General features: G+C 45.1%; 3 protein-coding genes and 1 pseudogene across 10 annotated transcripts in view; 2 read left to right on the top strand and 2 right to left on the bottom strand.

Annotated features, from left to right (window-relative positions):
* FAM89A (family with sequence similarity 89 member A) overlaps positions 1-11,831 on the top strand; it is a 20,231-nt gene extending 8,400 nt beyond the window's left edge. Inside the window, exon 2 of the mRNA XM_030335220.1 lies at positions 10,607-11,831. Within this exon, the coding sequence (XP_030191080.1) occupies positions 10,607-10,870 (264 nt within the window). The 3' untranslated portion in view covers positions 10,871-11,831. The remainder of the gene's footprint in view (positions 1-10,606) is intronic.
* Positions 11,832-22,736: 10,905 nt separating this feature from the next.
* Positions 22,737-40,884, bottom strand: ARV1 (ARV1 homolog, fatty acid homeostasis modulator). Of its 2 annotated transcripts, XM_030334052.1 has the most exons (5): positions 40,629-40,883; positions 32,388-32,507; positions 29,555-29,708; positions 26,708-26,932; positions 22,737-25,682 (listed from the first exon to the last, which is right to left on the bottom strand). In XM_030334052.1, exons 1-5 carry the CDS (start codon positions 40,836-40,838, stop codon positions 25,540-25,542), a joined length of 852 nt encoding a protein of 283 aa, XP_030189912.1. In that variant the 5' UTR covers positions 40,839-40,883; the 3' UTR covers positions 22,737-25,539. The 2 variants fall into 2 exon arrangements, with proteins under 2 accessions (XP_030189912.1, XP_030189913.1); XM_030334053.1 differs by lacking the exon at positions 32,388-32,507 and having other exon boundaries at positions 40,629-40,884.
* A 151-nt stretch (positions 40,885-41,035) lies between these two features.
* Positions 41,036-120,559, top strand: TTC13 (tetratricopeptide repeat domain 13). Of its 7 annotated transcripts, none has more exons than XM_030334047.1 (23): positions 41,036-41,383; positions 59,673-59,767; positions 63,545-63,620; positions 67,882-67,952; positions 77,245-77,310; positions 78,823-78,915; positions 81,548-81,664; positions 82,725-82,835; positions 88,037-88,119; positions 90,217-90,358; positions 90,691-90,865; positions 93,099-93,255; positions 97,603-97,733; positions 98,507-98,639; positions 99,475-99,567; positions 100,877-100,960; positions 102,028-102,112; positions 111,905-112,011; positions 113,924-114,059; positions 115,244-115,323; positions 117,991-118,069; positions 118,219-118,298; positions 119,754-120,559. In XM_030334047.1, exons 1-23 carry the CDS (start codon positions 41,113-41,115, stop codon positions 119,866-119,868), a joined length of 2,580 nt encoding a protein of 859 aa, XP_030189907.1. In that variant the 5' UTR covers positions 41,036-41,112; the 3' UTR covers positions 119,869-120,559. The 7 variants fall into 7 exon arrangements, with proteins under 7 accessions (XP_030189907.1, XP_032451190.1, XP_030189906.1 ...); XM_030334046.1 differs by having other exon boundaries at positions 41,037-41,383; positions 111,902-112,011; XM_030334051.1 differs by lacking the exon at positions 41,036-41,383 and adding an exon at positions 60,788-60,876 and having other exon boundaries at positions 59,683-59,767; positions 111,902-112,011.
* Positions 72,330-72,469, bottom strand: LOC115527849 (annotated as a pseudogene).
* Positions 120,560-143,292: the final 22,733 nt, after the last annotated feature.

Raw genomic sequence — 143,292 nt, 5'->3', positions numbered from 1 at the left:
CCTTCTGTTCATCTCATTCATTGCCCACGGGCTCCAGATGTTTCCAGGTGATTAGTAGGCAGGGCTCATAGAGGTTGTTCTTTTCTTTCCTGTTGCTCGTTCCCTCATAGACCCTTAACCCAGAGATGTACGTCCTCCTCCAGGAGCTTTGGAGACAGAAAAACCCTTAGGCCTCCTTATGGTTCTACTGAAATTCATTCAGGCATGTGGCCTTTTCTGTTTCTGAGTGCTTTCTGCTCACTTCCCTGATTGGCTCTAAGAGCCATGCACTGGCCTGATTTTATACAGTCTCGTCTGCAAGGATTCTGGCAGGAAGCACTGCCCTTGACCTGAGAAGGAGGGGTGGGGAGGGAGAGCCTCCGTCCTCTGACCAGTGCTCTCCAGGGGAGAGGCAGCCTCTGGGGGACCCCAGGCCTGTCGCAGCCTAGAGAGGCTGGACTGAGGATTACCGAAATACATTTGAAAGAGGATATTTGCTATGTTCTTAGGTTGTTGACTGCACTTAGAATTAGAGATAAAATAGCCAAGGTCATTGCAGTTAAAGAGAAATGGCAAGGTGTTTAACAACTCTCATAACCACAGATAGGCAAAGTAAAACAATAAGGTGTCATGTTTTATCTAAAAGACCAGCAGAGGGACACCTGGGTGGCTCAGTTGGTTGAGCGTCCAACTCTTGATTTCGTTTCAGGTCGTGATCCCAAGGTCATGGGATCGAGCCCCATGTTACCATGTTAGGTTATGCGCTGAGAGTGGAGCCTGCTTAAGAGTCTCTGTCTCCCTCTGCGCCTCTAACCTGCTTGTGCTCTGTCTCAAAAAAAAAAAAAAAAAAAAGACTAGCAGAGATTGAAAAAAATGATTATAGTAATGGTGAGGATTTGGAGATATAAACACCATAAAAACCGAATCTCTTTTGCTTTTTATGTCAGTTGTCTGAAAAACTCTGTCTACTGACATGAGGCTTTCTATATATTGTCCAAGAACTTGGTTTTGGTTTTAGCTTCAGATTTGCTCCCCGAACTGCATCTACGCTTGCAGAGGGGGAGTTCCAGTTAATTGGATATCATTCAAGAAAATGACAACACAGACCAACCTTCAGATGCATGTTGAGTTCCAGCATGTTTTCAGGGGCCCTTGGATCATGTTTTTTCCTCCAGTCCCACCTGATTTCAACATCAGTTGTGTCCATGTTTCACTCATTATCTTGGGCAGTGGCCTTTTTTTAGGCTTTGGATACAAACCCTTGAGGAATTGTCTCCTGTTTGCAGGCCCAGGACTGGGGAGGGATTGGAAGGAAAGCGTCCTTTTCCTTTCTCAACCCCTTCTGCAATTTCATTTTTATAAATTTTTCTTACAGTAATAGTCACACAGTGGGTAATGGTACTTGTACTCAGATATGTCTTGCAGTGATACAGAATAGTGATCGAAACTCACTGAAAAGCGTGTGATAACTATATGAACCTAGATGTTCACAGTACGAAAAAGTAAGTTGCACAGACATGTGTATACGTGATATCTAGCTAAACAGCTTGCATAAACATGGTGTCTTGAGGGATACATACTAAACTGCTAAAAGTGGGTATCTTTAAAACAGTTCTTTTTTTTTTTTTAATTTTTTAACATTTTATTTATTTTTTGAGAGACATAGAGACAAAGCACGAGCAGAGGAGGAGCAGGGAGAGAGAGGGAGACACAGAATCTGAAGCAGGCCCCAGGCTCTGAGCCATCAGCACAGAGCCCGATGCGGGGCTTGAACTCACGAACTGTGAGATCCTGACCTGAGCTGAAGTCAGATGCTTAGCTGAATGAGCCACCCAGGCGCCCCCTAAAACTGCTCTTAAAGTGTGGGCTGGGGGACGTTCAGGGGCCCCTAGATCCTTTTCAGTGTCCATAATTATGTGGTTGTCATATTGATAAGTGAGTGGTTTTAAAATATTACCTAAGGAGGGGGCACTTGGGTGGCTTAGTCGGTTAAGTATTGACTCCATCCCAGCAGAGGTCTTGGTCTCAGGGTCATGAGTTTAAGGCCCGGGCTGGGTGTGGAGCCTACTTAAAAAAAAAAAAAAAAAAAAAAAGAAAAAATTACCTAGGGAAATGTATCAACATTTGGAAGGTCTGCATAATTCAGTGAGTCAATTTTTCACAGTTTTCATAGCACTAATGCTTGCTGTTACAAAATCACACCTGGTTAAAAGATCCATTCAAAGTGCAAGACTGATGGTTTTAATGTAACAGCATAAAAAGTCCATTGGCATAGTTTCAAATTCCACACTGCAGCCAACTGAAGGGTAGTGTCCAAGAAGAAAACCCACTGTTTTCTAAAAGGCTATTACATATCTGTGTGAGGCCAGATTTTCTTCATTTACTTCAACCAAAGCAACGTGTCACAAAGGATCAAATGCAGAAGGAGATAAGCCCGGCATTAAAAAGATGTACAAAGTAGTGGCGTTCATAAAAACGTTATGTTGGGGCGCCTGGGGGGCTCAGTCGGTTGAGCGTCCGACTTTGGCTCAGGTCATGCCCTCACAGTCTGTGCGTTCGAGCCCCGCATCTGGCTCTGTGCTGACAGCTCGAAGCCTGGAGCCTGCTTCGGATTCTGTGTCTCCCACTCTGTCCCTCCCCCACTCATGCTCTGTCTCTCTCTCTCTCTCTGTCAAAAATAAATAAGCATTAAAAAAAAGTTATGTTAACATGTAATGGGTATATTATTTATGTTTAAATGGATCAATATGAAAACTCAGTCTCAATTTCTAATAAGGTAAATGTTGACAGGTATAATACACATAAATGACAGCTCTTAGGGGCCCTCAATAGTTAGAGGTCCCAAGACCAAAACATTTGGAGACAGCTGCTTTAGAACATGGGATGAGGGAATCATGGTTCACATAATTATGAACCATTGACGTTTTAATATGACTAGAACGTTTTATTTTTATAATGGGGAAAAAGTAAAAGAATGTGCAAAGCCATCACTTCATTGGTTCGAGGGAAGCCAGCGTGGCCTGGAAGAGGTTGCAGAATGGGCTCCGTCGGTGTGGACGCCTTTAGCTGTGAGCAGTAAACACACTGAAACCACCTTACGTGGTAGAGAGGGCGTATGGGCGAGTGGAGAGCTGCAGGAACTGTGGGTGTGGCTTAATCTGGGGGTGCAGCCACGCAGCCTGGTCTGTTTTCTGTCTCTGAATCACCCTGACTCTTCAGAGTGTAGTCCTCAGCCCGGTGAGCCTAGGGCACGCACAGGAGACGAAAGAGACCAAGTAACCCAAGTGCTTTTCCACCCAGGAGAGGACAGTGCCACGTAGGGGCCACATGATGGACTGGAAGCTTGCTTAGTGAGCACAGAATTACGGGCCTCCGGGGAGTTTAGAAGTCCTTCAGGGGCCGGGCGCCTGGGGGGCTCAGTCGGTTAAGCGTCCGACTTCAGCCAGGTCACGATCTCGCGGTCCGTGAGTTCGAGCCCCGCGTCGGGCTTGTGTGCCGACAGCTCGGAGCCTGGAGCCTGCTTCCTATTCTGTCTCTGTGCCCCTCCCCTATTTGCTCTCTGTCTCTCAAATATAAAAGATAAAACAAAAAAAGCCCTTCAGGGGGATCTCAGTCCAGCCTGAGCTGCCAAGTTAATAGCCCCTTCCCCTACTGGATCAACACCAAAGAAGTCTTTCTCTTGGGTTTTCCTTTGCAAAAGAGTATGCAGGTCAGCGTCCTTCGGTCACCGCGTCCTTTTTTCAAAAACCAGGTTACGATCCATCAGGTCACTGCATTCCAGCCACGCAGATACCCGCTGGACGCCTGGATCAGACTTGGGGGCATTTCCCAGGTCTTCTGTAAAATAAATTCGTTCACAAGCCATCCGTGTGTGCTTAGTCATCCATTCCGTTTTTGAAAGGTAACTTTGAAAATGGTCTCATTTAAGTTAATACACATTCATAGTAGAAAATCCAGAAAGTTCAGAAAAGCCAAATACAAGTCACCTGTGACGTTAGCAGCTTGCTCCCTATCCCAGCTGACACGGCGACACCTCTTTGCCCAGCTTTGGTCAGCTGTGCGGGCAGTACAGGCTGGTGGTCAAAGCGCCGACCTTGGAGTCCTAAACACGGGTGCCGCTCCCTGCCCTCCTACCGTATGCCCTCAGTCAAGAGCCTTCATCTTTCCGGGCCCCAATTTCCTCATCGTAACAGAATCGGCACCTACCACACAGAACAAGGAGGAGATTATGTATTTGTGCACCACCGAGATTTTCTTCTCTCCGGTCAATCCCTAGAAGGGAACAGTTAGCTGGTTAAAAGTTGTGTGCTATTTTAAGGCTTTTGTTGCCGTTACCAGTCGGACCGCCGCGCAGGTTTCACAGGCATGCAGCCCTGTGTGGTGTTGCCTACATGATATGCTTTTTTTGTTGTTACTAGTGTTTTTTTTTAACGTTTATTATTTTTGAGAGAGCGTGAGAGCACGTGCAAGCGAGGCAGGGACAGGGAGAAAGGGAGACAGAGAATCGTGGCAGGCTCCGGGCTCTTTGTCAGCACCTACCCGACGCTGGGCTCGAACCCACGAACCGTGAGAGCATGAGCCAAAGCCGGACGCTTACCTGAGCCGCCCAGGTGCCCGTTATTCCTAGGTTTTAAAATTGAGAGCATCGTGCTCGTTGAGAAAAAAATTAAGCAATGCAGAAGGCTATAAATTCCCAGTCCCACTTTCTAGAGGTAAGTTCTGCTAACAGACCTTTTCTCTTCCGGTCAGAAGCTTGCACGTGTGTGCTTATGCATATAAAGTGAATTCCTACCGTGTACTGTTTGGTAACCTGAGCTTTTGCGCTCAGCAGCACACGTGGGTCACTGTTGTGGGTCACTGTTGTACCCAGCTGCTCACCCTTTGAAATGACTGCCTAGTTTTTATTGTATGACTTTACCCTACTTTTTAAAACCAAGTCCCTACCACTTTATGTTTCGGTGTGAATTTTCATCCAACAAACCTTTTTTTGCATCTGTCCCCGTATTTCACACCACCCCCTTCCCCGCCTATATTATAGCTCATGGTTCTTTAGTTTCACTTGGAATCTGTGCAACCCTGCCCATCTGTGAAACCCTGCCCATCTTAGGTTGAGGAATGCGGTGGGGAGATAATGGTCTGGTGTGGCAGTGGGGGGGGGGGTCATTTCAGAGCCGGTCCCAGTATGATTTACTGAACTAACCCATCCCCCGACGTTGACCTGCTTCTCCCCAGCCCCACGCACAGAGCCTGCTGCGGCTATGGAGCAAACACAAATAAAACCGATTCTTTTTGTCTCTGTTGTGTTTCCTACTTATTGCTGGATTTGGGAAGAAGTTGCTTTTGTTTATGTACTGGTGAGTCACCCCAGCTTGTAGTTTCTTAAAACTATTTTTCTTAACTACCACTTATTTCTAAAAAAAAAAATACCCTAAAGTTTTTTGTGATGCTTTGTTTTCAGTCATCAAAAGCTTCCTTTTAAAAAGTTCCTTTCATCTTCCAAGACTTGTATCCGAATGGTCACGTACCTGCTGGAATTGTGTGAAAGTTGGGAACAACACTCTGACCCGCGACACCTTCCGAAGGTAGAAACTTAGCACCCCGAAACCCGGCTGGGAACCAGTACCCTGTCCGATGTGACGTGTATTCATGTGGCCAGTCTGTTGGGCGTCTTTGAGACCATTTCGAGGGTGATTCAGGATTGTTGGGCCCCATTGTTGGAGATGTGGGTTGCTGAGCCACCTGTGCGTTGCAGCAGGGGTGGGGGGTGGTGGGGAGCTCTGTGCAGGGGAAAAGAGAAGAACATGACCAGGAAGTTAAGCAGGAAGCCCAGACAGAGAGAGGAAGGAATGGCATTAGCAGTTTAAAGCAATGGAAGCTAGCTGATTGTTCTTAATTGTCTTGAAGGTCTAGAATAAGGGCTACAGATTACACGGTCTTAGAATATTCTGTAGTTTTCTTCAATTATCTGAAGTTTTGCAATCTGCTTTCACAAAAGAGCTGTATTTTCTGAATCCAGCCATGAATTAGATCAACTGGCCTTCAGGGACATGTGGGAGCAGATCACTAAGGTGACAGGCTTCCCCTGCTTGTAGTATGGGGACAGTGGTTGGGGGGGTTAGTGGGCTTCCTGAGGGCTTGCCCCCACCCCAGTCCTTTTTTCTGGAAGGATGGGTTCTTGTTCGTGGGTGATTTAATCACGTTCTGAAACCACTCTGCAGTTGAATTCTCTTGCATGGTCCCTCTCTCCCCTTCCATATTCTCAGACACCCATCCCTTCCCTTCCCCCTTCAAGGTTGAGAGTTTGATTTCTGGAGCTGTCCTGAGTCTCTCTCCCTGATGCAGACAGTAGCTGGGTCACTGCATGTGGGCTTGTCCTACATTAGAAGAAAGCAGACCCATGTGCTTACTGGCAACACAAGGCAGGCAGAGAAGGTGGGGGGAACTGGGGAACACCGGTGCCTCAGCCAAGGTCCGAAGAGCGGAGGAGAAGCTGGCGTTGGGCCGGGCAAGCAAAGAGGCTTTAACACAGTGGGGACAGGTCCGGGACAGTCTGGGGAAGAAGGGACCTCCGGCCAACCGTTGCATGAGGTGCAGGTCGGAGAGCGCAGATTCAGACCAGATTATAGAACGCTGCCTAGGGATTTTCAGTTTGCCTCTAGAAAACGTAAGTTAAAGTGTTGAATCAGCCACCGCCGAGGGAGAGGCGCCCGGCCGGGAAACTGACTTGCTCGTGTAGCTACTTCCCTCCTGCCCGCCGAGTTCATTTGGAGGATGGCTGGTAACTCAGAGGAGTTTGGTCTAGTGCCTGCAGAAGGCACTGAGAAACCGGGGTGTGTATAGGCATGTGCGTGCACGTGTGTGTGCTTAAATCCCTGTTAACTTAGTCTAAGCACTTGGCGTCTGTTCAGCAGGGTAATAGGTGTGTGCAGGACGGAGCTGTATTCCTAGGCGGGTCCGACCTCCGTTTCTAGGCCAGCGTTCCACCCGATGACAGGGCAACTTGGTGCGTCATTCCAGCTGCTGCCGCCCAGAAAGGTCCAGGACATGATCCTGACTCGGGGCCTGGAAGACCTTGGACAGGGCACCTGAAGAGAAAAGCCTGGGACCACAGGTCTTTGAGTTGTGCGGAGTCAGAGGAAGTTAGAGCCTCAGAAACCCGGTTAGCGGTTGTTAGGGCTGTAGAGCCCCGTGTTCCCCTGCGCCCCCCTGGGCCCACGCCCACCCTGCCCGGAAGATGAAGGCCAGGCCTGGTCCAGTACTGCTCCTTCTGGTTTTTCCTCATTCATTTCCAGGGTGGGAAACAGTTTTGGGATTGCCCAGCCCTACTGGTATTAGAGTGACTCGGTAGAAATCGCTTCAGGATTCCAGATGAATCTTCTCTGACTTTTTTTTTTTTTTTTTTTTTTATAATTCCGGGCTAGTTAACATCCAGGGTTGTATTAGTTTATGACTTTTTTAAAAACGTTGGTTTAGGGGCGCCTGGGTGGCTCAGTCGGTTAAGCGTCCGACTTCAGCTCAGGTCACGATCTCACGGTCCGTGAGTTCGAGCCCCGCGTCGGGCTCTGGGCTGATGGCTCAGAGCCTGGAGCCTGCTTCCGATTCTGTGTCTCCCTCTCTCTCTGCCCCTCCCCCATTCATGCTCTGTCTCTCTCTGTCTCAAAAATAAAAAATAAACGCTAAAAAAAATTAAAAAAAAAATGTTGGTTTATTTTTGAGAGAGACGGAGTGTGAGCGGGGGAGGGGCAGAGAGAGAGAGAGAGACAGAATCCAAAGCAGGCTGCGGGCTCCAGGCTGCCAGCTGTCGGCACAGAGCCCGACGGGCTTGAACCCACAAACCATGAGATCGTGACCTGAGCTGAAGTCAGATGCCCAACTGACTGAGCCACCCAGGCGCCCCTAGTTTATGACTTTTTAAGCAAATACTACTAAGACTCTAAGAGGGTGTGGCTTTCTTTATTAGAGTTTCCATTCCTTGTATTAAATCCTAGCGCGGACAGTAGGTATGTGTGAACTTGCCAAGTCAGAGTCTTGCAGTTCGGTTACTGTGTTCAGACCCGGACACTATGGAGGAGCCCTGGGGAAAAAAGGAGCGAGTCCCTGGGGAAGGGACTAGTTGGTTAACGGACCAGGACATCATTGCGAATAGTTGAAAGACCCGAAGCTACTGGCTGGAGAAAACAAATCGTTTTTTCCAGGTGGCAGACCGAAAATTACCTTCAAGTATTTAAAAGGTGGTTAAGAGAAATGAGATTTGTGTGCGTTGCATGATGGTCACACCTAGCATCGGGGGACCTAGAACCTAAAGGCTGGGAGATTTTGACTTGGCATGCTGAAGAATTATGGCTGTTGGAAAATGAATGAGCTGGCCTGGAAGGTCCTCCTTTGGAGGGTTTGAAGTCAGACATTTGAGGTCCTTTCCTGTTCGAGAGTCTGCAGTGAGCACCCTGGTCCTCAAGAAGCAGGTTTGCTGGCTAGTTTCCAGCTGGCTTGTGACTGCCCTGGCAGGTGACCATCTTCCACCAAAGATGGTCACGTGGTTGCTGCTCTGTCTGCGGGATTGAGTTGGGGCAGGAGGAATATGGCTCCACACGGGCTGCCTGGTACATCCTGTTCCTGCCGTTCCTTTCCAAGATGGCATTCTGCAGGCTGGCAGAGTGGAAAGAATCACGAACAGTAACAACAGTAGCAGCTGTCACCCTTCCCGGAAGTTGAACAGGATGTCCCTGGGCTCACAGCTAGGGAGTGGCAGAGCCAGCATTTGAACCCAAGCAGGCAGGCTCCAGAACCCGCGCTCTGCTCCCTGCTCTTCTGCCTGGCTGGCCTGAAAGTCAGTGCTCACAGGAGAATAAGTACAAGGGGCCCAGGGAAGACAGATACTTGTGTCAAGAACACTGGCTTCGGCGCCAGAACTGGACGTCCAGATCGTCTGGGTAATTTTCCAAACACAAAGGTCGGGAGCCCGCTTTTCCTCGTGACGACATGTGCACAAGCTAATCAGGAACAAGAGTGTTGGTGTCCGACTCTAGGATGTGGCCCTGTGGCCTGGGCGTCTTTTGGCTTACCCACGACTTACCTAGTCAGGGTGGGCTTCTGACAGTGGATGCCATCCAGCCAACTCTGCCCTCTCAGACCCTCTCTCCTGAAGTCTTCCCTGAACGTCTTGGCAAAATATGCTAAGTCAAGGTGCCTTGGTCCCATTTCTGTGGTCTACTCAGCTAGAGCAGGGAGACAGCCAGTGTTTCCTCGGCAGTTTAGCGTGGTTGAAGGGTGTGAAGAAAAATCTGGGACTTAACACCCAGTCTTAGTCATGAGATGAATGCTGCTTTCTGGACCCCCGCTTCCCTTGTGTGAAAGTCGGACCGTCTTATATGGCGGGTCTCGTCGCCGGGTAATTAGGCTGTAGACCTTGTCTTTCTCGGTTTTCTGCGTGCACATTCCCATGCCTCTTCGGTGCTTTAGCCCTTGCTGCACAGGAGACATTTGATGACTGTTTACTAAAATGGATGGGTAGCTCATTGGACCCCTCCCAGTAGCCCCATAAGAGAAATGATTATTCCCTTTTGTCATCAGCCAAGGCCTAGAGCTGATGCATGGCTTGCAAAAGGGCCAAGAAGCAGGAGGCAGGTCTCCTAGCATCTATGTAGAGTTTCTCCCCTTACGACTCGCAGGGAGGTCTACAGCTCAGCAGCTCTGTCACCAGCGGCCCCACACCCGCCGGACCCGAGGCCGCACAGTTAACAATCACCGCAGGTGATTCTCGTGCAGTGGCATCGGATGCACTGGGCTGGGCTGCATTTCCAACTGGATTAACCCTTCTGTCTTTGGAACTGATGGAAACACTCCATTTCCCAGGCTGACTTGTGCTCTTTCCCTTGGGACAAGGCTGTGGGAAGAAGGGAACTTGAAGGTGAACAAATAGGTGACTTTCAAGTTACTTGATAAGCCACCAGTGGTGAAAGTGGTTCCCAGGAGAATCTGTGGAGGCCCCCAGGTCTCACTAGACTTACTCAGTCGCCTGCTCTGGGGAGTGATCCTTACAACCATCTTTGGGTAAGACTGACCTTGTCCGAAGAGAGGGAGTCGGAACACTTCTCTTGGGGGCCCGGAGGCTGAGCCGGTCAGAGGGTGGGTGCTCCAGGGCGCAGTGTGTGACACTGACAGGCCAACCGCTGTCACTGGCAAGGGGACTCTTGTCCCAGAGAGTTGAGAATGATTTTGGTGTCAGGGAGGGCACACGCGGGTCCCCTCTGAGTCTGATCATGAGGAAAGGACACACTTGTATCTTGGCGTCCAAAGGGAAACCAGTTGGGGCCACCAGAAGGCGTAGCACTGTTCCTTCCCAGGGCACGCCCGGGTGCCAGGGTGAATTCCACAGGCTGGGGCCCGCCGCCCCGACGGTGCGATCCTGCCCTGACACACTGAGTAACGTCTGAGGTGTGGGCATCCCACAATTAAGGTTTTCTCCAAATTGGAAAATCCAAAGCATCCGAGTGATGCCCTGCGTCGTCCACGGTACGGAAAGAATGTGCTGGCACGAGCAGATTGCTGGCTGAGCGTTCGACTAAAATTAAACTCCAGTGCTGACTTCTTGTTTTTCCCTCCCCCCCCACCCCCCGCTCCCCTCAAGGTTGGCCTCCGCCAGCTGGACATGTCCTTGCTCTGCCAACTCTACAGCCTGTACGAGTCCATTCAGGAATATAAGGGAGCGTGCCAGGCAGCCTCCAGCCCGGACTGCACCTACGGCCTGGAGAACGGCTTCTTCGAGGAGGAGGAGGACTATTTCCAGGAGCAGAACGCCCTCCACGATGGGAGGGAGCGGGGCCCTCCACGGGACCTGCCGCTGCCCGTCTCCCCGCTCTCCAGCAGCGACTGGATTCTCGAATCCATCTAGAAAGGGTTCTCCGCCGAGAGGCCACTGGTGCTACCGGACCACCAGCATTTGCCTCTCCTCTTGAAGAAAGCTCCTCTCCTCCATCGTGGGCGGTCGTCGGGCGCCAGCGGCCGGTGCTGTCAGTTTAATCTGGAGGACACACGTGGCGGGGTGTTCTGGTGGCCGGAGTTTGTGCCTGGGCGATCCAGAGGTGCCCAGCCACATCCTCGGCTCCGTGGTACTCAGGCGCGCCTGCCGAGGAAGGATCTTCCTCCATCCTTTCCCCCGGGGGACACCTTTAGGGGCGTTTTGCGCAAGGCGACTTTTACTGGTTCGTTACTTCCTTAAGGGTGGTGGGCGATTTGCACCCTCTGTGTTGTAGGAACTGCGTCCAGTTTGCAACGCAGGGAAACTAGCATTTCGCGGCTCCCCTGCCCCTATGCATTCGGCAGCCTTTCTCGTCTCTGTCTTGTGAGCGTTTAAGGCCCCGGGTTGGGCTTTATTTCTCTGTAAGCCGCACTGCTAGCTGCCCAGGTGACTCAGTGGAAGCTTTTTACCAAAAAAGTAAACATTTCAGGTCCTCCCCATCGACTGCATTCTCTTCACCTGTCGAAACAACTCCTATCGTTCCTTGTCTATTCTATGGAGGAGGGAGGGAGCTAATACGGAGATGTGTGAACGTGGGAAGCTGGGGCAAGCTCGTGTTTTGTGTCATTCACTGAAAGGTGGTGGCAACCGTTTTTGTTCTGAAAGATTCTGAACGTGAGCTAGTATATTAGCGATCCTGCCTCTTCCACTCAAAAACAACGATCACCTTAAGCCTTAATATATTTATTAAAATCCTTCATGAACACTTTACACTTTGTAGGTTAAAAACGAGGATAAAATGCTAGACTCTCTGACTGGGGTTGTGTGTTCTTTTGGTCTGAATGCCGAATCGTCTGTTTCCAGAACTTGAATGCATTGAATCCAGTAAACTACTGAAAGCGAATTACAGTTTGTTTTCTTGCCATTGAGAATTTGAAAGACGCTCCGTTCCTCTGTTGATTTATTCTTGGACCACGCAGTTGGGTCTCAGCGCTGCTCTGTCTCTGACCACGTCAGATCCCCCGCCCTCTTCTTTCTTTTGAGGTGATAATTGCTCATTAGCGTCTCTTTCGGGTTAGAGAGAGGAGGTAAAACTAATCCCCAGGAACCAGCAGTCGATAGCCTGCTGTGTACGGGATCGGACCGTGTGTTGGGATCTGGGGTGAGGCATGCATGCAGAGAAGGAAGAGCATTCCTGCTGATCTCCTGTGTTGAAAGTAGTAGTTAAATGAGAGATGGCAGGGGCGCCTGGGTGGCTCAGTCGGTTAAGCGTCCGATCTCACGGTCCGTGAGTTCGAGTCCCGTGTCGGGCTCTGTGCTGACAGCTCAGAGCCTAGAGCCTGTTTCAGATTCTGTGTCTCCCTCTCTTTGACCCTCCCCCGTTCATGCTCTGTCTCTCTCTGTCTCAAAAATAAATAAACGTTAAAAAAAAAAATTTTTTTTTTAAATGAGAGATGGCAAACTGCCTCCAGTATGTGGCGCAATCGTTCAGGGGGGACAAGAGAATTAAAAGTGGCAGGACTGGTGCAGTCTGGTCATCTACCGGAATCTTTGAGGTGGGGCCCCTACTTAACAAGGCGTCGAACCTCAGGTTCAGCTGTCCTCAACCCTGACCACGTTAAGATCACGTGGGGGGCTTTCAGAAGAATATTGATTCTGGCTCAAGAACCCCTATCTCCATTCTGATTTAATTAGTCAGGAGTGAGGCCTGGGTCTCTGCACACTTCTAGAAGTCCCCCAAGTGATTCTAACGCAGATCCAGTTGCCATCTAGTGTTCACAATGGCCCGGGAAGCAGCATCTTCTTGGAGCCCCGGGCAATGGCCAGGAGCCTCTGTCCTCTCAGGATGGGCACCCACAGCCAGGGAGTGAAGCTTGCAGGGCTGGCTCAGGCGAGGGGGAGCCCCCCAGTTTAGAACGCACAGCTTCTGGGTGCCTGGGTGGCTCAGTCGGTTAAGCATCCGACTTAAGCTCAGGTCATGGTCTCACGGTTCGTGGGTTTGAGTCCTGCATCAGGCTCTGTGCTGACAGAGCCTGGAGCCTGCTTCGGATTCTGTGTCTCCCTCTTTCTCTGCCCCTCCCCTGCTCTCTCTCTCTCTCTCTTTCAAAAATAAATAAATGTTAAAAAAAAAAATTGAGAATGCACAGCTTCCCTGGGTCTGCTGCCTCTGGACTCTTCTGGAACTGCAACCACAGATATACGGTGCCTTTGAGTTTGGGGGCCCTCATGTCAGTATTGGGGGATCGGCTACCAAAGCTAGAAGTGGAGTGAATCTAGGTAAGCAAGGGGCCTCTCCCTTACTGTGGGGAAGGGCTGACACGTTCCTCACCCCGATGGGGACGTGGCAAATATACATAAACCACTGCAGGCCTTAGTCCATTTGAAATGTATATAAATTGCCCCAAACTTTCTCTTACTCCAAATATAGTGTAAATATACCTTGGCAAGGAATATTAAAATTTCCCAAACTATAAAATGTTTTCTCATACACTCACCTTACAAAGGTCCTGCAAATGATTAGAAAATAAATTCTGCTGGGGTGGGGGGGGAGGCTCCTGGGTGGCTCAGTAGGTTAAGTGTCAAACTCTTGATTTCGGCTCAGGTCATGATCTCTCGGTTCGTGGGATCGAGACCCGCATTGGGCCCTGTGCTGACAGCACGGAGCCTGCTTGGGATTCTCTCTCTCTCTCTCTCTCTCTCTCTCTCTCTCTCCTCTCTGCTCCTCCCCCACTTGCACACTCTTGCGTGCACTCTCTCTCTCTCTCACTCTCAAAATAAATAAGTAATTAAATTCAGCCGCTGCCCTTTATTGCTCCCTGGCATAAGTCATCACCTCTATGTTTGGAGTGGGACTATTTTGCTACTCCAACAGAGTGGCCCATGGAGGGCTTGGTAGGCAGTAAAACAGTCCAATTTTTGCGGAAGAAGCTGTAATCTGTAAGGCAATGTACAGAGCAGATAGAGAAAGGCACCTTTCGCTTCCTAGGGCACATGTGCAGTGAACCCAGAGTTGTTGATAATTCAAGCCTTGCCATTCACAAATGATGCAGTTCCTCTCATGTCCCTAGTGGCTTTCAGAGTCAATTAACCAGCCTGATTCCTTGCTTTCGTTTTTCTGTAACCTAGGTTGATGTCATTCATTCGGCTGACATGTACTTAGTCCTATTTTGGGTCGCGCTGAGGCAGGCACTGAGAGAACAATGCAGAACCTGGAGGGTCTCTGGCAGATTCCCCCTTCTACAAACACCTAGTGTGTGCGGGTAAATACCACGATCAGGGAAGTACGAGGGGCCCCTGCGGCCCAGAAGGTCGTGGCTAAGGGAGCTGGAGTTCTCAAATGAGGTTTGGGCTCCATTTACGCTTAAGACCCAAGCAGGTGTTGGAAGAATGTGCTGTAGCCCCTCGATCTTAAATCACAGCGCGTTATTTCACGATTTACCGTGCAGTGCTCTCTCCTGGATCTTGCTCTGACTTCTCCGTGCACACGCCTAATTTCTTTCAGAGCCCGTGATTATAGACATAGGTATGGCCAAGCGCACGGGTGACGGAAAGGCTCCAGCAACCAACATCAGGCCAGGTATCCATTTGATTTCATCCTTCTGTCCAAAGAAACCTTACTGATTGTAAAAGCCCAAACATGTCTGGTCTACTTGTCTTCGGGGCAGGTTGTACTTTGAGTTCGGAGAGATGCATCTGAGCCGATTCTACACGGAGGTGGTAGGGCTTCTGTTGCAAAGATGACACCTGCAGGCTCCACGTGAGGGACAGCTGACACCTGGGTCACAGTTCCATGGGTGAAAATGTGATGGGAGCTGGTGGGCCTCACGACCACCCAGGGAGGACAGGCTCTGGAAGTGGACCTGGTGCCTTTGTTCTAACCAACTGTGAGAGTGCATTACATTTCCACCTCATTTCTCTGGCTTCCAGACAACTGAGGACAGGTCCCTAGATACCCAGATCCCTGTCTGGTTCTGACTCCCTGAAGAACGTGCACAAACCGAGTACCTACAGAGGGTTGAGCAAAACCTTTATTAGATACACTAACGGGGCGATGTTAGCAAAACGAAAAGCGTGAAGCAAGTCAGTAAGGAGGAGTTATGGCCCTAGGGAGCCGATGCCAGAGAGAGGAGAGAGCACAGGGGCACATGTCAGCCTCAGGGACAAGCCCGGAGACCCCCACCCCCCACCCCCCACCTCCCTGCTTCTTGTTCGGTCTCCAAGATGGAGAAGCTCCAATGAAAGTCCCACAGGAACACAGAGACCGTTGTTATTGGGAAGGCGGGTTTTGGTGGGAGGAGCACTTGTGTTAGAAATAGACGTGGTCAAAGCCACAGTCACCTCGTGGCAGAGAGCACGCCCCAGTTTCCTTCAGAGGGAGCAGCCTAGGAGAAGGGAAGTGAGGACTTAGTCGGGCTCTGTCCCAGGACTTAGGGAAGAGAGCACCTTCCCCTTCGTTCCCTTTCTTCCTCCTGTCCTCAGGATGATGTGACGCCAGGGTGAGGCTCTGGGAGAAAGGGTGAGAGGGGAGACCATTATGACGGCCTCTAGGGGCACCTGGGTGGCTCAGTCAGTTAAGCATCTGACTCTTTTTTTTTTTTTTTTTTTTCAACGTTTATTTTTGGGACAGAGAGAGACAGAGCATGAACGGGGGAGGGGCAGAGAGAGAGGGAGACACAGAATCGGAAACAGGCTCCAGGCTCTGAGCCATCAGCCCAGAGCCCGACGCGGGGCTCGAACTCCCGGACCGCGAGATCGTGACCTGGCTGAAGTCGGACGCTTAACCGACTGCGCCACCCAGGCGCCCCAAGCATCTGACTCTTAATTTCAGCTCAGGTCACGATCTCACGGTTCGTGAGTTCGAGCCCCGTGCTGGGCTCTGCACTGATGACGAGCGCAGAGCCTGCTTGGGCAAAAAAAAAAAAAAAAAAAAAAAAAGATGGCCTCTAAAAAATATTGTGTTAGAAACAAGAAGAAAGCACCTTTGAAACCCCTAAGTCTAGCACAAGGGTGGGAAAACAGCCCGGATTTGAGGTTGAAGGGCAAGCTGGTGACCGTGCCCGCCCATTTCTCCCGTGTGTCCCTCTGCAGAGAACCCAGGGATCTAGATGGAGATGAATTTGGGGATTGAGGACGGCGCTCAGTCACCAGACTCCACTTGCAGTGTGTGCCCAGCATGTCAAGGCCGGCAACACGCCCTCCGGGGCACGGGTCCTCTCTGTGGCTGATCCCTACTTGCCCTGCCGGCAGAAATACCAGGGAAGACAGGTTCAGCTCCGTCCCCCTGGGGTCATACGCCACCGTCACCGTGTGTGACTGATTGCTTTCAACAAGCTTCTGTCGGACACACCCTGATGACTGCCTCCCTGAGGAATAAACCTACAGAGGCCCAGCCACTCCTACCAATGCATTTCCGCTGTGCCAGGACCTCAAGCTGGAAGGTGCCTGGCATAAAACCTGGAAGTTGAGTTTACCTCGCCCCACCGTAGAAGAAAGGATGGAAACACACCCCATTGGGCAGGAGACAAACTGGGACCCATATGTGCTAGGTCATATACTTCTTTGTCTTAAATGGATTGATACGATGTATATACCACCTTGGGTCTTGATAAAAATTCACACAATACAATAAAATGCCATTAAAAAAAATTTTTTTAACGTTTATTCATTTTGGAGAGACAGAGTGGGAGTGGGGGAGGGGCAGAGAGAGAGGGAGACCGAATCCGGAGCAGTCAGCACAGAGCTGTCAGCACAGAGTCTGACATGGGGATTTGAACTCACGAACCGTGAGATCACGACCTGAGCCGAAGCCGGATGTTTAACCAACTGAGCCACCCAGGCGCTCCCAAATGCCATTTTTTAAAAAAAAAGTGGGTTTAGAAATCGGCACAGAGCTGGGGCACCTCGGTGGCTCAGTCCGTTAAGTGTGCGACTCTTGGTTTTGGCTCAGGTCATGATCTCATGGTTTGTGAAATTGAGCCCTGCCTGACAGCTCGGAGCCTACTTGGGATTCATTGTCTCTCTCTCTCTTTCTCAAAATGAATAAGCATAAAAAAAAAAAAAAAAAAAAAAAGACGGGCGCCTGGGTGGCTCAGTGGGTTAAGCGTCCGACTTCGGCTCAGGGCACGATCTCAGTTCATGAGTTCTAGCCCCGCATCGGGCTCTGTGCTGACAGTTCAGAGCCTGGAGCCTGCTCCTGTTTCTGTGCGTCTCTCTCTCTGCCCCTCCCCTGTTCATGCTCTGTCTCTCTCTGTTTCTCAAAAATAAATAAATGTTAAAAAAAGAAATCAGCACAAAGGGAATACAAGGGCAGGACAGAGAAGAGGAAGCCAGCTGTAAAATCAGCACAAGAATCACCTGTGAGGAATGCCAGTTGTCCTATTTGCTAGCAGAACACAAACGGGGCAGATACGGGGTGAAAATGCTCAGCTCTCGGGCAAGTGTTTACCTTGGTGTTTCCCTGCCGAGTGTGTCTAAGCAAGCCGACTTCTGGAAAATGTGGGGACGAGTCAGGAGAGCATTCTTTAAATGTTTGCAAGGGAATCGCGAGAGTCACCCGGATCCACTCCCAACCGCTGTAGGGATCTCCCCCGTGACCCACATCTAGTCTCGGAGCTTCTGCTGCAACAGCTCCCAAAAGAGGAAGCTGTGCAGTAAGGTGACTGTCAGTTCCTTGTAGGGCCCCGACGTCTGCTTTCCCTTTGATGAAGTTACAGATAAAGGGTTAGGCTTCACGGGAGAATCGTATTCAAGCATGGGAGGGCGAGGGTATTTGTATGTGTGTGGGGGTGACGTGGGGATGCTAAGGGGAGGGGGCTGCTATTAGCCAGGCAGTTTTGTGGCAGGCTGAAAACTGTCCCCCCGAAAACATCTGGCCTAAAGACAGAATCTCTGGAACTTGTGAATGTTACTGTGTTTGGAAAAGGCCTTTATAAAAGACGTGATTAAGGATCTTGAGGTCACCGGAGTATCCTGGATTATCCAGGTGGGTCCTAAATGCCATCACAAGTGGCCTTGTAAGAGAAAGGCAGAGGGAGACCTGACACAAGGGAGGAGCAGGCGATGTGGGGCTGGAAGGGACATGGGAGAGACTTGGCCACAGCCTTGGAACCGCAGCAGCCACCCAGAGCTGGGAGAGGCAAGGGTGCATTCCCCCCTGTAGCCTCTAGGGGGAGCAGGGCCCTACCGACACCTGTGAACCTGAGGCCGGACTTTGTTCTTTCTGCCTCTTGATTTGTGAGCGGATAAATGTGTCGTCTTTAAAAAAAAAAAAAAAAAAAATTAACGTTTATTTTTGAGAGAGAGAGGGAGAATGCAATGGGAGCGGGGGCGTGGGGCAGAGAGAGAGAGGGAGACACAGAATCCGGAGCAGGCTCCAGGCTCTGAGCGGTCAGCACAGAGCCCGACGCGGGGTTCGAACTCACGCACTGTGAGATCATGTCCTGAGCCGAAGTCGGGCTTTAACCGACTGAGCCACCCGGGCGCCCCTAAATATGTTGTCTTAAGCCCCCAAGCTTGTGGTAATTTGTTGCAGTGACCACAGAAAACTAACACATTTCGGGGTACTGTTCGGTTCTTCCCCGCCTTTTCTATTTATGTGTGTCACCCGGGGACATCATCACTCAATCTGCTGGCTGAACACGACGTGCCAACTCCTCCAATGCATTCAGATACGTTTCCTGATGGGCTCTTGGAGTCATTTTAGTCCACAGACGTCTTCTAGGGTTAATATAAGGATAAAAGGACTTATTGATTATAAAGCCCTTAAAATAGTGCCTGGCTCCAGGTAAATATATACAGTGCTCAGCTCAGAGCGTATATAAATATTTGTCAAGTCGGAATAAATAAATAGGATCCTGTTTGGGGTCCTGGGGTTCTTGCTTTTGTAGTGCTTTTCCTCTGTTGATTCTTCGGGAGCCAGAGAGCATTTTAAATTTAGTCTTGGGTTCATAACATTTCCCTTCAGAACGTGTGCCCAATGTTATAAGGAAAGGTTACGGCTAGATGTGTTACATACCAGAAAGAGACAATCCAACTTTTAAGGCTCACAGCTGTCCCACGGAGAAAAGTCTACGGTAAAATGCTCCTCTCTGTCTACAGTGTCTTCCCTTGGAGACTAATATCTGAATCCAGTCCTAGGGGCTCCTGGGTGGCTCGGTCAGTTAAGCGTCTGACTCTTCATCTCGGCTCAGGTCATGATCTCACCGTTTGTGAGTTGGAGCCCTGTGTTGGGCTCTGCACTGACAGTGAGGAGCCTGCTTGCGATTCCGTCTCTCCTTCTTTCTCTGCCCCTCCCCCCACTTGTTCTTTCTCTCTCTCTTTCAAAATAAATAAATATATAAACATTAAAAAACATCGATTCCTAGTCTATTTTTTTTTTTTAACTCTCTTGTTCTCGATTCCTAATTGTATTTGAAGAACAGAAAGTTACCCTTTTCTCAACAAGGGAAGATGGGTCAACCCGGGATGCACCATCAGTCGGGGGTGGAGACCAGCACAGCCCCAGGGCCCTAGTTATGCTAGCAGAGGCCAAGGGTTTAGTCCCAACTCTGTCAGTTATCTGCTTGTGACCTTGAGCAAATCCCTTTACCATCTAAGCTTCAGTTTCTTCATAGAAGACTGTGATTCAAAAAAATATCTGTAGGGGCGCCTGGGTGGCTCAGTCAGTCAGGTGTCTGACTTCGGACAGGTCACTATCTCGCGGTTCCTGGGTTCGAGTCCTGTGTCAGGCTCTGTGCTGACAGCTCAGGGCCTGGAGCTTGCTTCAGATTCTGTGTCTCCCTCTCTCTCTCTGCCTCTCCCCCCATCAAAAAATAAACATTAGAAAACATTTTTATTTTTTATTTTTTTTTTTAAATTTTTTTTTCAACGTTTTTATTTATTTTTGGGACAGAGAGAGACAGAGTATGAATTGGGGAGGGGCAGAGAGAGAGGGAGACACAGAATCGGAAACAGGCTCCAGGCTCCGAGCCATCTGCCCAGAGCCTGACGCGGGGCTCGAACTCACGGACCGCGAGATCGTGACCTGGCTGAAGTCGGACGCTTAACCGACTGTGCCACCCAGGCGCCCCTAGAAAACATTTTTAAAAATATCTAACTTTTCTGATCGATGCCTCTTTGTCTTACAAATATCTAAAAAAATGCCTTCTGTGACTCTTGTATTTGTGACAGTATTTTTGTCCCAACTTAGTTCAAAGGGCTCCATTCACTTTGCTGAAGTCTTTTGACAAGACCACTGTCTATTTTCCATGTGCCTGATTAGTCTATATTGTGCTCTCATAAATTGGGCGCTTTCCTCTGGTTCTGGGTGATGTGAAACACTCCACGGCCAGCGCTGGGGTCTGTCAGAGTAGCCACCGTGTGACCATAACCCATCAGACTGTGAGTAGGGGGCAGGTTTTCTTTGGTGGCTTGAATACATATACTTTGCAGTGAAAGTGGGGCTATCTGAAAGGGATTTGATTTTTATAGCTTCCAGTGGATTTGCATATAAATACCTTTTGCTGTCGTTGTGAGACCACATCTCCATCTTGCAGGGAAGGGGTGTCTTAGAAATCACAGGCGCCTTTCTAAAGCTCCAAGTACCACCACTACCTTGTAACTTCCCAGTGTAACTAACTGAGCGATTCTGCCATCTCAGGACTCCTCATAGAAACAAACCTGAAAAGAAGTCAGGGAAAAATGTCACAACTGTAAAACGTAGGTGGTGGATATATGGGTTTTCGCTGCAGAATCCTTGTAGCTTTTTTGTATCGTTGAACTTTTTCATTAAAACATGTTGAAAAATACGTAGGGCTGCTGACAGGCGAGAAAGATGAACTCCGTGGGGGTGGGGGAGAACTCATCACTAGTTCAAGTGCACCTGCTGGGCACCTGTGGGTGGCCTCTCTGCGGTGTTCCTGGAGTCTTACCCTTTCTCGGCTCGGCCCAAGGAGGATGTAATAACCAATATGTTGGATGGACTCCGAGTGCAGATTTGGGTCAGATGGGTCTCCTCTGTAGTCTTTTTTTGTTTGTTTGTTTTTCAACGTTTATTTATTTTTGGGACAGAGAGAGACAGAGCATGAACGGGGGAGGGGCAGAGAGAGAGGGAGACACAGAATCGGAAACAGGCTCCAGGCTCTGAGCCATCAGCCCAGAGCCTGACGCGGGGCTCGAACTCACGGACTGCGAGATCGTGACCTGGCTGAAGTCGGACGCTTAACCGACTGCGCCACCCAGGCGCCTCCTCTGTAGTCTTCTACCATACCTTGCACAGCCTTTAGCTGACTCCGGCTCACCAACACCAAGGAAAGGGTTTAAAAAAAAAAAAAAAAAAAAAAAAAAAAAAATATATATATATATATATATATATATATTTTAAGTTTATTTATTTATTTTGAGAGAGAGAGCAAGCGGGGTAGGGGTCCGCACTGTCAGCACAAAACCCAATGCAGGGCTCGAACCCAGGAACCGTGAGATCGTGACCTGAGCCGAAATGAAAAGTCAGATGCTCAACCGACTGAGTCACCCAGGCGCCCCTCAGGGAAAGGGTTTCGAATAGTTGTTTTCATAAAAATAAATACCTTTGTGGTGCTCAAGAAAGATTGGGGGTGTATCGAGTGTGGATTAAAAGATCATGATGTGTTCGTCTTCACTGACGAGCTGACAGGTCAAAGGTTCGAAAAGCTGTGACCAGCATATTACATGGTCATTTTTTTTCTACAGGCTTCATCCTATGGCTATGATGCGAGGTCATTCCAGTTGGTTTTACTTTTTACCTTGGCATCTTCTTTTTAGCGTTCTGTGTTGGTTTCATCATCCTCAGGATAAATTACAATTCCCGAGGCCCTCTGACCTTATGTAGCTTCCTGGGCTCATTTTTAAAACCCCCAGCACCCACGCTCCACCCAGTTGTGTGGGCTCTTCGGTTCCCTGCACACGTTACACTCTCTGCCCTCCAGGGCTTGGCATGCATGGTTATTTTCCCTCCAGGGACACTGGAAAGTTCCTTTCCTTTCCCCCTCCTCTCAGAGGACCTTCTCGACTTCTAAGGCCGGAACAGGTGTTCCTGCTCTGCATTTCCCTAGATCCCCTTTACAGCACTTAACCATGCTCCACTGCAAATACCTTCTCAGGTTTCCAAATCTATCACTACTTCTGTAAACTTTAAGAGGGCTACTCAGCCCGGCATCTGTACTGTCTGATGCACATAGTAGGAGCTCCGTAATATGTCACATGAATAAGTGAATGATGCATAAAAGGATAAATGAAACAGGGAGAGAGAAAGGGGGGGAGTGCTATCTTATCTAAAGGTAAGATTATCTTGCTTTTATCTAATATCAGCTTTGTGGAGATAGAATCCACCCCTGTAAAGTGTAGAGCTCAGTGGTTTTAGTTATTTAGTTTTGGATCAGCCATTAAGAAAAAAAATTTTTTAATGTTTATTCTTATTTTGAGAGAGAGAGAGAGAAACAAGGGGAGGGGGAGACAGAGAGAGAATCCCAAGTCGGCCCTGCACTGTCAGAGTGGATCCCGACCCGGGGCTCAAAATCACAAACTGTGAGATCGTGACCTGAGCTGAAATCAAGAGTCGGATGCTTAACCTGCTGAGCCACCCAGACGCCCCTGGGTCAGCCATTTTTAAACAGTAGCTTAGTCACAGGGGAAAATACTGAATTCATGAAAAATTCACAAAAGCTGTTTATTTTGACTTTATTAAGAGAAAAATATTTCTGTTGTTGTAAGAACACAATACTAAATACATTATTTATAGCCAGTAACTTACCATTTAAATTAAAAAGATATAAACATGTCAAAGGAATGAAACATAGATCTTTTATTACGTGTGGATCATGGATTCACGTTCCTCCTCCATTTCCAGAGCTTCCCCGAAGTGGTCTACAAAGTAGGACTCTCCCCTTGTCCTATCCCTCATTCCCCAGGCAGCACCCCGGGCTCTGAGCTTGCCTGGGTCTGTGCCTATATGTGGTTCGGTTGTTTCTTATGGGGGCTATGTGGTAGTTTTGGGGGTTTCCGATGCCATAACCATAGCTTTCTTTTTCAGGAAGTGTATCCAAATCTTTGCGTCATTTTGCTCAACAGAAATGAGGAGCTTGGTTTGTATTTTATGTCTTCTCTGTTGCAAGGGCAGTTGGTTGTGCCACAGATAATAAAGAACACAACTGTGGGCAGTAAAAGAAGTATGTAGGGTGACACATTCTGCTCAAAATCAACTCAACAAATTCTTCTTGGGGCAGGCCCTGTACTTTGGGAAACATGCTATTTCCTCATGTGTAAACCACCCGGTCTCTCCCAGAACCAACCTTTTACCCAGGCTGGGCGAGTCATGCATAAACGCTCGGAATCGGAACAGAAGACGTGGACAATATAAAACATGAGGTAACGTAATAGGAGGACAACGGTTTTCAAACGGTTGTGAGGCAGGCGACTTTGTTTTCCTGACTGGAAATTACAGTGGATCGCGTGACAAGTGGAAGCACCTGGGGAAGTAGGACCAGAACAGTCTCCGGAAATCCTGGATACGACCGCTGTGGTGCTGGGCTGGGCCTTGGGGGGTGGGGGGGTCAACGGGAGTGAGCCCACAGACTCGAGTTTTTGGAAAGCCTTCCTTCCACAGAGAAGCCAAGATGACTGACTCTATCTGGTTGGGCAGAGACGAGGCCACTCCAGGCCCCGGGGAGAGCAGAAGACATATGGGGAAGTGCGGAGGCTGTAATAGAAGATGGGGGTAGGAACACGTCTGCGGAGAACGAACTGGGTCCGGAACACTGAGGACCACGCTTATGCTAAGAGAACACACAAAGTCGTTCCTCAGGAAGAGACAAGAACCTCCAGGGTCAGCAGTAAGAGACGATGACAGACATGGAGGGACGCCACCACGGTGCGTGGCGCCGGTCTGGGTTGAGGGCCCGGGAGGAGGCTGTTGTAACCTTTCAGGCAGGAGACAAGAGCTGACCCGGGGTCTGAGTGAAAAGGGACGTTTCCAGAGAAAAGCTCCGGGCAAGGATTCTGTTTGGGTGGGTGCAGGGCGGTGAGATGGAGTTCAGCTTCAGAGGTAAAGGCGGGGCCGTACTGGCACCGCCTGGGAGGCAATGGACGGGGCAGAGAGAGCGGGCAGAGGGGCAAGCTGGAGGTGCCGGGTCTGGGAGGCCTACGTCCTGGGAGCTGAACGTGAACGGCAAGAGAGAGGAGAGAAGCTGAGGTCAGAGTCCCGGGGCTGGGAAGCCGGTGAACAAAAGACCGACGGAACGGGCGGCCGGTCTCAGAAGGAGGCGCTCTGGGTGAGCTTGCAGAGCAGAGCTAAGGGAGGAGTCTGACAAAGACCTGGCAACTGGCTTCCCTCTGATTTTTAGGAGGGCAGAGTCAGGAGACTATGGGAGAAAGTATGTCCTACAAAGAGGAAAGGCGGTGAAGAAGCAGGCTTGACCAGTTGTTCTAGAACAGACAGCTGTGCGGGTACAGTTTGCAGAGGGGAAGGAGCCAGGGCACGGGAGAGGACAATGAAAAGAGCTGTGTCTGAAGACCTGGAAAGGAAGAGCATTGGCTGAGCGTTGAGGGGAGACTGAGGCCACAGGAGGGAGGATGGCCTTTCCGCAGTGGAGAAGGTTCGGACCTGGGGTGCTCTCCTGCCACTTTTGTGCTTCCCTCGCCGCCTGCACCCCCACCCCCAAACCGGCCTCTGGGTCTGCTCCAGGCCCCCGCGGCCAGCACAGGCTGCAGGGAGGGCCAGGCTGTGGGCCGGGAGCCTGACTGTGACCTGGGGCGGGGGGCGGGGGGAGGGGAAGGACGCTTCCAGGGAGCAAACAGCCGAGAGAGGAAGACGAGCACGGGTCCAGGACCAGAGGGAGGGAAGGAGGGAAGAAGGCAGGCGACCAAACGAGTTTTGAGCTGAAGAAGGAACAAAGCTCCAGCAATAGTGTAACCGGCTCGACGCTCAGCAACGGGAGGGCAGACTCGGGAGGCAGGAGCGTGGGGGAGGTTCACTGGAGGTGACCACGAAGGCAGAGGGGCATCACGGAGGTCCAGCTGAGGCTCCGTGCACGCGCAGCGCTGGCCTCGTGGGGAAGACGGCCGCGGAGTCACCCCCACGGCTCGAATGAGGCGCGGCCGGCAGAAGGGCAAGGAGCTGATGGGTTCGGGGACTAATGGGGATGGATCGGCAGCTGCCTACATTTGCAGGTGGGTAAAAAGCGAAGCAAGGCCGGTCAGAAGTGGAGGTCGAGGGAAGGTGAAGAGGCAGCCCACAGCAGGGCCCGTGGAAGGGAGGACGAGGGACTGGGGCGGGGTGGGGGGGACAGCGGCCAATGGGGCAGATTTCGGAGTCAGGTCCCGCTACAAGCGACATGGCGTGCCGGTGTCAGAGAGGCGGAGAATAGGGCCCCAGGAAGCAGCAAAGCACGGATGTGGATGTCCTTGACCTAAAGTGAAGGACCCAGAGAGATGTGCACTGAAGTCCTCGGCCGGGGGGGGGCGGCTGAGGTGACCCAGAGGCAGTCAGGGGCTGGGTCACGTAAGGGCATCTACGGATTCTGCGATGGCATTGGTCTCATTTGAGGAGGACGCCCGTCTGAGTGTGTGAATGCTAAGAGGCTTTTGTACCCTCTTCAAAAGTCTTGAGATTTATAGATGGTGCAATCACTTCCCACGTCCCATTCCATCCTCTGGAAGAGGTAGACCATGGTGCTTTCCACCAGTAAGCCACTCAGGATGGCCAGAAAGGAGAGCTTTCGGCTGATATTCAGGGTCACTGGAAAAGAACAGACAACTAGTAAGTCCTTAAGAGTTTAAGTGATGTCAGCATGTAAAGTACGTGGCATTCTGAATGGAACTCTTTTGTAAAGCTGTTTTTGAGAAAAATCTCTATTTGTTCTTATTAACTGGTGCTGTTATCCCCTCCCACTTTTTTAAAATCTACGGACCTCTGGAGAGAAACAAAGCATGTGCCGATAACAAACACACGAAGTTTCTCCTCCTGAAATCAAGACACAGATTTCCATGAATACTGAGGGAGAAAATTAAGAACAGATTTTAAGGTTATAAAGAGATCGACAATGGGGCGCCTGGGTGGCTCAGTCAGTTGAGCGACCGACTTCAGCTCAGGTCATGATCTCGCGGTCCGTGAGTTCGAGCCCTGAATTGGGCTCTGTGTTGACAGCTCAGAGCCTGGAGCCAGTTTCGGATTCTGTGTCTCCCTCTCTCTCTGACCCTCCCCCGTTCATGCTCTGTCTCTCTCTGTCTCAAAAATAAATAAATGTTAAAAAAAAAAAAAGAGATCGACAAAACAAAACAAAAACAAACAAACCCGGAGACTCTCTGTTTAACAGTCAGCATTACGATAAAAGGTACCAGGTAGCAGCCTCATTTAAAATAACCCTTCTCACAATGGATGGGGAAAATGAAGACCCCCCAAGGCTGCTCATCCCTTCTTTGGTGTGGTAGGAGCTGTGCTTCCTGGCTTGACGACTGCCCCGCCACGTACATTTGGACAAGTCATCCGCAAAGCGGAGGTTAATAACGGCTGCCCTACTAACCCCACGGCACTGAGATGTTGCACATGAAGGCATTTTGAGAACTAAAAAATACCACGTGGTTAACATGAACAAATACCGACTACGCGCTCTGAATAAGGCATTAGAGGAGTGCCAGGCCCTGTTATTATTCTATGAAGAATTCCAGAGTTTAACAGGTTTGCCAAGAGCGTGTCGGAGGCGCAAGGCTTTAAGCTTGTGTGTGGGCTGAACTCGGAGGAGACAGGATAAAACATAAACATACCTCTGATTGCCTGAAAATTGGATGTAAGGACAAATACTTTGATGAGTCTGAGGCACAGGGATGTGTAGTCGTGCTCCCAAATGACGGCTGGAATCAGCAAGAGTTTTCCGTAGCTCGACAACAATAATGCTTTCAGCAGCAAAATGAAGTCGGGTTTTTTTTTCGCTGTCGTCGGTCGTTCTATCCACAGGAAAGTAAAGATGCCAGTAAAAAAGGCAGCTTGTTCTAAGGAGGGAACGGAGGACAAACACATGAATGTCCCGATCTGAACCATATCTCTCTAAAACCAAATAAGCCACAATTCCAAAATACAACTTACCGGCTGACTTCATTAGAATTGCTTTATCGAGATCAAATTTTCTTTTTCCTCCCTCCTTCTTTTTTTTTTTTTTTTTTTTTTTTTTTTTTTTTTTTTAAATAAGCCCCTGCCTTTTGTGTCAAATCCTGCTGGTATGATTTCAGAAACATAGTTCAACAGTTCTTTTGTGGAGTATTTCATCACCCACCGAAGCAAAAGTCAGTCCGTTAGGATTGTGATCATCAGCTCTCTGAAGTTCTTTCTAGGAAGTAAGACTCTGTTTGGGTATTTTCAGTGTTCGAGGCCTCCACAGAAAGAATACAGGAATATGGAGGGTTTTTTTTAAGCCCGAAAGACGGGACCCAGCCTAAGAATTGCATATGAAGATGTTTTTCTTTGCTCATTCTTCCACTATTTATTGACTACCTAGTATCTACAAGATTTTGAATACTGTTATCTAAATTTAAAACTTCCTTAATTCATGTTAACAAGCTTTCTGAGTGCAATTCCTTATCCTTCCAGAAAGTATTCACAGACAGAGTCCAGTACAGGAGAAGCCACAGTTCCACTGGGTCCACAGAACAGAGCACGGGCTGTTCTATTCCCATTAACTAGGATTTTAACATTTCTTTCAACTGTGGTATTATTTTTATTCAGACTCTTAGTCCTCTGATTACCCAGCTGCATACGTCTTGAGTGATCTGTCCCTAATTCTATTTTTTCCCATAAGCTATGTTATGTAGGTTTCTGCAGACTCTGGTTTTTCTGGAACACATGTGTCATCTTATAGGAGAGACAACTGTATCCTTCCTAAAATGTTTTATAACCAAACAGAGTCAAACTAAAGAGGTTCCAAACATAGGTGATTAGAATCAAAAATAATTTTGGCCGGTTGACCTCCATGACCGGGACACCAAGGGCTTGTCAACTGCAAAGACCTGCTCAAATAGGCTGATCTTATAGGCTCAGATTTGGACCAAAAAAGTAATAAAAGCAACAAAGAATTCCTTAACAACAAGAACGATCTAATAGTGGGTTGTCTCCTGTCGCTGGAGATACTCAAACAAAGCTAGACCATTTTGCAGAGCTGAGGGAAGGATTTCTAGCACTGGAGACAAGGGCGGACCGGATAACCTCCACATCTTTCTAACTCAGAACCTGAGAGATTTATGTGTTTGCACCAGCCCTTGGGCTCTGCACAGTCTTTCTCAGGGCAGATACTATGAGGCTTTCATGGATCAGCCGGGTTCAGGAAGACCTCACCTGCCTACAGAGGGCTGCACGGAGAAAACACCAGATGGGGAGCCCGGGGAGCCACCTGTCTCAGCGCCGACACTAACCTGCGGTGGGATTTTGGGGAAATCATTGCCTTCCTGCTTCTATGTCTCCACGGGAGAACCTAACCTATCTACCAAAGAGGATGGTTGTGAACATTAAGTTGATAAAATCGTAAAAGCAGTGTTTAAATTATAAAATGCTATATTTATGTAGGGCATTTTTTAATAACCTATTTTAGGGGGTCAGAACCTAATAGTGGATTAAAAAAGTAACAGTAGAAAAAACTTCTGAGTGTCAAAATATCCACTGTAGAGTAGGTGCTACAGCAATTCTGAACTATTTGAAAATAAGCCTGGTTTATTTTTTATGTTAAAAATTACGGACACACAGGAGCTTATCCTCAGAAATTTTAAGAGGTTTTGCTTTAAAGCTTAAAATTACATTAGGTTCTAGTTCCTGGCGTAGGCAACGTTCTCAAGGATGTTTTTAATATTATTATATACGTTTGCGAATTCTTAAAATGTAGATTTTAAAACCTCAGAAACGGATGAGAGGACCAAGGAAGTGAGAGCAAACAGAGAAGAAAATGGGACAAAAGAGGACACACAGTCCAGGAATATGACACTGCAGTGCACTGGAGACTCAATATTGCTAAAACAATATTTCATTATAATCAAAGAGTTTTAGAAGCAGAGCATGGAAGCCTGTAAGTAAGAAAACAGTGGCAGAAATTAATTCAACACAATTCTGACCTCAGTCACAAACTCAAATTCTGGAGAAAAGCAGTTCCTTGAACTTAAGGAACTTGGGACAGGAGTCACTTTTCCTGAATGCAGTCAGAGAAAGAACAAGTTTTCCCTATTAAACAGGTTGCATGAGTTCAATGCAATTAGCACAACACATTGGATAAGGTCTGGCAATTATCAGTCTGTTTTAATAAAGATGAGACCTGGGGAGTCTTTCAACTGGACAGTCAGAAATTAAATTTAAGAGTTTTATCGACGATGGTATGCCTCAACATATTTTACGAAACTCTCTAATCTGATAAACCTAACCATTTCCGTAACAGATGTGTGGTAACAAATAAAAAAGCAAGCAAGCACATAATTTAGACAAACTCATCTAGCAGCTTAGCAGTAGAGCTGAACGTTTAAGTCTCAAGTCCTATGTTAACCCCCTCCTCTTACCAATGATTAAGCCCACCCACTTCACTTGTCATCAGAATAGTGGGGACTAGATGGCTGAGAACAGAAAGCGTGGCTTCTTCGTACCTAGAGAAGCAATTGCGAACATTCTATAGAAATCCCACTCCTTGGCATATCTGATGAAGTCGTCGGGATCGGTGTTCTGGTTTGAATCTTGAAGCTGCCACCATCTCAGGTACGCTTCGCAAAGCAAACAAAATATGCAGAGTTTCCCGTGCATCTGGTAGTCAAAAAGACAATGCCATTTACTGGGTACAGAAACACCTAATTACATGTAATATCGGGTAGGCGCAGACGTAGCTAAGTACTTGTGGTTTTGAAGAACCTCCCATCCCACAGCTTTTCAAATTCAGGACTGCCCGGTTAAGTGTGTAATTGTGTTGCCTGTAAACCCAATGGCTCTTCATCAGCAATGACCATCAGAATCACACGGGGAGATTTTTCAGATTGCAAACGTCGAGGCCCTAGTCCTGACTCAGAATCTTGGGAAGTAAATCCTACACATGCAATTTTGAAACAGTCCTGGGGGCAAGGTGGGATTCTGATGTATGCCCTTCGCTAAGAAATACCGCTCTAAAGAGCAGTCCACCCTTCACACTCTATTTTCAGCATCGGTCCTATACACAGAATCAAGCACAGAATTCACGTGACTCGTGGATAGGCAGAAGCAGCAATGAGAACACATTTTAACCTGAAGATTCCATCATACCACATAGGAAACTACTATTCTGAACATAAATTTTTATTTTATTTATTTTTAAGTTTTAAGTTTTTTTTAAATGTTTACTTTCATTTATTTTATTTTTTAATTTATTATTTAATTTGCATCCAAGTTAGTTACCATATAGTGCAACAACTGATTTCAGGAGTAGATTCCTTAATGCCCCTTACCCATGTAGACCATCCCCCCTCCCAGAACCCCTCCAGCAACCCTCTGTTTGTTCTCTGTATTTAAGAGTCTTTATGTTTTGTCCCCTTCCCTGTTTTTATATTACTTTTGCTTCCCTTTCCTTATGTTCACCTGTTTTGTCTCTTAAATTCCTCATGTGAGTGAAATCATATGATAGTTGTCTTTTTCTGACTAATTTTGCTTAGCATCATACCCTCCAGTTCCATCCACGTAGTTGCAAATGGCAAGATTTCATTCTTTTTGGTTGCCGAGTAATAATCCATTGTATATATGTACCACATCTTCTTTATCCATTCCTCCATCGATGGACATTTGGGCTCTTTCCATTCTTTGGCTACTGTTGATAGTGCTTCTATAAACACTGGGGTGCATGTGCCCTTTCGAAACAGCACACCTGTATCCCTTGGGTAAGTACCTAGTCGTGCAATTGCTGGGTCATAGGGTATTTCTATTTTTAATTTTTCGAGGAACCTCCATACTGCTTTCCAGAATGGCTGCACCAGTTTGCATTCCCATCAGCAGTACAAAAGAGATCCTCTTTCTCCCCGTCCTCGCCCACATCTGTTCTGAACATAAATTTTTAAAAAATGGCCCTATGCTGGATGAGTGTCAATTAATATATGGAAAAAACAGTAATTAAAAGGTAGAAATTTTTAAAGCTGCAAGTTCTAAAGAGTCTGAAATTTTGGCAAAAATAAAAATTATCAGGTAACATGAATCGGCTTTTTACAACATGTTTCTCCTGGGGTGCCTGGGTGGCTCAGTCGGTTAAGCGTCCAACTCTTGGTTTCAGCTCAGGTCATGATCTCACGGTTTGTGAGTTTGAGCCTTGCCTCAGGTTTCTGTGCTGACAGTGTGGAGCCTGCTTGGGATTCTCTGTCCCTCTCTCTCTCTCTCTCTGCCCCTCACTCTCTCAAAATAAATAAACTTTAAAAAATAAAATAAAACCCATTACCCACTGGACTTTCTATATCAATATAAAGTGGGGAAAAGAAAGTGTGTGCAAACGCAATGCAGTCCCAGGATAGGTATCAGTGTGGGCTTCTGAGGTTCTTCTAGTTGGCACAGTGGTTCTCCTGGCTGTACTTCAGAATCACCTGGGGGTTTTACGAAATACTGATGCCTGAACTCATCCCCAAAGATTCTGATGTAACTGATTCTGGGCGAGGCCTCGGCTTGGAAGGATGAACTGCTATCCACCCTCTCTCTCCCAGGTGATTCTATTGTGTACCAAAGTTTGGGAATCAATGCTCTAGCAATTTAAAAACTGCCCTGGTTATGTTTTTTTTTTTTTTTCAATATATGAAATTTATTGTCAAATTGGTTTCTGCCCTGGTTATTTAACGTGGGGGAGGGGAAGGAATTCCCTCAACAGGATATAAAATGTAATACATTGTATTAAAATATTTCTCTTTTAATGGTCGCTTACTTCCTCTAGCTATATTTCTCTCCTTACCTGGATATATTTAATTTTATTCTGGTAGAAATAACTGGTATCTATTTCAACGTTTATTTATTTTTGGGACAGAGAGAGACAGAGCATGAACAGGGGAGGGGCAGAGAGAGAGGGAGACACAGAATCGGAAACAGGCTCCAGGCTCTGAGCCATCAGCCCAGAGCCTGACGCGAGGCTCGAACTCCCGGACCGCGAGATCGTGACCTGGCTGAAGTCGGACGCTTAACCGACTGCGCCACCCAGGCGCCCCTGGTATCTATTTCAAAAGGAAACCCACTAAAAGGCAATACAGATTATAGTTTTTCAACTTCCTCCCAGTGAGCGTATTCTTAAATATTCACTAAACATTGTGTGCCTTGTTTATCAATGCCTGCTATTTCTAGTAACTTCCAGACACTGTTGAGATAAAAGACCCATGCTTAATAGACTTTCTTTTTAAAATAATGTTCTTTAATTCCGTTCAAATTATTCTTTAAAAATGCAAGAGCATTATCAAGTAAAATTAGAAAATTAAAAAAATTAGCACAACTTACGTTTATTTTAGTATTGAAAAGAATATGTCTGTAGGCCTGGGCTTTGCATAAAATAGCATTAATCAAGATGATAACAGGATCATACTCGATATATTTGTCTACAGGTTTCTGGCAGGATTTCTGAAATAATGCAAGATAATATTAGAACAAGCAAACTCATACATTCTGAAATCTTAAAGGATTCTGAACTAGCAGAGTCTATTTTGGACTTGTATAGCAATAAGGACATGTCAGCATTTATTTATTTATTTTTTTTAATTTTTTTTTTTTTTTCAACGTTTATTTATTTTTGGGACAGAGAGAGACAGAGCATGAACGGGGGAGGGGCAGAGAGAGAGAGGGAGACACAGAATCGGAAACAGGCTCCAGGCTCTGAGCCGTCAGCCCAGAGCCCGACGCGGGGCTCGAACTCACGGACCGCGAGATCGTGACCTGGCTGAAGTCGGACGCCCAACCGACTGCGCCACCCAGGCGCCCCTGTCAGCATTTATTTAAATTAACTTCTCTTCAGATACAAAATGTTCACATAAGCTCTGGTTTCAGAAATGACTAAATGCAATCTTCTAGGCTAGAAATATTAATCTTTTTTAAAAAATATTTTCTTAATGTTTTTATTTATTTTTGAGACAGAGAGAGACAGAGCATGAGCAGGGGAGGGGCAGAGAGAGAGGGAGACACAGAATCCGAAGCAGGCTCCAGGCTCGGAGCTGTCAGCACAGAGCCCGACGTGGGGCTGGAACTCACTGTGAGATCATGACCTGAGCTGAAGTCGGATGCCTAACTGACTGAGCCAGCCAGGCACCCCAGAAATATTAATATTTTAATCTCATATGTAAGGAAGCTAAAAAAAATTTTGATTTTTTTAGAAAATATTTTCTTAGTGTTTATTCATTTCTGAGAGATTGAGAGAGAGCGCGAGCGAATGAGCAGGTGAGGGGCAGAGAGAGAGGGAGACACAGAATCTGAAGCAGGCTCCAGGCTCTGAGCTGTCCGCACCAAGCCCGACGTGGGGCTCGACTTCATGAAATAGCGAGATCATGACCTGAGCTAAAATCGGACACTTAACCAACTGAGCCACCCAGGCGCCCCAGAAATATTTGATTTAAAGACTGGATTAGGCAGAAAAGTATCCCAGAAAATGCTTTCACTTTGTAGGACTTGTTATAAAATAAAGAAATACATTTATAATGTACTTCCATTGATAAACTGTTGCCTATTGGCTAGATGGCCACCAACTCTGCGGTTCTTGAAACATGACCTGGAGAAAGGGGTTCAGAAAAGCACGCGGAGCTTCTGAGAGCTAAAAGCAAATCAAGAATGTGGTAGATACTGAGAAGCTCTTCCCCCCCCCCCCCAATTAACATTGAGAATATGGGAGGAAAATGCTCCTTCTCTGTGATGAACAATGGTGAAGACGCTGGAAAATGCTGAGCTATACATAAGCAAATGGGGTGCAGCTTGGTTCCAGGTTACCGGAAGCAAGACACCTGGGCTCTCAGTAATTCCTACTACATTAACTTTTTTGGACACCCGTGATTACAATGTTATCAAAGTCCAACACCGGCAGAACACATAACACCGGTGTACAAGAACGAGCTCATCAGAGGGGTGCTTGGGTGGCTCAGTCTGTTAAGCATCAGGTCATGATTTCACGGTCCTTGAGTTTGAGCCCTACATGGGGCTCTCTGCTGTCAGCAGAGCCCGCTTTGGATCTTCTGTCCCCCCTCTCTCTGCCCCTTCCGCATGTATGCTCTCTCTCTCAAAAATAAATAAACATTAAAAAAATTTTTTTTAATAAAAAATATTTTAAAAAAGAGAACAAGCTCATTAGAAATGTGACATTTCAAAGAGTTTTAGTTACAAAGTTGAGTTAAGGCAACTGTTCTAATGGCTACAATTCAAACATAAAACATTTTGAAATTCTGAGAAGATAAAATAAAAATGGAAGTGATGGATATGCAAACATACTGGGATGGCCTTTTAATTACATCAAAGTGCTAGGGGAAAAAACGAAGGGCATTGAAAGATATCAACCCCGCATTCCAAAGGTAAAGAAAAACCACTTCCGACTGAAAGAGTTTCTCCACTTCATTCGTGTCATTTACAAGAAACGCGTATGTTTTTAAGTCATCAAGTGGACCAATGAAGAGAGACGTGCTATTACCTCATTTAAATACACCTAATCACACCGAGGCATAAGATGTTAACGATTTCACAGTTTTTCAGCTGGGCAAAGAGTAAGCCAGTGTCTAGACAGAAGCCGCGGAATCAGACATCCTATATTCATGACGAAGAGCTGTTTTCTAGACACCCTCCCTCTGCTGCCTATGGGCAAAACACCTCTCTACAAACAACACTGGAGATCCTACTGCATCGTAAAATGGAACCACTGGCTGGTCAAGGGTCTTTGTCCGTTACAAGTTCCTTCAAGGGCACCTGGGTGGCTCAGTGAGTTAAGTGACTGCCTCTTGGTTTCAGCTTAGGCCATGACCTCACGGTTTGTGGGTTCGAGTCCCATGTCAGGCTCTGTGCTGACAGCACGGAGCCTGCTTGGGATTCTCTCTCCCTCTGCCCCTCTCCCTCTCCTGCTTGTTCTCTCTCTCTCCCAAGAATAAACAAATAAAACTTAAAAAAAAAGTTTCCTAAAACCCGTACGTATGGAGGCGGCAGTGCAAGTCGAGCTGAGCCAGGATTTGGACAATTTTTGGGAGGAAGTGGCAGAAGACAGCAGCCCAGTTTTCCCTTTTACAATCACTCGGCTGACAGATGTGTCTGTCGCGGCCACAGCGTTCATTGCAACAGCTCTCCTAACCATTTCTATGGACCAGGCACTTCCAGGATGCTAGATACTCCCCTTGAGATGTCAGTCTCTATCTTCAAGGACCTTACAGTTTAGAAGAGGACGCATAAGCACGCTACTGCAAGCGCTACAATGGAAGGGACACAGGGTGACATGAATCCCGTAGGAGGGGCGGCTCCTGGTGTCACATGCCCTGTGATGTGCTACACCCACCTTCCCTTCCTAGCATTCTGAGTATTTTACAAGCACTGAAAGTTCATTAGAGCCCGCTGGTTCCCTCCCTATCAGGTTAAGCCTAATTTGTCCTTGTTCTGCCTCTGCTACTTGCTTCTCCCACGAGGGCTCCCTCCACCTTGAATGCAGGAGGAAACCCACACAGGCACAAAACAAACACACAGTAAAACACCCTAGTGGCAGGCGGCTACGTTTAGATTACGTTTTCTTACTCTGGCAAAATCGTTCTGCTCCCTTTACTACTGACTGGACGAGTATCGAGAAAGAGAAAGTTGTCCTCTGAGAAATCCGTAAGCACAAGGGACTGTGCACATCCCGGAAACGCAGATATTTCCGCCACCTCTATGTTACCATGGATACGAATTACTTTCTGCTGCTATGTTCTTCAGTGCCCTGAGAAATCACCTCTCCTTCAGCATATAAACTGGCCAATATTTTATGAACGTTCTTGCTGCTTCTTCCTCCCCATCATCTCTAGGGCCGTCCCCTTCCCCACTCATTCTCAAACCTGTTCCATTTTAGCTCCACAATCAGCAAAACATGTATCTTAAAACTGGAGGCCCCTAGACTGGAAGCTCCTCAGGGTTAGGATACCCTCTCATCCATCTCTGCATCCGGCATGTAAGGGTGGAGGCTCCATACTGTTCGCACTGAACAGAACTCAAACTTGTGAGGATCTCAATGGAGTCTTGTCTTGTTACCATCATGAACCTATCAAGTATCTGAGCACACAAAACAATCTGGGCACTATAGGATGTCAAAAGCACTGTATCTTTAAGCCTACTTACAAGAAACCGTGAAAAGCTGAAGGAGAGGGAGTGGCTAAAAGCAAGTGACATGCTTCCATTAGACGGAGAAAAATTCGGGAGACACAGGGGCAAGCTGCGGGGGACGGCACTGGAGACATAAGAGCAAAGGCTGAGTATATTGCTGGTAGCTAAGGGACCGAAGCATGCATGAGTTACCAGCTTATAGCAACTGTGGCTATTTTTCCAGAACAAATAGCCTGATGTGTAAAAACTGTTTACTTTTTACTCTCACGACTTGGAGGGCCTTTAAAAAATTATTTTGCAATTTAATTTTCAGAGTCCAGCATCAACGAAGTGATTTTTCCTAAATAATGCTACTATACAGGGGCGCCTGGGTGGCTCAGTCGGTTAAGTGTCCGACTTCGGCTCAGGTCATGATCTCACGGTTTGTGGGTTCGAGCCCCGTGTTGGGCTCTGGGCTGATGGCTCGGATCCTGGAGCCTGTTTCGGAGTCTGTGTCTCCCTCCCTCTCCCCCTCCCCTGTTCACACTCTGTCTCTGTCTCTCTTGAAAATAAATAAACATTAAAAAAAAAATTAAAAAAAAATGCTACTATGCATCTTACTATGCATTATCATGATAAAGGAGATTACCCACTCTTATCTCATCAGGAAATGGCTGTGTACAATAATGTACTATACCACCATTCATTACCCCAAATATAATTCTAAAATCTGTCTCCTAGGTGAGAGAGGGCAATGTTGGGGGAACGGGTGGGGAGCCAGACGAGGGTGTAGCGGCTGACCTAAACAGCTATCCAAAATTATTTTCCATAAAATTACTTTCCATAAATAAGGTATAGAGAAGCCAGCATCTGATGATTAGGAAAAGGATTTTGTTAGTTTAATGCCAAGAATTTTAAAAAATAAAGATTAATTTATATTATATATAATAATTTATGTTATATATATATTACATTATTAAAGATTACTAACTTTAGTTAGGTGGTTATGTGGTTGTCATCTTTAAGACAGATGACTTAATTGTGCCAGTCCAAAAATTATTAAGTTTAGATCCCATATAACTTATTATTCTCTCCCTTGTACTAGGATGGCCAAGGATATCACCATCTAAAAACATAGAAATGGCTCGTTCATTCAACAAATATTTATTGCATACTTACTATGTGTCAGGCACTGTTCTGGATGATCTAGCTACATTAATGAATACATTATATGTAATCTCGTGTGTAGCTTGTATTTCAGCGGGAAGAGACAAGCAATAAATAACAAATAAGTCAGTTTTATAGAATATTCAAAGATGATAGGTGCTATGGGAAAGATAATGCAGGGAGAGGTGATAAGGCATATCAGACCTGGCAGGGGGAACCACAATTTGTAATAGGGTGGTCAGAATAGACCTCTCTGAGAGGCCAATAAAAATACTTGAAGGAGGTGAGGGAATTAGCCATGTCAGATCCTGACAGAAGAGTGTTCCAGGCACAGTGCAAAGGCCCTGAGGAAGGAACTTGCCTGGTTTAAGGACTATCTGGAGGCAGGGGTGCCTGCCTCCAGTTGGTTGAGCATCCAACTCTTGATTTTGGCCCAGGTCATGATCTCATGGTCGTGGGATTGAGCCATGTGTTGAGTTCCATGCTGACAGCACGGCACCTGCTTGGGATCCTCTCTTTCTCCCTCTCAAAAAAAACACCAAAAACCAAAACAACAACAATAACAAAACTATCAGGAGGCAATGAAATTGCAGTAGAATAATGGAAGAGTAGCAAGAGACTACATGAGCCTTATAAACCAGTGCAAGGATTCTGACCTTAATTCTGAGTGAGATGGAAAATCACTGGGAAGTTTGAGAAAACTTCAATTTTATTTTATTTTTTATTTATTTATTTTTTAAGTAGGCACCATGCCCAACATGCAGCTTGAACTCACAATCTGGAGATGAGGAGTCTCATGCTCTACTGCCTGAGCCGGCCAGTTGCTCCTCTACCTTACATTAAAAAAAAATTTTTATATGTTTTAATTTATTCTCGCAAGAAAGAGAGACACAATGTGAGCGGGGGAGGGGCAGAGAGAGAGGCAGACACAGAATCCAAAGCAGCCTCCAGGCTCCGAGCTGTCGGCACAGAGTCCGACGCGGGGCTCGAACTCGTGAACCATGAGATCATGACCTGAGCCCAACTCAGATGCTTAATCGACTGAGCCACCCAGGCGCCCTGTCTAACTTACATTTGAAGAGGAACACTTTGGCTGCCGTGTGAAGAGGCTCAAGACGTTCAAGGGTGCTACAGGTTAAGAATTATGACAATAATCCCGGTGAGACATGATGGCAGCATGGACCAGCGCTGTAGCAGTAGAGGTGGTGAAAAAGCAGTGGATTCTGAACACGATCTGAAGGCAGAATTAACAGGACCTGCCGAGCACCCGAATAAGGAAATAAATGCGGGAGAAAGGAATCAAGGATGACTCCAAACTTTTTTGGTCTTAGGAACTAACACGGAAGAGCCGCCATTAACTGTGAACGTTTGAGATAACTAGAAATATCCAACTGGAGAAATCAAGTCGTTAGTTGGACATTTGTGTTCTGGAATTCAAGGAAGAGGTTCAGGCTAGAGGTTCAAACTTGGGAACTGTCCAAGTGTAGATGGTCTTTAAAGCCATGAGCCAGAATGAGCTCTTCAAAGGAGAGTGTGTAGACAGAGAAGAGGCCCAAGAACTGAGCCTCACGGTTAAGAGGTGAGGCAGGTGACACAGAACCAGAAAGGAGATTGAGAGGAAACAGCCAACAAGGTAAGAAAACTGGAAGAGCCTGGTGTCCTGGCAAGTGCACGCAGCGTGTCCAGGGGAAAGTAATAAGGTCAAATGTTGCTGACAGTTCACTGAGAATAGATTATTGGATTTAGCAAAGTAGAGGTCTGTGATCTTAAGAACAGTTTCTAGTGAGATGCTGGGTGGGAAGAGAGTGTGTCTGAAGAAGATTCAAGAGAAACTAGGAAAGGAAATCGAGATAGCAATTAAAAATATCTCTTAAAGGACTTTTGCTGTCAAAGGGAAGGGGGAAAAAGAGCAGGAGCCCAAACAAAGGAGGAAGTGGGGTCAAGTTGTGTGTGTGTGTGTGTGTGTGTGTGTGTGTGTGTTTAAATTAAGGAAAGACTGTACATGTATCGGTGGGAATGATCCAGTGGAGAGCAGAAGATTATTGTCACAGGGATGTCCCTAATGGAAGACGACAGGGACATCTAGTGCACATGTGCACATTGGTTTTGGACAGGTATACTGAACAGTTCATCCATCCTAACAGCAGGGAAGACAGAGCATATGAATAAAGGGTGCTAGGAATGGATTTATGTGGTCGCAAAGCTTGGGGAAGGTCTCCTCTTTTCTTTTCTTTTTTCTTTTCTTTTTTTTTTTTTTTTTAGCAAAGAGGGCAGCATATGTGGGGAAACTTGAGGAGCGAAAAGGTTTGTGGGAATGGTGCATGGATTAGTGAAATGCAATGTGATGGTCAGATGGTTCATGGGCTACGTGAGGTTGGTGGTCATGAATTTAGGTGTTTTTTTCCTCAGTGAAATACAGCTGCAAGGGTGAGGAGGAGACAGATCAGACAATATGCTGGACTCAACCAGGGTTGCAATTTTGCCAAGTGAGGGAAAGCACTTGAGACAGGAACAGTGATCATGTCGGCTGACAACAGATTAAATAGGTACACATTCCTACTTTGTCTGCTCCCTGTGTATTAACACCAGGCCATGTTTTCCGAATGAGGATTATTACTAGCAAATCATCAGATCAGAAATGGGACAAAAACCTACTGACTGCCTACTATGCGGCTGGTTCTTTGCTAATACCGCGAAAAGAACCTCCAATTTTGTGACTTTTTAAACATAAAAAGCCCTGTTAACTCGTCATTTTTGGTTTTTGTGTCACCAACGTCCACCTTAGTGCGTTGCACACAACACAAACTATACATTCGATCATCGCAAAGGATGAACCCGACATAAAGTGTTCTAGGAAAATTTAATACAGGTTATGGAGTGTATGGATGATAACATTTACCCGTGCAAGGGTGAACAGCTAAAATTTAAAGAGTTTGGGCGTGAACTCAAATGTCAACATAATCCGATTTTTAAATTTCTCTGCACAACGCCTACATCCATCTCCATTCGAGAATCTGTCCGCCGCGTTAGGTCTCACCAGCAAACACGACGGGTATGAGAAAACCACTGCAGGGTAGTGAGTTCTTTAACACTATGGATAACCGCAAAGGCTCGACTGACTCCGGACAGGAATGTCAAGTATTAAACTGAAGACTGTATTACAGGACCCTGAAACTCGTTGATTTTTCTGCCCTAAAACGCTGACATACATATCCCACTGCCTCTCATGGTCCCCAAATCCCGCCACGCCATTTTCTTCCCCAGGACACCCCACGCCTGGCAACTCACGCAGATGGTTATCTTCAGCACTCCGTGGTTATAGTCTCGGTACAACTCCTTGGCCTCTTGGTTGCATTCGATGCACCTGTACTGGCAGGAGGCCGAGGCAGCAGTGGGAGTGGGAGTAGCTGCAACCCCATCGGTGTTCCCCTTGCCCGCGACCACCCCTTCTGCGTTGCCCTTGCCTGGCCGTAGCCCATACCGCCCACCGGTGCCCATTTCCACGCAACTGCAGCCGAGAACTTCCGATTCAGTGGCGGGGAAAGACGTCAGACATCAGACCGGAAAGCCTGTCCCGTGCGGTGCTTGCTGGGATTCGTAGTCTCAGCCTCGGAAAGGGGACTCGCGGTTGGCCGAGCTGGGACTACAACTCCCAGCAGGCAACGCCACACCCCTTCCCTCCCCCTTGCCACGGCCCACCTGCCCGCCGCGGGTTAAGGCTGGGAGGCCGCAGCGTGCGGCGAGGGCCGCCGCACATGCGCCTTGAGGAAAGATGGCACCTGCCGGCTGCTGCTGCTGCTGCTACTGCTGCTGGGGCGGCGCTGTGGCCGCCGCGGACGCCGCCCGGCGCGTCCTGGTGCTGCTGTTGCTGGGGGTCCTGTCCGTCGGGCCGCGCCCGGGTGCGCTGGCCACTGAGCACTACTCGCCGCTGTCCCTGCTCAAGCAGGAGCTGCAGCATCGGCAGCAGCAGGAGGCCCAGGCAGGCGGCGGCTGCAGCCCGCAGTCCGGGGACTGGGGAGACCAGTACTCGGTCGAGTGCGGCGGTGAGTGGGCGGCGGGCGGGCGTCCGGGTCGCCCGGGGCCGCGGGGACGGCGGGGCCGTGGGGACGGCGGGCTCCCGGGGGCCGATGTGCGGGCGGCCCGGGCCTCGCCGCCGCCGGCCGCGGTGCGGCGTGTGCTCCTGGGGGAGCCGGCTCGGCGAGGTGTCATCCTGGGGCCGCTTCCCGCCGCTCGCACCCACGCCGCTGCGCGCCCTTCTCTGGTGGCTGCCGTGGGGAGGGTGGTGAATAGAGAAAAGAGCTGACAGCATGTTCCTGGGGACCAGGGCGGTCTCTTCGGAGTTGCAGCAATTGTCGAAAGGGTGGAGGAGGAGATGGCAAGTGGCCTGGGGCAGCCCCGGTTCCCGCTCTGTGCCCCACGGTTGCCGGGGGAGCGAGGGAGGGGAAAACGGAAGGACGGAGGAGGACCGGGCCCAGTGGGGGGCCCGCGCCCCGAGTGGGGGTCGTCTGGCCCTTCTTAGGCCTGGAAATCAGGTTCTCTGACCTGGATTTGATGTCTTGTATTAAACATTATCTCTCCAAATTCGATCCCTGGAAGAAAGAAGGGAAGACAAGAGTAAGCCTATTTTATCTGCTCGATGACATCTTGCTTCCAGTTATTTGAGATTGACCTGTGACCTGTCCGGTATCTCCCAGTAAGAGGGCCCCGCAGGCCATTAGCCTGTGTAAGTCAGAGCCGGGCGTTTTGGAACTAGGCCATCTCATTGATTAAGTTGGGCGCTTTTGCCCTCAATTTAGTAAGTCGTGGCAGATGCCTTAGGGGCAAATACATGCTTGTGGTTTTTTGTTTTGACATTTCCATCGGATCTTTTCACCCTTCAGTCCCCTCCCCTTCCTTTCCTTTTCCTCTTCCCCCTAATTCCCTCAAGGCTTGCTTTTGAAAGCTCTAGGTCTACCTAATTCACTAGAAGCTGGCTGGTTGCTTTTACAGCCTGGACAGCTGTGTTCTTGAACATTGTGTAACTGGGAAGACAATAAGCATTTTTTAGTTGAGAGATGTCAAGATTAGCACACTCTGATTTCCTTTTAGCACAATCTGACTCCCTTGAGGAAGTCTCACTCATTGACTTTGTTTTGTAGTGGGCCTTGGCTAGTAACAGCGTAAAAAACTCGGCGGGCATTGTATAGTGGGAAAAGAATGGCTTTTTACCTCTGTAGCTTCCTGTGACTCTGAACAAGTTAATTGCTTGTCTTGGCAAGCGAAATTGCCGCCTCTGTAAATTGAAGACACTGTTACCTAATTACCGGGTTTCATTTTCTTCACAAGAGTGCTGCGGGGAAAGTGAGAAATAGCCAACATAATATGGAGTGCTTGCCGTATGCCAGGTGCTGTCGTAAGAGTAGGTTGGTTAGCCTATTTTCTTAAGTCTTTTGGAACACCCGTCACTACCTCATTGAATGGTAGCTCCTTTTCCTCAGATGAGGAAACCGCGACACGGTGCAATCATCACTTTCCTGCGGGCCCACCGCTGTAAAGGGACGAGGCCAGGTGGTGAGGCTCCAGACAAAGCTTTGTCTTAGACACTAAGTCGTTATAGGTAGGAGAACACATCTGTAGTGAGTGCTAGCATATAGGACGTGTTATGTAAATCTTCATTTCCCCTTCCCTTGTATGGTCATGTGATGCTCACTGGCTCAAGGAGACACAGATTCTAGGCAGTAGAAGTTAGAAATTGATTTATATTATGAAATTGATTGATAGTATTGATCTAGGTGGCTCATTTCACCCCATGGCTTATGCCAGTCTTTGGAGTCCTTATTTGGGCCAACTCTGACCTGTATTATGCTTTTCCCCTAGGTAATATAAGTTTTCATGAACCGGGCGTTCGGAGGAGTTTTCCTGTCCATTCTACCATTCCCTCATATGTGGAAATCATTATCCAGAGTTCTTTGCGTCAAAGGATGAACGCAATCTTAATGAGGCTTTAAGCATAATTTGTCAAATGTTTCAGTTTTTCATTTATCTCCCCCCATGTAGTTTCTTAGTTCTTGGTTTCTTAGTTTGGCATTCCACATGTGCTGTTGGAAATGTGTGGCATGAGTCTTTGAGCCAGCCTCCCCTGGGGTGACGTGAATGTCCCGCAGTTGCTGACAGGCGCCGAAGTCACTTGGCTGCTGCTGCTGTTCCCAGTTAATAATTCCCAAAGGCAACTGCTTATGCTACTTGGCACTCCAGCTGTGGGATGTGACAGGAGCCATCTCTGTCATGGTAGAGACTCCCCAAATGTCTCTCATTTCTCCCTCTTCATTTTGGACGAGTAGGTAGAAGCTGGACCCTGTGAGACTTCCCCATTCCCTCACTGTCCTAAGAAGAACAGATGTGGGAACAAATTCAGGATTTACAACTAATATCATAGCCCAGAGGTTCTGAATCCAGAACCCCTTCCGATCAACAGAAGGGTCTAGATAAGTGCCAGGATCCAGAACGAATCAGTTCTTTTTTTTTTTTTTTTTTTAATATTTTTTTTTTTTCAACGTTTATTTTTATTTTTGGGACAGAGAGAGACAGAGCATGAACGGGGGAGGGGCAGAGAGAGAGGGAGACACAGAATCGGAAACAGGCTCCAGGCTCCGAGCCATCAGCCCAGAGCCTGACGCGGGGCTCGAACTCACGGACCGCGAGATCGTGACCTGGCTGAAGTCGGACGCTTAACCGACTGCGCCACCCAGGCGCCCCTGGAACGAATCAGTTCTTAAGAGCCTCACCATCCATTCATCATGTCGTCATCACTTGCTGGCCTTTCCAGCCACGAGCCTGTCCGTGTCAAGCCAGTCCGTATGCAGAGGACAGACACAGAAGCACCGCCACTTTTCAGAAGCCTTCCCACAGCTTTCGGATTCAAATGGCTGAATTGACACCTGCTTGGGTCTAAATCTGCACACCTTCCAGTGGGCTGTATGGGTATTCTCATAAGACCGAACCCCCAGTGATTACAGGGCCAAAGACAATATGTGTCTTCCTATGGTGGGAGCCCATAGGTCTGAACAGCGCACTGGCAATGGCTGATTGTGCTGTGTGGACCACCATCAAACGGAATCCAGTGCCCTGGGATCAGCCTCGAGCTCAGTGGGCTGAATCCCATCGAGGTCCAGCTGCACAGATAAGCATGGATGACTGGGGCACCAGCGGTGTCATCCTGACTTTGCTGTTCCCAGGCCCCCTTCAACTTTCTCCCCGGCACGTTTTTGTATTTTATTTGAAAAACATGTATAGCCACAAACGTCAGGTCATCTGTTTTCCTGTGGGAAAAATAATCTTTTTTAAAAAAGTGAACGCTGTAATGTACATATTTTTCAAATAAAAATCAATTTCCCGGGGCACCTGGGTGGCTCAGTCGGTTAAGCATCTGACTTTGGCTCATGTCATGATCTCATGGTTCATGAGTTTGAGCCCCGAGTCGAACTTAGCACTGACCGTGCAGAGCCTGCTTCAGATTCTGTCTCTGTCTCTGTCTCTGTCCCTTACCCCCCCACCCCACAGTATCTCTCTCTCTTTCTCTCAAAAATAAATAAACATTAAAAAAGAATCATTTTTCTTCCTTGCTACCTTTGCCCTGTTTGTAGTTTGGAATTGCAGGAAGAAATAAGGAACAGAAGGTTTTCCCCCAATTTTTCCCCCTGGTTTTATGTGTATACGCCCTGTGTGTTATTTAATCCTCGACACTGCAGCAGGTACTGTTTTTATCCCCATTTTACCTAAGGTGAAACTGAGGCAAAGAGAAGTTGGGGAAGGTCGCACAGAGGAGTGCAGAGCCAGGGTTTGAACCTGGCCTCCCGACCTTTTGTGCATTATTTCCTTAGTAATATCTGCTGATCTGTATACTTTCTTATTACTGATCAAGTCCCACTGTCTTCACGTTTGTTGAAAGTTACATTCTTAAGTAACTTCTAGAATTTTTTTGTTTACGTACATGGAAGGATGCTTCACTGCACCGAATATTTTGGACAGTAGAGCTAGGATGGCTCTGTTCTTTTGCGGGAAAGCTGTGTACCTCCCACTTGCTCAGTGTTCTGGATCCTTGGGGATACAGTAGCAGTGGCCGGCTTCCCCCAAGTGGAGACTGTGCCAGTGCAGGAGGAGACCAGTGTTCAGTAGGCCCGCTGCTAAGTGCCCTGAAGAAGGAAGAGGGCTTTGCTGCCTTGAGGGGGGCCAGGGAAGGCCTCTGATAAGGTGGCATCGACAGGGACCAGAGCAGAGCGAGCTTGGGAGAGGTCTTACCCCTTAACTTGGCACCGTAATGTTACAGATCAGGCAAGTTAAGGGCTAGATAAGCTGTAACCTGTCCCTTAAGAATTCGTCTGTGTCCCCTCTGCTCTTCCTGGGAAAGCCACCTTGCATCTTTCTTCAAAGGCGGCGTTCGTCCCGTATGAAATACATCTTCGTGTGTCCTTTATGGACCAGGATGTATTGTAATAGTTCGAACCTGTGCACCTCTAGTCACTGTTTTTTTTTAAATTTTTTTTTTTAACGTTTATTTATTTTTGAGACAGAGACAGCATGAACAGGGGAGGGTCAGAGAGAGAGGGAGACACAGAATCTGAAACAAGCTCCAGGCTCTGAGCCATCAGCACAGAGCCTGACGCGGGGCTTGAACTCACGAACCGCGAGATCATGACCTGAGCCGAAGTCGGACGCTTAACCGACTGAGCCACCCAGGCGCCCCTCTAGTCACTGTTTTGAAAACACTTTAATTTTCCTTCTTTGAAAATGTAGTATTTATAACAACAGTGATTTCGGATTTTTTTTTTTTTTTTTCCTTTTTCCTGCCTTCTTGAGACTTTTGTCTGCTCCTAAGTTAGGCAGTCCTTGTATCTGATGTCTTTCTGGAACCTTTGAAATGGCCACCTTCATCTAGCCACAGCATTAGTTCTATCTACGCTTAATGTCTCAATGAAGTTTGACGGTTAATTTACAACCTGAAGTAATTTTCCTTAGTTTATTGAGATTAATAATCCAAGATTTGAGTTTATTTCCCCACGGTTCTGTGTGAAGCAAAGGGAATTAGTGTCTGATTCGGGAGTTGTTAACTGTCACAAAAATAAGGAAGTAACTACGAACCTGATTGTGTTTTTGACAGTAAGACCTAAAGATTGTCTATATCTTTCTAACTAAAGGAGGCAGTTATTTAAAATACATGAAATCAGTCTTCTTGCTCACAGCACTTAAATCATTGCTATGCCTTAACGGTGGCAGGGAATCAGTAGAGGGAAACTTTTATAATGAGCGCTATTTCCTTTTTTTGTTCTGGCTATGAGGAAGTTAAGAACCACATTTTAAGCCCAGTCATGGTAACTGTGGTAACCCTTACTGTTAGTAGATTTGCTCGATCCCTTTTTTACCCTTGGCCCTGATTCTCTGTGCGTGTTATCACATACAGTTTTGTGGCAAATCTCTTCTAGTCTTTTTTTTTAAGGTCTACAGAAGTAAATTTGCCAGTATAAGATAACTCGCTTATTTTGAGTCACAGAGACGGAGGCATAGAGTGAGAAAGAGATTTCTGTATCGTCTCCCCCGGCCCTGGCCACTGGGGCATCGCCTGGAGACTGCTTGCCTCTTTTGCATCTTTCAGAAAGTCTTCTGGTTTAAGAGTTGCTTTTTATAGCATGAACCCTATGAGGATCATAGCTGTGCTATTTGCAGACCTGTGAAGCTTTCTCAAATAGATCTATTGTTCTTAAAAATTACATTTACCTTTTGAACGGTCTGTACCCCAGTAGACCAGTGTTCTGCTTTGGGCCATGAGGGGTCGTCGCTCTCTGGATGAGGGCAAAGGATAATGGGGCCTGGGTTTTAGAACCTACCCTGCATGAAACACGCCTGCAGGAGTGGCAGAGCACTTTGGGTGTACGGACTTTTCAAGAAGTTCTACAGCGCGTAGACACGGCCTAGCGTCACTGCACTCCCTAAACACTGGGCCGATGACCGGCCTCTGAAGCTTCCCCTTTTCACAATATGGTGTTTCAAAGAGGCCATTTTATCTTTTTGTTCGGGCCTGTTATCTTGCAGATAGAATAAAGACAAAATTCATTGAAGTAGCAGAATTTGAATACTTCTCACTTCGGGGTTAATGCTTTCTGACATTTTCATTCTCTTATCTTTTTTATTTTTACCTTTTATCGAAACATGACGTCTATGTAGAAAAACGGATCATAGCTGTTTTCACAAACTGAACCATCTGCGTAACCGGAGGGGGTCCCCAGTACACAACTGATATCTGTGTTTAAGCTTCGCTAATGAAGTCCCCTCCCCCCGTTCCCCCAGTTTGGTTTGGAGATGATTTGGTATGGCTTTATGTCTGATTCAGGAACCAGCACGGTGAGATTTGCTCTGACTCGGGTGCCGGCGTCCTTTACGTAGACACTCAGAAATCCTGGGTCAGACGGTCCGCCTCTTCGACGCGAAAGGCCAGTTGAGTTCGCTTGCAGTGGAGTGTTCAAAGTGACCCTGTTCCCTTTTCACTAATGGTTTCACAGCATTGCTTTCCCAGTGGAGTTGATGGTATTTGACATCACGTATAGGTTCATGGACAGAGTCTTCAGCTCTTAAAAGTATGTGCCACCTTGAGCACCTGATGCGTGTGTAATCCATGTTACGACCCCAGGCTAAGTGAATAGCCTTTGTGGCTACAGCGCCTCCCCCCCCCCCCCCCCCGGTTCTGCCCTTGGGTCTGTGCTACATGATTTACTTCCTTCCCTCTTTTTCCATTTTGTGCAGCTGACCAGCTCCTTTTTTTTTTTTTTTAAAGGTTTTATACATTCTTTACACCTGTTAATACTTTTGTTAGGGTTAATACAGCTTTGATCAGATTATGGTCATGCTTTGTTATAAAACTTCGAAAGATGGCTTTTGCAGATCTTTGTTCTGGTGGATTAATTATACGTTGGCTTTATAATCTCGTTCCCAGTGGGCAGCCTCTATTTGCAAGTTGTTTTATGATAACTTACACATCTTAGGTACTGATGAATGCGATTTTGTTAGAATAAAAGAAGCATATGAATTCCGAGGAGAACTCTTCCTATTACTTTTCCTGTTATCACATTCTAAAGGAAATTTACCATTTGGGACCATCAACCAAGGTGATGTGCAACGTCCTCAACAGTGGTTGTCTTACAAATGCAGAAATTGATCAAAGCAACAGACAGTATAACTGATGCTGTGTATCAGCCCCTTGGCCTTCGGGTCACGCATCCAGCCACAGTAATTATTTCTGCTCTTCCCAGGTCACCCTACACCTAGGACTAGAATTGCCAGTAAGTATCTGGCGTCTGACTCCCACGTTCCAGCCCATCGGTGGGAAAGGCCCCATCATCCTGGTTTCCGGGTGAACTTGGCCCACTGTTCTAACTAGGGCACGGTGGTCAAGTGGTAAGTGCAGCCCAGCAGCTGTTGAATCCCTTATAAAACGTCTTCCTTCAGGGATTGGCTCTGAGCGTGCTGCTTGCAAACTTTCAGGCCCTTTCACCTGCCGACATGACTGTGTGACAAACACGTGGTACTTCCAATGCCCCCACCGCCCCCCAGTCTCCTCTCCTCCCTAGGAGGTAATTTGATTGAGGAAGATGCAATCAGCAGAGAACTTCCGTGCTTCCCACCATCACAGCTGCAGCGTGCCTGCAGCCCTAGGATAGCTTCTGCCTTTGGTCCTGGCGCTGTGCGGAGCTGTGGGAGCCTCTGCGGAGTGGGGCACGCTCCCTGTGCGGGAGCGCTCATTCCCTCTTGTCTTCCGTCAGCATACAGATGGCTGTGAGAGCTCCCATCTGGGAAATACAAGAAACCAAGACAGGACTACCTGCCCCTCCATCCACCTCTTGTCTCTCTCTCTCTCCGCTTCCTTTACAGCAGAATTCCTCAGAGGAGATGCTTCTGTGCACTGTCTCCCCATCTCCCATCCTTTGCCGAAGCTACTGCAGTTGGCCCCTCGTGTCTTTACCGAAACCGCTCTTCTTAAAATCAGTGGTCTGTGGGGTTTGGGAGGACAGGAAGGAAGCCTGAGGGCATTGCTAGGACCCAGCAGGGGCAGAATGAGTGGTGACAAGCGGACCGTGCACCTCTGTTGATGTGGTGTCCCGGAGCACAGATGCGGGCGATTTCTTCGTCTTGTGACTTAAACACATGCGTTAACACTGACCTCGTTTCCCCACGTGTGTGATCCGCCTAAGGTGTGTCCTCCCTGCCTCAGAGGAGGGAGGACCAGTGGACAGAGTGTTGCGAGGGGATTTCGAAAGCTGTCAAGTTCTGCGAAGACCAAAATAATCTTAAGAAGGAAGAAGAAATTAACAGAAAAAAATGGCAATTTCCGAGATATGTATATAGCGGACCCTTAGGGGGTTAGGGGCACCAACCAATTCCCCCCTGCCTCCCACACCATCAAAAGTCCATGTGCCACTTCCGACTCCCCCAAAACTTAACTGCTAATAGCCTACTGTTGACCGGAAGCCTTACTAATAACAAGCAGTCGAGGAACACATATTTTGTATATGTATTACATTCTGTATTCTTAGGCTAAAATAAGCTAGAGAAGAGGAACCGTGGTTACGAAAATCATGAAGAGAAAATACGTTTACAGCAATATCTATGTTTATTTTAAAAAACCTGCATGTAAGTGGACCCACGCAGTTCAAACCCGTGTGGTTCAAGGGCCGGCCCTACCAACCTGTGACAACCATTTCCTGTGAACTGTGGGCATCACGTCTATTCCTCGTAATAGGCCTGTGAGGGTATGTGGGGGTAGTCATTCCTGTTCTATAAATGAGGAAACTGAGGCTAAGAGAGAGAGAAGGACTTGCGCCAAGTCAACCACTTAGGCATCTGAGCCGGGTCAGTCCGGCTCCACAGCCCACACTGAACGACTCTCCGACTTTGCCTCCACAGTAATTACTCTTTCTCTGACTTCAGATTGAATCAAATTTCACTATCAGAGCTGGTTCGTCGAAAGTACTGGTGAAGTTTAGACAGTTACCTCGCAAGGCTGGTCAAGAAAAATGAGAAGAAACAAATACTTGACTTCAGGAATAAGGGAGTATAATGAAGAATGAAAATCATTATAATAACTCTGCGTGTAGTTTTATGGCAAGGCTGCAGAACAATTCAAAAAAACTAATTCTGTTTTTCTTTCCATGTTTTAGAGAGAGGGTACGTATGCGAGCAGGGGAGAGGGGCAGAGGGAGAAAGAGAGAATCTTAAGTCAGCTCTGTACTCAGCACGGAGTCCGATGTGGGGCTCGATCCCACGATCCTGGCTGGGATCATGACCTGAGTGAAAATCGAGTTAGGCGCTCAGCCGACCGAGCCACCCAGGCGGCCCTCAAAGAAATGACTCTAGACAGTTCTTTAGAAAAAGGTCATTGATTTCCCCTCCTTTGAAATATCTCGTCCCCACCAGGGTCAGCTCTTTTCTTATTACATTTAAGCTTCTTGAGCTGGCAGAGATCCTACCTACACCCCCTGTTTACTCATCCATCTTAAGTTAATGGCCATCACATTCATATCTGTAGCTCTTGCCTTTCTCTGGAATTGGCCCTTGACTGCCCCCTAGAACCACTTTTCCTCTCAAACTTGCCATTTCAGTTAATGGTACTTCCCCTCTTGTTGCTACACAAAATGGAAAGCCATGCCTTTGTCCTCTTCCCATGCCTACTTTTCCTCAAAGCCCTGGCTTTTTTTTTTTTTTTTTTTTTAACCTCATATATCTCTTGGAGTCTGACCCTCCCTTTTCAACCTGGTGGCCTCTATGTTTGCACTTTTCCCCTGTTTTAGCTGGCCATGGCCTCCTTGCTAGTCTTCCGGCCCTTCTCTCTCTCTCCTCACACAACCTTCCGTGATCTTTCTTCTGCTGGAACCTTCCGTGGCTTCTTGGTATTGAAGAAAGACAGGAATAAATGAACTGGATACTAAGCTTGAGCAACAAGAAAACGATTGGGAAATTGGAAGCTTGTCTAGAACAAAGCCCGAATAAATGAATTAGGAACAGAGCAACAATAGTATTGATAAATCGATCCAAGAGTTGTTTTTTTCTTTTTTTTTAAAAAAAGAAGAAAATAGATAAACCTGATAAGGCTAACACATAAATAGGTGAGCAAATGCAAACGTACATTAGGAATGAGGGGCTGTGTGGACAGTGGTAGAGGCCATTAGAATGAAGAGACAAATGTGAAGAAATTCCTGCTAATAAGGTTAAAAATATGAAGCAATAAATAAATGTCCAGGAAGATGATCTGGAAGAAAAAGATGAGATTCTGTAATGTGTTTTGAGAATATTTCTTAAGTAATTAATTTTTTAAAATGTTTATTTTTGAGAGAGAGAGAGAACGTGGGGGAGGGGTAGAGAGAGAGGGTGACACAGAATCCGAAGCAGGCTGCAAGCCTTGAGCTGTCAGCACAGAGCCTGATGCGGGGCTTGGACTCACCAACTATGAGATAATGACCTGAACTGAAGTCAGACACTTAATTAACTGAGCCACCCAGGCGCCCCATGTAGTAATTATCTTTAAATTTTACTTGCATTATCTGAGCAAGGAGGAAAACAGAGGCTTTTCCTAGTTGTATGAAAACCTATTCCATCTAAACATAGATTGTTGGGTTGTTATTGTTAGACAATTCAAGCCGTATCGAACAAAACAGTTTTAGATCAAAGATAAAATTTAACCTGTTCCCAGAGAAGTCTAGGTACAACTGTAATAAGCTGTTTTTCTCTTACAGACCTTCTCAAATCAGCGAAAAACATTGATGACAGAACTTAATATAGTGGCAAGTATGGGTAGAAAACTATAGCACAGTTATAAAAATCCTAAGTAAAATATTAATAAGTTGAAACCAGAAATTAAAGTAATGATGTGCCTTGACCAATTAGAATTTATCTTAGAAGTGCAAAGGTGGGTCAACTTAAAAAAAAAAAATTGAATTAATCACCTAGTAAGTCATGGAGAAAAATCATATGATTACCTTAAAGAAATTCCAAAAGCACTTGATAAAGTTCAGCCAGCTTTCCTGATTTAAAAATTTTTGGTAAAATAAAGAGTAGGAAGGGACACCTGGGTGGCTCAGTCGGTTAAACTCATGATTTCACGTTTTGTGAGTTCAAGCTCCGCATCAGGCTCTGTGCTGACAGCTCAGAGCCTGGAGCCTGTTTCAGATTCTGTGACTCCCTCTCTCTCTGCCCCTCCCCTGCTCATGCTCTCTCTCTCTCTCTCTCTCTCTCTCAATCTCTGAAAAGTAAACATTAAAAAAAAATTTTTTTTAAAGAATTGCTAAAACTAGATTAACGAGCAGAGGAGTACTTTACAAAATTTAATCTATTCAAGTGTTTTATTGGCCTATGTGAAATTTTACAATTTTTCTATAGAATTTATACATTCAAATTTGTTGTGATTGAAAAGGAAATTGGTGGATGGTCATTGATTACGTGTTTGTTGCACATCTACCTTGTTCTATTCACTGCTCAGTGGTCCACAAAACCAGAAATGACCCCTGTCCTTGTATACGAATACTACAGTTCTGGGAGGGAAACCAACAGTAAGCGAAATCACACAGAAATGTGAAATCACGGCAGCTTAAAGACCCTACGAGCTAGAGCAGAGTCAGGGGAAGCGGCTTGCTCGGGGAATTTCCTGCGGACGTGAACAACAGCATCACTGAATTCCTAGCAGCTCTTTCAATGCTTCCATTTATTCAGTGGGTAATTGCATCCTCTACATGTAATGATATCAGGGTCTTTTTAGTATTTACACTCATTTAGCGTCTCATTGAACTAGAGAAAACCTCCAAAAAACTGTTCAGTACTAGTACTCCTGCTTATTCCTGACATTAATACTTCATTTACTGACCCAGAATTTCACCTTTTTTTTTTTAAAAAATTTTTTTTTCAACGTTTTTATTTATTTTTGGGACAGAGAGAGACAGAGCATGAACGGGGGAGGGGCAGAGAGAGAGGGAGACACAGAATCGGAAACAGGCTCCAGGCTCCGAGCCATCCGCCCAGAGCCCGACGCGGGGCTCGAACTCACGGACCGCGAGATCGTGACCTGGCTGAAGTCGGACGCTTAACCGACTGCGCCACCCAGGCGCCCCCAGAATTTCCCCTTTTGATAAGACTTTTAACATGAGCATCCAGTGGAAGGTGCTCTCTATGGCTATGGGTTAACGTGGATGCGTTTTACCATATGAAGGAAGGCGTCTCCTATTTGGTTTTTTTTTCTTTTTTATTTATTAAAAAAAATTTTTTTTTTTAGTGCTTATTTATTTTTGAGGGAGACAGAATCCAAAGCAGGCTCCAGGCTCTGAGCTGTCAGCACAGAGCCCGAGGTGGGGCCCAAACTCACCAACCGTGAGATCATGACCTGAGCCGAAGTTGGACACCAAACTGAGCCACTCAGGTCCCCCTATGGTTTTAACAATTCTAATAAAAATCCCAAGAGGGACTTTCTGGTTTTGGATCCTTAATGACAAGTTTATTTGAAGGAAGAATGTTGATCCAAATAGCCAAGAAACTTTTGGAAAAAAAAAAATTGATGAGGCTTTCCTTTACGTTAAAATGTGTGTATTTATTTTAAGGATACATTGTGAAACTATTGAAGTCAATAGGCAGATCATTAGAAGGAGTTAGTCTAGAAACAACAAAATACAGGTTTATCGTAGAGCACTGAAATCTTAAAGATATTAAATTAAAAATGATATATAATCTCACTAAGTTTAAATTTAAATAGTTTGCAGAAGAAAGTTCAATCAAATGGGGAAGTGTTTATATTATATCGTTACATTAAAAGGGCAGGTTACAAAACAGTGTATCTCCTCACAACCTAATGGTAACAATAGCAAACATCCTCTGTCTCCTTTGTGCCAGAAACTGTACCAAATACTTTACTTATATCTCCTTGTTTATTTTTTTAAAGTTTATTTACTGATTTTGAGAGAGAAAGAGAGAGAGAGAGAGAGAGAGAGAGAGAGAGACAGAAAGAGAGAATCCAGGCAGGCTCTGTGCTGTCAGCAAAGAGCCTGACATGGGGCTGGATCCCATGAACCGGGAGATCCTGACATGAACCAAAATCAACAGATGGACACTTAACTCACTGAGCCACCCAGGTGCCCCTATAATCTTGTTTAAATCAACCACTCCTGTGAAGTAGATACCATCAGCGACCCTGTTTTACAAATGAAGAAACCGAAGATTGATGAGGCCGCTAGATCAGTGGCCAAGAGCTAGTAAGTAGTTGCAGAGAACAGGAATTCAAACCCAGTCTGTCTGATTTCAAGAATTGTCCCTCTTAATTACAGTAATTAACGCCAAGATTTTCACAGTGGATCTCAATGTACGGTAGTATTCTAAATGACTTTTTTTTTATGTTTTGTGATTTTTTTTCTATTTTCTAGAATGAACATGAAGTCCTGTAATATTTTAAACATCAGAGCCTGTATAGATTGAATAGTCATCTGTGAGAGCTATTTTAGATGGATATAACTTATCTCAAAGCTTCCTTTAAGTCCCCGGTGACTATAATGTATTGTAAAGGTGGTGTTCAAAATCGTTCTGAGAGAACTGGAAAATAGATAGACATTCACTTCTATACCTTAGGCCAGAATAGATAAAATGACTTAAAAATTAGCAGAGGAAACACATGATTTACAAAAGAAGAGATACAAATGGGCAGTAAACCAAAAGTTTGGTCTCATTAGTGCTATTTTCAGATTAGGAAGAGATGAACAGAATACTCTGAGCAGAGTGAAATAGACCATCTTCTACACTGTTGGGTGGGAATGAAATTATTACATCCTGGGGAGGGAAATGGGGCAGCATATGTGAAAGGTCTTAAAGTTATTTACACCCTTTGCCTCAGCAAATTGTATTGGTTAGAATTTAATTGCCAGATTGGGTGAATTAAAAAATATAGGTCAAGCATACTTGTAAAATACTATTTATCAGAAGGGGGAGAGGACAGCCTAATTGCCCAAAGATGGTTAGGTTTCACAGAAGGGAATGAGTGCATCCACTTACAATTATACCGATGCCTGTTTATCGAAACCTAAGTGAATCCCACCAAGTGGAGGGATTGTTAGAATAGAATGAGGTCACGTATATGCAATGCTTACTGCAGCGCTTCGCATATGGCAAGGCCTCAAACGTTAGCTTTAAGAAGAAATAGGTTATAAATTAATGTTATTTCCAACTACCTACCGACAACCATTACTGCCTCCTCACTCTTGTGAGACTAAAGCCTTTCTCTTGGCTCCAAGACTCCCCAGTCTGACCACTCACGTTCCAACCTTCCATCTTTATTTTCCAACACCAGCTCCCTGTAGCCGGGGTCGCCTGCTTACTGCTTCACATTTTCTCACCTTTATACTTCTGTGTACACCACTCATCCCACCTGGAATACCCATTCTCTCTGTTCCCCAGTCTGAACCCACCCATCCTCTTATTATTTACTTAATTTTTTACATTTATATCCAAGTCAGTTAGCACATAGTGCAATAATGATGCAGGAGTGGAACCCAGTGATCTACCCCCTATGTATAACACCCCGTGCTCATCCCAGCACGTGTCCTCCTAATGCCCCTTGCCCATTTAGCCCATCCCTCCACCCACCTCCCCTCCAGCAACCCTCAGTGCTCTGTATTTAAGAGTCTCTTCTGTTTTGTCCCCCTCCCTGTTTTTATATTATTTTTGCTTCCCTTCCCTTATGTTCATCTGTTTTGTATCTTAAATTCTACATACGAGTGAAGTCATATGATATTTGTCTTTCTCTAACTAATTTCACTTAGCATAACACACTCCATCCACATTGTTGCAAATGGCAAGATTTCATTCTTTTTGATTGCTGAGTAATATTCCACTGTATGTATATACCACTTCTTCTTTATCCATTCATCTGTCAATGGACATTTGGGCTCTTTCCTTCCTTTGACTATTGTCAACAGCACTGCTATGAACATTGGGGTGCATGTGCCCCATCAAAACAGCATACCTGTATCCTTTGGATAAATACCTAGCACTGCAATTGCTGGGCCATAAGATAATTCTATTTTTAATTTTTTGAGGAACCTCCATACTGTTTCCAGACTGGCTGCACCAGCTTGCATTCCACCAACAGTGCAAAAGGATTCCTTTTTCTCTGCATCCTCACCAACATCTGTTGTTGCCTGAGTTGTTAATTTTAGATATTCTGACAAGTGTGAGGTAGAATCTCACTGTGGCTTTGGTTGATATTTGCCTGATGATGAGTGATGTTGAGCATTTTTTCATGCATCTGTTAGCCATCTGGATGTCTTTGGAGAAGTGTCGATTCATGTCTTTTGCCCATTTCTTCACTGGATTATTTGTTTTTTCGGTGTTGAGTTTGATAAGTTCTTTATAGATTTAGGACACTAACCCTTTATCAGGTATGTAATTTGCAAATATCTTTTCCCATTCCATCAGTTGCCTTTTAGTTTGCTGATTGTTTCCTTGCTGTGCAGAAGCTTTTTATCTTGATGAGGTCACGATAGTTCATTTTTGCTTTTGTTTCCCTTGCCTCCAGAGACATGTCGAGTAAGAAGTTGCTGTGGCCAAGGTCAAAGAGGTTGCCTGCTTTCTCCTCTAGGATTTTGACGGCTTCCTGTCTTATGCTTAGGTTTTTCATCCATTTTGAGTTTATTTTTGTGTAGGGTGTAAGAAAGTGGTCCAGGTTCATTCTTCTGCATGTCGCTGTCCAGTTTTCCCAACAGCATTCGCTGAAGAGAATGTCTTTATTCCATTGGATATTATTTCCTGCTTTGTCAAAGATTAACTGGCCTTACGTTTGTGGGTCCATTTCTGGGTTCTCTATTCTGTTCCATTGATCTAAGTGTCTGTTTTTGTGCCAGTACCATACTGTCTTGATGATTACAGCTTTGTAATACATCTTGAAGTCCAGAATTGTGATGCCTCCAGCTTTGGTTTTCTTTTTCAGGATTGCTTTTGTTATTTGATGTCTTTTCTGGTTCCATACAAATTTTGGGATTGTTTGTACTAGCTCTGTGAAGAATGCTGCTGTTATTTTGATAGGGATTGCATTGAATATGTAGATTGCTTTGGGTAGTATCGACATTTTAGCAATATTTTTTCCTCCAATCCATGAGCATGGAATATTTTTCCATTTTTTGGTGCCTTCTTCAGTTTCTTTTATAAGCTTTTTATAGTTTTCAGTGTATAGATTTTTCACCTCTTAGGCTTATTCCTAGGTATTTAATGGGTTTTGGTGCAATTGTAAATGCGATTGATACCTTGATTTCTCCTTTTGTTGCCTCATTATTGGTGTATAGAAATGCAGCCAATTTCTGTGCATTGATTTTATATCCTGCGACTTTGCTGAATTCATGCATCTGTTCTAGTCGTTTTTTGGTGGAATCTTTTGGGTTTTCCATGGAGTATCATGTTGTCTGTGAAGAGTGAAAGTTTGATTTCCTCCTTGCTGATTTAGATGCCTTTTATTTCTTTGTGTTGTCTGATTGTTGAGGCTAGAACTTCCAATACTGTGTTGAATAACAGTGGTGAGAGTGGACATCCCTGTCGTATTCTTGACCTTAGGGGAAAAGCGCTCAGTTTTTCCCCATTGAGGATGATATTAGCAGAACCCACCCATCCATTTAGACTCTGCTTGGGCCTTGTGAAATTTAACCTTCCAGCTTCAGAAATCACTCACCATCCAGGGCTTCTTTGGTATATTAGCTCTAGTCTCCAGCTGTTAAGACAGACACAAATGAGAATTTATCTCTGTCGGTTCACATGGTCGCTTGAACACAATTTGATGCTCTTTAATGACTGCTGAATTACAGTATAGGTTTAAAAATAGTTGTTGAGGCAAAATTCACATAACATAAATTTAAATGTTTTCCGATGAACAGCCCTGTGGCATTGAGTACAGTCACAGTGTTGTGCAACCACCCCAAAACCTTTCCATCACTCCAAAGTAAGCCCCTCACCCCTCAGCAGTTTCTTCCTCTTCCCTCCTTCAGCCATGGATGTGCATTCTGTGTCTATGGATTTACCTTTTCTGGTTATTTCGTATCAGTGAGCTCACACAATATGTGACTTTTTGTGTCTGGCTTCTTTCACTTAGTTTTTGTTTTGGAGGTTCTTACTCATTATATTTTGGAGGTTCTTTCATGTTGTTATATGAACACGTAAAGTATTTCATTCTTTTTTAAAAAATTTATCTTTAATATTTGAATGTTTCCAAATATAGGCTAGCATTTTAGATGTAGCTTAGAGTGAAAAGTCTCCAAATTTTGAAATGGTTAAAGTATAAGTGTAGATTTGTTATTTGAAGAGTAAAGTGTACTAATTAATGGTGATTGTAGTACTTTATTCTGTTTTAAGACTGAACAGTGTTCCACTGTATGTATATTCCACAGTTTGTCCATTGTCTGTTGATGGACATTTGGGCTGTTTCTACCATTTGGTTATGGTTAAATATTGCTTCTGTGAAGATGCATGTTCACATACTTGTTTGAGTTCCTGTTTTTAGTTCTTTTGGGTATATTCCTAGGGATGGAATAGTAGGACCATATGGTAATTCTATGTTCAACTTTTGGATGAACCAGTAAACTATCTTCCACAGTGGCCACACCATTTTACACAGCAATGTACAAGGGCTCTAATTTTTCTACATCCTTGCCAACACTTGTTTGCCTCGACAATAAAAAAAAAAAAGCCGTTATTGTGGCAAACCTCATTGTGGTTTGATTTACATCCCTAATCAATAATGATGTAGAGCATCTTTCCATGTATTCAGTGGCCATTTGTGTATCTTCTTTGGAGAATTGCCTGTTCCAGTCCTTTGCCCATTTTATAATTGGGTTGTCTTTTTGTTGTTGAAATCAGGACTTATTTATATATTCTGGATTCTAGACCCCTAGTACATATCTTTTAACATTAGATCTCCCTGGCTCGACTTTGTTCTCCCTTTTGTAATATTTTTTAACCTATGGTAAACGCTGCCAGGTAGGAGATGTCCGAAAAAGGGATCTTAACAAGTACTGTATTAGTGACTGGTTGTGGGGACAGTCATGACAGCTATGCAAGGTATTTGGAAACTGTAGAATGTGACACAGCTGTAAGGTGGAAGGCAGGATGCCCCTTTTGGTGCTTTTTTGCCTTGTCCTCATTTTGGTTTGGTAGATTCTGTGTGTGTGTGTGTGTGTGTGTGTGTGTGTGCGCGCGCGTGCACACATATGTGTGTTCCTAACGTTATAATTCATAGTTAAGAACCTAAGAACCATAAATTTCAGGTTCGGAGAATAACCAGGGATGTTTGCTTTTCAGAGTCATCCTTTCTGAACTTCCACGACTCAGACTGTGAACCCAAAGGGCCGCCACCCTGTGACTCACTGCTTTCCCTCAACACTGAAAAGATCCTGGTACGCATCTTCTGTCCATGCTTCTGTCTTTATGACCTAAAGTACAATGATACATGTTTCAAAAGGCACAGGTCACCTCTGTTTATCAACTAGGAGTTGGTTCTAGTTGGTTCCATTTGCATAAGATAAAGATAGGTCATCTGGTATTTAGTCACATTACATTATTATGACTTATGGATTGGATGGTTGATCATTCTAGACCTTGGCCTTTTTACTTCTCAGTTCCAAGGAATAAAGGGGAGACAATGGCTGAGCCTTACTTCTAGGAACCTAATGTATTTTAAGGTATAATAGATTATTCTTCCAGCTTTTGCCTGTGTGGATATCTTTTATATCTATGTTTTTAACTGTCAGTACTCGCTGAACTGTATAGGGGGCCTCTCCACTCCAGGGATGAGTTCCTGGCACTACATAACGTCTGTCTCTGCCTGTTCATGTTAGCACATACACTCCTCCAGCCTAGCCACCTCAGGTGCAAGGCTCTTTTTTTTGTTGTTGTTGTTCACACTTAATTCTCTGAGGCTGAGTCGTTCTTTCAGTGCCCAAGGTGAACATATTTGTTTCTCCAGGCCTTTTCCTTCAACATCCACATAGATACTGTTTGCTTCTTGTGTTTAAAATTTCCCTTTAGGTTGCTCTCTCTTCTCCAGATAAAGCTTTGCCTTTGCATGTGAGAACTACTGAAAATGGGTAGAGTTTGCAAGCCAAAGAATGATCAACAGATGTTACCTAACTCATTGCATAGCGATCAACTCGATGTATGGAAGGACTTGAATTAGACTGGTCCCCAACCAGAATGGGCTAGCTTGTAGTGAGTTGGCCACCAATGAAAACACTTCAGTAGAAATTGGGTAATCCCCACCTTGGGGAGGGGATCAGATTCTTAGAATTATTAGGGACCTACCGTCTTACTGACAGTAATTCAAATATTTTCTCCGTGTTGCATTTCTAGTTTAAGATGGCACTAGCTAGTAACCTATGGGAGAAAGCTCATCAATCTTGGCCTTTCATTTTCCCTAGGTTGAAAATATGGGAGTTCGACTATTCATTTCTTCATTAATTCTCCAGATATTTATTTTGCACCTATTATGTGCCAGGCGTTGTGCTAAGTAAGTACTGGGAATAATGCCACAGTGAGCCAGCTAGCCTCAGTCCCTGCACTCGTGACTCCTAGTCACTAACCAGATAATTATACCAATGAACATAGAGGTATAGCAAAAGATCAGCATAATCTCCCTTTAAATTAGGGGGATCAGGTAGGACAGCTTTCAGAACTTGAAGCGTAAGCGGTGACCTGAGGATGGGTTGGAGTTGGTGTCCCAGCAAAGTGGGGCTGTGTGCATTAACGTCTTTGATTGGAGCTTCTCCCCGCTGTCCACAGAAGATATCTACAGATGCAGTATTAGGTGGGAAAGACTCGGGGCGCTTGGGTGGCTCAGTCGGTTAAGCGTCCGACTTCGGCTCAGGTTCCGATCTCACAGTTCGTGGGTTTGAGCCCCACGTCGGGCTCTGTGCTGACAGCCCAGAGCCTGGAGCCCGCTTCAGATTCTTTGTCTCCTTCTCCCTCCTGTTCCTTCCCTGCTCACGCTCTCTCTCTCTCTCTCTCAAAAATAAATAAAGATTATAAAAAAATTTTTTTAATAAAAAAAAAAAGTGGGAAAGACTCTTTTTGATCAAGAAGTTAATTTGTCCATATTATACTTTTCTGCCCACTTCTGTTAGATGTTATTTCTAGTAAAATAAAAACACTTTAACTCAGATATGCTCTTCAGTATACTCTTGATGTTGCCGGGTAATGATTTCTTTTTTTTTTTTTTTTTTAAGTTTATTTATTTATTTTGAGAGAGAGAGAGAGACAGAGACAGAGGGAGAGTAGGGGAAGGGCAGAGAGAGGGAGAGAGGGAAACCCCAAGCAGGCTCAACACTGACAGTGCAGAGCCCAACACAGGACTGTGAGATCACGACCTGAGCTGAAATCAAAAGTTGGACGCTTAACTGACTGAGCCACCAGGCGCCCCAAGTAAATGATATCCTTTTATGGGATTTCATTTTTGTTTTCTTCCTGTGCCTTTCTGCCCAGAGCCTTGGCAAATGGGAAACTCTCATTGAGTACTGGATGAAACAATTAGACCTTTTTAAGTACTAAAAGCGATATTCATAGACTCCTTTCCTTGGCTATATGTAACTTACTAAGCAGAAAAGTATTTTACATCTGCGTGCTTATCTGTGACTGCCTGACAAAGAGGAGAGCCTCGTGTCTGGTCACACGGGATGTATGTACCGTGATGCCTTCACATGTTGTTAAATCTGCCGCTTCTTAAGTCTCGCAAGGATCTCACTGTAAGGCTCCCCATAGCTGTGTGGAAGCTTCCAGCTATAGAGCAAAATGCGAAAGAGCTGAGAGACTTCCTCTCTAGTCATCAGGTTAAACATTCAGTGTTAAACATTCCCATAGTAGTAGAAGTTTCAGATGTTCCATTTTGTCTGGAGTCCTGCATGGAATGAAGTGCGCATTCATCCCGACATGGGATGCCCTTCTGGCCTCTAGCTTTCAACCAGTGTTTTAACTAGAGGTAGATTATTCTTGACCTGTTTCATAGGCAGACTAAATACCACGCCGTATCTGAGTATCACTCTAGATTTTGAGAGTAAAGGGAGAATAAGCGGAAGTGCCTCGTTAGTCTGTTATTTGAGTCCATGAAGTCCAAGAGGCCACAGTTCGTCATCTGCTAATGACCACCAATCATGAGCTGGAAAGCACAAACAGCGATTAGGAGAGACTCTCCTGTAAAATTATTTGGCCATCATATATGCCTACGGGCATCCGTACCATGCATTTTTAAAACAGAAGAACTCAGTTAATCAGGACGCCACTGAATTCTAATCCTGTGGTCTTGCCCAAAGCCGCAAATCTTCAGTCCCTCACTGTCTTAGCTTCTCCTGTCTCTGTGTGTGTACAAGTTTTAATTGTGTCTTAGGTGAATCTCACATGAAGTAATCATTTTAACACGTACCCTGGAGGCTAAGCATATCCCAACTTAGCATCAGCAGTTAAATCTTCCGGGGAAGTGGCCGCTGTAGCGTCCGACGTGATTTGTCTCCTGCACCCTATAGAGCCGTCATTTCCCGTGCTGCTTGTAAAATCACTCCGGTTACTAAGCAAACTTACTCATTTTGTCTGCCCCTAGTTTCCACTTTTGGTTTCGTTTTCCTGCCAAATGGGCATATGTCTGCAGCAATTCTTTGTAGGCGATTTACTGCATTGAGCAGGATGGAGATGTTCACCATCTGCTGTGCACTTTCTACTAGAATGTCTTGTTTCCTGCTCAGATTTTGTGGGTCCCTTTCTGGCGTCATCTCTGGACAACTGGTAGCTCTTTTCTCTAAAGTATTTTTAGAGTTTACAAAGCAATATTCTATCATGCAGCCGCATTGGAGGACCGATCGCTAGAACGCGATGCTCGTAACCTAATCGAGGCCATTAAATAGTCTCTGAAAACATGGAGGGAGCGTGGAGCAGCCAGCAGGGTAAATCCCTATGGGAGCGAAAAGAAACTTGTTCTTAGAACCAGAACCACTAATGGTAGGGAGGAGGCAAATCAGTTGCACCATAAGCTATGTGCTTGAAGTACACAATTGGCATGACTTAAAGTGAACCTTTTCTCGCTTCCATATGAACCAAATTTAGCTTCACTTTGTAAAAATACAGGTTTTCATTGCAAGCCTCGTCTTCGTTTGTGAGAAGCTAACATGGACGTTTGTTTGTTTCTATTTCAGAGCCAGGCCAAGTCTATTGCAGAACAAAAGAGATTCCCTTTTGCCACGGATAATGACAGCACAAACGAAGAGCTAGGTGAGATGTGAATCTGGGGGAGGGGGCGGTTCCTGGGGTATTTGCCTAGAATTTATGATTCGATGCCGAGCAGGTAGGCAAGGTGGTGGAGTGGAAAGAACACAGACACCGGCTCTGCCAACATGAGTGGTGTGATGTCGGGTAGGACATTCAGCCCTTGTGTGGGTCCGTGCACCCTATGTCAGGATAACATGAAATAGAGAAAATACAGTAAAACCTCGGATGGCGAGTAACTTGTTCTGCGAGTGTTTCGCAAGACGAGCAAACATTTCTAATAAATTTTAACTTGATAAACGAGCAGTTGTCTTGCAATACGAGTATTACGTGATGCCGAATGTCACATGATCACAACTGAACCAGTTGTTACTGAAATTCACTTTGATACACAAGTGCTTTGGATTACAAGCATGTTTCTGGAATGGGTTATGCTCGCCAACCAAGGTTTTACCGTACAAGGTTTGGAGGAAATGATCGGTAAGGACGTGTCGACCTCTGTGTTTCTCTGGAAAGTAATAATGATGGTCATGAGCCCTTAGGAACGGTTATCATTCATTAAAAGGTCACTTGGGCTGTCATCAAATAGGAACCGCACAGAAGTGAAAGCCGAGGGGACTCACACCTACTTAATCTTCTGTGTAATAAAATAGCTAGGTGTGGGTTAATTTTACCGGGAGGCCAGTCAGTTATTGTTGTGAGTGTAGAAAAGTTGAGTTCATTCAGATCTGCAAAGGGGTCCTGCAAGTTGGCTGGGTCGTGGCATGTTTTAAAATAGTCTGGTTTCACCAGTGTCTGACGTGCTTTGGGTGTGTCTCATTCATTGCCTAGTCAGCTTACACTTGAAGGAGTGGAAACAAAATTGAAGACCAGGGGCGCCTGGGTGGCGCAGTCGGTTAAGCGTCCGACTTCAGCCAGGTCACGATCTTGCGGTCCGTGAGTTCGAGCCCCGCGTCGGGCTCTGGGCTGATGGCTCGGAGCCTGGAGCCTGTTTCCGATTCTGTGTCTCCCTCTCTCTCTGCCCCTCCCCCGTTCATGCTCTGTCTCTCTCTGTCCCAAAAATAAATAAAAAACGTTGAAAAAAAAATTTAAAAAAAAAAAAAAAAATTGAAGACCAGACTGAACGGTGCAGCTGGATGGACTTCCCATAAGCACGTGTTCCTACCTGGTACCTGGTGACCCGAGGCACCTTTGGGAATTTTTTCTATCTTATACGTAATTATTTTATCCTTTCTGTGGCCATATGCATTTTGTATTAAGACTAAGCACTTCAGGACGTGTGGCTGGCTGAGTCGGGAGAGCACGTGACTCCTGATTTCGGGGTCGTGAGTTCAAGCCCCACATTGGGCCTAGAGCTCACTTAAAAAAATAAAGACTGAGTGCTTCTTTTATTGGCTCCTTTGCTCTGTGCAGGCAATTAAGAGTTGACTATTTTTTAAATTTTTTTTTTTCAACGTTTATTTATTTTTGGGACAGAGAGAGACAGAGCATGAACGGGGGAGGGGCAGAGAGAGAGGGAGACACAGAATCGGAAACAGGCTCCAGGCTCCGAGCCATCAGCCCAGAGCCCGACGCGGGGCTCGAACTCACGGACCGCGAGATCGTGACCTGGCTGAAGTCGGACGCTTAACCGACTGCGCCACCTAGGCGCCCCAAGAGTTGACTATTTTTAAAGTATTAATCACTTCTTGGTGTTATTCTTTGCGTGGGCTTTGAGAATTAATTGCCTGTTAAGAAATCAGATTTGGCCTTTTCTGAAATCCTTGGATCTGTTCAGCCCTGTATTCACATACTAAGTGATGTAATTAAAGGCCTGGTATGGGGTCTAAGACTAATCCTAGTGGATCTGGATAGTATAGGCCCTGACATAGCTTAGGATCTTTCATATCACAGCATTTTTTTTTTTTTTCTTGGAAGAACAGCTTCTGTCAACACACACATTGCCAGGAGATGTAGAATTCTGGTCAGTAATGATTTCTGTGAGAATTCCGGTGTTCTCTTTATGTCTTTGTACTGCCACAGCAAAATTTGGCCCTAATACTTATTTATTTATATCTTTGCAAGATTTGGATTAAAAAAAAATTTTTTTTTTTAACGTTCATTCATTTTTGAGAGACAGAAACAGCACGAGCAGGGCAGGGGCAGAGAGAAAGAGAGGGAGACACAGAACCCAAAGCAGGGCCCGAACTCACGAACCATGAGATCATGACCCGAGCCGAAGTCGGACGCTTGACCAACTAAGCCACCCAGGTACCCCAAGATTTGGATTTTTTTTTTTAATGGATTCTTTTGGGCTTTTCTCAAAACACATTTACCATTAGAAAGATTTGAGGGCTGCGTTTGATTTTATTTGAGTGGGGTTCAACAGCCGAGCCACGGAGAACAATTGAAACATGTCCCCCAAGTACAGTATTTATCCCCTCACACTGTATTTGTTTTTATGGGTCGCTTATTCTTTTGTTCACTCGACAGATATTTACTGATTATGGGGAGATGGGTAGGAAATTCGAAAAATTTAGATCTGAAAGGAACCTAAGAAAATGTTCTGCAGGCTTGTTAGGCAAGACCCAGAGAGTAATGAGAAGTGACTGAGGTTCCCGTGATCACCGGTGTTTGGCAGAGCGAGAACCTGAGCGCCCATCTTGGCCTTCCAATACATCACCATCCTCCTGCATTCCAAACAGGACACGTTTATATTTCAGTCCCTGTTCATGTAATCATCAGGAAAGTCAAACCGTTTTGCAGGCCAGCCCAGCACACGGCAGTTTCGGTACAGCCGTGGTCTACGGCAGGGTATGTGTCTGGAGGGTGGGTCCCAGAGCGGGCAGCCTGGGGCCTGTGTCACTGCGCATTCTCTTCAGACAGTTTGTTTAACTGCACTAAGTTTCCTTTCCTTGTCTTTGAATGGGGATAGTCTTCGTACCTGCCTCGTTGCACTCAAGGAGCAAATGAGTTAATACGTGGAAATGTACAGAGTGCCATGCACGTTACCCATTACTCTTGTTGTTGTTCCCACCTGCTGCTCCTGGCCCGCACCCCAAGGGTGTCTCTGGCCATCTGCTCATCTGATACGTCTGAATGGTATCCATTCTTATTATTCTGAATATGAGTTTGACCCTAATTTCTCTTTTCAAAGACATTATGACAAAGACAGCCCTCTTCGTTTTGAAGAATGCCCCCAAAGCTCTTGTCTTGTGATGACATTCAGTGCTTTTCAAATTTGCCTTTTTCAGGTTAATTATAAGGATAGTCTCTTTCTGCATTGAATGTTTTCACTACTTTTAACTGGCAGGAAATTTAAGCTCTTCACGACAAGAAAAGATTTAGTTGCTTGTCTCCTTGAACACCTGTTAGGGCCTAGAATCAGAGTGTTGCCAGTAAAGCTCTATTTGCAAAGAAATGTGACCAAAATAGTATTGTTTTGAGCGAGGAATACAGTTTTTTGAGGGATATTTGGGGATTTAGGGAGTTAGGGCAAGTTTTAGAGATGAAATGTAATGTAGAATATCAATAATGTATTCTAGTTTGGACAGGTGAAAAAATGGAGTCCAAATATTGCTGTGTTTTAGGAGGTTGTCATGGCTCTAATTTCAAAATACCGCTTACCTACACAATTTGACTGGAAACTATTCCTCTTTAGTGTATATTTAGAGTAGTGTTTTGGCCGTATTTTGAATACAAGAAGTAGGAAAAAGACTGTTGCACTGCACTGTTGTGAATTGGCTACAATGAAGCATTCTGCTCATATGTATTAATTTGAGCCTCTGTTTTTGTTCTTACTCGGCAACTGGCAGTAAGTTCAGCACCACCACTGCCCCCCTGCCCCCCCCCCCCCCCCCCCAGCCCCGGAATTGAGACTTGTGGTGCTATTTGGGTGTTTCTCTTAACTTTCACCATAAAACCACATTGTCATGTTATGTGGGTTTCGTTGAGGCTTATTACTAGCTCTTTTGATGTATAGGTGGGAAACATCATAAAGGTTATTTGGTATTTGAAAGTGAACAATGGGCTTAGAAAAAGATAATTACTTCTGTAGGCAATGTTTTATAGATGGCTTTAATAATTTAAATCTAGAGAGCACCAGAAGACTGATAGCAAGTGGCGAGTGGTGGAAGGAATTCAATTACATCTTCTTAACTTCCAGGTTTTCTTTAACTGCTTCTAGCCCTTGGAGCTGCCCTTTAGGATTCAGCAAAGCATTTAGTCACCGATTCTGGTGTGAGATCCTTTGTTCTTTCTTTTAACATTTTTGTATTTTGTTTCATAGCTATTGCTTATGTGTTGATTGGCAGTGGTCTCTATGATGAAGCCATAAGACATTTTTCAACAATGCTTCAGGTAATTTCTCTTCTTAATTATGTAATTTCAAGTTTATAGTCACGACAGAAATACAGGCTTATGCGTAAAGTGCTACAAGAATGCATTGACTTTAAGGTTATGTGAGAAAGTGAAAGAAATCAGCCCTGACTGAGCACTTTCTCGGCGCAGGCCTTGAAACACTGCTCTCATGTCATCTTTGCAGTATTACTCTATTTTAAAGGAGGAAAATGAGATCAAAGGAGGTCAAGCAATTTGCTGACAGTCTCCCCACCATCAGCTAGAAGAGATGGGACTCAAATGCAAGTTTAAAAGAAAAGAAAACCATTAGCTTCCGTTCACTTTGCTCTCTACCATGCCATCCCCCATAAGATATGGATGCTGGACATTCAGGTTCACTTTCCGTGCAGGAATTGATCTGCACGGTTCCACTCGTGGGTTTGTTTCTCCCCTTGAAGTATAATTGTGAGACTCCTCAGTGGCAGCATTGAGCCTTCACTGATTGATGGCTGCATTAAAATCTGGATAAGATAAAAGGCTTAAACAAACGTGTGTAAGAGTTGCAGTGGAGACCCGTAAAATAGCCCAACGTTGTTAGCCTTACACCCTTATCTTTATTTAACGGTGTTCTTGTAGATGCCGACCATTGCCGATTGTCGATGTGTGTGTGTCCAGTAGAGTAGTGCAGTGAAGAAGCATGGTCTTTAGAGTTAAAGACTTATACCCATGTTCTAATCCCCTCTGCTGGTTGCTAGCAAGTTATTTAGCCTCCTGGCATATGGGGATAATAACCATTACCTCCAAAAATATTCTTGTTAGGTTTAAATGACATATTCTGTAAAGTACTTAGGACTCAGTGCCTGGCACAGAGTAAATGCTCAGTTCCTTTTAGCTACTCAAAGCACCATTCTAGCATATTCGTCTGTGCCAATACAGTGAGAACCAACAGATAATTTACAATCCAGCAGGTAAACTGAATTTTAGAATACTCATTTGGGAGTTTCTGCACCACTTTTGTTTTCTTTTTCGAAACATGGAATTGATTATATTGACAATCGTGCCTTCATCCTCTAAATCACAGAGATTCAAGCCGTTGTGTGTTTGAGTGCTCATATGGAATAGCATTCTTCAGCAGAGTTTGAAAGATGAAGGGTAGATTATTAATGTTAAAAATCGCCTTTCTGTGAAGCCTTGCAATATTGGAAAATATAAGCAAGGACTTCACACAGTTAGCACTTGGCCCTGGTTTGAAAGGGAGGTTTTGGTACCTTTATAGAAGCAAATGTCAGTTAATCTCTGGTAACTGATAGCAGAAAACAGTGCGAGCTTTCAGACATATTATCAATTCATTCAACTTTTTGAAAACTATTTTTACCATTGTAGTTGAAGGCAGTATAAGAATCATAAATAAAAACCTTAACAAAAAATTTCCTAATTCTGCCACTGTACCGTTCACTGAAGTTGTTTTGCGTATGACCTTTCAAAGCGTGTATGCATTCGTGTTTTATAATCTGAATACACGTAATATTTCATATTACTTTTCACTGAATTTTATACTGTAAATGTTTTTCAGTAAGTCTCTGTAATCTTATGCTTCCATTGGCTCTATGCTACTCTTCGTGTTGTCCGTTTATTGTTTTAAAATGTATTTCTCTTGCCATTGCATTCAGAAAGTAGATCAAAATTTCTGTGTGTCCAGGCAAGGTCTTAATATACTGATATTTGACATAGCATTTTCATCACTCTGCGATACAATGGGCTGCTTTCAAGTGGGAAAGTTTTCTTTGAGCATGTGTGGTTTATACAGTTGGACTCCTTTTCTGGTGATGCAGGCTATTAATGGGGCAGGAACAGAGAATGGGGAACAGCGGAAATTCAAATACTACGGGCTCACAGAGGACAGGCCCGGGTGACCACTTAGCACACATTTTGATGTAGGAACAAGAGTGCCTGTGGCTTGCTGGTGCTGTTCTTGGTGACTTCTGTCTTCTGTGCCTTTGTCTCGGTGCTTCCCAGCCTTATCCACATCAGGACACGTGTGGAAAAGCCTATTCGCACAACACACTGGAGTAAACAAAAGCAAACACAGAGGCATCTGGATAGAGCTCAGTGAAAATTTGTTATGTTGTCTTCGTGTTCCATAACTACGAGAAACACGGGATATAAAGATTGGTTAAAAAATGCTAAAATTCTTTTCAAAAATTTTAATGAGAGGGGCACCTAGGTGGCTCAGTCGGCTGAGCATCTGACTTCAGCTCGGGTCATGATCTCACGGTTCGTGACTTCGAGCCCCGCATCGGGCTCTGTGCTGACAGCCCAGAGCCTGGAGCCTGTTTCGGATTCTGTGTCTGGCCCTCCCCTGCTCACACTGTGTGTCTCTCTCGCTCTCAAAAATACACAAACATTTAAAAATTTATTATTTTTTTAAATGAGAAACTCAGTCCTGCCTTTCAGGACAAAACATTTCCGTGTCCAGGGTCCTGAAGAGCGGTTTGCTCACCACTGCTGCATGGATACTGCCCTCTTGCCTTTCTCTGTCCATGTTAGGACTGGACTGAGTACCACTGCAGGACCATTTTTGTCAGCACGTGCCAGTGGGTGTTCACCTGTTCCCTGCAGGACCCTTTGCACGGGCAGAAACTCTGTAAGCCAGCACACGTCCTCTAGCAAACCTGCAGTGGTAACTGTTTGCACACAAGCGTTTCAGGGGTTTTGAGCTCATGAACGCTTGACAAGACTTTTCGTTTGGACAGCCCGTGAGCTCCTCCAGTATCCAGCAGCAGAGTGTGGAACCTGATTCCTTTCACAGAAAGCTGGAAACAAATGGGACCATGAGGGCTTGGATTATATGAGACTTATCGTTTTTATAAGATCGTTTAATGTGCAATTTGGATCTGTGCATGTGGGCTACTTAAATTCCAGCGTGACCTTTTGATGTAAAGCTTTTAAACCTTTTTTTTCTTAGCTGCACCATGAGGGGCAAACTTACAAGATGTTTCCACAGTTTCTGTTGCCGTGAGGTATTTGAGTAGTTCTCTAACTAGGGGGTACTTGGTACCACTATAAAGGAAGGAAAAAAAAAACTCCTCAAGCATGCAGGTTTCTAACTGAGCATAATTTCAAAGCTTGATAGGTCTATCAGAGTGCATTGAAAATTCTTGGTTTAAAAGCTTGTGAATTAGTGCTCTCTCTGAGTGTCCTTCCGCATGTCTGTGCATCGAAGACCGTGTTTTTGAAAAGCAGAACCATTCCCTGTGCTTCTTTGGTCCCCAGGCGGGGCTCGGTAAGCTAAGTGCTACAGAAGTTTTATGAAGCCATTGGCCTTTGTTATTAATTGTGTGGCCTTGAGCTCATCTGCTTCGGGTGGAACTGAATCCATAAAAATGTTTCTTATTTCACACGAGCAGACAAAATAGGAAACATGCCTCTCTGTGTGATTTGTGAACATCCTTCATGTAATTATGTATGTGGGTCTGCAGCTCGGGCAAAACTCAGTCCTCATTACCTTGCTGTGCACTGACTTTTTTGACTTATTTGTCTTTGATCCAGTGACTTTTGAGTTTTAATCCGAAAGCCAGGCTTGGTAGTGGAAAAATAAATATTTGTAAAACTTAAAGCCCCTCTATAAATGGTATAATGAGGATAGTAAATTAGACCTTTCTGAATTTAAGGAGATCGGTGTCTTGGGACTTGAGACATCTAAGTGTACATGATTCCAGTAATGTAACTATCTTATTATACAATGATTGTGCATTTGCATAAAGTAAGTAATATTGGAAGATTGAAATCTTAGTTTTCATTGAAGTCATTTCAAATTCAGAACACTTAGGGGCACCTGGGTGGCTCTGTCTGTTGAGCATCCAACTTCAGTTCAGATGATGGTCTTGTGGTTCGTGAGTTCGAGCCCCACATCAGGCTCTCTCCTGTCAGCCTGTCAGTGCAGAGCCCGCTTCAGATCCTCTGTGTCCCTCTCTCTGCTCCTCCCCTGCTTGCACTCTCTTCAAAATAAATAAATATTTTAAAAAATAAAGTAAAATGCTGAACATTTGACAAAACGTAAATATTATTAGACTTGTAGACTCAAAAATCTTTTGAAAAATGGGTATTCTGAGCCCAATTTGTTTTTAGAAGTAAACATTGGTTTTTAGCTGAAAATATAATGCATTATGACATTTCTTAAAGCTCTTTGACTTCTTGTTAACATCCAAAGCCCATGATAGACAAAATAATAAACTTGTATCAATCAAGAAAGGTAAGAAAATCTGTCCTTTAAATTTAGGACCTCTTAATACTAGATTGTAACTAAAATAACAACTACAATAATCCCTTACAGATTCACACAATATTTAGGTTTCTGTATTCAATTTACTTTTTTTTTAGAATTACTTTTTTTTTTTTACATGTAGCAAGAATTACTATCAAACTCCACTCACTGGACCAGAGACCCTCATGGTGTTAGGGAAAGACTTGCCCCTTATGTAGAACACTACTGACACTTGTGAGTTCGTTGGCCAGCCAGTGGCCTCTAGAATTTCTTTTTATTTTTTTTAAGTTTATTTATTTATTTTGAGAGAGAGTGAGTGCACAAGCGGCGGTGGGGCGGGAGGGCGGTGCAGAGAGAAAGAGAGACAGAATCCCAAGCAGGCTCCACGCAGAGCCTGATGCGGGGCTCGAACTCATGAACTGTGAGATCATGACCTGAGCTGAGACCAAGGGTCAGATGTTTAACTGACTGTGCCACCCAGGTGCCCTAGAATTTCTTTTTAAACAGTATAGCAGGATGTGTAATTATTGTTGTTGTTAAATAATAGATTTTGTTACTTGTCTTGATTGATACAACTTGTTATCTGTCACTGGCAGAACTGAAAGTCACCGCCACAAGCATCAGACCACGTGGGTGACCCAGAGGGACGGCTGGGGAAGTGAGGCATGTGGGGCCACTATAGGGTTCTCTGCCAGTGGCAGCCACACGTAAAATCCTAAGGGCCAAAATAATGATGACCAGATTCAGGAAGTTGTCAGTGTTCAGATATTTGAACTGTTACAAACTGTTTAATGGCTATTTTTTAAAGGCTTGAAATCTTTTGTTGCTATAAAATATTATAGCTGTGATTGCTGGTGGCCCACCTGGAGCCATTCCAATGGCACATGTGTCACCCTGCTTTGCCTTATGGAACTATGAATTGGCTTTTTTTCCAATCACGGTACCCCATTGTTTCTGGCCAGGTCATCTGCTTGCTCCCCCTCTGAGAAGAGGAGGCCAGGCCAAGCTGACTTTGATCTGATAGTCTTTAATACTCATTAAAATCTTCTTGTCTGCCTAAAAAATGGCCAGTGATTGTTGTTAACTAACAACTGCTACATATTAAGACTCACGTGTCAGGCTAAGACTAAGTGTCACAAATCCAAACATGAGGATACATTCCCTTGAGGAGATTGTCACCGTGGGTGACAAATGTGCAGATGCAGTAGAATGAGTAATAAGAGAATGACTTCAATGGAATTATATCTGTTAAGAGGCTCCAACTCGACTGCATGCTTTCCCCTGATCCCTCCACACACCCCTACCCATAACTGCGAAGGAATCCCTAGTTGTGTGCCAGTGCTGCCCGGATCAATGCGTGGCACCCTCTTCACTGGCATACGTGAGTCCACCTGCTCCACACATCGGTGTGCTGCTGATTTCAGCACCAACTCTCTCTGGATAGCTCCCAAAGGACCTCTCCTGTCCCTCTGCTTCTCCTGGCTCTGGTCAAACCACAGCCAAGCCACTATCACCTGCCAAATAACCGGTGCAGGCATGGTTGTCTGGATTATTACCTCACACTCTCCACACACATGCACACCATCCATACACGTACACTTTTGTACTTTAAAACACACACGTACTTTGCTGTTGTTTTCAGCTTGAAGATTAAAATCCTTAATAACGTCCCTGTCTACCTCTCCAAACTCATCTTGGAGCAGATGCTATACTTCCTGCTTGCCTTGGGGCCTTTGGCTCCCTCTGCCTGGACCAGCTACTGTGAGATGCCCTCACCTGCGACACATTTCATCCAAGGCACCTCTTCCTGGGGGAAGCCTTCCTAACCGTGTCTAGTCTTTATGCATTTGCTAAAAGCACTGTTTACTACTCTCGTTCTTACTGAACATGTAACTTTACATTTATGTTTGCGATTCTTTGGCTAAACTCCAAGAAGGCAAGAATCTTACCTTCTGTCTTTGTTTTTGGTGACTATGGTATTCCTCACACATGAAACCAGACATGGCTGAAAGCTGGCCCTAAGTATTTGTTGACCAAAGGACTAATGTCTGTACGGCATACAGTAGGGGCCAAGGCAAAGGAGCTTATTTATTTTCCAGGGGAGTCTGGAAGGAGTCAGGGGAGAGGTGGTGTTTGAGCTGAGGCGGTGGGTGAGTGTTCCTGCAGAGGGACTAGCATGTGTAGCACGCTGAGCTTGGGAGAGTGTCTTGTATCTGGGGAGCTATGAAGTAGTACTCGTTTACAGAGTACGAATTATGAGTGGAAAGTGGAAGGAGATGAGACTGAACAAGGCAAGAAAATGACCGATATTTTCTACCAAAGCATTTAGATGTTATCTCATTGTTTTTCAAATTGTGAGTTGCTGCCTATTAGTAGGGCCTGAAATTGATTGGAAAGTGAAGACTAACACCTTTTAAAAAAATGAAACACACTAGAATAGAAACTAGAAGACTGCATGTCAATAGGAAGACTAGGTTTGACTTAGTGCAACTCTCATTTCTAATGCGTGTATGTGTGTGCGCGTGCATGTCACGTACATATGTATGTGTATCCTGGATAACGACGTAAAAGGCATTTTACTATGAGTTAGAGCCACAGTATGTTTGAATGTGGCTGTTGTAGGTATACAGGGTGTATGGAGATGCCACTTCAGTAGAAGAACTATTTATTTACGTAAACTTTTTTTTTTTTTCTGATTTGCCCCTTATAATTATTTTTTTCAGTTTTAGGAGAAAAGCTTCTTAGATTATATATTTTGAGACATTACACATCTGAGAGCAAGTGTTCCTCTCACTGGAGAATGTCCTCAGAGGGGAAGAGCCATGTGGGCTCACTGCCCCCTGCCCCAGCCTGTACTACTTTCTGTGGACTGTTCTGTCTCTTGGCAGGTGGTATTGCTATGGAAACACATGAAGTCAATCTTACCTTAATTCCTCATCAGGAAACTGTTTTCCCTGCTCTTCCTCTCCCTCCGTGCCTGTATCCCTCTCCCTCCAAACTAGCCTCTGTGCCTTTTTTATTTTTATTTATTTATTTTTATATTTGAGAGAGAGACAGAGAGTGCGTAGGGGACAGGCAGAGAGAGAGGGGGAGACACAGAATCCAAAGCAGGCTCCAGGCTCCGAGCTGTCAGCACAGAGCCCAACGCGGGGCTCGAACCCACGAACCGTGAGATCATGACCTGAGCCGAAGTCGGACGCTCAACCGACTGAGCCACCCAGGCGCCCCACTCTCTGCCTTTTTTATTTTCCAGCCAGGGAGGATATTTAAATGTTTCAAGTGTTATTATCTCTGGGTGGCAGGATTATGGGGTGCCCTTCTCCTTTGCGCTTTTCTTCATTTTCTAGATTTTGCTGTAGTTGATAATAAGTATTCCAACTATTTATTTGAATAAAATGTTTATAATAAACATGTTGATATTCTATAACGCATATTACTTAAAACATCTTTTTCCAACTATAAATGTGTACATGTTTGTCTTGAACAAGGAAAAGGAATAGTAGTAAGTAGAGTGGGAACATAGCTCATAATCCCACTCCCAAGAGAAAATTGCTGTTAGCATTTTGGAGCATTCTTTTCTGTGCACGTACGGACCCACACAAATCATTTATAAGTACTGTTTATAAAAGGAAGTGGCATTCCCCTGCAGTTCTATAACTTGGACTTTTTTCCCATGTAATGCATAGCATGGAGCCCTTCATGCCAGTCACATATAAGTTATAAATCCCAACTCCAAACAGAACCGTCTGGAGCCAGGGAAGTGGTTTAAATGAGCAAAGTGGACTGCTGTGACGTAGAGGTGATGGGTGGGCTTCCGGGAAACTGATGAGTACACACCCCTCATCTAAGGAAGCCGCCAGTACTTAGCTCTAGTTTTTTTTTTTTTCATGAGAGAATGCAAAAATATGGGCTTATCTTTGCTGCATGTTTTGATTTTTCAAGTGAAACTAGAGATCTTTCACTGTTTACTTGAATTTTTCCCATTTTTATACACCGTGAGCCAGTCTGCCGGCTGGGTTGAGGCCACTGATGCACCAGTTTGCTGCTTGATACGGGTGTACCTGATTCTGTTTCAAGTAGTCTTTTTTGTTTTCCAAAATATGGAATCTTCTCGTTTATTTTTTCTCATTATTGTTGGAGTTGCTGTGTCTTTTTCTGCAATGCGGGCAGACAACCTATCTCACACTTGAAACCGAATGATAGACTAGTCTACAAAGTGCCTCGTCTGGTACAGTTCTGTTCAATTCTTTAGCAGCATCAAGAGTTTCACCCCGGACGATATAGCCAGAAGCTATATCTTCTTTCTTAAATGCAGAGGAAGGATTCCGAGAAGAGGTAGAAATTGCAGAGGCTAAATGTAGAAGAGAGACATTTCCCTCAGGAAGTGGGATGCTTCATACCACTGACCTGTTTGTGGGGACCTGGTGGCGAGGCAGAGGACCCTGTCCTTGGGCCTGAGAAGGGTTTCATCTAGTCCATCAGGGGGCAGCTTGCAGAAAGGGTCTGATTCCTATTCTGACATATAGCATAAAGGACTGCATTCACCCCAACCGATTGTGGAGTGGACTCGTTTCTTGTTGCTCGATGGAGTTGGCACTGGGAGGTTCTTCCCTTTTCAGATGATTTCATGACTGTGCGAGGGGACAAACTGGGAAGAGGCATTGCCCAGTGCTTCGCGCCTAACCGTTTATTTCCCCAGGCCTCCGTTTCCCCACCCAGAGCACACGATCGCGGACGCTGCTGGTCATAGGGTTGTTGAGAGGATGTTTTAAAGGAGATGACCGTGTGACAGAAACTAGCACAGGGCTCGTTAATGTTGGTTCTCTTTATTATTTTTTTTAACGCAAAGAACCTTAATCACGTGTCTCATTCAAATGAGCCCCAAGCACACTGACTCTCCTGGTTGGGGACCGCGTGTGGACGTATGTGTGGCAGTAGCATAAACCAGAGCTTGTTGCTTGTGGCGTTAACGCGCTTTACGCAGAAACTGATTTGTTTTGTTTTGTTTTGTTTATAGTTTTTGACGTGTTTCTGTTTTGGTCTGACTAGGAGGAGCCTGATCTGGTTAGTGCAATTTATGGCCGAGGGATAGCCTATGGAAAGAAGGGATTACATGTGAGTATGGAATAGCTACTCTTGCCATAGTGCCTAACATGACCTGACCTGGACCAGGGTTCCGACAGAACCGCTCCCTGTTGATTGAGTGCCGATGGACACACAGTGGGGGCACGCCAGTTCCCGCCTGAGAACGTGGCTTTAGAGAATGTACTCAACATCACGTGGCCAGGAAGGTGGGAGCGGGGGACTGGGGATCTCTACCCAGGGCTCCTGGGAGTCCGTCTTGCCATCTACTCTAAAAGGACAGCCTTGCCAGCCTAAATTGTATTTCATGATGAGCTGGACATAGAGCAAGGAGAGTATGAGACCTTAACTGAATTCCCAAGAAATATTCATTGGTAGAAGTGGAGTCTAGGGATGCATAGTGCAGTAGGACTTAGAATCTGAGTTTCTTTCACAATTTTTAAAGGTTGGATAAAAGACCAAAAGCGTTTGTTTGTTTTTTTTTTGATAAAGATTATTTTTATTTGTTATCATGTATTATATTCTCCCCCAGATAAGTATATCGTTTTCACCTTCTTCCCCTTATTTCTCTGGGGAATGCAGAAGGAGGGTTATAATAGACATATTTTACTCAACAAAGGCACCATGGTATAAACACGAAGATTTTCCTGAGACTATATGGTAAATAAGGAAATAGTTTAAGATTCAGATCTTTGTATTTTCAGTTAGAATATTATACACAAACTATTCTGTTGTCCTATTGTATATTAGAAATACTCAAATTAATGATGATTGAAGGAGAAGCATCACTTCGTCTTTGCCAATTTAAAAAATTGTACTAATCAGGTGCTGGCCTATTGGTGAAATTTTATATAATATTTGTATACTTCTGAGACATAGAGGACTGAGAACGAACTCAGATCTGGGAATGACAGAGGTGTTTAGGAAGGAAGCAGTGTTACATTCAGAGCATCAATAAATGACAGAAGTTGTCAGAGATGAGCTTCTTCCCAATTCTCCTCTCTTTTCATTTTATATCTCGACATGAAATTTCCTTGTATCTTTAATGCATTTTTAATGTAAAAGTGACATGCTCATATTTCTAATATAAAAATAACATGCAAATTTTAAAGACAACTTACCTGGACTTCCTAAGGTGTAGGTATGTAGGCTTAGGGGTTTTGACGGACACTGACTCGGTCCCTTTGTATCCCCATGTTGTCACTGGTCAGGATCATTTTGCATGCTGCTATCCATCCACATACTCATCCATTGAAATTCATTGATTCAGTGTTTAAATAGGTTCAATTTAGAAAATAACCTACCATCAGTGGAACTTGTGATATGTAGCCAGGTCTAATGGGCTACTGATGGGTAGGTAGACGTGAGTGAGTTAAATAATCATAACTGAATTTAAACCAGCAGCTCTTTTATCTAGAAGCTAAGTTCATATTTACTTCTAAGTAAGTAGTTATATCTTTACTAAATTTTTAGTTTTTTCAGAAAAACTATTGAACCTGATTTTGAGTAACAGTGTATCTCATACTAAGCTAATGCCTTTTCAAGGACATTAAGAATGCTGAACTTGCTCTGTTCGAATTGAGCCGAGTAATTACCTTGGAACCAGATCGTCCAGAGGTATTTGAACAGCGAGCAGAAGTGAGTGCGGTTTTCTTTTTCCCTCTGTCGTTATTGGATTAGTTGAATCTCAGACTTTTTTTCCTATTATTTTATGACTTATACATTTTAAAGCTCCCTTATCTATTGCATTTTCCTCCATAGGTACTTTATGCCTTTAAACGTGGTTGAAATTACTAGAAAATTATGGACTGACTGAGAGATACTCCTGATTTAACATTTAATAGTAATATTTAGTATTAAAATATGTGGTTATAACATGTACTATTACTGTCAGTGTTCATGTTTACTCTATCTATGACATACTTTAGTCAAACAGTATGACGGTATGGTCAGAATGAGATTTATAACCATTACAAGTGCGTGCGTGTGTGTGTGTGTATACGCTTATGTATAATTCTTGGGAGATGTACTTATCTACATAGAGACATAGAGCAGGTAAGGGTGACCAAAACCAGACCTTGAAGGAATTTAGGACTTGAAGTGGAGACAGAAATAACTTGGTGAAAATACCAGGTAGTATTTGTGATGGGAGGCGGGAAGAGGAAATGCTTCTTCAGGAACAGAGAGACGTGGTGTGTCAGAGCTTGGGGGAGGCTGGCAGGGGCAGGGTGGGGGTTGTCTGCCGAGGCCTCACTGAACAGATAATGCTAGAGCCAATCAGAGCCCACATCTTGGGGGACAAGGTGGAGAAAGGGTATTCAGATCAGAGAAAGGAGCGTGTGGTGAGGCATTCCTTTTAATAAAACGTGTTCCTCTTACCGTTTGCATAATATAGTTACAAACTACCCAGATTTCATTTTACCGCTCATTTAACCATATCGAATGCTTTAGAATTTGTTAATGTGTTCACACTGGCTAAAACTTAACTTTTAGTCATCTGACATAATGGGATTTCATAGTTGAACTAAAGGAAAAATGACTTATTTCCTCTTATGGGGGAGAAAACTTAGAAGTAAAGAAAACACTAAATGTGTTAGTAATTTAACAACTGTATTTGCGATGTTTGTATTCTCAAAATTAGTGTCTAAAGTTATAGTTCAGTTTCACAAAGTGAATTTTATATCTTATTGGGAATTTGGGTTTCTGAATAAAATTCTTTCTCAGTTAATGATATAATTCATTATCTCTTGTCTATTTTGGATTGTAACCATAAGGGTTAAGGGATTGTAATTTGTTCGTTACTGCACGAGAGCCTTGTTGGTATTTAGGGTGAGATTTGGTGATATCTGCTCTGGGGAGGGGTGCTGATGCTTTTTCCCTCCATTACTCTGATGTCATGTTAAAATGTTACGGTAAAGCATGAATTCATTAAGTGTGCATAGAAAGAAGACTTGTTCAGCAGCTTTAGAAGTTTCTCAAAAGCTACTCAAAAAGCTTCTCATATCTACTCAAAAGCTAGTCGTGTACCCAAAAGTGATATTGGTAATCCGAAAAGTAATTTTCAATGATCTTAAAAATATATAGTGATATTCCTCTTTCCTGGCATCATTGGGCAACGATATCACTACAAAGTGGTTTTTCTAGCTAAATTACAGCTTACCGTTTACATACGTCTGAAATTATTTGATGAGAAATCTTTCTCTTTCATCCTTGCTGCGATAGTCTGTGTTTAATGAACATCATTCTACCTTTTTTAGTTACTCAGGTCATTATTGTGAATGTCGATTATTGTGCTGAGGTGTGGTGATTCAGTTATGTACGTAGGGGTTATGAACTAGGTAGGGATGTTCTTTCTCCCAAAATCTAACCCCAGACTGCTATGCTTTTTGAATTCTCAGGTGTATATTCCGTAATTTCTTTCTTTCCTTTTTCTGAGCTTCCATTCTTGCCACTGGTGATGTGCCTGCCAGAATCCTCTCTCTTTTGCTGGTTTTCGGTTCCCGCAGAGTAGGAAACCACGTAGTAGAACCTGATGGAAATGACCTATATTCTAAGAGCAAAATTAACCCGAATTTCAGGACATTTGCTCAGGATGAAATGCTTGAGCTTGATTGCATGAGTCCTGCTAACCCATTTTGGATTTTCTCACGTCCTCTTGGTGTAGTTTTGCATTCTCAACTGTCTTCTGTGTTGCATCACCAGGGTTTCCCAAACAAGCCTGCGGACCTTTGTTCTTCCGCCGTGCAGATCTTGACCGATGAGCTGAGAGTTAACACAAAGGGACTCCCAAAACACCTGGAGTCTTAGATTGTCAGTCAGCCCTTAGTGCCACAGAGGTCGTAGCTAAAGACCATGAAGGACTCTAATCTGTGTCTGTCAGTTTCTCTGCTCTTAATGGCTCAAAGTCATCCTTCAGATTAACTTTGAAATGCTAAATTTTGTTTTGAAAGATAATGATAGGTTGAGAAAAAAAGGGTCACATTTCAAGAAAATCGACATCTGTTGTAACCCAGACCATGAAACCGTGACAAAGCCATTGCTGTAGTTCTAGTTCGTCAGCCTCCCCATCTGCGGGACAAAGATCGGCAGCCCCTCGGCCTGTTGACTTTGAACCTCACTGCGTAGTATGTGGGGTCAAGGATTCTTGCTGCCGGGAAAGTGATCTTGTGAGTGGGGTGTGGTGAGGTGGAATTGAAAAGTCAAGAACATTGGCAGTTTGGGGGTTTGTCACTGGAAGATTTCTCCGCTAATGACATGTTTGGGTTTATAGATTCTGTCCCCTCTGGGACGAATTAATGAAGCAGTGAATGATCTCACCAAAGCTATTCAGCTGCAGCCCTCAGCACGGCTGTACAGACACCGGGGGACCCTGTACTTCATATCAGAGGTGAGTGATTTTTGCCTTGAAATGTTTCTTTTGTGATAATAGAGACTTCACTTTTCTGTTCACTTCAGAAAGCTGCTCTTTGATAGATAGATGTGGGTTCGGGGCTGCATAATAATATGCTTGTGACACAAGACAGTCGTAAAAGCACTTTCTTTAGCTGAACTTGAACCCAGCGGAGAAACGTTAAGTACCAAGAGTACATTGTCTGGCTTGAACTGTCAGCAGTGACTAATTCTAGACTCGGGGAAAAAGAAAGAGAAAATGAAGAGATTTGGTTCATTGACTGCACTTTAGCCTTTTTTGCACATGTCAGCACAGGGAAACAGGTGCACATGTTACCGATGTGATTGTGAAACTGAAAGGCACAGTTGGAATTTCCTCGGGGAGCAAGAGCCATAACTAGAACCAACGTGGCTTCTCAGACCGTAGCTTGTCGGTGGCAGTGACCCAGATCTGGCAAGATTATCTTTTATCGTCATAGTGGTATCTCTGATTGCCGCCATTATTTGCGTGGGTTTACGTAACTTCAGGAACAATTTTCTACTGCAAGAGAAAATGGGTATGAAAACAACCTCAGCATAACACACGTTAAGGTTGACCTATGGCATAATCATTTTGGAAGTGTTCAGTGTAGTAAGATGCTAGTACCAGAAAATAATTTGTTAAGTTTCTCTGACAGATTATGACTTTAATACTGTTTTTATAAATAATCTTTTTTTTTAAATGTTTATTTATTTTTGAGAGAGAGAGAGAGAGACAGAGTATGAGCAGGGGAGGGGCAGGGGCAGAGAGACCATAAATAATCTTTTTGTAGTTGAGACAGCGTATTGAAATTAAACCTTTGCGGGATTTTCCCCATCAATTTCTTAAGAAAACCAACTGTTTCGACGAATAGGATAAGCATTCAGCTGATATTTATGAGCATGAAATGTTCCCTTTAAAGCCGAAGAGGGCATAGAATGAAATGGGATTTTTTTTTCCTCTACCAATCAAAAGTAGGAAATGTCTAAATATCTAATGAATGCTACTCTCTTTTTTTCCCTTGCTCTCCTTTCTGTAGGACTATGCGACCGCCCATGAAGATTTTCAGCAGTCCCTAGAGCTGAACAAAAACCAGCCTATAGCTATGCTATACAAAGGTCTAACTTTCTTTCACAGAGGACTTTTGAAGGTGAAAGTGTTACACAATATGTGCACCGTATAATGATTCTGCTTTTCTCTCGAGGGTGGGAAGACTTTAATGGGATTCCACTTGGCCTGTTTGCAAATGACATCTCACGTGTCCACCTGATTGGTTTATTTTAGGAGGGAGTTTGAGTCGGTGTATTTATTGAGCTCCTACTATCTGGTGCAGACGGGACAAGGATAAATAGGGAGAAAGAATTCTTTGCACTTTACGCTTAGGAAGGATACAGTTCACCAAGTTCCCCTCTCCCCCCCCACCCCCCCCCCCCGACGTATAATTTATCATATGGTAAATACACGAAAAAAAGTAGTGTAAACAAAGTGCTTTGGAAACAGGGATAGGAAGGATTCACTTAAGCTGCGGGGTTAGAGAAGGTTCCAGAGAGCAAGTGGACATTGTCCTCGGCCTTGCAGGCAGAGTGGATTGGGGGCAGCCAGCTACAAAGCATGAGTGCTGGCATAGAACATGGAGGAGGTACGGCCAGTTTGCAGCGTAGCAAGTAGGTTTGAGTGGAAGGGAGTTGAGCTGTCAGGTCGGCCGAGGGGAGGCCCCCGAAGTGTCTAGAGTGCTATGCTGAGCATCTTGATTTTAATTTGTAGGCCCAGAGAGCTGTAAAATCTAGCTTTGGGGGAAAGGATGTCATTGAGACCCAATCTGCTATTTAGGATGTGGATTCTGACAACCTAGTGGCTGGGGGGCTTAGGGGCAGAGGACCACGGGGAGACACGGGTAACCGGAGACCTGATCGGACCCCTGGGGGCTCCAAGAGTGGGTCTGGAGACATTACTACAACGAGCACATTGCTGCTGCCGCCTGGAGATTGCTGTTGGGGGGAAGGAGTTGAGGGAAATAGAAAAGGTGTCGTCCAAGCCGATTGATGTGTGGAGAGGCAGTGTCACCTCTGGCCCGTCCCTGCCTCCTGTCCTTGGCCTGGCACTCCCTGGGCGTGTTGAGGACCTATGGTGCAAGAGCCTTATCTTGGGGCAGAGACCTGGCTGGGAGTCGGGAGGGGAGCTCTGGTCTCTCACAGTGGCCTCCTCGGCACCCACAGCCGGCACAGGGTCAGAGCTCTGGTGCAGGACCCACCCGAGCCGTCCGTTTGAAGACAGGCTGGCCTAAGAGTCAGCCTGGGTAGGTGAAAAACGCTTAATGCTGTCTGGCAGGTCAAGAGAGCCTGCAAAAGAGAAGGTTGTTCTTTACCTTAACTTTGAAAGCTGTGACGAATCTCAGGAGCGCGTGGCAGGAAAGACCGCTCTGGCAGAAAGAACGTGCATTTTATTACGGAAAGTGGTTTCGAGGATCACGCCCGCACTCTTGGGGGGTAGGCACAGTTGACCTTTAAAAAGGCCACATGTTGTAAACCCTCGGCGTCATGGGCGGCGCCTGTCACATAGTAGGTGCTCAATAAGTACTAGTGGACTGAATGAATTTCAAGGACAGAGCGTTGGGTTTGGAGTTGGAAGGCCGTGGCTGGAGCTCCCGCTCTGAACCCTGTGAACTGTCCCACTGGACAAGCTGCTTAAGCCTTTTCGGCCGCTCCTTCCCTTATCTGTCATGTAGAGATGATTCTGCCGTCTGCCTCTTGAAGGGGTTCAATAAAACAACGTGTGTGAAAGGTACTTTAAGAGCTATGAGCACGAATCAGGTATTAGTTTTTATAGATCGTGTTACATGTGAACATTTAATTTCATCTAAGTGTCATAGACCTTAAAAAAATAACTCCCATCCACAAACTACCAAACCAGAGGGAACCGGGGAGATTTTCTTTCGTCTGCCTCCCGTCCATCCTGCCGGGGTGTGGTGGGTGGTCCTCACAGACCTCCTGTCTCCCCCTGCAGGACTCAGGCCAGCAGCCCTGGGTGTCGAGAGCAGTTATTTAAAATGTGCTTTGAGCAGCTGCCAGATGGGCTTTTCCAGTTTTATTTTGCATCTGCCTCTCGCCTTCTCTCAGTTACCTTAAATTAAAAAAAAAAAACCTCACGGTCACAACACCAGATGCAAAGTCTGTCCCTCGAGTAGCAACCTCGCCGAACCACGTGGGGCTTTCTCCTCTTCAGCGTGCTCGTAAATAAACCCAGCATCAACGTGTGTAATAGATGGGAACCTTTCCTTTGCATTTTTATGGATCTGCTGTCCGAGGAGGTCAGAGTGTTGACGTATTGTCTCACTCGTCCCAACGGCATCCCCACAAAGTATATAGAAGGGGCAGAGGGTGTCCCAGTTACACAGAGTGGAAAACTAGCGGTGACACATCTTCCTTAAACTAATGAACTTAGTGTAGATATCTTTAGGTCTCTTGTTAACTGTAGAGACAACGTGTTAAATGGACCCATGAATTGGCGCTGTCTTTATATCCTGAAGCTGGTCTGCCCAGGTCAGCGGCAATTCAGAAATGAATTACGGGGGTGGTTTGCTTCTTTACTTAATGAGGTAATACATGAGAAATTCTGCAGGCAATATGACCTGACAGATTTCGCAGCCGTCCAGCTTGGTAGATCTGTCAGCCATTTTGGATTTCTCTGGAGAAAACACGGCAAACACTTGTCTCGTATTTGTGTCGTAAGGATATTTCAAACATGGTACACTCCGAGCGCATGTTTTTTTTATCAGCCTCCGCTTCGAGAGGTCCCTGCAACTGTTCTCTTCGTTGTAACGAAGCAGGAAGGCCGGAGTGATGGCCACCCACCGCTGGTGAGGGAGGAAGATGGCGGCCCAGGTGGGGTGATGCCCGCCCGCGCTGCGCAAACTCCGAGCCGGTTCGTGTGCTTGGAGACTGATTCATTTCGAACGTAGTTTCTTTGTTCCGAGTGGCTTCAAATCTTGATTCTGCTATGTCCCCTCTTTGGCAGAATGAGGTAGAGAGCTGTGCAGTGATTAGACAGGAACCCCGAAACCAAAGACTCTTAAAAGCTGAAGAGAAATCAGACTTTGAAGAACTGTGGCGTCCCAGCGTGCTGTAAGTGCAGTGGGCAGCAGATGTCGCCCGGGCATCTCCCCCAGACGTCCACAAACACCCCAGACTTCCCACGCCCCAGCTGGACTCATCACCTCCTCCCACCCCTGCCCTGCAGCCGGCCCCCCTACTTCCTCACGTTGGCCAACGCTCTCGCCTTTCACCCTGGCTCTTCAGCTCCTAAGCTTCCTGCCCTCCCTTCTCCCTCACCACCCCCTACCCACGGCCACTGGATTCTTAGTTTGCCTTTCAGGATATCTCCTGAGTGTGACCCTTCTTTTCTGTCCTCAGAGACACCGTCTCAGTTTGAGCTTTCTTTATCTCTTGCCTGGGCTCCTGCAGTCACCTCCTCACTGGGCTTCGTCCCCTCCCCTGTCCCGCCCGCCTGCTCTGTTGTGGCCAGTGGCAGTCATCTCTAGAGTCAGTTTTGTGAGGTCGCACACCTACTCAGCCCCCAGTCCTCATTGCTGGCAGGGTGACGCCCCCACTGCAGAGCACGCCAGAGGCCCTTCCCCTCTGGTCCCGGCTCGCCACAGGGCCTGGCCCCCTGTCTCTTCCTTCCCTCCACTCCCACCAGGCACCCGCACTCTTGCCGTCCTGCCTCCCCCACCGCTGCGCACCCCCACCACCCCGTCTTTCTCTGCCACCCTCCTTCTCATTCTCCCAGACCCAGCTCAGTTGTCACTTGCCCTCCTGGTGAAGCCTGTCCCGGTGTCCCAGGCTCAGTTAGGTATTCCTTCCTCTTTATTCCCAGAGACTCTTACTTGTATCTCTCTTGTAGCTCTTAGTTTATATTCTAATAACCTGGTTAAGTAATTGGCTTTCTAACTAGACTGAGTTTTTCGAGGACAGAGAGAGTGATTTGCTTGGCTTTGTGTCCCCTGTACCTCACCCTGCCCCCGGCACATAGTAGGCGCTCAATACATGTTTGTTGAATTGAAAACGTAGTTGTAAAAAACTCAGAAGATCTAGACTGTGCCAGGGCCAGAAGCCTAATGAAGAGTAGTCTTTGACATTTAAGTGTTAACATTTATCTGTTCTCATCCTTCCGCTGAACGGTACACAGTCAGTGGGACTCCTTAATGAGTAGGTTGTTGTCCCCGTTGTCACCTTAGAAAGGTTTGAAAGCCCGCCCCTCCTACCCTGCTGCCTCCTACAGAGAAAATCAAGAAGCAGGGAATGAATGATTTTTTTTAGAAAAGAATTAGGATTATGTGCCTACCAAATCACTAAATATTTATTGAGTGCCTACCATGTGCAAGGCATTTGACATGTTAGTAGTTTTTGTGCTATGAATTATCTAATCAGGTGTGAAATACACAGAAGTTTTAAAGCCTTTCTTTCTCTTGAAAGCCTTCAGAGATCCTTTGTAGCCATTAACTTAAGTAAGACACATCTTTTCCTGGGGAAATGTGGGAAATGTCTTCATCATTTTTTATCACAGTAAATAATCAAGTCATAATGGAGAGCACACTGAATACAGTGTAAGCCCAGGATGTTTACTGGGAAGCAGACTGGTGCATTGTAGTAACAGTTTCCAGAGGATTCCACAGCGGCCAGGTGCACTGTGCGTTCCCGGCAGGCTGCTCCCCAGAGCGTAACACCCGTGCCACCTTCTCACTCCGTCAGCCACAGACCCGGAGTGGTGCTGGCAGAAAACTAGGTCCCCCAGACGCCCCCACCTCAAGGTCTCTGTTTTGTTTTACTGTATCTTTTTCCTGTAGATCATGGGAATCATTCACAGAGTCCATATAGGAGCCTTGGTGCTTTTGGTCTTTTTTTAATGAACAATCTCACTTTGGGCTTCCTTTTTTGTCTCTTTCGCTGGTTCAGTTTAAATGCTGCTAGTTATGATCATTTAAAATTGTATACAGCTAGTAGGCTTACTTTTATTCCACAAGGCCTTTGTTGATTAAAGAAATGATATTGACACAAAGGTGATATCGTTACCTAATGAAGTAGACGGAGGGAAGCCGTTTCCCGGTTCCGAAAGGGGAGAAACTTGTAAGGCTCTGTTATTGCCCAGAGCAGAGCATTTGTTTCCTGTCGAAATCAAATCCTCCTGACTCAGTTTGTCAGACTCTCTCTACCTCTTTTTGCAAAGTCCTCATATTAAAAAAGGAAAATCACTCCAAGACCGTGTACATTATATATTTAAGTCCATTAGTGATTTAAGTGAAACTCAATTTTAATAGTCATGCACATGACATAATTTCCCATATACTTTTTTCAGGAAGCTATTGAGTCCTTCAAAGAAGCCTTGAAGCAGAAAGTTGATTTTATTGATGCGTACAAAAGTCTGGGACAGGCCTATAGGTAAGAAAAGGAACAGTAGTCAGGGTAGGAGGGAGGGTGTAGAGTGGGGAGACAAGAGAGCCTCACATAATAGTGATATTTTATTAAAAAAATTTTTTTAATCTTTATTTATTCTTGAGAGAGTGAGAGAGACAGGGTGTGAGCAGGGGAGAAGCATAAAGAGAGGGAGACACAGAATCTGAAGCAGGCAGGCTCCAGGCCCCGAGCTGTCAGTACAGAGCCCGACATGGGGCTCGAACTCACGAACCACAAGATCTTGACCTGAGCTGAAGTTGGATGCTCAACTGACTGAGCCACCCAGGCACCCTGTCGTAATAGTGATATTTTAAAAGAAATTGAATTTCTTAACCAGAAGAGATTGTCCTTCTAAATCACATAGGCATTAATACGCTTGTTGAGAGCTTCTCTGGAATATAGAAAGACCCATGGGTCAGAGGGTATCATGATGTATATATCGTCTTTTAAAACGACTTTGCTTTGTATATATTGGTCTAGAAAATGTTCGTCCTTCAAAATTTATTGCTTTGAATAGCAGCATTATATGCTGGTTGAGTCATAGACACTGATGCTTTTCTAGACCGTAAATAAGGTTAATTCCCACATCACTGTGATTCGTTTGAAGATTCCTTGATTAAAAGGATGGAAAATTATGCTGCATAGGATGATATCAATGACCATCAATATGATCAACTATGATATACAGTCACTGTGCATCTCCATCAGGAGTGAGAAGTTGTGCTTTGACCCTGGCATCCTGACTCCTGGTGTTACCCTGACCAGTAGAGCTACTTTGACTTTGGGCTTTCAAAAATCTTTACAGTCTGACCTAAAAAGGAGATTGCATGGCTTGACGGAAGGGCTCGGGATTCAGGAGTCAAGAGATTCGGTTCTGGTTCCAGATTGTCCATTCCACATTTGTGTCTCCTCAACTTCCCTGAGCATCAGGGTTCTCCCTTACGAGGTTCTGTAAAAGTTAGGAAAGAGACAGTAACCGAGATCCCTGTCAGAGCTGTTAGTCACCTCACCCAGGAAGGATTGAATTCAAGAGCTTATTTATCTGATGCAGTCATTGGAGAAGCTCTCTTACCACTAACTTGAAGAAAGTGTCTTTGCATTCGTTTTTAATTTAAATGATGATATTTATCCTTGCTGTCCCACAGAATGGTTGGGGACATACATTGAAAACAGATTTGAAAACACCTAGAGTAACTAGTAAAGTGATATGTAAATGTAAATGGGTAGTATATTTTTAAAAAATATTATTTACAAAAAATAGACACATGGCATGTTTTTAAGGTGTTTTTGTTATTTGTAAAAAATTTGATAGGTAAAAGAAGCCTAATAATATTTCTACTCTGAAATGATTGCTATCCTAAAATATACTTTCTTTCTGATGTTTTAAATTACAAAATGATTTACTGGATTTTAAGGGAAGTAACTTCTGTGACAGGAAAAATACAATTTTCGGCTTATGAATTTGATTCAGAATGATATACCTATGTATGATTGTAACCTACATACTCCCCCCCCCCCCCCGCAAAGGAGAAACATGATTTTATCTAAATACTAAAATCTACTAAAGATACTAAATACTAAATACTAAATACTAAATACTAAAATCTACTAAATACTAAATACTAAAATCTACTAAATACTAAAAATCTACTAAAATACTAAATACTAAATACTAAAAATCTACTAAAATACTAAATACTAAATACTAAAATCTACTAAATACTAAATACTAAATACTAAAATCTACTAAATACTAAAAATCTACTAAAATCATAGTTTTTTTAAGGGTTGGAGCTCGTCATGAATTGGGGAAAAGGATTTGAATAAGCACTTGCTTTTGGAAAGCAATAAATTCATTTTCCCCAAAGAATTTCAAGGGCCTTGTGGTTATCCTGCAGTCGAGTAAAATTTGGGAAAAGCAAGTGAGATGTGATGTGTCAAAGTGTAAAGTGGTAAAATAGAAAAGGGAATCCCTATCAAGGTATCTGATTCTCATATGGGACTGTAATTCTGAGGCTAACTTGTTCTGTGTGTTTACTGAAACGTTCTGCACTGTGCTCATAACTGTTGTCAAATACCTAGAGAACTGGGCAATTTTGAAGCCGCCACCGAGAGCTTTCAGAAGGCGCTGTTGCTCAACCAAAATCACGTACAGACCCTGCAGCTGCGGGGAATGATGCTCTATCACCACGGCAGCCTGCAGGAGGCCCTTAAGAACTTCAAGGTGAGCATCCGTAAGTGAGAAGCACTGTAACAGCCCAAATCAAGAGTCAGACACTCGACTGACTGAGCCACCCAGGCGCCCCTGGGATCATTCTTCAACAAAATTTAGTGAAATGACTAGAGAGAAGGGCAAGGTAATGTTTATACCCCCCCGCAAAAAGAAAGAGAAAAAAACCACTGCTGTGTCCTAGAGACTGATTTACAGAGCATGCATTTGGTCTGATTTAGCCTGGAGGGAAAGCCCTTCTAATTCCAGATTGAAGAATAAAACGCTTAAGAGTTATCTGCAACTGTATTGAAACTAATGGGGCGTTTTCTCCCTCCATGCCTCAGCGGTGTCTGCAGCTAGAACCCTATAATGAGGTGTGCCAGTATATGAAAGGACTCAGCCATGTTGCGATGGGACAGTTTTACGAAGGAATAAAAGCACAAACTAAAGTTATGCTAAATGATCCTCTTCCAGGCCAGAAGGCTAGCCCAGAGTATCTGAAAGTGAAATATCTCCGAGGTAAGTCACAAAATTGCTGAAGCATTGAATTTGGATGCTCAGAGCCACATAAATCATATTGCTTGTCGCTTGTGTCGTATGAGACAGCTGAGTCTCGAAGGCACTAGGAAACATGAACACGGCCATCCCTTGGTGGACTAGATAAGACCCCTGTCTTCTAGAGACCAGTCGCATACTTTGTCTATCACTTCCTATGGATTTTTTTCTCTTTAACGTTAAAAAAGTTTAAAAAATTTTACTCAAGTCAAACCTATTTTGAGCTAAACGTGACAACCATCTGGGTATGGGATGGGTCTCGTTACACCTGGTCTAGAGACATAAGAGTAATAGGAGAGTAACATTTTCTGAGGTTTTTGTTGTTAAGTGTAAACTTGGTAGCTTTGACGTATCTCCTTCATATCAGAATTCTCACCTACTTTGGAGATACTCAGTTGGGATGAGGAAGAAAGCAAATCTTTATGTCATCTTTTGATTAGGCAGGATCTCACCTTTTCTCTGCCATATAAAACTATATTTTTGTTTTGTTGTTTTTTTGTTTTGTTCCAAAATGGATTTGTTTTTTATTGAAGCATACTTAACATACAGTGTTATATTTGTTCTAGGCACACGATGCGATGATTTGACGATTCTGTATACTTTCAGTGCTCATCACGATATAACATTTTTGTTGTTCGTGCAGAGCTCAGATCTTTACTCCCCTTTTTCCTCTTTCCTTTGTCATCAAAAACCCTCTCATACCACTACTGCCCAACTGTAAAAATTTATGAGCCCTGCAGTTTTAAGTTTTTCGTAGTCACGTTAAAAAAAGTAAAAATAAACAGGTGGAATTCATTTTATAATACATTTTATTTGATGTGGTGTATGCATAATATCAGTTCAACATGTAATTATTATGAAAACACTATTTGTTAGTATCATTAGATATTTTACGTTATTTTTTTTACTAAGTCTTTGAAATGTGTATATTTTATATTTACAGCACATCTTTAAAAAAATTTTTTTTTCAATGTTTATTTATTTTTGGGACAGAGAGAGACAGAGCACGAACGGGGGAGGGGCAGAGAGAGGGAGACACAGAATCGGAAACAGGCTCCAGGCTCTGAGCTATCAGCCCAGAGCCTGACGCGGGGCTCGAACTCACGGACTGCGAGATCGTGACCTGGCTGAAGTCGGACGCTTAACCGACTGCGCCACCCAGGCGCCCCTACAGCACATCTTTATACTTACATCGTTATACTTACATTGGATGTTAAATTTTTATTGGAAGTTCTTTTGTCAAATACCTTTTTTTTGTCAAAAACTTTTTTTTCTTAAGTTTTTTAGAGTGTGGGGAGGGGCAGCGAGAGAGGGAGAGAGAGAATCCCAAGCATGCTCCTCAGTGCCAGCATGGAGCTTGACGTCGGGCTGGAACTCACGAAACCGTGAGATCATGAGCTGAGCCAAAGTCAAGAGTCTGATGCTTAACTGGCTGAGCCACCCAGGCGCCCCGAATTTTTGTTGGAAATTCTTAATTTGAAGTCCTGTTTTGTAAAATTTAAAGTTGAAAAAGTAGGTTCATACATGTGAGTTGTTCCAAATAGACTAAAGTTTTCTAATAATTGACTCAAATATCAGTTTTTAGGTTTAGAGTAATTAAATTAACATTGAAAATACAGTTTCTCGGTTACAGTGGCCACATTTTAAGTGTTCACTAGCTACGTGGCTGGGGGCTGCCTACTGGACAGCATAGCTCCTCACTGTAAATTACAATTTCCTCTTGTTTCCCGGGTTAGTAGAACGTGGGAGCTGTAGACTGAAGGAGGGGCACTCCATGTCCTGGTCTTTTTCTGTACTGCTTCCGTAGAGATAAGCAGCAGTCAGTTGATGAAATCATGTACATGGTCAGTTGATTTATATCAGTTGACAGAAAACCAGGCTCCGACACTGAACTCGGATTCTCAGACTCTGCAGCTAAAAAGTGAGATCTTTGATGGTGTCCGTGGAAGGATGATTAAAATTTAGCCAAAGTGGACCCTGATTGACTGGCTTATATTTGACCCTGGTAACTTGAGTTACCCTGTATCATGTGATGTTAGCGACTTACTAAAATTTGGAGCCACCCTTTAGGATTCTGGGAATTAACAGTTTGTCACAGAGCAGTTGTATGACAGCCAGCAAGAAGAAATACTTCTGGAGCGATATTTGGGGGCGTGTGTCCGATGTGGGTGTGTCCGATCTCGTCTCATACCTGCAGAGTATTCTCGGTATCTTCACGCACACCTCGATACTCCCCTTACGGAATATAACATTGATGTGGATCTGCCTGGAAGCTTTAAAGACCACTGGGCTAAAAATCTGCCTTTCCTCATAGAAGATTATGAAGAACAGCCAGGGTTACAGCCCCACATAAAGTAAGTGCTTTAAATAAAATGACTTTTTTCAAGACTGAACTATAAGCTTATCATGATATCTCTTGCTCAGTAAACGGCTTTCTACCCACGTCTCTCAAGTATTTGTTTTTGGATTTGATATGTCTGCAAATAGCTTAGTTTATACGGCACCTTGAAACTTACCTTTGGATATCATCTCTCCTGCTGGCCTGGCCTTCCCTGCTAATTTTTTGCAATCTTCAAACTTCAAATGTACTTACTGGCAGTTTTTGATATGCATTATTATTACCATGTTAGTTTTTTTTAATTTTATTTTATTTTTGAGAGAGACAGAGCATGAGCATGAGCATGAGCAGGGGAGGGGCAGAGAGAGGGGGAGACACAATCTGAAGCGGGCTCCAGGCTCCCAGCTGTCAGCAGAGAGCCCGACGTGGGGCTCAAACCCATGAACCGTGAGATCATGACCTGAGCTGAAGTCAGACGCTTAACCTGCTGGGCCACCCAGATGCCCCACCATGTTACTTTTGAAACAAATTACTTAAAGCCAGAAGTTTGAAATTACACTGCTGGTCAACTACTGCTTACATTATGGCAAAACATACAGGCTAAAGGGCTATCCCATTACAAAAACAATTGGAACAGAAATTAATTCCTGGGAGTCTAGCAATGCCTTAAAAATTAAGAAAAATCTGCAAAGATCGATCCCCTCACGCTGTAGAAAGAAAGACAAGCAGGGGTGGGGGTGGGGGGTTGTTGGTGGCAGATTCAAACTAGAGTGGTGAATGATAAGCACATTTGAAAAGCAAAAAGTGTCCTGGAGGTAAAGGCATGTAACAGCCACTACAATGGGAGGCCTTAAGGTCTAAGCAAGATAGGCTTGCTAAACTTTTTCAAGGAGCTAAAGCAGCCCCATATTGGGGGACCATATTCACAGGATCTCAACAAGAAAAAATGCAAACCTGTGTGGAAAGAAAGTAGTGCCAATTTGGGGTCCAAGTACTCCCGCAGATTAAGATCATTAGAATGAGAGTCAAAAACCAAGATCACCAAAACCATATGTCAAAATCAACAGGAATAACAAACAACAGACTTAGACTCTCAAGGGCTTCAAGTATTGGAATTGTTGAATACAGTCTCTGACACCAAATGAAATTGTTGAGAGAAATTATGAAGAAATCAGAAACATGAGCAAGAAACAAGAGATTATCAAAAATGACCAGGCAGATTAAAAATAAATTGGAAGCTTTAAGAATAGAAAATATTGAAATGAAGAATTCAGTATGTAAGCTTAACAGCAAATTAGACATAGGTGAGAGAAACTTGCTTAATTGGAAGGTGGAGCATTAGGAATTAATCTAAACTGTGGCACAGAGAGTCCAGGTGTTAGAAAACATGAGACAGAAGATGTGGAAGATGTAAGAATGTCTAGCATATATCTAATTGAAATCTTGGGAGAAGAGAATGGAGGAGAGGCAGTTTTTGAAGAAATAATAGCTAACAATTTCCCAGAACTAAGGAAATATAAATCCATAGATTTTTTTTAAAAAGTTGCATAAATGACAAGAAATCCATATCCAGACACACCATAAGTAGTAGGAGAACACATAAGGAGAAAAATTTTTAAACAGAAAAATCCTATCACCTACTTAGGGTCAATAATTGGACTGACTATAAATCCCTCAACATCAAAATGGCAGTGAGAAGATAATAGACTATTTTCAAAGTGCTGCAAGAAAAAAAAAATAACTTTCAACCTAAAGTTCTGTACCCAGCAAAACTATCTTTTATGAATATAGACCAAATAAATATATATTCCATAATCAAAAACTGAACTAACCATCACCTGCCATTCACTAAAAATCTCTTAAGGAATGTAATTAAAGAAAAAGGTAGTTGGCCACAGGCAAAATTTGAGATACAAGAAGGAATAATGAGAAAAGAAAATGGGAAGCATGACAAATTGGTAAGTCTAAGTAAGTATTGTCTATATAAAATAATGCCTGGTTTGGGGGCTTTATAAAATGGATAGAAATAAAATACTGGGAACAATAGCAAGTAAGTTGAGAGACAGTAAGAATTAAGTATGCTAGGGGAATATGAGTTAAATATTATGTTGAAGCTTTAAGTTATACATAAATATTTAAAATACTAGAATGAGTACTAAAAGTTAGAAACAAAGTGTATAGCTTCTATATTAGTGGACGAGTAAAAAAATAAAAAATAAAGTCTACAATCAACCAGAAAAGAGGGGAAAGAGAGGAAGCATAAAAAAGTAGGGCAAATAAAAAGAAAAAAATAAGAATAGGTTGAAATAAACCAGGTATATTAATAATGACAGTAAATATAAATGGATTTTTAAATGTCAAAAGAGACATAGTTGGATTTGAATTTTTTTTTAATGTTAATTTATTTTTGAGAGAGAGAGACAGAGCGTGAGTCTGGGAGGGGCCGAGAGAGAGGGAGACACAGAATCTGAAGCAGGCTCCAGGCTCTGAGCTGTCATCACAGAGCCTGATGAGGAGCTCAAACCCACGAACTGTGAGATCATGACCTGAGCCCAAGTTGGACGCTTAACCTCTGAGCCACCCAGGCACCCCTGACTGTTTTAAAAATCCAGTTAAATGCTTTCTACAAGAGACATGTAATGCTTAAGGACACAGAAAGATTGAAAGTAAAGGGATGGAAAAAATTCTACATGGGAAACACTAAAAGATTCCTGATGTAGGTATGTTTATATTAATGGATTTAAATTTTTTTTTAATTACTAAGAACAAAGATTGTTACTACATAAGGACAGAGGTTCAAATCACCAGGAAAGATGTAAATTTAAACATATATACCTACTAAAATAACTTTACAAATTGAAAGAAATACACAGAGAAATCAATAGATTCAGTATCCTAATGAGAGATTCTAATTTTTGATCAGTCACACACACACACAAAACTAGTAAAGATTTAGACTTTCTGAACGTCACGATTAACAGACTTGGCCTATTATTCTGCTATAGAACTGTGTACCCAGTAATCGAAGAATACATAGTCTTTTCAAGTACACTTTGGTCATTTATAAAGACTGACCACTTACTCATATTTAAATACATTTCAAATAACCGGTGCCACGGTAGACTATGGTAAAATCTTCATTATTTGGAAATTTAAAAGCACACATATTAAAATATAGATTAAAGATAAAATCCACACTGGAAATTTGAATATACTTTAAAAACAAAAAAAGATGAAAACTCCACATACCAATACTTGTGGAAGCAGTGAGACCATTATCTAACCAAAAGTAATAAAAAGAAGAGATTGCTCAGAGAAGTTATATATATTCTCTACCACCCCATTTTAGAGAAGTACCCATGTGCAGAAAAGCACGAACCTAGGCAGGCCTGCACTGCTGTCCCTGGAAAAGTCTGCTTGCAAGGCCGGCCCCTGGGTGGCGTCTGGGAACGTGGATTTCAGGAGGGTTCCCATCATGCCCAGAACTCATAAGAGTGGCTCACTGTGTGCCAAAGCTGCTTGTACAAACAATATGATTTATGTTAAACACTTGCTTTGCCTCTGGGTATTTGGAATTTGAGTAATTCCCAGGCAAAGGCTGTTTACACGATCAGCGTCTGATAAAAAACCCTGGGCACTGAGTATCTAATGAGCTTCCTGGTTAGCATTTCACACAGCAGGGAGGGGGGTTTAATCCTGAGTGTCTCCCCTGGGACAGGACCCTTGGAAGCTTGCGCCTGGTTTCCTCTGTGCTTCGCCCCCTGAGCTTTTCCCCTTTGAGGATTGTGCCTGTGTCCTGCTGTGCTAAATCACAGCCATGAGTACAACTGTGGAGTCCTGTGAGCCCTCCCAGCGATTTATGGGACCCAAGGGTGGTCTTGTGGGCCTCTACACAACCTGTAACCTAAGATTGCAAACTCTGTTATGCAGACTTCGGGCAGGTAGGCAGCCAAACGATTAATAGGCCCCAGGCCATCCCAGGTATACTTGGTCTAATGCAACCTGAGGCAGGGGTGGGGGAGAGACATAGGGCAGAGATTTGGTTGCTTGTTGATAAAGTCAGTCCATGCAGGTTATGTATCCTGGGGAAGTTTATGAAGCAAATAATGGCCAGAAGTGCCTTCTGAATTGCACTCTAGTTACCAGTGTTACTCACAAGCGTGTGATAATAATTGTGCGCATACACGCGTAAAGATTCTTCTAATTTGTGTAAGATTGGGTGCCAAGCACTGGGGTCAAGATCCTGTGGTCATAGATTTCTCCATCAGTTCTCCAGTGGAGGAAATTACTGCTCTTCAGGTAAAATTGGATTAGCAGACCTCTGTTGTAAAGTCCCTAACCGCGTATGTCGTGTTCCTTCCAGAGACGTGTTACATCAGAACTTTGAGGGTTATAAGCCAGAGGTACAAGAGCTGATCTGTGTAGCTGATCGTTTGGGATCCCTGATGCAGTATGAAACGCCTGGCTTCCTGCCAAACAAGAGAATACACAGAGGTATCCTGAAACCATCCGAAAACGGACAGGTTGCTGACATAAGAGCAAGAATCGTCAAACCGTGTTGCGCGTAAAAAAAAAAAAAAAATCATTTGTGCCAACTCATAAATCCCCATTTGATCCGGACAAAACTGTAGAGATTCATTCACACTGAATTCTGAAAGAGAGCTTCCCGTGTGGCCTTGGTGTTGTCGCCACCCTGTTGATGTAGAATATGGGTCTTCAGTTGTGGCTGTGGATCCGACGGCTCGTCCACGGGAACGGTTTGCTTAGTGTGGGAGCGAGGGAGAATTTGAATCTCCAGTTGTTTAGGAGGCAGAGCTGGGAGGAGACAGCTTCGGGGGGGTGCCTCTAATTTTCTCTGATAGATGTTAGTTTTATGAAGACTGACACGATTGTAGCGTATCTCTGGTCTTGTTAAATTACCAATACGTACAATTCTTTTTTTTTTTTTAAGTTTATTTATGTTTGAGACAGAGAGAGACAGAGCATGAATGGGGGAGGGGCAGAGAGAGAGGGAGACACAGAATCAAGCAGGCTCCAGGCTCCAAGCCATCAGCCCAGAGCCTGACGCGGGGCTCGAACTCACGGACTGCAAGATCGTGACCTGAGCTGAAGTCGGACGCTTAACCGACTGAGCCACCCAGGCGCCCTACAATTCTTTTTTTATACGGTGACTCAAGTTATCACCGAGACTCTGCAGAGTAGGTGAACATCAGTCCCTCGGAAGTGAACTCACAAACCCTTGTTTTCTCAATATTTGCTTCTTTCAGCCATGGGCTTGGCAGCGTTGGAAGTCATGCAAGCTGTACAGCGTACGTGGACCAACTCGAAAGTTCGAATGAATGGGAAAACACGGCTGATGCAGTGGAGAGACATGTTTGACATTGCAGTAAAGTGGAGACGGTAACTAATTAAACTCGTGTTTAAATGGAAATAAACTAGAAGGGTTCTCATTGTAAAATAATAGAAGGCTCCTCTGGGTAACAGGTGTCTTTGGCTAGTGGAGCCGACATGAGGTATCACGCGAGTCTAGGCACATCTGTACATTGCGCTGTGTTCACCACAGATGTAGCTCCCGTCTGCCCCACGCAACACCGTTACAGTAGGACTGACTGTGGTCCTTACGCTGTACCTTGCACCCCCGTGACATATTCATTCCATTACTGGGAGCCTGCCCCTCCCACTCAGTCGACGGGTTTCGAATTCTGTTTTGATTACTAACAATATGCCTTGTAAGTTACTTTTTCCTCTCTACAGTTTGTCGGAATTTGCTGGCATCATTATTCTTTGAAACGCCTTTGGCCGATGTTTACGAAATATAGGAACTGACTGCTCTCAAGTTTCCAAGCACACTTTTAAGCGAAGTGTTTTAGAAAAAGCAGTCTCTTGGAAAGAATGCATTATCTGGGGTGTACCTTTGAATGAACTGTAGTGTACTGGTCCCTTGATAGTTGAAGTGTGTGCCTGGGTAACCAGCTATGGCTTAGTGGGGAGCTACTGATACTCATTGACATGAGAAAAATACTACTCTTCTAGTAAACCTATACTGACTTCCTACTGGCTCCAGTTGGAACATTTATTTGGAGTTAGCAGGTTGGTGTGGCATACTTTTAGATAATGGGCCGAGTACTTGCTTTCTCCCCACTCTTTGCAAAGACTCATCCTGTTTCATTGGTAATGCTTTTGAACATTTCTAGGTTGTATAAGGCCTCTGTCTTTAACAAGCTCTGGTTTACAGGATTGCTGACCCGGACCAGCCGGTGCTGTGGTTAGATCAGATGCCAGCACGAAGTCTTAGCAGAGGTTTTAACAACCACATCAATTTAATCAGGTAGGAACCCTTTGTGCATCTTTCCTGTTTGCACAGGAGTTCGTTCTAAATAGGTCATGGAGACCATGGACGAACGACCCTTGATCCTCTCCCGGGGACTTTTTGAAAAGGGCCCACACGGATTAGTTCTGTACCTGCAGGGTCCCGCCTGCACTCCTTAGAGTGAGTCCAGCTGCAGGAAGAATGCAGTGCGTGCCATGTTCCCTCTCCAGTCTCTCCTCTTAGGAAGAGACTGTGTGATAATTCAGGTGAACAAGTGTGCAAGGAAGGGGGAGCGGAAGAGACGGAGGAGAGAGTGCAGAATCAGGAGCACTGGCGCCAGGTTGGAAATGGAGGAGAGCGTAGGGACCCACAGGGAGGCGGTCCCCTCTCTGGCTCAGGTGCGTGGTCCTTCCAATAGGCCAGGTGACAATAGGACAGAAAGGAGATGGCCACATTTGGGGGCTGGCGCTGGGGGGAAGTGCAGGGTACGGGAGTGACTTCCTGTGCACGGTTACGAACCTGAGGTTTGAGATGTCTGTAGGTAATGTGGGGAGCGATGCCCAGGGAGCAGTTGGGTGTGTAACATGTTGTACACGCGCATCCGGTTGGATGTGTCCATCAGTATGTCGGCTGTACATGAAGTTCTGGGAGAGAGTTTGAAAACTAGGAGGCGGGGACAGAAATGTGAGTAAAATTTATTTATTTATTTCATTTTTGAGAGAAAGAGAGACAGAGCGCTAGCAGGGGAGGGGCAGAGAAAGAGAGGGAGACACGGAATCCGAAGCAGGCTCCAGGCTCCGAGCCGTCAGCCCAGAGCCCGACGCCCGGCTCGAACCCGTGAACCACGAGATCGTGACCTGAGCTGAAGTCAGACACTTAACCGACTGAGCCACCCAGGTGCCCTGAGTAAAATAATATTTAGAGTGGGCAGAGGAGATGAAGCCTGTGTGTGAGCTGGACCACAGGAGAACTACCAGGAGAACCAAAGGAGAGGAGAAAAAGTCCAGGGATTCATGAAGGAAATTGGCATAAAAAGGCTGAACGTCGTAGAAGTACTTGAGGATTTTTCTCCTCATTTTGGCATCTCCGGGCCTGAGTTTGGTGCCTCTCCTACCAGGAAAAGCTGCAAGAGCTGACAGGCAATCCTGCCAAGACAGTTCTTTGCTTCTTCCATGCACCGGGTGCAAATAAGCACAGTTTCCAGACTGTTTTGCTACATTATTCTCACAGCTCTCTTACCGTTCTCTTGAATTCACTTGGAAGTTAGATGTTGTTTCCGATACAGTCCTTTCTAAAACGATTCTTAATTTTTTTTTTTTTCTTTCAGGGGCCAGGTGATCAACATGAGATACCTGGAATATTTTGAGAAAATTCTTCATTTTATTAAAGATAGGATTCTTGTTTATCACGGGTAATCCTTCAATTTTCTTTTTCACGGTAATCGCTAGCTTTGGTAGAGTTTACAGTAGTTGTATCTGTGAAACTTGAAAACTAAGCCTATTAACAGACTAAACAAAGTCTATCAAATGTTGACACAGTGTTTGGAGTTGTAAAGCCTTTCAGTAATGACTTGCCAGCCTTCTTTTTTTTTTTTTTTTTTAATTTTTTTTTTTAACGTTTATTTATTTTTGAGACAGAGAGAGACACAGCATGAACGGGGGAGGGGCAGAGAGAGAGGGAGACACAGAATCGGAAGCAGACTCCAGGCTCTGAGCCATCAGCCCAGAGCCCGACACGGGGCTCGAACTCGCGGACCGCGAGATCGTGACCTGAGCTGAAGTCGGACGCTTAACCGACTGAGCCACCCAGGCGCCCCTTACCAGCCTTCTTTTAACAGCTGTACAGAATCCATGAAATGTTTTAATCTTACGATACTGTGACTTTTCTCATCTCCTTCTCTGAAAAGCAGGACGTTTCTTTGAATTTCTTTATTAGGGATTTCAGCTGTAATATTCATTCTCTCACCTGAAAGGCCATATAGTGAACCCACAGTGAACAGAACATGGGGAAAACAGAATTCTGAATGGATAGTTATCACCAAGTAAATATAAAAGTGGCACAAAAACCTAGCAGGATATTTCCGTTTGAGCAACTGTAGAAAGGAAAAAAAAAATCACTTCTAATTTCAAAATTGGTCTATGAGAATCAAGGCGTCATCACCAAATTATGACCAGAGACCCGTGCATGTATATACGACCACTGGCCAGCAATCTGTTCTGTTTCTCCATTTCACCTTCTAGATGGGCTTGTATCTGTTTTCTTAATTGTCATCTGCGGCCCCAAATTCATTAGGATTAAACCATCCCCATATTTAGAAACTTTTGTTTGAGCCCACCATTTTGACTATGGAGCTACTCATAATTGAGGTCAATTCATTAAAGCTTAAGGTAAAAGCAAGTAATAGAATTGTATATTACATTTCTGTATTAATTTTACTTGCCATCTGCCTCTGTCTCTGTCTCTTTTTCTCTCTTTAAGAGCTAATAATCCTAAAGGATTGTTGGAAGTCAGAGAGGCTCTGGAAAAGGTGCACAAAGTAGAAGATCTCCTGCCAATTATGAAGGTAAGTTTATCATCAGAATCCTGGTAGGTGTTTTTAGGGAAAAAACACAACTAGAGCACTTTTTAAAGAAGAGCTCATAACCGTTTAATGCATGTGTATTAATAGTGTGCTAGAAGCACTTTAAAATTAAAAGCATTCTGAGGGGCACCTATGCGGCTCAGTCGGGGCTGAGTCGCACTTCGGCTCAGGTCATGGTCTCACCGCTCGTAAGTTCAAGCCCTGCATCGGGCTCTGTGCTGACAGCTCAGAGCCTGGAGCCTGCTTCGGATTCTGTGTCTCCCTCTCTTTCTGCCCTTCTCCTCATGCTCTATCTCTTTCTCTCAAAGATAAATAAATGTTAAAAGATAATAAAATTATAAGCATTCTGAAAACACTAACAGAAACACCCTCTGAATAATAACCCAAATCACATAAAACACAGGCATCAGTCTCAGACATAAAAGCAAAGCTGTGAGGAAGCAGTTGATACAGGAAACAGAAGGAAACTTAAAAGTATATACCGTTGAATTCTGCTTCTGGCCACAGTGGAGTACTTGATAGTTGACCGCCTTTCCATACTATAACAGTTATAAAACTCCACAAAATACAAGGCACCTGTTTTCAGGGGTTGGCAATTACAAGACTGTGATTTTTGAGGAAAGGGAAACACTTTCTGTGAGCCCCGTGTTCACCCCAGCCTTCTACCTGGGATTATTTACTAAACCACTGTGTATGTGGAGCCTAAACAGAGTTTGGTGGTCTTGCTGAGCTAAGGAGGCAGAGATTGGAGTTGGGGTCTGCCGAAGTGGCTGGAGTTTACAGGGCACAGTACAGAAGAGGAGAGAGCTGCTCAAGGTGAGAAGTCCCCAGAGGTCAGCATGGGCGTTCCTTGTCACGCTTGGCTGAGAGCTGGGCTCTGCTCGCTCAGTGAGACCCAGAGGCCCTGCAGACAGTGGCTGCTATGGGCGTGAGAGCTGAACGGAGGTATGAGCGGTTTTATACCAGGGTGTGAGAGCTGAAGGGAGGTAGCCTCAGTTTTACACCACTGAGAGACATTGGAGTTGTGACCTTGCCAGAATGGAGGGATCCTGGGAGCACCCTGGGCATTTACTCACAACCCCAGAAAGGACACACCGTAGGTATAAGACCACCTAGAATGAGGTCCACATTCTAGGACAAAGGACAATTTCTTTTTCTTTTTCTTTTTTTATGTTCATTTCCTGAGAGAGAGAGAGTGCGAGCAGGGGAGGGGCAGAGAGAGAAGGAGATACAGAATCTGAAGCAGGCTCCAGGCTCTGAGCTGTCAGCACAAACCCCTATGCAGGGCTCGAACCCACCAACTGCGAAATTATGACCAGAGCCAAGTTGGACGCTTAACCGACTGAGCCACCCAGGCGCCCCGAAGGACACTTTCTGAATAGATCACCCTAACAGAAAACCAAGTCTAAGAGGATTAAATGGATCTGCTCGTGATTGGATTGCCTGCCAAAACAAAACTCAACACCCTTTAAAGGAAGGAAACATAGTCTAGACTTCTTAATTATTAGGCAAAGGAAGAAGCAGGAGAACGTGACCCATAACCAAGAAACCAAAACCAGTTAACAGGAACAGACCCCAGGAGATCCACAAGTTGCAATGAACTCTTTTAAAGTCTTTGTTTCATTAACATGTTCGAGGACTTAAAGGAAAACATGAGCACAATGATGAAGAACCTGAGCAGGAGAATGGAAACTATAAAAAGAACCAAAAGAAAATTGGAGGACGCGAAAGTCAGTGGTGTCAGAGAAGCCGCTACTTTAGTTTTGCATATGGCCCAAGGTTTGTGTGCCAGTCCTCAGCTTTCCTTGTCCAGAGGCTGTCTTCCAGATCGGGACGCCTTATGAGGGTCGGTCGTCGTTCCTCAGAGGAGGCCAGAGATGGAACACACTACTCAATAATAATACGGAGAAAGGGTACTGCTAACACACAGCAGCGGGGGGAACTTTAGAAACATCATGTAGGGCAAAGGAAGTCGCATACAGAAGAGTATGATTCCATTTGTAAGAAGTTCGACTGATCTAGGGAGACAGAAGAACAGTGATGGCTTCTGAGGAGTGAGGTTTACCTGAAAGGGGTAGGAGAAAACTTTCCAGAATGATGAAACTACACTCTATCTTGACTGGAATAGTGGATACATGGGTGTATATATTTGTCAGAATGCACCAAATTATACATGTGAAGTTCATTGTATGTAAATTTTACCTCAATGAAACATACGTAAATTAATTTTCTGAGAGATTTGAGCCAGTATCATATGATAGGTAGATAGGTAGACAGATAGTAGCAATAAAAAAGACATAGAATTCTCATGATTAAAAAAAAAATCTCCGCTAGATAAGACTAGTAGATTAAAGACAGTTGAATATCAAATACATGTGAGCTGGAAAATCCAATCAATAAATTCTCCCAGAATATAGCATACAAGGACAAAGAAATATAAAATATGAGAGACGATGAATGCAGAAGATGAAGAACGGACCTGATAGAGATCAGAAAGGAGAGAAGAAAGATAAAGAAACAGAGCAGTTAGTCAACAAAATAATAGAAGGAAAGCTTGTGGAGAGATGAAAAGATCAATGCAGGGCCTCCTAGATGTTCAGCACGATGCTCAATATTGACACCTAGACACATTCTGATAAAATTTGGGGACTTCAAGATTAAAGAGAGTTCCTCAAAAAAATTAGATGTAGAGGGGAGCCTGGGTAGCTCAGTCAGTTGAGAGTCTGATTCTTGATTTCGGCTCCAGTCATGATCTTTGTGCTGAATGTGGAGCCTGCTTAGAATTCCCTCTCTCTCTCTCTCTCTCTCTTCCTTTCTCCCTGCCCCTCCCTCTTACTCCTTTCTCAAAAATAAATAAATAAATAAATAAATAATAAATAAAGGTAAAAAATTAGACATAGAATTATGATAAGATCCAAAAACTCCCCTTCTAGGTGTATATTCAAACGAATTGAAAGCAGGGACTCGGATATTTGTACACCCATGTTCATGGCAGTATTATTCACAGTAGCCAAGAGACAGAAGCAACCCAAGGGGCCATGAATGGATGAATGGATAAATAGTATGCGGCATGGCCGTACGATGGGGTATTATTCAGCCTGAAGAAGGAAGGGAATTCTGACACAGGCTACAGCATGGATGAAGCTTGAGGACATTAGGCAGAGTGAAATAAACCAGTCACAAAAGGACAAATACCCTACGATTCCACTTATATGAGGTGTCCAGAGTAGTCAAATTCATAGAGACAGAAAATAGAAAGATGGTTGCCAGAGGTTGGGGGAGGGAGACAGAGTTTCTATTTGGGATGATGAAAAAAGTTCTGTGGAAGGTTAGTGGCGATGGTTGCAAACAATGTGAACTTTTCCTTTTACTGCTATTATTTTATTTAAATCCAAGTTAACATATAGTGTAATAATGATTTCAGGAATAGAATTTAGTTGTTCATCACTTACATATAACACCCAGCGCTTATCACAAGTGCCCTCCTTAATGCCCATCACCCAGTTAGCCCATCCCCACCACCCAGCACCCCTCCAGCAACCCTCAGTTTGTTCTCTATATTTAGAAGTCTCTTATGGTTTGTCTCCTTCTCTGTTTTTATATTATTTTTGTTTCCCTTCCCTCATGTTCATCTTAAATTCCTCTTATGGGTGAAGTCATATGATATTTGTCTTTCTCTGACTAATTTCACTTAGCATAACACACTGTAGTTCCATTCACATTGTTGCAAATGGCAGGATTTCATTCTTTTTGATCGCCAAGTAATATTCCACTAGTAGTGCAATTGCTGGGTCGTAGGGTAGTTCTATTTTTAATTTTTTGAGGAGCCTCCATACTGTTTTCCAGAGAGGCTGCACCAGTTTGCATTCCCACCAGCAGTGCAAAAGGGTTCCTCCTTCTCTGCATCCTGGCCAACATCTGATGTTGCCTGAGTTGTTAATGTTAGCCATTCTGACAGGTGTGAGGTGCTATCTCATTGTGGTCTTGATTTGTATTTCCCTGATGCTGAGTGATGTTGAGCATTTTTTTCATGTGTCTGTTAGCCATCTGGATGTCTTCTTTGGAAAAGTGTCTATTCATGTCCTTTGCCCATTTCTTCACTGGATGATTTGTTTTTTCGGTGTTGAGTTTGATAAGATCTTTAAGATTTTGGATACTAGCCCTTTATCTGATAGGTCATTTGCAAATATCTTCTCCTATTCCGTTGGTTGCCTTTTAGTTTTGCTGATTGTTTCCTTCACTGTGCAGACACTTTTTATCTTGATGAGGTCTGAACGTTCTTAATGCCATAGATCTATACATTCACAAATGGTTAAAGTGGCAAATTTTATGTTACATATTTATTTTAACACACAAAGAGTAAAAAGAACATCTTCAAGCTTCCAGAAAAGAAAGAAAAAGAAAGAAAGAAAGAAAGAAAGAAAGAAAGAAAGAAAGAAAGAAAGAAAGAAAGAAAGAAAGAAAAAGAAAAACTAAGGAAGGAGAATTTCACTGATGCCCAACTTCCTTCCAGCAGCAGTAGTGGATTCTAGAAGACAACGAAGGGAAATTTATTTGAACCTACTCTACCAGTGTTCAAGTGTGAGGGTAAAATAAAAACTGTTTCAAACATACAGTTATTTAGGAATTTCACCAAGTGTAGATTTTCTTTGTCAAAATGATTGAAGAGCATATATACTCTCATCAAATAAGCCCAAGAGAGAAGAAAACATGAGATGTAAGAAATCGTGGTGAACAAATAAACCAATGAAATGAATTGTTAACACCTGATGTTTAAAAATATGTATGTCTGGAATTAAAATACTGGATAATGTCAACATTAGAGGTTAGAGAAAGTAGAGAAAGGAAGTAAAACTGTTACTAAGGTATTTGTTTTTTTCAGTGAGACAGTATAATCACTGACCCATGATATTGACAGAAAAACGCGTGTTTAAAATATCTATACTAAAAATTTAAAGGCAAACACTGAAACAACAGAGATGCGACGTATCATCGTCTAGACCTGTAGAAGACAGGAGAATGGCATAAAGAAAACAATGTCAATTCAACTCAAAGCTTAGAAAAAGAGGGGGATAAAAAAGTAGGGTGGGGTAGGAAATGTAGGTAATGACAGTGACAAGTCAACATGGTGTTATAATTGATCCCCTCAGTGAAAGACTGAGGATTTCAGACTGGTTTTTTAAAGCCCAGCTATATGCTGTTTACAGGGAGAAAGGTGTACCAGGCAAATGCTAATGAAAAGAGAATGTGAGTGTAGCATGTCACTATCAGAAATATTGCAATTCAAGATGAAGTATACTTACGGGGACAGAAATCATTGTTTAAAAGTATAATCTATTAAGAAGTTACAATTTTACAAACATTGCCTCTACCCCAGATTATAACTACTCAACAATTTGGCAACAGAAGGTGGATATTTTTTTTTTTCAATTAATGGTTTGAACTTTAATGTAAAACGTGAATCAGTGTTCTCCTTGTAGCTATAGTAGAGAGGTTTGATGTACATCAGATGAAATTTAAGAAATTGACATGGAGAACCAGAACTTATCCATTTCTTTTTTTTTTTTTTAAGTTTATTAGGTTATTTTGAGAGAGAAAGCGTGCGTGGGAGAGGGGAAGAGAGAGAGGGAGAGAGAGAATCCCAAGCAGGCTCCGCACCGCCAGCGTGGAGCCCGATGCGGGGCTCGAACTCAGGAACCGTGAGATGGCCTGAGCCAGAACCAAGAGTCGGGTGCTCTACCAACTAAACCACCCAGGCATCCCTCCATTTCTTTCTTTCTTTTTTTTTTAATGTTTATTTATTTTTGTGAGAGAGAGCATGATAGGGGAGGGGCAGTGAAGGAGGAGGACAGAGGATTCCAAGCAGGCTCCATCCTGACAGCACAGAGCCCGACACGGGGCTCAAACCCACCAACCATGATATCATGACCTGAGCTGAAGTTAGACGCTTAACCGACTGAGCCGCCCAGGTGCCCTCTGATCTTACCCATTTCTGAGGAATGAGAGCAGGAAGGATCAGGTCATGAACAAAGCAGCAAGCTAATACTCTGCACACCAGGGTCCACATTCACCTCTTCCACTGTCTAAGTCCCAGGCTCTTTTTTGCTAAGAGCAGTGATTCTGTCCGGGCCTGTTTCAGGGGTTATTGCAAGGGCCTGATGCACTGACGCAGTGGTTCCCAACCTTCTCAAAGCTACTCTAGTATTGGGGTACCTGGGTGGCTCAATTGCTTAAGCGCCCAACTCTTGATTTCATCTCAGGTCATGACCACGCGGTTTGTGGGATCAAGCCCCACGTCAAGCTCTGTCCTCACTGAAGAGCTTGGAGCCTGCTTGGGATTCCCTCTCTCCCTCTCTCTCTCTCTCTCTCTCTCTCTCAAAATAAACTTAAAAAAAAAAGCTACTCTAGTATCAGACGCCTTCTTCACTGCATCCAAATGAAATTCATAGAGAATATATCATACCTACGCAAAATAATTCTTTAAAAGGCCAACGTAGTGCCATAAAGGAGGTCTAAATGGTAAATCATTTGTAATAGAATAGCGTCTGTGTTAGGATGTTGGATTCAGGCACGTCTTCACAGAAGCCAGAAAGAAGTAGCTGGTTGCTTACTATACCTGTGGAAAAAGGGGGGTGAACAGGGCAGCTACGAACACAGCCCCACATCAATGTGATTTGCTGACTCTGGTATCACGAGCTGCTGGTGACAGCGTTTTTTGAAATGGTAAACTTCCAAACAGTGCCTAATATCCTGTTTCCCCAGTTGGATGTGCTATTCGCCTTCATGGAAAATTCAGCGTGGATTAAAACTATGTTAACAAATATTTAGTGTCTAAGTGTGAAATGGAGTCTGGTTCTAGGCCCAAGTAACTATTAAAATATTATTTTAAATGTTTTTAATGTTTATTTTATTTTTGAGAGAGAGAGAGAGAGACAGTGTGTGTGTATGTGTGTGCGCGTGCGCGTGCGAGTAGGGGAGGGGCAGAGGGAGACACAGAATCGGAAGCAGGCTCCAGGCCCTGAGCTGTCAGCACAGAGCCCAATGCAGAGCTCGAACTCACAGACCTGGAGATCATGACTTGAGCCGAAGACAGATGCTTAACGGACTGAGCCACCCAAGCGCCCCAGGAATTATTAAATTGTAAATAAGTTCGTCATCTACTCGGCAGTCCAGTGGGGCATTGGCAGTCATGCATAACGCGTGACTGTTCCCTGACCCCCTCTCCCCGGGACATCTAGTGTTTTCAGCCCCACCTGCTAAGTTCCGGTGGTAGCCTCCCCGCCACCCCCACACTGTAGCCACCAGACTCTCCCATAAATTCCCCAGATGCCCCCCAGAGGGCAGAACCGCTCCACTGAGGGCCGCTGGGACGTCCTGTACAGAAAGAAAGCTGGCGCATGTCTTCGTTTTTAATCTCCCTCTTGTTGGTACTTTAGGCTTTTAAACTTACTCTTTTGGGAAGAATACCAAAGCAGCTTAGGGGGATTTTAACTTTATATTCTCTTTGTTTAAAAAGAAAAGCATAGTGGACTCCAAGCCTGCAATTTACTCAGGGTGCCGCCGAGAGGCCGGGCGCCCGCCCGGTGTGAGGTCCCCGCCTGTCTGACCATGGTCCAGAAGTGACCATTCCGTCGCGGCCCTGGACACCCAGCTTTCACCCGGGACTGTGGGCATATTGATATTTTTAAGGGCACGCACGGAAGTATATAAAACACCTTTGGTTCTCCAGTGCTTGGTGCGATGCGATGTCACGACAGCTTCCACTGAAACCTGCTTTCAGTGACAAACCAAGTTGAAGTACAATTGACCGTTGAACAACACGGGTTTGACCTGCGTGAGACCACTTACGTGGATTTTTTATCTCTAAAGGCGGCACAGCGCTGTAACTATCTTCCTTGGGATTTTCCTTTTTCTAGCTTACTTTATTGTAAGAATACAGGATCCATACAACATACAAAATGTGTGTTAATCCAGCTTTTATGTTATCAGTCAGCTGCCCATCACGTTGTTCAGGGTCACTGGCTACCTCAGCTCCCCTTGAGGCAGCTTATCAGCATATCATGTGAACTGGAAGCCCCTGCCACTCCCGGCTCAGTAACTCCTGCCAGGCCCTCCCCTCCCAGCTGGTTTCCTCCTCTGCAGGATTGAGGCTATGCCAGAAAACGTACCTGTCTTACCGGTATGTTGTAAGCATCAGATGAGAAGTTAGCGTGTAGTAAGTGTTAACGCATTTCTTCCCCTGAAAGCCCTTTCTTGGGGCGCCTGGGTGGCTCAGTGGGTTAAGTGTCTGACTCTTGATTTTGGCTCAGGTCTTGATCTCGTGATCTGTGAAGATCGAGCCCCACATCTGGCTCTGCACTGAGCGTGGAGTCTGCTTGGGATTCTCTCTCTCCCTCTCTGCCCTGCCCTGCTCAAATGCACACACACACTGTCTTGTCTTTCTCAAAATAAACGTTAGGGTGCTTGGGGGTCTCAGTCGGTCAAGCGACCGACTTCGGCTCAGGTCATGATCTCACGGTTCGTGGGTTCGAGCCCAGGATCGGGCTCTGTGCTGACAGCTCAGAGCCTGGGGCCTGTTTTGGATTCTGGGTCTCCCTCTCTCTCTCTCTGCCCCTCCCCCACTCACGCTCTGTCTCAAAAATAAATAAACATTAAAAAAATTTTTTTTAAACAAAATAAACTTTAAAAAAATAAAATAAAAGCCCTTTCTTCATGGAAGAGTTCCTGTTCCTGTTCCCAGTGCTGGCTCTGATCACCTGTGCCTCATGTCCGTTTGGCCAAGGTCCTTCTCTGGACCACCCTCAGGGTCTGCCTAGTTTAGACAACCTTTCCCCTGGTAGTGGCTTATGTAAAGCACAGCGTCTTCTTACTTTATCCTTGGTTCCTTATCAGTTCGAACAAAAACAGCTGGCAACACTAAATAATTGAACCTGGGGAGGATTTTTCTGGACTAATGACAAAATCTATTAGCATTTTGGTTTTGCCAAAAATATTTTCCTCTGAAACTGCCTTCCTACTTGTCACCCCTGAAGGCCATTCTTGGCTCTGGGTCGTCCCTCTAACATACTTTTCTGTGGTCTGCAGAGTTGTGTGTGCACATGTGTGAAATTCTCGATTTGACAGATGGAATTCTGAGTACTTTTCGGGACAAATCAGACTGCCTCGAAGGAGCGAGAGCATGAGCACAAGGTGTTTTTCGAGTTTTGGGGGTATTAGGCACAACTGTCCTGCTAAGAATCCCAAGGTGCTGCCAGTTAAGATGATGAGAAACCCAAAGGCGTTCTTAGAAGTGAGCAGCGTGCCTGCTGACTCGGGGAGCTGTGAGCCTGCTGTGCTGAGCTTCTGTGCTGGCCTCTCGTGGGGGCCCCGGGGCAGCGCAACTTGACCCTGGGCTCTGTGTGGGGCCATAGGGACTGGCAGAGGGCCCTTGGTCACTGTAGAGGTAGGCGCGGTCATGGTCACTTGTGTCGGGAACTTCGGTGACCCTTCTGAAAAACATGGAAATCAGGGGGCGCCTGGGTGGCTGGTCGGTTAACCATCCAATTCTCAGTTTCAGCTTAGGTCATGAGCCTTACAACCGGCTCCGCCCTGCTTGGGAATCTCCTTCTCTCTCTGCCCTTCCCCTGCTTGTGTGCTCTCTCTCTCTCTCTCAAATAAGTAAATAAATAAATAAACTTCAAAACATGGAAGTCAGAGTCAATGCTACAGAATAGCAGTTGGGGGTTTACAATGAGTTATACGCTAGTAATGTGAATTTGTTTTCCCCGAAAGCAGTTTAATACTAAAACGAAGGATGGGTTCACTGTGAACACGAAAGTTCCCAGCCTCAAAGATCAAGGGAAGGAATACGATGGATTCACAATCACGATTACGGGAGACAAGTACGTATGCTTCCTAAGCGTGGGCGTGAAGGCGGGCTGGTGTGAGGAAGTGCGCATGCACCTGATTATTGCCACGGGAGGTCAGACCTACCAGACTTTTGCTTTATCCTGAAATGAAAATTGTCAAGGTCCAGTGTGCAGCTATAGCCAGTTATGTTTTTAACGTGACTTTTAGAGTATTACGCCAGCAGACATTCAACTGTGCTGCTATCTAACTACTTTCTACATATTAAGTATAATGTCTAATGTGCTTTGTGGAAAGCATTCTTCTGGGTTCTTAAAGTTCCTTGTGGGCAACACTCTTAATGATAAAACGAAAAAAGATGACAGATTGGCAGATAGAAAGCCATTGTAAGATTTTTTTGGATATAGGTTTTAATATGTTATGAGATTAGTGCAGCCTTATTATGGAAAATTTAGAGGGGCGCCTGGGTGGCTCAGTCGGTTAAGCCTCCGACTTCGGCTCAGGTCATGATCTCGCGGTCCGTGAGTTCAAGCCCCGCGTCGGGCTCTGTGCTGACAGCTCAGAGCCTGGAGCCTGTTTCAGATTCTGTGTCTCCCTCTCTCTCTGACCCTCCCCCGTTCATGCTGTGTCTCTCTCTGTCTCAAAAATAAATAAATGTTAAAAAAAAAATTAGAATGCACAGATAGACAAAGATAAAAAAGAAAATCATTAGGTTGTTTTCCTTAAAAACTGAGGTTGTACTCCACATTGTTTTATAACCTGCTTCTTTTCTACCCTTACCATTACCTGATCATGAACATTTTCTCATACTCTTACAAGCATTTGTAATGATTACAGAGTATTTCATTTTATGGATATTTTTGAGTTTCTCTTACTACTTTTCTGTTACTGACCATTTAGAGTGTTTCTCATTTTCAGTTTATAAAATATAGCACTGCAGTGACCATTTTCATTAACCAGTCTTACTTATATCTGAACTCCAAGCTTCACCTAGGAGCCTCCATATCCCTTGAATTTTGGGTATACCCCCCCACCCATGTGCCACCCTCCCTCACAGCACAAGTAGATTCAAAACTGGTGTCTCCGTCCCCTGTCTCCTGGTGGCTCCCCACTGCAGACCCTCCACTGCCTGTGGATACTGAGACCACCTCCCCTGCCAGACATGAGAGGCCTTTTGTGATGCGGCCTCGAGCAACATTTCCTGCTTGAACTTGGCCTGCTGATTCAGCTGGGCTGCTTGTTCCCTGCGGTCACCTCCCACCCCCTGCTTCTGAGCCTCTCACTCCCGTCCTGATTTTCAAATTCAGGCCCCTTCCTCCATGAAGCATTTCCTGTTTTCGTCCATGTCTTTCCAAATTAGACCTAATCTCCCTCTTTTGAACCCTGACGAACTAGGTGATGCATATGGTCTTATAATAATTGATGGCCTCAGGGCTCTGTCCCTTTCCCAGTAAATGCAACAGCTGTGCTGTGTTCCTCTTTACAAGATCTAGGAACTGTTTAGTTACATGATAAACGCCCGTTGCCTCAACTTTCTAGCCTCCGCAGTACCTGGCGTGTAGCCAGGTGTGCAGCAAAAGCTTGAAAAGACACCATGGAGTCCTTGAACTTCCTTGAACAGTGCTGGTTCCCGATCTTCAGTCATAACAGGGTGGCTGTCTGAGAAAATATTTACTATGCCCTCATTTTTACGATGTGTAGTTTCCTTCTATATTAGCTTAAGCTCATAGGTACACGTGGTTAGACTGAACAAAATATTGTATTTTGTGAAAAAATCGCACGCTATGGAACACGCCTCAGTCTGGCTGTAGTTAGGTGGGATACACTCTCACAGACGTCTTGTGCCACATCGACCTGCTGGTTCCTGCCTTTTTTTTTTTCGCTTTCTGTGTTTGGCTCTTTGAATTGTATGATACGTGCCTCTGACACACATTGTTGTATTTTTAGGGTTGGCAACATACTGTTTTCTGTGGAAACACAAACCACAGAAGAAAGAACACAATTATATCATGCCGAAATAGATGCACTTTATAAAGATCTAACAGCAAAAGGAAAAGTACTGATCCTTTCATCAGAATTTGGGGTAGGTTTTTTGGTTTTTTGCTTTTTTCCATTTTTCCATGCTTCCTAGGATTCTTTTGTAGCCTTTTTAAAGCCTCTACCCTTTTGCTGGTATTGTGCGTGCACCTTATGCTTGAGATCGGTTTTCGTTGATGACCTATAAATACTTCTTTTTAATATTCTTATGGAAACAATTACTGTATTTAGTAATGACAGTGACTGAGGAAGGGCAATGATACATTTATATAGTTGCTATAAGTCTGGGCTTTCTCAAGATTGAAGTGAACAAGTCGGTCCAGAGTGACAGCGGCCCATGCTGCACTCAGTGGGCCTTTCCTGGTCTGTGACCTCTTCCCTCCGGGTCCCACCCCAACCCGAGGGGTCTCCTTGGAGGCAGGATCTGGCCTGCCCCCTTGGTGATAGCAGCTACCACTGTGCTGAGAGTATCCGCATTCTGGAGTGGATATCCGTGGTCCTTGGGAAGTCAGTTCATTTCTCGTGCATTCAATCAGTTCATACCTACAATTAAGCATTCAGGTTTTTACGTAATTAAGTGTATTTATCACCTACATCTCGGCGCAGAGGGTGTGCCTATCAGAATCTTGGGAAACCATCCTCAGCATTAATAAGCGCTTTGTTTTGTTTAAATCTTAATATATATTTTGACGTGTCAAGTAACATTAAAGGAGGCTGAGATTTTTATGTTTATCAGAAAAGGTTTCAGTTTTAACAACAGCTCAGAAAATATTGCTCGAAACCAAACTGTATACATACCCTTTCATTAGGAAGAAATGGTAGCGGGCGCCTGGGTGGCTCAGTCGGTTAAGCGCCCGACTCTTGGTTTGGCTCAGGTCACGATCTCGCGGTTCATGAATTCAAGCCCCACGTCAGGCTCTGCACTGACTGCGGGGAGCCTGCTTGGGATTCTCTCTCCCTTTCTTTCTGCCCTTCCCCTGCTCACACACACACGCTCACTCTCAAAATAAATAAATAAACTTAAAAGCATTTTTTTTTGTAATAAAAGGTAAAAATGGCAGCAAAGAGTATGAAGTACTCAAGAATGGGAACGTAGGTTCCTGTAGGAGAGGCATGAAATTACCCTTTCCTTGATGTAAATGATTCTTATGTCTTGTCACCTCGTAAAAAACTAGTGTATAATCTAGTATTTAAATTCATGAGCACATGTCTTTTTTTTTCCCCCCCTAGGAAGCTGATGCTGTTTGCAACTTAATCTTATCCTTGGTTTATTACTTTTATAATTTAATGCCACTCTCTCGAGGATCCAGGTGAGTGATACCCTATAATTTAAAAATGTTTTTAAATAAAAGTTTTTACGTTGAAAAAACATACTCTTTTTTGCTTGTACTACCTACCCCCAGGCAATGGCAACACACTCCCTTTTGTTTTTTCCAAAATCCACCCAGATATTATGTCCTCAATCTACCATATCATCTAAAGAATTATGAAAGATTGTTCTAAGATAGTGTGCTTAAGTTTTACAGGTTAGGGGGGCGCCTGGGGGGCTCGGTCGGTTGACTGTCCAACTCCTGATTTCGGCTCAGGTCATGATCTCGCAGTTCATGAGATTGAACCATGCCTTGGGCTCCGTGCTGACAGGGCGGAACCTGCTTGGGATTGTCTCTCTCCCCCTCTCTTTCTGCCCCTCCCCTGCTCGTTCTCGCTCTCTGTCTCTCTCTCAAAATAAACACACTTGAAAAAAATCTTAAAAAAAAAAAAAGTTTTACAGGTCAGGGATTCATTCATTCAACACAAATATATTGAAGGCCTACTATGTGCATGCGTTGTACTCACTGTATTTTAACTTCTCGTATTGGCCCAGACTGTTACCCTTCCTTCTTCTCCCCTTCCTCCCAGTTTTTGCCCATCAGTTTTATACTTTTTGATTACCAAACATTCCATACTACTTTTATTATTGTGAACAAATTCTCACTACTCATGAATCCATCAGGAGCTTTCCAGGTGTCATTAAGACGGGGGGGTGAGTCTGCAGAGTTTTCTCTTTATTCTCTGAGCCATAGATCAGGGAAGGGGCATGTGCTGTTGCTGGCACAGACTTGAATTTACGATATTTTGGCCAAAATAATATACTTGAATGTCCTTAGCTTCAACACTTTAAAAGTAAAGCTCTCCTAAACATGCAAGTAAGTTTTGCTGTGTTGAGAAGGCATGGAGACAAACCAAGAGCATAAATATTGTGACCTCAGCCTGTTATTAGGGTGCGCACTGAACGTATGATGTGAGCACACCCCTGCCCGCCCCCTTTTATCAACCACTTAAGCAGGCTCTGCGAGGATAGGCAGCATTTTCCCTTTTGTCCTCACAGCAGCTCTGCTGGCTCGTGGTGACACAGGAGGGGGGTGACATACAACTATAATCACCTGCACTCCTCCCCCCCCCGCCCCCACCCCCCCGGAGCCTACATGTGTTCAGTCCCTAATCCGGTTGGGTCTGTCCTCTTTACTGCTCACAGCTACTGCCACAGTTCAAACCCTCGTCACCCATACCTTTCTGGCTAGTCTCCCTTCTTCCAGGCTTTCCTCCTTCCCCTCTCTGCCCCAGTTCTTTTGTTGGTTTGTTTGGTTGGTTTTAATTCCAGTACAGGTAACCTACCGTGTTACCCTGGTTTCAGGTGAACAACACAGTGATTCAGCCTCTCTGCCCCCGTTCTTCGTACCTAGCGGCTCAGGTGCAAATTCGGGGTCGTCACGCACAGTGCCCGTCCCATCTGATCCTAGCTTGCCTTGGCCTCCTCACCGCCCTCCTTCCTCTGCCCTTTTACTGCCCTGCGGAGCTTCTCGAGCGTCTTCCCGTTGCCCTGTCCTGCGCGGCTGCCCGCCATGCCTCACCCTTTCGTGTCCACGCGTGCTCTCCCTCTGCGCCTGCTACTTCCCTTCCTTCTTCTCTGCCCCCTTTGCTCCACCCCAGCCCGGAAGGTGTAGCCTGCATGCGTGCCCTTGGCCTCCGTGGGGTCGTCCCCTTGGGTGACCCCCAGGCTTCGCTCGCTGCACACGGGAGGCTTTGTCTGCAGCTCTCTTGCCATCTGCCTTCTGGGCCTGGCTGCTTGCTCTCAGAGGCCAGAGCCTCATGCTGGTTATCTTCGCCCAGGGTGCCCTGCACAGGGGCACACATAGTCGGCGTGTACTAAATGTCAGAAGCAAGAGAGAGTCTGTTACATGCCAGGAAGGAAATTTACATGACGCGTCAATTTTCCAAGCAGGCTGTTAGCGCAATCTGAGAAGGTGTTCTGCTTTTCTTCTTTGTGGGTCAAAGGTTTTAATGCTTAAACAATAAGATTAATATGTTTATATTACAAAGTGTATTGTATATATGCATTTTAAAAGCCACGCCGGGTGCAGTTGCTGGAAATAGAAGCAGACATATTTTCTAATTCATTACTTTATAAGAATAGAAAAGCCAGGTGGGAAGAAAACTGCTAAATAAAAGAAACACTTTTTCCTCAGAAAAAGAATATTCTGGGGGCGCCTGGGTGGCTCAGTTGGTTGAGCGTCCAACCCTTGATTTCAGCTCAGGTCATGATCTCACGGTTCCTGGGTTCAAGCCCAGCATCAGGTTCTGCGCTGACAGAACGGAGCCTGCTTGGGATTCTCTGTCTCCCTCTCTCTGCCCCTCTCCTTCTTGTTCTCTCTCTCTCTCTCTCTCTCCTTCAAAAATAAATAAACATTGAGAAAAAAAAAAAAAAGAAGAATGCCCCGAGTCACATTTACCCTTAAAATAGCAAATCTGTAAATATTTTTATTGGAGTAAATTAGTAAATATTTTTAAGACAAACTATTTTGAAGTTTAATTTCTAGAGACTTCTTAAAAGAGATAGAATGTCGTCTTCTATGGTGGAAAATCCATAATGAGGTTTCACACAATACCTGTCCGTGGACTGGGACTGACTGACTGGTCGTTGTTCTTTGTCTAAACAGTGTGATAGCTTACTCTGTGATCGTGGGAGCGTTGATGGCAAGTGGAAAGGAAGTAACAGGAAAAATTCCCAAAGGGAAGGTACGTTGACACTGGAAGGGCATATGGCGGGCTGAGCGCTGAAATTCCAGTCCCTGGGTTTTTGCAATGCGGTCCAGAAGTTAAACAGATCTCCGAGGGAGCCTCTCTCCCCCACACTAATGCCATCCCTCAACTTCCTTCTTTTTCAGTTAGTCGACTTTGAAGCTATGACAGCCCCGGGTTCAGAAGCCTTTAGCAAAATAGCCAAAAGCTGGATGAACCTGAAAAGGTAACTGTTTGGGGGTGTCAACAAAAAGACGTTAACCTCCGAAGTAGGGAGGGGACTTCCTGCTCCTTTTGGGGCTGTGCGAGACTGGGGCTGTGCTCCCTTCGCGAGTTCTCACTCTGCCTGTGATGGAATCCACGTTGCCAGGGGGCGTGTAAGACCCCCTGAAAAGGGGGAGTCCACAGATGAAAAACAAATAACGAATAAAAGGCAAGGGCACTGGTGTGGGAGAGAAAAGTTACAAGCGTCTTCCTTATATAATCGGGGATTCGTCTCTCTTGGCTAATTTTTACCCTTTATCCCAAACTCCTAGGGTTCAGGAGGGAATTGGAGGAGGGTGAGCTGGACCCATTTCAGACTTACTCTGAGTGGGTGCACTTTGCCCGTTCAGCCGCATTTTTACTGCACTGTAGACTTTGAGAAGGTGACACTGCATTGTAACGTAGGCAAGGAATACATGTGAGTGGTTAGTAAATACTAGCAAATGCTAACCGGACATCATCCCCAGCGGCTACCAGGAGAAGTCCAGCACCCTCCGCCCTTTCCCCATTCTTGTTTCCAGGAAATTTGGGATGAAATTAAACTCGTAGGTGCTTTAATAGTTAATAAACAACAAGCCAATCTCACTGTTTGACCTCATTTATTCTTGCTCCTTCCCCATGTGTTTTACGTCACCTCCAACTTTGCCTGTCCCATCTATTAGACATAACAGCTGCTATAAAAATTGCTGGGTGATTTGTGCTCTGTTTCAGACAGAGAAATCCATGTCTGTAGTGCACTCTTGTTCGATTTGTAAGTATTCTATTAGCTTTGTAACGATCGCTGCTAACGGTCACCCTTTGTTCCAGTATATTCTCGTTTCAGGATTGCTTTTCCCACATGTTTTAGTAAGAGGACCATAAGGTCAAGGATCTGGCTTCTGTCTCTTTCATGGTTTCACAGTGTTAACCCTTCAACAATTCTTTAAGGAATGAATAAAAAACTACCTCCCACTGAGCAGGTGCCCTTTCACCCCACCCTTTGGCATCCATTGTCTCCTCCTTTGCTCAGGGTGACTCTGTGAGTTAAGGAGACTGTCCCCGTTGCTACTGATAAGAGTAGGGGCTGGAGAAAGCCCTCTTGCCAATAAGGAGCGAGGTGGGCCTGGGCCCCGTGTCTCTGATTCAAGTCTAGCACGCGCCCCGACCGGACGTGTGTGTGTCACGGTCACGTGTACATCAGAGTTTAATTTTCCTTCCCGAAGACTCTGGTTACACTCTGCAAGCAGCTCGTTGCGGGAGCCGACAGGTATCCCAGCCCACCGCAGTAGAGGCATCCGTTCTGTTCACAGCGCCTCTGACGTTACACACACGGGGTTGTTGGAAAGAGAATAATGTCATAGGAATAAATATAAGCTTTGCCGTTTTTGGTAAATCTGTGTTAATTTTTATCTTCCTTCTTTGTGTTTCTCTTTTGCAGTATTTCACCTTCTTATAAGAGTCTCCCATCCGTTTCAGAGGCGTTCCCAACGTTAAGATCAATGATTGAGGTGCTAAACACTGACTCCTCTCCACGTTGTCTTAAGAAACTCTAGTCACGCTGTGGTATTTATACAAGTAAAGGGCCGGACCTCTTGCTTCCTAAGTTATTTTTTAAAACATGGAATTCTAAAGAAACTAGGTCCTTTATTACTTTTGATACCAATTTTTGATAGGAATTGAATACTTGAAATCATTTTCTTTACTTTTGTGAACCATAACAAAAATCACGGAAGAGGGTTTTGGGGGGAAGAGAGCTGGCTCCGTGTCGGGGCAGGAAAGCATGCCTAGAGGTCACCAGCCTTGTCGGCTTCCACCCACAACGTCATACAGCTCCTTCCTTATGGCCAAGAAGCTCGCTTGAAAAGCCAAAAATCGGTCATTAAAAGGAACAAAACCAGCCACAGCACAGGAGTGTTTCCATTCCTTTAGAGATCTGGGTATTTTTCAAAGACCTCCTTTATGTGCACATCGTGGTAGGCCATCTTGTTTCCCCTCACGTGACCTTCACGCGTGCGACCCCCGTTTTATTCGAACGATAGGACACTCGCGGGCCACCACCGTGCCCCACAGCGCTCACAGCCAGGGACGTCTATTGTGACTGATGCAGACTGTATTTGCCAGTGACCCAAACACTGGATTATGGAACCATGTTTTGTTTCGTTTTTTTTTTTTTTTTTTTTTTCTCTGTGTTGGAAAAAATAAACGAGGGGTGGTTTCTATAACTCACCGGTTTTTGACACTGGATTACGTATGTTTTTATTCTGCGAACTAGTGTCGCTTACAGGTGTAAAAACGTTCGGGAAATGAATGACTCCTCCCCCCCCCCCCCCCGCCCGAGGCAGGGTAAATGACAGTAAAATGGGTTCATTAAATTGTTGCCATTTCCAGATCAGAAACTGTTCGCTGCTCCCCGCTATTTACTCCTTGTCTTGAAATGTCACGTAAGGGGTAGCACGCCAGGACATCGTGCTTGACTTTAGTGACGCTGGACGTGAGCAGTTATGTGCCCGGCTCGGTAGAACCCAGCTTTTGATCAAGGTGACCTGTCCTTCGGACACACGCTGTCCGCGCATTGACACGGCTTCACAGCAGCCACTGAGTGTGGCTCCCCTTCGTGTCTCATCTGGTGGCCACCAGAAGGGGAGGGAATAAGGGTCTACATTGTCAGGCACACCCCATCTCGTGAACAGATTCTGCCTCCACAAGTCAATCTTCTCCTGACGCCAGCATTGCGCCCACAGAGGGCAAGCGTCTGTTCTCATTCCACGGGGGGAGGGAGTTGAGGCTCTGGGCCGGGAATGACTCTCCCAAGAGATCGAGCTGGTGAAGCCGTGGTCCTCGCTAAACCCAGGGCCTGCCTTGCCCCACCACGGTCTCCAGAACCAAAGACTCCATCCTCGGGCTTTTCCCAAGCCTCAGAGACGATGTCACACGGCACCATGCAAAGTCCCGTGTATTCCGTTTCTTTGTACTCTCGGCTTCGTGCTGTTTGAGCAGACTCTGAAACCACAAAAGAGCTCCTCCAGAGATGCTGTGCGTTGCACAGCAGGATGGCGCTGGCGGGGGTTAAAAAAGTAGAAAGGTGCAGGCTTTTAACCTTTCTGCCCTTTTTGCTTATTTTCTCAAAGCCAGAATTCTTCACTTTTATCAAAGACCTCCCTTCACTTTATTGCTCGCTCTTTAAGATTTTGAATTACGAGATACCGATTTTTCAACTGGGGGAAATGGTCCAAATAAATTGGACCAAATAAATTGGCTTTTCTAAAATGCAACGATGCGTCGAACCCCCAGAATTGGAATATATCTTTCTCGAAACTTGGTTTACCAACTCCAAATGCCTACCTTTGCATTTTTATTTCAATAGCCCCGTTTCTCTTCCTTCAAGTAAGGTGATTATCACATCATCAGAAATACTGACGTGCTAAATTCTGTGATTTCAAGATGTTTTGGGAAAACATTCCATCTCCTGCCCCCAAGTCCCACAACGCTTGGGCCAAGTTGACTGTGGTCCGAACTGTGTGACGTGCAGTTTTGTTTGGTGGCCAAGAAGGTACTAACGGCTGGGGCGCTGTCACGAGAAGCTTTGGAATGCATTTTTATATCATGATATTTCAAGTTTTCGCCTCTTCTATTAAATTGGAAAACTGTGCCTAAAAATCAACCAGAGTTCTATCATACAAGTTATTCGCTGTTTAAAGCTTTTTTACAGAACATAAATCTGTCTTAAAAGTCAGAATTTGGTTTGCTTTTATCCTTAAAATTTCTTATCAAAACCTCTTGATCATTCTGAGGAAACAAGACTGTTTGTTTTATGTTTCATTTTTATCTTTGTAGCTACACATATCCTTTTGGTTTTATGGCATAATGTTAAGCCCTTCCTGATAGGTGTGTGACACCCTCAGCCTCGTCCCCCTCCACCTCCGTGATGAACTGGAAATCCCACGTTTGAGGTCATCTCTGCCCAGGTCAGATGCGAGTGAGAGGCTGTGTTCCCAATGCCCTGCAGGTCGGGCCACAGGTAGCTAGTGGCTATTATATGGGATGGCACAGCCTGGAGAGACCCTAATTAGACTTAGGATTAAGGTTTTTTCCACAGAAGTATTCCCAAGTGATGTTCTCTGGTGGTAACTAATATGATTATGAACTCAGTGTCACAGAACTTGTAGGAGTAGCTGAGCTTTATTTGTAAAATTGCTCCTAAGAAACAAAAGATGCAAACTTTCCAAAGACTTAAAAAGATCTTCTAGATAAGGCGTGTTGGTCAAGTAGGAATTTTATGTGGAATTTTCCTAATATACTTATCTTCCAGTAATTTGGAAATAAGGAAATGAGATTTATGTGGATCAGATCAGAGATTAAAAGGCCAGTATGTCCCAAACAAGATTTGGCCGTATTCATGAACATAGCTTAACTTGTCCATAATGGAGCTGCTCATTCCTTGCCCTGAAGTCTGTCCCTTCCCCACTCTTCCTCTTTGATAAATGGCATCCTGCCACCCGGTGGCTCCAGCCAGAAACCCAGGTGGCCTCCTTGGGTCTACACTGGCTCTTCCCTAGTTTCCAAATCACCACCCAGTTCCACATCCCATTCAATACAATTTACTTCTCTAAATACCCCAGAAAGGTTCATGTCTAGCCGTCACTGCAGTCCTGCCCCAGCCTAAGCTATTTAAATGTACTTTAACATTAAATAAAAGTAGGACACCTGGCTGGATCCACGGGTAGAGCATGTGACTCTTGATCTCAGGACCATGACTTCTAGCCCCACATGAGCGTCGAGGTTACTTTTTAAAAAAAATTAAAAGTGAATGCTTTTCCCTCACCTGCACTAGCCCCATTTCAAGTGCTCAGTATTGGGAAGGGCAGATACAGAACATTCCCATCATCACAGAAAGTTCTATTGGGTGGTGCTGTCACCCTAAAGAGAGGAACAGCCCCTCCACATTTCTGTGGGACAGTAATTACAGTGGGAGTCCCTGTGGTTTGAAACAAGTCCAGGCATACACCGCCCATTCCCCTTCCCTCTTCCAGCTGCTGGCCTGTCAACACTCCAGAGTCCTGGCGTCTACTGGGCGCCATGATGACCTGCAGGACTGGGCCGAACTGTCCAACTGCTGTGGAGTTTCCTCTGTTGGCCATCGCTTCTCCATTCTCAGTGCCAAGGTTTGCCGCCATCTTTCCTGGGGGGACTCAAACCAGATGCTTCTCTCTGCAGGGTGAGAGACCCTTGTGGAACTAACACATTTTAGCACTTAGGTACCCAGGTTGGCATTTTTCTTAGCGTTGTACATTATTAGCTTATTTAATCCTCTCGAAAACCCCCATGAGGTAATTAATGTGTGCCTGTCATAGTCTGTCAATAACCAATGTTAGGGTTGGACCAGCCTTTGTGGTTCTTACTGTGATTTCAGGGGCCCTTCAGCGATAACCATCGAGGAACTCTGAAAAAACCAAGGTTTATTATTTACAGGACCTAAAATTTACATAGCACACACAGAACCACGCAACAGGTTGTGGCAAGGTCCAGCAAGCATGGACCTAGGGTTCTCCTCTTATTGGGGTTGAGGATGGGAGGACGTAGGGTTTCACGGGCTCACTCTTATTGTTAAATACAACTCTACAGATGCCGTAAAAAGGAGCAAATTTGTCAAGGCTTATAATCTCAGCCAGGACTAGGAATTGTCACTTACTAGGGTCAGAATTGAAAATAATACATCTCTGTCCAGAAATGGATTCTGAATCGGTGAATCCTTTCATTAGCAGGCGTAAGTCTAGAGCGTTCTATACATGCACATTAAGTCCTAAATTACCGGTTTGGTGTAGAAGTAACTTCCGAAGTAAAGCAACCTTCTGCTTCAGGCAAATATGTGTGTTTACCCACCCCACTTCACAAAGGTTTAAAATAACACGTACAAATACATATGACACCAAAGAATAATATCAGCAGCGGAACAATAACTCCATAAACTGTACGCTTAAACGTGTTTTGTATAGACACCTTGTCATGCTTCTAGCACTTGAATGGCTTCTCAAGGTCACGCGAGCGGGGCCGATAGGGCCGGTGGCAGCCTTCGGTAAGTTGGCACCATCGCCCATCCTGTCGCACAGAACGTCCCCAAAAATCCCGCCCCCGACCTCCGCTCTGCCCCAATCGCGGGCCTTATCGGTTTCAGGCTAAAGAGCCCCGCCCCCCTAGTGCTCATGGCCATTCACTTTCTCCTTCCACCTCGTCTCCGTAGAAACACTCGTACTTAACAATAACAGTCCTGATGCTGCGCGGCCAGTGCGGAGTGTAAAGGAGCCATTCTTTTCTCTCTCAAAATCTCGATGCAAGTACCGCATACGTTTGAAGAAGGCACACGTACGTTTACGCACTGAGGAAACGCCACAAACCCAACCCACCTTTATAGCCACCATCGAGATGAAGAAGCAGCACGTTACCAGCACCCCCAGAAATTTACATCCACCTACGCATACAGGCATCCGTGAATATAGGTCATAAATTCTATAGAAATGTAACGAAGACTACAAGCAGCTCTTTAATGCCATTTCATCGCACTGTTGACCCAAGTCAGTTAAAACCTTCTGACCTAAGGCTTCCTTCCCTAGCTGTGAACTACGTTTGTTTGATAAAGCCTTTTTTATAGCCTTTACAAAGGCTTTATGAAGCCATTTGCTCTTCTCCATAATGCATCATCTTATTAACATCGGTCCATTCTTCCTTACAGATGTTTTCATTTTTTTTGATACATGGCAGAGTCTTGCTGGCACCCAGTGCGTTACCTACCTACCCTTCCAGTTTTGTGTCAGCAATAAATGATTTCTTAGTGGGATGAGTCCAATAAGAAAAAGCGTATGCTCTCTTAGGCTTATTCCAGACCTTATGCCTCTAAAACATTCCTTTTTTAAAAAAAAAAAATTTTTTAACGTTTATTTATTTTTGAGGCAGAGAGAGACAGAGCATGAACGGGGAAGGGGCAGAGAGAGAGGGAGACACAGAATCCCAAGCGGGATCCAGGATCTGAGCTGTCAGCACAGGGCCCGACGCGGGGCTCGAACTCAGGAACCGCGAGATCATGACCTGAGCCGGAGTTGGACGCTTAACCGACTGACCCACCCAGGCACCCCTAAAACATTTTTCTAAAGTTCTCCTAACATGACACAATTGATATTCTATTTCTGTTTGTGATTTTAAAAATGTACTGCCTATGAACATTTGCATCTTCAGTGCCTTTAGGTAACCAGTAAAATCTTGGCTGTTGCAATTCATTTAGTGTCAACATTTTCATTAAAAAGATCTTCATCTGGGGCGCCTGGGTGGCTCAGTCGGTTAAGCGTCCAACTTCGGCTCAGGTCATGATCTCGCGGTTCGTGAGTTCGAGCCCTGCCTCGGGCCCTGTGCTGACAGCTCAGAGCCTGGAGCCTGCTTGGGATTCTGTGTCTCCCTCTCTCTCTGCCCCTCCCCCGCTCATGCTCTGTCTCTCTCTGTCTCAAAAATAAACAAACATTAAAAAAAAAAAAAAAAGATCTTCATCTGTCCATCCCCATGCTGCTTGACCCCTCTAATGTCTATATCTTGGGTCAGAATGTGGGTAACATACATGCCCAGTAGTACAGCTGCAGATCACCTAGTGAACTTGGCCTGGTACAGCCTGAGCCACCCCAAGCTTCCCAATACCCTGTGCACGTGATGAGGCCAGGCAGCATTGAGATTACGCCCTACATTTCTCTTGGAACTTTTTAAAGCAGTCAATATCTTAGATAAAAGAGAAAACCCGTCTTGTCAAATTCTTCCCTTCACATAGTGTGAATTCTTCCGCGGGGAGGTGTCTTTTCTTAGCAGTGCCTGACTCCAGAGGCTCTCATGATCCCACGGCCTTTGTGACAGTTGCTCGTGATAACTGGTAAGCTATGCTGGCAAGGCACAACTTACACAGAACATGATACCAATTCTTCACAGTGTGAGCAGGGGAGGGGCAGAGGGAGAGGGAGACACAGAATCCCAAGCAGGCTCCGGGCTCCGAGCTGTCGGCACAGAGTCTGACGCGGGGCTCGAACTCACAGACCAAGAGATATGACCTGAGCCCAAGTCGGATGCTTAACTGGCTGAGCTACCCAGGTGCCCCTAGAACTGCACGTTTCTTTTTTTTTTTTTAATTTTTTTAACATTTATTTATTTTTGAGAGACAGAGACAGAGCGTGAGTGGGGAAGGGGCAGAGAGAGAGGGAGACACAATCCCAAACAGGCTCCAGGCCCTGAGCTGTCAGCACAGAGCCCCACGTGAGGCTCAAACCCATGAACCGTGAGATCATGACCTGAGCTGAAGTTGGATGCTTAACCGACTGAGCCACCCAGGTGCCCCTAGAGCTGCACGTTTTTATATTTAAAATTGGAGCTATATTTCAAAACTAAGTGAAAAATTCAGCTCTACAGAAGTTTGGTTTTAAATTTGATATTTACGAACTCTGTTGCGTTTAATCGCGTTAGATGATGCTGAGCATTGTAGAAGAAAACGTTGAGAACCAAATATTTTGTTTAAGACATTTTTACATTGACTTTAACTGCCACTTTATGAAAATACATGCAAATTTTGTATACGTTGACTTCAATTACATCTTCCAAACTTTTAATCCTTTAGATTATTACTAGAACACAAATTAAGTGAAAATCTTGACCATGACACTACTGATTGTATTAAAAGAAGGCAAGAAAGGGGCACCTGGGTGGCTCAGTCGGTTGAGCATCTGACTTCGACTCACGTCATGATCTCACGGTTCATGGGTTTGAGCCCCGCATGGGGCTCTGTGCTGACAGCTCAGAGCCTGGAGCCTCCTTCGGATTCTGTGTCTCCCTCCCTCTCTGACCCTCCCCTGCTCATGCTCTGTCTCTCTCTGTCTCAAAAATAAATAAACATTAAAAAAAAATTTTTTTTAAAGGCAAGAAGTATAATTTTATGGACTTAATACGATTTATGAATCATGCATGTCTGTATTACTCAGGAGGACTTCTCAGTCTGTGGGAGCACCCAGACACGTGTAATTATGACCACATTCAACTGTTTTAGGTATTGTGCAAACTTCTGAATATATAAAACCTGTCGCCTTACATATTTATCTATCTTTGGTGTCATAAAAATGCATTCCGCCAGGAGGACAGAACATACTCTATTTGACAAGGGATGTATGATTTCCAAGTATTTAAACACGTGGGCTTCCATCGTAGTCTTGCTTGGGGCCCTCACAACGTTAGAGGTGGGCCACAGGGGCCCATCTCTGTCTCTGGCTTCTAGTCCTCTGGCAGCCCCCCCCCCCCGCCCCCACGTGGTGGGTGCATGGCTACCACAACCATTTGCATCAGGGACCCAAAGACATCCGGTCCCCCTCGGCTGTAGGCCCGGAATCTCAGGGGGAGGGCTCTGATTGGGCCATCTCAGGTCAGGTGACCACTCAGACCCATCAATCCCCGCCACAGAGTAGAGTCACGTGATAACCTTGCAGCAAGGAGGGAAAGGCAGGATGCGGGCAGGGTCGGGGCTGGCACTCCGACTTGTCCAGTACGTGTTGATAGACTGTGGTTTTATGGATTCATTAGAATGTGGTTCAGCAGACCTCTTCTTAGTGGTTTTCAGGTCGTGCTTTTAGTAGTGGGTCTCCCGTGGAATGTAATGTCCAGAGGTAAAACTTTTTAAACCCAGGTTAGAAGGATAGCTGTCCACCCCAGTTTTCCGGGAACAGTCTCGATTTATGCCAGTTGTCTCATTGTAATTATCGGTAGTGTCCCTCCTCATTCAAAGGTATACTGGGTTAGGTGATAATTCATATGATGCCCCTAATTTTAGTGACTTTATGTGTGGTAGTGTGAACATTCATTTGAATTCCTGTTCGGCCCACATGCCACCTACCTCCGAGACCCTGCTGGCCATCATTTGGTCCCAAGAACCGCTAGAGGCCAAGCAGGGTTCTAGCTGCTGGAGATACAGCTGAGTAAGTCAGAAACCCTGTCTTGAAGGGGCTCTTGGTTCCACTAGGAGAGACAACACAAATTAGGTCATTATAATACAGCCTAAGAAATCTGGTGCAAACAGAGGAAGAGGGAGGAGCTCTGCTTGAAAAAAATTGAGAAAGACCCAATAAGGGATAAAACATTGGACCAGGTGACATGAATCTCCACATTGGTGACTTTGGCATATTGGGAGATGCCTCTTATTTTTATTAGCTACCTAATCGAAAACCAAGAAGTTCATCATTGCTCAGATGATTGCTGGTGGGCGAATCATATCCAGGATGGCTTTCTGACCATGAACGTCATCCCCAACATCAGTTGTAGAGCAGATGCCTCAAGTGCCTGTAGTCAAGAGGGCCAGGTGGGATGTGCTTGTGCCACAGGTAGGACCCCCAGAATGCCCTTGAGTCCCAGGCAGGGGCACCTGCCAGATTTCATAGTCGGCATCCCCCTGAGACTGATCTAGAACCAAGGAAGGGACACGAACCATGCAAAGTGTTTGGTATGGTGACCTGGGCTCCGATGCCAGCCCGGCCGCCTACCATCAGGCAAATCGCTTAATCTCCCTGGCCTTAATTTATCTGGAAAATGCAACTGTGAAACTAAATCCACAGCCTTTCTTCCAGCTTTAAGTTTTCTATTTGTGGTATAGTGAGCTAACTACAAATCCTTAAATCAAATTATCGCTAATGAATTAGCTAATTTGAGAAGACTCTTTTGGAAAACTCAGAGCCAATTTAAAATAGTTTCTCCTGGGGCATCTGGGTGGCTCAGTCAGTTAAGTGTCAGACTCTTGATTTCGGCTCAGGTCATGATCTCACGTTCAGTTCACGAGACGGAGCTTGCTTGGGATTCATTCTCTCTCTCTCTCTCTGCCCCTCCCCTGCTCTCTCTCAAAAATAAATGAATTTTAAAAAATAAAAATAAAATAGTTTCTTTTGTATATGCATTTGGTATAGCCACAAAGGCTTTTACAGTGATACAGACTTTATCAAACGGCCTCTGCAGTTTGAATCCTGTGTGGAAGATATAGGGGAGACCAACCACAGGAAAACTGTTGTAGAATAATAGTTCTGGCTCTTACTTTCCTTAAACCAGATTGTGTTGGGTGTAAGGGCCAGAAATAATGTCACAGTCTAAACTTCACTTTCCCCCCCGCCCCTCCCCAGAGTAGACAAGCAAAACTCAAGCACTCTCAGGAGAGCCTTTCAAATCCCTCACTTTGTCCTCAATTTCAGTTGGAGGCAAAGTGTGTGGGTCTGACTCATTGCCCTGTCCTCCTTGATCCTTCCAGAAGCACAACGAAGAGGAAAGCTAATGCTGCGGGCTACTTCCTGTCGTTGGTAGAGCGATTATCTGCTTTGTCTAGGGTTTTTCTCTGCTTGATCTCTCTCTCTCTCTCTCTCCCTCTTCGTCCCCCACCCAACTTGAACATCTCTTCATGTGTTTACTGGCAATTTGTACCTCTTTTCTGAACCGTCTTCATGATCTTTGGCCACTGCTTTCGATTTATTAAGAAATATTTGAAACACACAAGACGTATAAAAAATGATACATGAACCCCCAGAGGCTCACCACCTGACTTCAGAAACCATCCCCCACCGTGCACTCTCCCTCATTCTCATGAGCAGCCCTTGCATACCCAAGAGGTAACCTTGACCCTAAGTTCTGAGATCATGGGGCCCATGCATCTCTTTATATTTTTACTACACGTGTAGGTTTCTCTCCTATTTCTTTTTCGCCTATGGCTATCTCTGTAGCAATTTGCATCATTAGAAAACAGATCCTGGAGAACCATGCTTTCCATGAGATGGCTTAAACCCTATATGTAGCTCACTACTTCTCCTACCTTCTTCAACATAGATGCAGACCATTAAGTTTCCCTAAAACCACGGGTTTTAGGGAAAACCATTGGTGATTGCGGCAAAAAGATGGTTCTCAGGTCATCACATAACAGACAAGGGACATACTGTCTACCTAACAGAGGTGAGGAAGAGCCCTACATGCCATGAAAACCTTTCTCTGTACTCCATTCTCAGTGTTGCACATGTCTTTCCAATATAAGGAAAGCAACAAGGTGGGGGACGTGGACCCTGCTTACACAAGTTCGTCTCTTCCTTCTTCCTTCCTTCCTTCCTTCCTTCCTTCCTTCCTTCCTTCCTTCCTTCCCCCAACCAACAAATGTTTGTTGAGAACCCACCATAAGTGTCAGGCACTGAGCTAAATGCTGGGGAATAAAACCAAGAAAGACACAGTCCCTGCCCACCCATAGCAGAGTTAAGATAATAGACAAGTAAACAACAATAATAATAGCTCGGAATTGTTGAGCATTTACTCTCTGGCAGACCACTGGGCGAAGCACTTGCTTCCATTATTTCATTTGGTCCTCACGTGAGACATGCCGCGTGGGACATCGAATGGCACCTATGAAAAATATAGAAGCAGAAGAAACACAAGATCACGGAGCTGGGATTTGAACCGTGGCAGACTGAGCCAGAGCCTATGTATCTTTACAAACTTCAGCAATCGTCACTGAAGGAAATCAGTCGTTAGGATCAAATGGGAGAGGGCGATGACAGAGGGTGAAAGGTACCATGGGACGCGGGCATCTTGAAATGCTTCTTCGAGGATGGCTTGGTAATAGGGTTCAACGAGACACCTCTTATCTCAAGCGTAGACAGGTGATTCAGTCCATGCCCTAACAGAGACTTCTGGTATTAATTTCCTTTCATTAAGTTGGTGTCGGGGCATTATAAACAAGCTAGTTTCTAGGCCTGGGGAAAAGGTGATGCACCAAACGTCGCTAACTTTGGCAATAGAGAGATTCCCTGTTTGCGAAGCGCAGGTGATTCCTGCTAGATGTCCCTGCACCGATAGGTTGAGACCCCGGGGAGCTGCAGAGGAATCTCTCCTTTTAAAAGGGACATGAGGAGGGGTGCCTGGGTGGCTCGGTTGGGTGAGCATCTGACTCGTGGTTCTGGCTCAGATCTCCCAGTTCGTGGGTTTGAGCCCTGTGTCGGGCTCTATGCTGACCGTGTGGAGCCTGCTTGGGATTCTCTCTCTCCTCCTCTCTCTGCCCTTCCATTTGCACGTGCTCGCTCTCTCTCTCATAAATAAATCCACTTTAATGAATGAATAATAAAGAAATAAATGGAACGTGAGGCAAGCAGCCTGAGTGGTATGGTCCAGCCAGACCCTAATAATTACGTACGTGAGGTCCTTTCCCTCAGCGTTCTTTACTTTGCCTCCGTGTAAAGTCAGAGTGCCCAGCTACTAAACAAACAGTTGGGTGGAAATCACGAGAGCAAGACGGCAAGTTACAAAAGAGCAAGTCATGGAAGGTCTGTGAGGCCTCATGAACAAGGGAGCATAACATCTATAGTCCATGTGGTGGGGGTGGCTGTGAAAGGCTCTGCAGAAACCCGCCTCCGCTCTATGCTGTTTCGGTCCTTCTCCGGCGGGACCCCCTTACCAGGAACCAGGATGTAACATTTCATGACAGAAACAAGCCCCTAAGTCTTTGCCTCTTGGCACATGGGCTCGGATTACTACAATCTACAGGAACAGTTCTCTGTTTCAAATTCATGGGGAGAATTACCCCCCACCTCAGCCCCTCAAAAGGAAAATTCCTCTTATACTCTGAGTCCTGTGCCTATGCGTGTCAACTACGATTACAGCATGCATCCCTGTAAATGCAAGTTAAGTCTCTGTGGATACCTTGCAAATGGATATGTTCGCCTCTTGCCCTCTGCTAGCACTTAATATTAAACAGTGGACTTGCTTCTGAGCAAGACCTGTCTCCAGTAAAGATCCTCTGCGCCAAAACTCAAGAAACTCACGAGGTAGATGTGACTTTTCTGGAGGAAAGCGTTACAATACGTGTGCTTAAAAATGTTTGCTCCTTTATCATTATATAGAACCCTTTGGATGGCAAAAAATAGAAACCTATCCAAGTTAGCTTAGGAAAAAGGGGAGGATTTCCTACAAGGACAAAATATGGTCCTTGCATTGGCTATAGCCAGGCCCCAGGAAAGGACCAGAAGTGACGGGGTGGCAATAGAGAAGCCAGGATGTTTATGTTCTCTCCCTGAAACCACATTTTCAAAGAATAGGACTGTGTGTGTGTGTGTGTGTGTGTGTGTGTGTGTGTGTGAATCTTTACTGCCCAGGGATTGTCTCACCTGTCTCTCAGCCCCAGTTTTGGGTTCCTACGTACAGTGCTCTGATTGGCCCTGCTCCGTTGCCAAGGAGACAGGGTCACAGGTACAAAACCATGGCCTATCCACGGAGGGAGAGGGAGATACGGTTTCAAGAAAAGTGAATTGTACTAATAAGGACCTTCCTTCTGGCATTTATACAAGTTCCAACATATGGGCTTGGTTGAATAAATTATGTATTCCCTCATTTTGGAATACTGACTATTAAGATCATGTTTCAGAATATTTAACAAAATTAGAAAAATGCTCAGAATATGCTTGAGTGTAAGGGGCAAGTCACAGAGTAATATTTAATTTTATATTACGTAATAAAAAGAACTTGATTATATAATGAAAATAATTTTACTCCTATGTCTAGTTTGTATACATATGCATGGAGAGAAGACCAGTGTACAAAATAGAATGTTTACATAGTTATGTTGTGTGCATGTGTTTTCTCTATTTCTCAAATATTTTTATGTTGACGTTTATGACTTTTATGATCAAAGTTAATTTTTTAAATTTTTTTTAATGTTTATTTATTTTTGAGAGAGAGAGAGAGAGAGAGAGCAAGCAGGGGACGGGCAGAAAGCAAGGAAGACACAGAATCTTAAGCAGGCTCCTGGCTCTGAGCTGTCAGCACAGAGCCCGATGCAGAGCTCAAAGTCACCAGTGGCGAGATCATGACCTGAGCTGAAGTTGGACGCTCAACCGACTAAGCCACCCAGGCGCCCCAATCAAAATTAATTTTTAAACTAATTAATTGACAAATGATATAAGTAAAATTGCCTGAGATGGAAATGAAAAAAAACAAACAAAACAAAACACCTCAACTTATATCCTGAATCAGATATTTTGTAGTTTTTAAAATCACAGAAGTTTAAATTTTTTTTAATGTTTTTATTTATTTTTGAGACAGAGAGAGACAGAGCATGAGCAGGGGAGGGGCAGAGAGAGGAAGAGACACAGAATCCGAAGCAGGCTCCAGGCTCTGAGCTGTCAGCACAGAGCCCGACGCGGGGCTCGAACTCACGGACCGTGAGGTCATGACCTGAGCTGAAGTCGGACACTTAACTGACAGAGCCACCCAGGTGCCCCCAGAAGTAAGTTTAATAAAGTTTACCTAAAAAGAGTAGGTGGCTTGGGGAGCCTGGGTGGCTTACTCAGTTAAGGGTCCAACTCTTGATTTCGGCTCAGGTCATGATCTCATGGTTGTGGGATTAAGCCCCGTGTTGGGCTCTGTACCGACAGCACAGAGCTTGCTTGAGGTTCTCTCTCTCCCTCTTTCTCTCAAAATAAATAAAAATAAACATTAAAAAAAAGTGTAAGTGGCTCTTTCTAGGAACCCTTTGGGGAAATAATTAACTGCTTTAAAGTTTTGTAATGTCCTATTTAAATGCTGCTTTTAAAGTCAAGATTTTGAAAAAGCTCCCAGCCTGTAATTACCTTGTTTGAGAAATCAGCTCAAAGAGCTGTGTCTTTAGTATTTACGACATAACTTAAACATCACATGCAACTTAGGAATAATAATTCTAGTGATAGATACTATTGAAAAAATGTGGGCAAGTCAGAAAGGGAAACATATTTGAGGGTAAGATGACAATCACCTTGTTCCACCTAAATCACTGTTTTTTCTTTCTTTACAGTGAAGTGAGAGAACCATGCAGAGGGACTTTCTCAGTTGATGAGCCCTAACAGAGGGGTTGAGTTAAATGGACCCTTCTCCCGTTGCTTAACTGGCACTTGAAGCCTCCCAAAGAATAAAGCTATTGATGGGAGCCTCCTATAGGAGGTTTGGGTACAGGTTTTACTAGGAGTCTTGGGGATGTGACCAAATCTGGAAAAAAATCAGCAAAAGCATCAACATGAGTTAGAAAAGTATGTTATCAAATCTCAGAAGAGACTAGTATGTCAGGCCCCACTCTGTTCCCCAATCCCACGAGGGCAGAGCTTCTGGAAGATCAGAGAGGACTTCAAGAAGCCCTTCTCACCAGATAATCAAAGTAATTCAAAGTCCAAATGCTGTCACTCACTCCCAGATCTACCAGTTCTAGAGCATGTTCCAGGATCAGCTTTAGGTGGTCTCTCATCTGAACCTCTGATTTGTTTTTTTTTTTTAATGTTTATTCATTTTTTTTTTTTGAGAGAGAGAGAGCGAGCGAGCAGGAAACTGGTAGAAAGAGAGGGAGACACAGAATCTGAAGCAGGCTCCGGGCTCTGAGCTGTCAGCACAGAGCCTGATGCAGGGCTTGAACCCACAAGCCATGACAGAGGCTCACCCAACTGAGCTACCCAGGCACCCCTTAGCCTCTGATTTGATGCCTTCTCTTCCTCTGTCCATGGTCCTAGTGTTGCCCTGGCTTCTGCTGGCTTCTTTGGGTGCCTTTTCTTGCTTCCCTAGTCTGGACTGCTTGATCTTGGGCTTGATTCAGAAAGAAGACATAATAATAATAATAATACACAAAACAACAGTGAGTGTTAAAAACAACATAAAAAGTGTTGTGGGAAAACCAAAAGGACCTAATTATTTCTACCTGCAGTGGATTGCTGGGAGCTGGCTAACCAGAGGAGGTGATGAGTGTTTGGTGCCTTGGCGGGTAAGTAAAAGTTTGCCACGTAGGATGGAAGGAACTTCCCAGAAGAAAAACTGGGAAAAAAAGAATCAGAGGTGAAAAAGTGCGTGGCATCCTTGGGATGGCTTGTAGATGGAAGCATGGAGCAGAAGAAGGTGGAGAGTCTTGCAGTTGTGGTAAGAAATTTCGACTTCATTCTCTGAAGGTAGATTTTATTTGTTTTTATTTTTTATTTATTTTTTTAAATGTTTTTAACTTTTTTAATTTATTTTTGAGACAGAGAGAGACAGAGCATGAACGGGAGAGGGGCAGAGAGAGAGGGAGACACAGAGTCGGAAGCAGGCTCCAGGCTCTGAGCCATCAGCCCAGAGCCCGACGCGGGGCTCGAACTCACGGACTGCGAGATCGTGACCTGAGCCGAAGTCGGATGCTTAACCAACTGAGCCACCCAGGCGCCCCTGTTTTTATTTTTTTTTAACGTTTGTTTATTTTTGAGACAGAGAGAGACAGAGCATGAATGGGGGGGGGCAGAGAGAGAGGGAGACACAGATTCTGAAACAGGCTCCAGGCTCTGAGCAGTCAGCACAGAGCCCGACGCGGGGCTCGAACTCACGGACCGTGAGATCATGACCTGAGCCGAAGTCAGACACTTAATCGACTGAGCCACCCAGGGGCTTCATCTGAAGGTAGATTTTAAAGTGTGGGAAGGATTTGATTAGATTTGCTTACAAAGATCATTAGGCTACATCACCAAGGCTGGCTGAAAGAGGGCAGGGGGCCTTGGCCCCTATCCCTGACTCCTTTTCTGCAGCCTCAGCCTTCTTGTTCCCCCGCCAGATCCTTAATGGGGACTACATTCTTCTGTTCTTCCATGGTTTTGACCTAGGCCTTTTCTTGTCCCACATCTGTTCTCATGGTTTAACTATCATCCTGATGCAATTTCTGGCACTGACCTCCCTGTCAACCCTAACCTTGCATTTCCAGGTGCTACTAACTCTATGTACCTGCATGTACCCCCAGCCCCTCAAACTCAACATGTGTGTAGTAGCCACACTCTTTAAATCCTCCCCCCAACACTCCGTTCTTCCCCCTGACTCTTCGTTTCTGCCCTTTGTCCCACCATTCTCCAAGTTTCCTGAGCTTAGAGCTTGCTGGCTGTTACCTCCACCTTCTTTTGGTCCTCATGTTTAGCCCATTTTCAAGTCTGTCAAGATTTCTTTGTGATTTCTGACATCTGTGCCTTCCCAGTCTAACTGCAACCATCCTACCTGAGACCCTCTCCACATTTTGATTCTGTTATAGGAACAACAGCAGCCAGCTGGGGTCCCAAGTCTCCAGTGGCTCTCCTGGATGGTCCTATTCTGGTATAGTTTCTATTCTGTCTTGATTATAGAGGACCACATGTAACATAAATATTGAGGATAGTCCAAATTACTTTTGAAAGTCCCTTAGGAAGATCCCATATTGAAGTCTGACAAACCATCTCTCCAAAAGTCCAACAGCAACAACAATACTGAAACACAATTGTTTTCTTCCAACATGGGAATAGATTGTGCTTTCTTCTGTCCAGCACTACATAATGTAGTTGACTTGTACTTAGGACTTATTTTGGGAGGGAAAATGTATTTTTAAATATTCCTTCTATGAAAGGTGAACAAGAAAGACTTGAAACGTAGGGGAGGAAAAATAATTTCCCCTCTACCATTCTCAGTTCTTGGCTGAGATTCCTGTAATAATAATAATAATAATAATAATACAAGAAAAAAAAACCAAACAGAGATTTATTGACAGTATAGCTCATGTATACATGGAAGATACTCAGGAAAAAATGAGTAACACTCTGAGGTGGCTTAGAACTCTGGCTTAAAGACCATTTTCAATTAACGACAAGAAAGAAAAGGTATGGGGGAGGAGAGTATTGAGCAGTTACTAGGAAAAGCACAGAAAACAGGAGTAAGGTTTGTTATGCAGATCTGCATCTATACCTTCTCCAGGGATAAGGGTTTAATGTTATTTCAGGGGATTAGCCTTTGTCTTTCCTCAGGGCAGGGAGAAGGGATGTCTTTGTAAATTTATATCCTGCTTTCAGGCAAAGAGAGGGAGGCCAGGGAGCCTTTCTTGTATCAGCTTCTTTTCAATTGCCTTTAGCTAAAAATAATCCTTATGCCACTGGGTTTCTGGGGGCGGGCATATTCTGCCACCCTTCAGGATTAACCCAGAGCACAGCTGGTTCATGCTCACTCTGGGCACATGCTTATGGAAAGGATGTCATGTCACATCTCCCATACTGGCCCCGTCCTTTAAATTCTTAAAAAATATTTGCTATGCAGCTGTAATTCGATAGGAGGGAATCAAGCACAGGTTTTGCTGACACTGCTCAGGTAGGTGGGCCAGTGTGTCCCATGCCTGCCTGTGAGGCCCCTCACAGTGCTGGTCAGACCTGGGTGGGCAGAGAAGGTACCTGAGGCCTGCCACCCTGCGCCACCAATTCAGGTGAACTCCAAGGATTTCAAAACTTCTAAATTCAAACTTGGTCTTCTAGGTCTTTATATAAGAATATTTTTCAAGTTAAGAGAACATAATATATAATTTTTAACATGTGATTTTTTTGTTACCCTGATTGATAACTTTTAGCTATTTAGACATATGGTAGATGAGCCCCTCTCTGTATTCTTGCCGTGGCCAACATGAACGTCAGGATGGCTGGCCATATGCAACACATTTTCCTGAACCAGAGGGCGAAACAGCAGTGGGGGCTGCTGGGTGTGGGTAGGAATTGTGGGAAGTCCTGTGGCTATTCTCTCTCTCTCTCTCTCTCTCTCTCTCTCTCTCTCTCTCTCTCTCTCCATATCTCCTGGGTCCTTCTGGCTCTCTCTCCCAGACTCTTTTACGCTGCAAGGAAACCCCAAATGCTCCTGATTTTGCTAGGCAGAGAATTTAGATGTGTGCATGGCACCCTGAATTTTCGACCCTTGCTACTCACTAAGGTTCACAGGTCCTCAGCATCAGCATCGACTGGAAGCTTGGTGAAAATGCAGGCCCTCCGCTGCCTGAGTAACAACATTCACTTTTCCTCGGAACTCTCAGGGATGCATTTGGGAAATGCTGGAGGAGAGGCCGTCGATGCTATGGTAATCCTGAAGCAGGGAAGGTGATGAGAGATGAGAAGAGAAGGGAAGGAGAGCAGCACGATCCTGAGAGAAGAGTTACCTCCCAGGACCAGAGCCACCAAGGGGTCTCTGTCTCACCCAGCAGAGAGGGCTGAGGAGGGTGAGGGCTAGAGGAGCCCTGAAGCTGGGCACTCAGGGGGCAGAGAACGACAGCCAGTGATGTGGAAGGAGGCCTTGGCTTTAGGGACAGAGGGCAGGTGGAGAAGATGAGAGCCTGGAAGTTTTGAGAAAAGGAGACGAAGTGGAAATTGGAAACAGGAAAGGTTGCACACACATTTGAATGGGAAAGGGACCGGAATGCCACCCAAGCAGCCCTGTGCTTCTCAGGATGCAAAAAAGAGTCTTGGCAGAGGGAGAGCACACAGCCTATGTCCACGCAAACCAGAGCTGGGCAGTAGTTGAAGCGATTAAGACAGATCCTACCTATTCAGGACTGTTGCAACAGGGAAAAGAGACCTCAGCACAGACCCGGGTGCAGTTCTAAATACAATATGGGTCAGTGGGGATTTACAGCCAAGGAGCAGGTGCGGTGGGGGGGGGGGGATGATCAGTGGATGGAAATTATTACTAAGAGGAGACATCGGGGTGGGGGTGGGGGTTCTGCCTGAACAGATTCAACAGGATTCTTGCTGAAGACAAGCCAGGGCGATCCAGTGTCCCCTGGGGGAGGGGCACGAGGAACCCCATTCGATACCGAGGGGGTTCTGGTTAAACTGACTCAGCAGGGTTCTTTCTAGCTAAAATCTGATTTTACAAGCGCACAGATGAACCTAGGAGAAGGTTCAGGAGCCTGACTAAAGTTTGGTCAAGCAAATAATCTTTGTCACCTGGAGACAGACGGGCAGCTTGGGTCCCTCGCAAGGTATAAACGCCTGGCCCTCCTAGAATGACCCCGGGCACCCCACGCTTCTGCCCACATCAGGCTGCCACGTCCACAGCGTGTGCCTTCCCCCTGGGTCCACACCCCTGAGCCTTCAGAGGCTCCCCCAGCTGAGCCACAGGGGACCTTCCTCCTGTGCCCGCTTTTTGCTGGGCTAAGGAAAGACATTCTGGGGCTGAGGAAGCTAGGACAGGATCCACGGCAGAAGGCGGTGCTCCTTGAGGTGGGTGCCGCCTGAGGACCTTCCTGGGGGCCACGTCCTTTGCCTAAGGTTCTGAGGTCACCTGTTAGACCCATTCCACGTAGCTCCTCCGGGCGCCCATCCTCAGCTCCGGCCTCCCTGCTCTGTGGCGGGCGGCCCTCCTCCTGGGAAATCGTCCTCCCTTCCTTCCCACCCTCCTCCCATGATCCCAATCTTCTCTTGGACTGCTTGCCTCCTCCACCCTTCAGAGCCTCTTTATAGCTTATGTGAAGCCTTTAAAGCTTATCTGAAAGCAGCTCCCATGCTTCCTCTCTGATCCCTAAGAGTGGGGGAGTTAGAGGGGGGGTTGGGGGGAGGAGGGCGAGAGGGGGCGGGGCAGGGCCTTGTAAACACAGGCCATCGCCTTGTAAACACAGGCCATCCAGCCACATCTGCTCTGGGCGTGTGATGGAACAGAATTTCGTGAGCCTCATAGCTTTCAGCGCTGTGTGCCGGGAACTCCCTTAAGTGTTTTTACATACGTGGCTTCTCTCCGTTAACCCAAACCCAAACGTTGGGAAACGGTTGATTCCGAATTGTTATCCTCGCGGAACACCTACAGAAACTGAGGCACCGGGAGGAAATCGCGTCACGCCACGCGTGCCCGGAGATGCAAGGAGTGGCAGGCAGGCGGTCTGGCTCCAGAGCCCAGCCCCTGCCTCTGTGAGGTCGCCTTCCCTTCCGGCCGGCCACCTTCTCCCCCAGGAAGGGAGGGACGCACAGCCCTGTGGCTGGGGAATGACGGGCACCAAGGACGGCGAGCCACGAAAGCACCCAGCAGAACAAAGGGCCAAGTGTCTTTCTCAACACGTTTAAAGCTCGTAGACACAGCAGGAACGTTGACAAGCAAGATGCGCTCGGTCTCTGGGTACCAGGCTCCACGTGTACACAGGAGAAAGGAGTTTTTGTTTTGTGTCGTTCCAGAGGCTTAGCGCCGAACGTCACGAGGCCAACGCTTTATGTGTAGAGCTTGGCCCCAGCTCCAAGCCCCAGCGGTGGCGACGCAGGGCGCAGGAAGGCTCACTGTTCCAGGAGGAGGGGTGGAGGAGGTAGAGCGCCCAGAGGAGGACGCCGCCAGCCCCGCTTGCTCTCACCAGACTGTGGAGACCCAGTGGGGCTTCAGGGAACGTCCAAGGATCCGCTCTTGCTCTGCTGGCTTATTCTTTGGAGAGGGAGTTTGGAGAGTGTCCTGCCGTCCCCCCCAAGGCGGTGAGGACAGAGCCCATGAATGGGGAAGAAGAGACTCATCCCACTAACTGCTAAGAAAAAGCAGGGAGCTGTTGCCCAGACCCTGGGCTTCTCTGGCTGCCTTCTGGAGGCAGGTCCTGTGAGCAGGGTGAGGTCACTTTGGCTCCATGGTGGGCGGATGTTGGGGGTCGACAGCAGTGGGTCAGATTCCTGTTCTGCACCGACTAAGGGGGAGGCTTTGGACCCGGGCCTGACCTTTTCGGGCTTCTGTGTGCTCCCACGTCAGATCCTGGGCACACGGAGATGCTGTCGATGAGAAAGCGCAGTAAGGATTCAGGAGATACGTGTTTCCTTCACACACATTCTGGGAACTCTGTCTGCTGTTCGTTTTCTGCCTCACCCATTCGGCGATAAGCTTGGTGAGGGCAGGGTCTTAGCCAGTGTTGTCTCCCAGCGAGTAGCACAGAGTCCGGCACGTATGGGGTGAGTGACCGAGTGAGTGAGTGAGTGAGTGAATGAATGAATGAATGCTTACCAAGTGACACGCTGTGTTGGCATGCTAGCTGGAGATTCCCATTTCAACACTGTAATCTATGAGTTTGAGCAAATCACTTTTCTCTGTCTACGCTAGTTTCCCCAACCATTGGGGGAGAGAAATGCAACTTTCTTCTTCTTAAATTTTTTTTTAACGTTTATTCGTCTTTGAGAGACAGAGAGGGACAGAGCATGAGCAGGGAAGGGGCAGAGAGAGGGAGACACAGAATCCGAAGCGGGTTCCAGGCTCTTGAGCTGTCAGCACAGAGCCCGATGCGGGGCTCGAACTCAGGAACTGCGAGATCATGACCTGAGCCGAAGTCGGACGCTCAACCGACTGAGCCACCCAGGGCGCCCCAGCAACTATCTTCTTCTTAACAGGCGTGTCAGCATGTCTATAGCACTCAGAATTTCTTAGATGAAAGTTTCTACTAAACAGATAGGATTCGTTTCAGGAAGTTCCTTGACTTTGCCCCCAAATATATGATACACAGAAAGCCTGGCTTTTGCTCTTTGTGACGGGTTTAGAAAAGAGTGTAGAGATTAGACACAGTTGATGCTATCTAGCTATTGGTAATTGATGTAGGAACATGAGTAATACTTCTGAAATGTAGCTTTCCTGACCTCTCTGGTCTCTATTTTATGATGTTTTCAAAACAGCTTAATCGGGGCTGTCCATATTGCTGGGTCTTCAGCCAGAATGGAGAATGTCCTGCGGTCTCCCCCAGGGGTGAGGTCTTAAGCCATGAGGACAGAGCCCATTCTCCTTCTAGCGACCAAAGGAGCTCCACCATACCCTGTGGACAGGGAGTTCACCTTGGCCGTGTGCAAGGTGGCAGGCTGGAGGCACCAGACCAGCAGAGAGAAGGGACAAAGAGGTGGGCAGAGAGGCTCCCTGGGCCACCTGTGTGACCACTATGGCCTTCTTGAAGTCTCTTGGCTGTCCCTGGAGCCACTTGACCATTGTCCTTACGGGGCAGTCAACAGGAGAGGGGATGTGGTGACGGGTGGCCAGATGGCATTTAAAACAAATGTTCAAGAGTCAGTAGAATTTGGATGGGTGGGCATGAGGAAGAAGGGCTTTCCAACCAAATGGACTGATGGGCACAGAACCAGGAGGGAGAATGCACCTGCCTGTCTGAGGCTTTGGTGATGTGCTGGGAGGCAGGGAGGCCAGTGAAGTCCAGAGAGAATTTAGGTCTAAAGTGGTAACAAAAAGGGAGACATCCAAGTTACTGGCAAGTTTTTCCCTTTCATCCACCTCTCATTCATTTACAAAGTATTTATTGGGGCACCTGGGTGGCTCAGTCAGTTGAGTGTCTGACTCTTGATTTCAGCTCAGGTCATGATCCCAAGGCGGTGAGATCGAGCCCCACGTCGGGCTCCACTGAGCACGGACCCTGTTTAGGATTCTCTCTCTCTCTCCCTCTCAAAAAAAAAAAAAAAGTACTTATTAAGGTCTCCCCTTGGGCACCGGCCAGTGACTTTCATTTGCTCGGGAGAGGGAGCCCTTAAAAGAGGTGTGAGCCACCCTCCCTTCCTGTCTTGCATTAGACAAGCGTCAGGTTCATGGATACCAACACACATATTTCATACATTCAGTGTTCTGAAGCGTCTCACCCTCTAGAAATGTGAATGACTCATGGCACTTGATAATTTCAATGTATCTATATTTTCAGAGAATTTAAATCCATATTTTCACAGAAATTAAAAAAATAAAATACAATCTTGGAAACCGAACAGACAACCGTTTTCACTTTTCCATATCTGTTTCCTTTTTTTTTTTTTTTTTTTTTGGTAACATCTTGGTATTTCAATGGCATATCTGGTTCAAGGGATTCGAGGACACAGATTCAATCCAAGCAGGGACAGTATAGTGAAATATTATGAGAGCCAGAAGGCTATCTTTTTTATTGCATGAAGTTTTGACCAAGTCCCTGAGCTCTGGCTAATGATGAAAGAGGTACAAGAACAAACAGACTCGCATCTCCTGCCAAGCAGAGAGCTCTAGTGGATTCCACTGAACTCCCCAAGAGAGCTGGGATGACCATCTACAGATCCCAAAGTGGTGACGTGCACAAGCCAAGAGCCAGGAGCCCATTTAACTAATGTCGGGGCAGCCTGAAGAGAAGGCAGGAAAATGCATTCCCCATCAAAGAGTGCTTAGGTGTCAAGAGCAGTTTAGAAGAGCGA

Source organism: Lynx canadensis, chromosome D2, assembly GCF_007474595.2.
Source record: "Lynx canadensis isolate LIC74 chromosome D2, mLynCan4.pri.v2, whole genome shotgun sequence".
Lineage (NCBI taxonomy): Eukaryota > Metazoa > Chordata > Mammalia > Carnivora > Felidae > Lynx > Lynx canadensis.
This window is presented reverse-complemented; position numbering and strand designations above follow the sequence as displayed.

Coding starts and splice junctions, on each gene's coding strand:
- ARV1 (XM_030334052.1), bottom strand. CDS start 40,838: ATGGGCACCGGTGGGCGGTATGGGCTACGGCCAGGCAAGGGCAACGCA. Junction 29,709..32,387: donor TTTTCAATACTAAAATAAAC/GTAAGTTGTGCT, acceptor TTTGACTACCAG/ATGCACGGGAAACTCTGCAT. Junction 25,683..26,707: donor CAATTTTCAGGCAATCAGAG/GTATGTTTATGT, acceptor GTTCTTTTCCAG/TGACCCTGAATATCAGCCGA.
- TTC13 (XM_030334046.1), top strand. CDS start 41,113: ATGGCACCTGCCGGCTGCTGCTGCTGCTGCTACTGCTGCTGGGGCGGC. Junction 90,359..90,690: donor AGGCCCTTAAGAACTTCAAG/GTGAGCATCCGT, acceptor TCCATGCCTCAG/CGGTGTCTGCAGCTAGAACC. Junction 90,866..93,098: donor GAAAGTGAAATATCTCCGAG/GTAAGTCACAAA, acceptor TCATACCTGCAG/AGTATTCTCGGTATCTTCAC.